Source organism: Eschrichtius robustus, chromosome X (genome assembly GCF_028021215.1).
Source record: "Eschrichtius robustus isolate mEscRob2 chromosome X, mEscRob2.pri, whole genome shotgun sequence".
NCBI lineage: Eukaryota > Metazoa > Chordata > Mammalia > Artiodactyla > Eschrichtiidae > Eschrichtius > Eschrichtius robustus.
The window spans coordinates 60,260,744-60,403,832 of record NC_090845.1 but is presented as its reverse complement, the minus strand read 5'-3'; the positions used below and the strand labels follow the sequence as shown (position 1 = coordinate 60,403,832).

At 48.3% G+C, this 143,089-nt stretch overlaps 1 protein-coding gene across 6 annotated transcripts; it reads right to left on the bottom strand.

The window, feature by feature from the left end:
* Nucleotides 1-37,035: 37,035 nt before the first annotated feature.
* Nucleotides 37,036-108,266, bottom strand: STARD8 (StAR related lipid transfer domain containing 8). 6 transcript variants are annotated; one of them, XM_068533181.1, is made up of 15 exons: nucleotides 108,032-108,266; nucleotides 96,349-96,382; nucleotides 50,395-50,466; nucleotides 48,106-48,187; nucleotides 47,073-47,136; nucleotides 44,440-45,830; nucleotides 43,563-43,736; nucleotides 42,412-42,571; nucleotides 41,735-41,933; nucleotides 41,120-41,330; nucleotides 40,738-40,852; nucleotides 40,231-40,455; nucleotides 39,013-39,230; nucleotides 38,736-38,912; nucleotides 37,036-38,589 (listed from the first exon to the last, which is right to left on the bottom strand). In XM_068533181.1, exons 1-15 carry the CDS (start codon nucleotides 108,074-108,076, stop codon nucleotides 38,472-38,474), a joined length of 3,285 nt encoding a protein of 1,094 aa, XP_068389282.1. In that variant the 5' UTR covers nucleotides 108,077-108,266; the 3' UTR covers nucleotides 37,036-38,471. The 6 variants fall into 6 exon arrangements, with proteins under 6 accessions (XP_068389282.1, XP_068389283.1, XP_068389285.1 ...); XM_068533182.1 differs by having other exon boundaries at nucleotides 50,395-50,463; XM_068533184.1 differs by lacking the exon at nucleotides 108,032-108,266 and having other exon boundaries at nucleotides 96,336-96,372.
* Nucleotides 108,267-143,089: the final 34,823 nt, after the last annotated feature.

Here is a 143,089-nt window from a genome sequence, read left to right as displayed (position 1 = left end):
TGTGTGACTGTGTGAGAGCAAGGAGGATGGGAGGGAGGGAGGCAGGAAGATGGGTGAGAGGCTGGCCTGTTTGCTGTCCCAGAGAGTCTGAATTATGGAAGGTTGGTCACCAACAAGAGGGGTGCTTCTGCCAGAAGAAGGTGCTGCTGCAGGGGGGAAGGAGAGGAGAAGAAATATGTTGACTCCTCTCTACTCCCCTTGTTGTGGCAAAAATAGAAATGAGACTTTTCTGATAAACAAGGAAAATAAGGAAACAATAAACAGGCTGGGGAAACAGCATAAACAGGCCTTAAAGAGTTAAGCAATCTTGGTTATTCTTTAGCTGTTACTACTAACAAACACTTGTAGCTAGACTTGTCCTTCACAAAGCTAATTACTCTCTGACTCCATATGAATTACACTCTGCACCTGGCATTCTTCTCCCCCTACACTCCCTTGTAGCACTCTTCATTTCAGAAAGGTAACAGGCCAAAAACTTCAGGGACACCAGACCCGGGTGCTGAGCCACCTGACACCAGCTTTGGCCGTGAATTTACAGAAGAAAAGGAAAAAAAATGCAAGACCTTCATTACTCTGAGCCTTATTACCTACCTCAGACCATGAGCCCTGGCTATAAAAACACCTTTCCCTATTCCCCAGGGAAGGGGGGGGGGTGGGCACAGTCCTTGAGGTGCTAGCCTCTTTGCCTGGCAAAGAATAAAACTACTCTCTCTTTCCTCCAAACTCTGTCTCTGTGCTTCTATTCGACATCAGTGCACAGAGAGCCAAGATTTTGGCATCACCTTCCCATCCCCTGCAGGTGCCTCCCATTGACTGAACCCAACAAGAGCCAGAGGGCCAGGCAGACAGGCGATGTAGTCCCTAAGGGTCAGCTGCCCCCTGCTTCCAGGGGGTAAATAGCAGGGGAAAGAATATAGCTGGGAGAGGGGGTGAGGAACCAAATGGAGTTAATCAAAAAAGGCTTGCTGGAAGAAGTGAATTTTGAGGGAGAGGACAGGGAGCCAGCCCCTGAGAGCCTAGCAGTTGAGTTCAGATTGAGTGGCATGAACAGGACGTGTCAGGTTTGGGCCACTAGCCTAGTTCTGGGCAGGGTTGCGTAGAGGTCAATAAATGACACCATGCAGTCATATATTTTGGGGGAAGTTCTGGTCACTGTGCAGAGTGGGAGATGTCAGGGAACGCAGGCAGAGCTGTGAAATGGGGTGGGGCAGCTCCCTCCAAGAGGGAGTCATCAGAGCAAGCCATCTGGGTGGGCACTGCTGGGCTGCACAGGGATTGCTCTCTCTCTGAATAAGAGCATCCTCCAGAGGTCTTAGAAAACCCTGGAATGCCAGCCAGAGAGAGCAGTACACGGTGGGAGATGTGGATGGAGCAAGTACATTCAGTTTCTCTTTGCTGCCCCGACACTGAAGTCACTTTAGGAATAAGACAGACTGGGACCTGGGACCCCTTTACTGGAGTGCTTGCATCTGGGTAAACATCTCCTTGAGCAACAGAATATAAAGAAACTATAAGGGACTAAAGATAACTGCATGCAAGCACCGTTGGGGAAAATTATGAACAACAAGATACAAAAAGGCCAAAACCCAACTGCCACTTCTGAGGTGCTGGGAGCAAAAGCAGGGTACTGAGAATGATCCCTGCACAAAGCACCACCAAGGGGGTGGGCAGACCACCTAAGCCACCCCTCCACCCTGACCCACTGATTCGCCCCACCTTCACGCCATTTAAGTAACCAGCTCGCCCCGCGCCGCCCAGGGAGCAAGCAAGGGCACCTGTTACCTGTTCTTGCTCCTTCGTGCTGTAGCACAAGTCCCAATAAAGCCTTGCCTGAATTTCTTGTCTGGCCTCTTATCAATTTCAAACACTGAAACAGTCACCCATGAGAGGGTGTGGGAGCTTGTGCCTGGAGGAGATGGCCTGCTGCTAGTGAGTCCACGCAGAGCCGGGAGTCAGGGAGCCTGGCTTCTGGGACCGGTTTCGCCACCGACTCTGATCTTGAAAAAGTACGTTCTGGCCTTTGAACCTCAGTTTCTCCATTTATAACAGTGAAAGCTGTTCACTGTTATACCTTAACGGGTTTTATAAGGAGGAAAGGGTGAATGGATGAGGAAGTATTTTTAAAACAATGAATCACCAGGTCAACGGGAAGTATGGTGAGAAACAGTAATAATGCTGACAGGAGGCCCTGGGGTCTCTCTGAGCAGGGGAACATATTTGTTCACCGGATGAATGAATGCCTCTGTATAGACACACATTTCTGTGTGTACCGAAACCTGAAGTATTCATAAGCTTGAACGCTCTACAGGGGTGGGAACCTTTTGATCTGGAACGTATATACACTCTTGGGTGGGCATCTCTGTGAGAGCTGCAGTGTCTGCAGAGGGAGCAGCCTGGAGGAAAGAGACGCAGCCTGCTCAGAGCCAGCCCCGGATGCACACACTGTGTTCGGTCTTATTGAAAACCTCACTGGAAAAAGCCAAGTGGCAGGCAGGGTCCCACAGCCAATTCCATCCTGCCTTAGCCGCTCTTCTTCCAGTTTGCCTTTGAACTTCTCTGGGAAATACATTGCCTTACTATGAGTTGAGGCCCTACCTGGGTTTGAGGAAGAGGGCTTAGATGTGAAAGTGAATGAGATATCATGTTATAATCAAAAGACCACTGGACCGGGAGGCAGAAATTCCTTTCCACTCCTGTTGTGCCATGTGACCTGGGCTAAGTTCCTTGCCCTACGCGGGCCCCTGTCTGAGAAGGTAGGAGAAGTTCTAAAGACCAAGTGAGCTGAGAGCAGCTGAGACTATCACACAGTGAGGCCAGAGAAACCAGAATGTCAGAGTTTGGAGCAGAGAAAGGTTTATTGCAGTGCCATGCAAGGAGATGGGTGGCCCATGCCCCAAAACCCCAAAACTCTCCAAAGGGTTTCAGCAAAGCATTTTTAAAGGCAAGGTGAGGGAGGGGTGTGGTTGGTTGTTGCAAACTTCTTGGTATAGGAATCCTTTGTTTTTGCAGCTGTCCATGTAGGTTAGGTCAGGTCACGATGTTCCTGCAAACCTCCAACAAGACAAATGTTATTCTCTGCTCTGCAACTTTTAATCTCTATATGGATGGAAAAGTGTTATGCCCTTAAAGGCCAGAGCCTTGAGAATGGGCTATCCTGTACATTTCAGGCTATAGGAAACATTCATAACTGGAAGCAAAAGCAATAGAATACAAAGGTTAAAGTAAAAGAAACAGATCTAATATGGAGTCAGATTTATTCTTCCCTATTACAAGACCAGATGGGGAAGGGCCTGGAATTCCTGTCTGAGAAGTGAGGCAGGTGAAGGTGAAGGGGAGCCCTGGATGCATTTGTCGAGGCGGGGGGTGGGTAGTACCTGCTGCACTTAGGAAGATGCGAGCTTCAGCATGGCCCCTACTTCTGCCTGAGTGCTTGTCTGCTGGAGATGTGGAAAGGGAGTTACTGTCAGACTGTGGGCTCTGTGAGAGGCTGAGAGCTCCGGGGGAAGGCATCCAGAGCAAAGCCCCATCAGACTCCCACACTAGCCTTTAATTCCCTTGGGGATGCCATCTGAGTCACTGACTGCATCAGAAATTGGGCTTTCAAGCTGGATATTCAGACTATGCCTGTACACAGGCAGGCTTCCCTGCTGCCCTCCTCTTCCACCATCTAAGCAAGTAGCCAGAGATTCTTCAGTGCTCCCTCCACTTCAACACACTGCCTCCCCAGAGAGGCCTGCTCCTCTCGCCCCTCAGTGTCCTCTCCCCCTCCACTAGGAGCCTTATCAGCCACATGTGGTCTCTAGGCCATACAATTTGAGGCTGAAAAGGGGTTCACAGATCATCTAGGATAGTGGTCCTCAGTCTTGCTTGCACATTGGAATCATCTGCAAAACTTAAAAGGAATACTGATGCCTGGGTTCCACATCCAGAGGCTCTGATGTCATTGGTTTGGGATATGACCTGGGCATCCAGTGATTCTGATGTGTCGCCAGGGCTGAGAACCACTGATCCAGGGTTTCCTAAACATCCCTGATGATAAGAATCACCTGGGGTACTTGTTAAACATCCACATTTCTGGGCTCTACCTCAGAATCTAGATGGACCTCTTTCTGACTGGATGTAGGATTAGGGTTCACAGCATCCAGGCAACTCCCTCTTGCTCCTTCTCTTCTCCTCCCCAGAGATGAGCCTCATGGAGAGCTCTGTGTGCAGGTTGTGGGTGAAGAGTTGGTGCGGGGGCATCTCACAGAGCCATTTGCCTTGGACTGTTTTATGGTAGAATGCTTATTGAGCAAGAAGCAGATACTCAAAGCCTTAACGACCATTAAGTATAGATGAGGTCTCAGTCCTGGGGGATGCCCCCTTCCACTTTTTTAACAGCTGCAAATCCCAGGATGACCTGGGCAAAAAAAATAGGAGAAAGGAGTTGGAATGGAGCTCCCAATAAATCTAGCTTTCCCCTCCTGCCTTGGAAGAGACAGTGCTGGGCAGATAAGCAGGAGATTGGGTGTAGGGGGAGGGAAGTTAGGAAGAGGGAGCGGGAAGAGGAGGGGTAGGTGCAAGGTGCAGGGTGGGCACTGGAGTGTGTCCCCATGGGGTAGGCATTGGAGACACAGAGCCAGAGGCACAAATGCCAGTGCCTGAACCTGTAACGTATCCCTTTAATATCCAATGCCACAGAGAAATGCAGAGTGGCAATTTTAGGGCTAGCCATAGTACATTCTCAAAAAATATTTGTTCAGTAAATGAATATGCCAAGCTTTAGGGTGCTGAGGACACATCTCAGGGGCAGCTGTTGAAAGGCAGGCTGGCTGAGCTGAGCAGACACTCCCCCTTCACCAGAGCCCATCTGCTTTGATTTGTTTCATTTTTTTTTTTTTCTGAGTTAGATTTCATTGAACCATAGGATTTTTTTTTTTTTGAGTGTAGAAACCACAGATGTGTTCTGATGTTTTCATATTACAGATAAGAGGAAATTGAAACTTAGGAGAGAGAAGGGACTTGACTTGGTCACACACAGTCAGTGAGAGAACAGGTGCTGGGGCCATGGCTGTGTGAGGTCTAGATTTCAGGCCCCCTAAAGCTGTCTGAGGGTGATCTTCACCAGCCCAAGCCTCCCTCACCCAAACTTCTGTTCCTCCATCTTCAGTCTACTTAGATAACCTGGGGACTGGGAAGAAAACATAAGGGAAGGAAAGGAAGGAGGGATGGAGGAGGAAGAGAAGGAAGAAAGGAAGGGTTCCCTGCACTGTGTTTTCTGAAAGAAGGGGAATTTGGGAGCAGAGAGTATTAGAAAAGCAGGGTTGCCTTGAAGAACAGCATAGCTCTTGGAGGAACTTGCAGAGAAATGCTGTTCTTCAAGGCTGGACTAGAGAGTAAAACAAGGTGAGACTGAGAAAAAAAGAATCAAACTTAATCCTGAAGGGTCCCAGGCTGAACTCCATAATGGCTCAGGGCACTTAGCGGTGCCTCTGCTGTGGTGTGAGAGAGTCAGGAGCCTTGGGCATCTGTGGGCAAATAAGTCCATCTGTAGACAGATAAATTGGACTTCATCAAAATTAAACACCTCTGTGCATCAAAGAACATTAACAGGTAAATGAACAGATTCCTTATAGAGTGAGAGAAATAGTTGCAAATTGTATATCTGATAAGGATTTAGTATTCAGAATAGAACACTTACAACTCAATGACAAAAAGTCAAATAACCCAATTCAAAAATGGGCAAAGGCCGGGAACAGACAAATGGCAAATAAGCCCAGGAAAAGATATTCAACACCACTGATCACTAAGGAATGTAAATCAAAACCACAGTGAGATACAACTTCACACCCACTAGGATGGCTATAATTTTCTTAAATAGGAAAACAACATGTGTTGACAAGCATGTGGAGAAATAGGAATCCTTGTACACCGTTGGTGGGAATGTAAAATGGTGCAGCCTCTATAGAAAACACTTTGTTGCTTCCTCAAAAAGTTAAACATAGCATTAACATATGACTCAACAACTCCACTCCTAGATATATACCCTGAAGAATTAAAACCGGTATTCAAATAAACACTTGTTCACAAATGTTCATGGAAGCACTATTCACAACAGTCAAAAGGTGGAAACAACCCAAATGTCTATTAACGAATAAAGGAATAAACAAATTGTGGTTTATCCATACAATGAATTACTATTCAGCCATAAAAAGGGAATGAAGTACTGAGCTATCTATCTATCTATCTATCTATCTATCTATCTATCTAGGAAACTTGGATGAACCTTGAAAACATAAGCTGAGTGAAAGAAGCCAGACTAAAATTCACATAATTTATGATTCCTTTTATATGAAACATCCAGAATAGGCAAATCCATAGAGACAGAAAAGAGATTAGCAGTCACTAGGGGATGGAGGGAAGGGTGACTGAGTAGTGACTGTTTAATTGATATGGGATGTTCTTCTGGGGTGATAAAATTTTGAAATGCAAGAGAGGTAGTGGTTGCACAAAACTGTGAATGCACAAAATGACAGAGTTGTACATTTCAAATCGTTAATTGTATATTATGTGAATTTCACCTCAATTAAAAAATCATGAGAGATCACAGCTGTCCTCTGTGAATAGGTGACATGCCATCTGAGCAGTCAATTCCTCAGATCTAGTATTGTGTGGCCTTCTGAAGTCCTGAGCAACACATTTTCTTTTTTTTTTTTTAACATCTTTATTGGAATATAATTGCTTTACAATGGTGTGTTAGTTTCTGCTTTATAACATAGTGGATCAGCTATACATTTACATATATCCCCATATCTCCTTCCTCTTGCATCTCCCTCCCACCCTCCCTATCCCACCCCTCTAGGTGATCACAAAGCACCCAGCTGAGTAATGACTTGAGGACATAGGGAGGGGGAAGGGTAATCTGGAAAGAAGTGAGAGAGTGGCATGGACTTATATATACTACCAAACGTAAAATAGATAGCTAGCGGAAGCAGCCGCATAGCACAGGGAGATCAGCTCGGTACATTTAGCAACACATTTTCTACACACTCCAAGCTTAGCTTGATAAGCAATAGCAGCTATAAGAGGCAAATAGTGTGCCCTAGTTAACCAATCTGGTTATATCCAATTCAAAGTATGAAAACTAGGGCCACCCGTGCCTTTCTCTTTGTTGTTGGAACCCCAATTTTGTTCACGATATTCAACCTCCTCTGCATGGTCATGTGCTTCAAGAGATGGGTTCTGATTGGTCTAAACCTATCATAGAGGCTTCATCCCCTGGCCTATGATTGACTTAGCCATGGGCATGTGACACAGTTCAGACTAATGAGATACTTGGGGAAGCCTAGTGGGGGCCCTTCTGGGGTTTTCTTGCTTTATAACAGAGCTACATGGGAAGAGATGATCTCTCCTGTCTTCTGTGGGTTGCTATTCTACTGGAAAGGATCTTGAGATGAGGAGATTACCCTGGATTATCCAGGTAGGCTCTAAATGCAATCATATGTATTCTCATAAGAGAAAGGCATAGGGAGTTTTGAGAGATACACAGAGGAGAAGGCAATGTGGAGACAGAGGCAGAGGTTGGACTGATGAGGCTATAGGCTAAGGAACGGCAACATTTGCCTGGAAGTCGCTAGAAGCTAGGAGAGAGGCATGGAACAATTCACCCCCGGAGCCTCAGGAGGGAATGTGGCACTGCCAACACTTTGATTCCAGACTTCTGTCTTCCAGAGAATAAATTTCTGTTGGTTTAAGCAACCCAGTTTGTGGTAATTTATTATGACAGCCCTAAGAAACTAACATCCACCCCCACCCACCCACCCCATACACTCTTTACTTCCCTTGGGCTGATTCTCTACTGACTCATCCCAGCCTGAGTAGAGGTGGCCTCCCCATCAGCCCTGTCCCCTGGGCCAATTTCCCTGTGGTTGCCTCCCCCAGCTCCTGCACTTCATGGTAAGCTGGACTGTGCCAACCAGGACTGGTGCGGAGGATTGTGGTGAATCCTTCCTGCCCATTCCCCCACCCTTAGCCAACCCACCCAACCCAGGAGCCCCTGGTGGCTCCACCATCTTATGTATGTACACACACCTAAGCTCCTGGCCTTCCATGGCCTCCCATTAGCTTCCTGGCACCTGACCCATGGACTATCTCCTTATTTGTTCCAAAAGTCCTGCTCCTCCATTTTCTCCCTCTCCCCACCTTTTGCCTCCCCAGAAACACACCTCCCCAAATCCCAAGAACTGATCCTGTCCACCGATTAGAAAGGACTAGACACAAGAAGTGGGTTCTGGGGGTGGGTGGAGGGAATAGGAGTAGTCTGCCTTCACCAACCAAATCTACCACCTCCCTTCTCTGGATCCCTGGCTCTTCATCAGTCACATGACAACTTTGGAATCAGGCAGATGTGGGGTTTAAATCCCACTTCCCCCATTTAGCAGCTGTGTAATCTTAGGCCAGTTCCCTAATCCCTCAGCGCCTCAGTTTCTTCATCTAAAAATGCGGATAGCAATATTGTTAAAAGATCTTTTATCTGGAGTGGCTGATCCTTCCTTTGCTGCATTAACAATATTTCCAGAGTTGAGAATGTTTACTCCAGAACAGAACAATGTTTTTTTTAAAGAGACAAGAAAAAATGTATTTATATATGCATAATTTTTGTTAACTGTGAAAACACATAAAGAACTTTTCACTGTCACCACTAAATATGCATTACCCATGAGACTGCCACTGTGGTATCCCTGAGCTTGGGTGCCATCCACACTATTCTGTCTGCATTACATGAACTGGGCCACCGTGATTTTAACCAACATTACACACCATCATCGTGTAATGAATTACAGTGATCAATAAATCATCATTGGATTATTGTGATGGTGTTGTTTCTTAAGAAAAATCGCTCTCCATTAAAAACATCCCCTTATAACAAGTCTTTTGCCGTTGGGTTTAGGTTCCAAATTGGTGACCTTCTACGGGGCTCCCTTCTTTCTAGGATGGTATCAAGGTAGAAGATTCAAGTTCCTGTCCATAAAGTCCCCAGTCAAGCACCAGGTCCACGGAGCCCCTTGGCACATGTGAACCCTTACACTGAGGAGGAAGGGAGGATCTGCCTGGGGCTGCCCATTCCCCTCACCCTCAGCGCTCCTCTTTCCTGTCTCCTCCCCAGTGAACAGCAGTGGCTGGTTCCGCCCTTCAGGCTTGATTCACAAAGTGAAGTAAGTATGAAAGTGGGTTATAGAGGACCAGCCATGCAATGAGTAACTCCCAACAGGAAGGGAGCCATAGGCTCACCTTCACCCTTTCCCTGGATGTGATAGTTAATCTTATGTGTCAACCTGACTGGGCCACAGGGTGCCCAGATATTTGGTCAAACATTATTGTGGGTGTGTCTGTACGGGGTCTTCGGACGAGATTAACTTTTGAATCTGTAGACTGAGTAAAGCAGATTGCCCTCCCTAATGTGGGTGGACCTCATCCAATCACTGGAAGGCCTGAATAGACCAAAAAGGTTGCCACACCCCCTCCCCTGCCCTGGGAGTAAAAGGGAACTCCTGCTCAAAAGCTTGAGCTGGGACATCAGTCTGTTTTGGCCTTCAGACTTGAACTGGAACATTGGCTCTTCTTGAGTCTCAAGCCTGCCAGCTTTCAGAGTGGCACTTATATCATCAGCTCTCCTGGTTCTCAGGCCTTTGGACTCGGACTAGAACTACCCATTGGCGCTCCTGGGTCTCCATCTTGCTGATGGCAGATCTTGGGACTTCTCAGCCTTCGTAATTGTGTGAGCTCATTCTTTATGATAAATCTATCTACCTATCTATCTATTTATCTACCTATCCTATTGGTTCTGTTTCTTCAGAGGACCCTTACTAATATACCAAGTCCCCCATTTCCTCTAAGACATAGACTCCCTTCCACCTTGGCAGTCCTAGGATTTAGGATCAGGAGATCTGGGTTCAGATTCTGACTGTACCACTATTCTGCTATGGTTACTGGGACAATTCATTTGCTGTCCATCGCTGGCCTCAGTAGATTAGTCTGTAAAAATGGGAATAATAATACCTGCCCTGCCACCTTGGTGGGCTATTGATGCAGCCAGGCATAAGACAATGGCGGATCCACAATAATTGGTCTCATGGAGCCATCTTCCAGGGACTTGGGCCCAGATCTTTCCAAGCTCCAGCTACTAGGACATGATTCTGCACTGAGTTTGCCTAGCAGGCAGCTCTGACCCTGTTCTCCAAATCAATTCATCATCTCTCTCTCTCTCCCTCCCTCCTTCCCTTCCCCCACCTCTTCAGAGATTTGCTCAGCCCTGTCACTCTGAGTGGGCCAGGTGGTCCAGCCTCTTGACTCACAAACCTGTGAATGAACAGTATTTCCAGGCAGCCTATTTGCATTAACCCTCTCAGTAAGATTGTTATTTGCTTCTAATTGCCAAGAATCCTTCCTGGCTGTTTCTTATTAAAGAGACATTATTTGTTTAACAGCCAGAAGGATCTGGGTCCAGGGAGCCCTGGAGGTGTTTCTAACACTTTATTCTTCTCCTCTTTCTCTCCATCTCTCTCCCCTTTTCTCCTTTTCCTGGGTCCTCTCTTCTGTTCCTTGTAAAAACCATCCTTGGCATCTGTAAAAAAAATGGCCCAGTGTTGGCAGTGGAGGGAGACTCACCTTGGGGACCTCTCACTAATTACTGCTACCTCTACTCTCTCTGGACTCCTTACACACACTGGTGAGACCCAGTTAATGCTTTGGCCTGTAGGGAGACCTACAGGCCAAAGCATTAACTAGCATTTTTAAAAATTATTTATTTATTTATTTATGGCTGCATTGGGTCTTCGTTGCTGCGTGCATGCTTTCTCTAGTTATGGTGAGCGGGCTTCAGTAGTTGTGGCACAAAGGCTTAGTTGCTCTGTGGCATGTGGGATCTTCCTGGACCAGGGATCAAACCTATGTCTCCTGCATTGGAAGGAAGATTCTTTTTTTTTTTTTTTTAATTTATTTAACTTCTTTATTTTTGGCTGCGTTGGGTCTTCGTTGCTGTGCGTGGGCTTTCTCTAGTTGTGGCGAGCGGGGGCTACTCTTTGTTGTGGTGCGTGGACTTCCCATTGCCGTGGCTTCTCTTGTTGGGAGCATGGTCTCTAGGTGCATGGGCCTCAGTAGTTGTGGCTTGCAGGCTCAGTAGTTGTGGCACACGGGCTCTAGAGCACAGGCTCAGTAGTTGTGGTGCACGGGCTTAGTTGCTCCACGGCATGTGGGATCTTCCCGGCCCAGGGCTCAAACCCGTGTCCCCTGCATTGGCAGGCGGATTCTTAACCACTGCGCCACCAGGGAAGCCCCTTTATTTCCCTTCATTCTCTGCCCTCAGTGTAGATAGAATGTATAGCTAAGGCTTTCCTACAGGTGCATGGATAATAGCAGAGAAATGACATAAAACTGCATTATCTGGCTTACAAAAGAAGCTATCCCTGAGGCCCATGCCAGTCCCATTTCAGCTCCTGGCCTGCCTCCACAACATAGGTGCCGCCCAAATGCCCATAGATCTGATAGAGCTAAAGAGGCTATGTCCTGCCAAAGGGCCATCTCTAGCAGTTTGGGTTTCTGTATCAGAATCTGCCACTTCCCCAGATCAATGACCCCAGAAGTGTCTTCTTTCTAGGAGAGAACACACCCACATATGGAGTACCTGAATGCAACACAGTAACCCACGATTCATACATTTAGCACACATTTGGCAGACAGAGGAGCTGTCCTTACATTTCTCTCCGTTTTCTCTCTCCTTTATCCCTCTCCTCACTGCCACCTTTTTACCCGGTGTTTACCTTGTTTCTCGCATCTCACCCACAAGAGCAAGATCATTTCTGCTTCTGCCTTCTGATGGCCTTCCCAGTGCTGGGGTGGGAAAGCCTTCCCAAATGTCTTCTGCTGCCCTCAGTGGGTGGCCCAGTTCAGGTGGTTGGCTTGCACCCCTTTCTCCAGGGTCACAGATCTGCCCTGTTCAGCTGATATTCCCAGTCATTTGCTCAAAAGCATGTGCTGACCCCCCATCAGCCCAGGCCTATGCTAAGTGCTGGGGACTTGAGGAACTGAGTCCCAGTTCCTGCCTTTCAACAATCCAGAGTTGAGAAGACAGGCACACAAACAGTCAATGAAAATGCAGTGTCGCCAGTGTCATGTGAAGGCAACACAGGGGCACCTACCCCAGAATGGGATTGGGAGGAAGACAAAAGAAGGCTTACAGGAGGAAATGAATTCTGACTTGAGATCTGAAGAAGGAATAAGAGTTAGCCAGGAAAAAAGGAAGAAGAAGGGCTTTCCAGGCAGAAGGATCTGCATATTCAGAGCCAAGGAAGAAAATGAAAGCACGACATATTACAGGAACTGCAAGAGGTCGAATGTGGCCGGAGCAAAGAACATAAAGGAGGGTAGTGATGGAGGAATGGGCACCTGTGCAGGGGCCAGTTCTGGTATGTCACATCAGAAATCTGAGATTTTATCCTGAAGGCTTGAGGGATCCACTGAAGGACCAACTTCATGGACCCTTGACTTTGGTCCCAAGGCAGAGAGGGTGAGTGACCCAACTGGCCCTGTGCCCTTGAGAGTTGCGCACCCAGCTGACATGGCAGAATGGCCTAGAGATGAAACACCAGGGCTCTGGAACCAGACTGCCTGGATTGGAAAACCTGCTCTGCCACTTAATACATAAGTGACTCTGGGAAATTTCTTAAATCTCTGTAGACCTCAGTTTCTTCATCTATAACATAGGGATAATTATAGTACCAACCTCAGAGGGCAGTTGTGAGGGTGAAATGAAATAATACATGTAAAGCGCCAGGCACCTATGAAGTACTTGATACATAGTAGCTATGATTTTTGATTTATTACACACATAAATATACTCTCACTATATGCCAGGCACTGTTTTAATTATTAACTAAATATTAACTCTGTTAACCCTCAAAACAACTCTATGATGGCTGGCTAAAATGAACTGCAGAAGCTTCTGGGAAAATAAGACTGACAAGGACAGCAGTTGGCCTGAAACTGAACAGAGTTCCCATAAGGATGGGAAGTCAGGAGCAGTGTGACAGTCCCCTGAGAACAGAAGGTTCTGGCTAGACTGGTGTGACACGTGTGTGTGTGTGTGTGTGTGTGTGTGTGTGTGTGTGTGTGTGTGTGTTGGGGGAATGGGGCTGTCGTGAGAGACAGTGCCCTGTACCAGGCCAATCCCCTTCAGCCCCAGAGCCAGCTTGGCCCGCAAGTAAGAGAACAGCTGTGGAGCTGTGGAAGGGTCTCATGTGAAGAGTTTTAAGCTCTGGAAAGAAGAGGTCCCTTCCCTCTATAACCTGGCTGGGCCTGGCCCAAGTGATGGGTGAAAGCATACCCCTAGCCCTGTCCCCTGTCAAATGTGGTCTGTTTAGAAGGCCTAACCTGGGAGCTATCTGGACCAACACCTCATTTCATCCTGGAGAGCACTGCCCTCCTGTCTCCTTCTCCACGGCCCTCAGCTGGCCAGAGGCCCAGGCCCCCTCCCTTCCCTCTCACAAATAGGCTGCCTCCTTCCCTTACAAGGCAAGTGGCTGAAGACAAGGACGTTGCCAGGGCCCTGCAAGGGGCATGCAGAGCAGCATCCAACGTAAGCCCTGTCACCTCTGTTAGGGGAGCCGACCACATGTGTGATTTACCCCCGGGTTAGGGCTACAGGGTGGTCTGTGTCTGGACCCAGGTCTCCTGCCCTCCTTCAGCCCCACCAGCTCCCAGACAAGCAGTTCAGCCAGTACCCACGTTCTGAAGGGCTGTAAGTGCCTGCCTGCCTCTGCCCTTGCCCTGTGACTGGTGGACTGGTGTGCCCACCATACAATCTGATGCCAGCAGAGGCACAACAGGACACACCACAACCCAGAGTTGCATAACCCAGTAAATGAGGAAGGGAAAGGATGTATGTTAGAGACTCCTGTGTGTTTGTGCAGGGACATGTGTGTCTGAGTGTGTGCACCTGTGTATTTGTGTCTGGGGTTGTTCTTCTGAGCCACTGTGTGGACACATGCTTGTGTTGCCCTATGTTTCCATGCATAACCGTAATCAGCACATATTTTCTTCTTCTTTTTTTTTCTTAAGTATAGTTGAATCACAATGTTGTGCTAGTTTCAGTGTACAGCAAAGTGATTCATATATATATATGTATATATATATATTCCTTTTCAGATTCTTTTCCATTATAGGTTATTACAAGATATTGAGTATAGTTCTCTGTGCTATACAGTAGGACCTTGTTGTTTATCTATTTTATATATAGTAGTGTGTACCTGTTAAATCCAAACTCCTAGTTTATCTCTCCCCCCCGCCCCTTTCCCCTTTGGTAACCATAAGATTAATTTCTCTGTGTGTGAGTCTGTTTCTGTACTGCAAATAAGTTCATTTGTATCATTTTTTAATTTTTATTTATCTATTTATTTTTACATCTTTATTGGAGTATAATTGCTTTACAATGGTGTGTTAGCTTCTGCTTTATAACAAAGTGAATCAGCTGTACATATACATATATCTCCATATCTCCTCCCTCTTGCGTCTCCCTCCCACCCTCCCTATCCCACCCCTCTAGATGGTCACAAAGCACCGAGCTGATCTCCCTGTGCTATGCGGCTGCTTCCCACTAGCTATCTATTTTACATGTGGTAGTATACATAAGTCCATGCCACTCTCTCACTTTGTCCCAGCTTACACTTCCCCCTCCCCGTGTCCGCAAGTCCATTCTCTACATCTGTGTCTTTATTCTTGTCCTGCCCCTAGGTTCTTCATAACTATTTTTTTTTTTAGATTCCAAATATATGTGTTAGCATACGGTATTTGTTTTTCTCTTTCTGACTTACTTCACTCTGTATGACAGACTCTAGGTCCATCACCTCACTACAAATAACTCAATTTCATTTCTTTTTATGGCTGAGTAATATCCCATTGTATATATGTGCCACATCTTCTCTATCCATTCATCTGTCGATGGACACTTAGGTTGCTTCCATGTCCTGACTACTGTAAATAGAGCTGCAATGAACATTGCGGTACATGACTTTTTTTTTTTAATTTTTGAATTTTATTTTATTTACTTTTTTATACAGCAGGTTCTTATTAGTCATCAATTTTATACACATCAGTGTATACATGTCAATCCCAATCGCCCAATTCATCACACCACCACCCCCAAACCCCGCAGCTTTCACCCTTCGGTGTCCATACATTTGTTCTCTACATCTGTGTCTCAACTTCTGCCCTGCAAACCAGTTCATCTGTACCAGTTTTCTAGGTTCCACATACATGCGTTAATATGCGATATTTGTTTCTCTCTTTCTGACTTAGTTCACTCTGTATGAGAGTCTCTAGATCCATCCACGTCTCAACAAATGACCCAATTTTGTTCCTTTTTATGGCTGAGAAATATTCCATTGTATATATGTACCACATCGTCTTTATCCATTTGTCTGTTGATGGGCATTTAGGTTGCTTCCATGACCCGGCTATTGTAAATACTGCTGCAGTGAACATTGGGGTGCATGTGTCTTTTTGAATTATGGTTTTCTCTGAGTATATGCCCAGTAGTAGGATTGCTGGATCATATGGTAATTCTATTTTTGGTTTTTTAAGGAACCTCCATACTGTTCTCCATAGTGGCTGTATCAATTTACATCCCCACCAACAGTGCAAGAGGGTTCCCTTTTCCCCACACCCTCTCCAGCATTTGTTGTTCGTAGATTTTCTGATGATGCCCATTCTAACTGGTGTGAGGTGAAACCTCACTGTAGTTTTGATTTGCATTTCTCTAATAATTAGTGATGTTGAGCAGCTTTTCATGTGCTTCTTGGCCATCTGTATGTCTTCTTTGGAGAAATGTCTATTTAGGTCTTCTGCCCATGTTTTGATTGGGTTGTTTGTTTTTTAATATTGAGCCGCATGAGCTGTTTATATATTTTGGAGATTAATCCTTTGTCCATTGATTCATTTGCAAATATTTTCTCCCATTCTGAGGGTTGTCTTTTTGTCTTGTTTCCTTTGCTCTGCAAAAGCTTTTAAGTTTCATTAGGTCTCATGTGTTTATTTTTGTTTTTATTTCCATTACTCTAGGAGGTGGATCAAAAAAGATCCTGCTGTGATTTATGTCAAAGAGTGTTCTTCCTATGTTTTTCTCTAAGAGTTTTAGAGTGTCCAGTCTTACATTTAGGTCTCTAATCCATTTTGAGTTTATTTTTGTGTATGGTGCTAGGGAGTGTTCTAATTTCATTCTTTTACATATAGCTGTACAGTTTTCCCAGCACCACTTATTGAAGAGACTGTCTTTTCTCCATTGTATATCCTTGCCTCATTTGTCATAGATTAGTTGACCATAGGTGCGTGGGTTTATCTCTGGGCTTTCTATCTTGTTCCATTGATCTATGTCTCTGTTTTTTGTGCCAGTACCGTATTGTCTTGATTACTGTAGCTTTGTAGTATACTCTGAAGGCAGGGAGTCTGATTACTCCAGCTCTGTTTTTTTCCCTCAAGATTGCTTTGGCTATTCGGGGTCTTCTGTGTCTCCATACAAATTTTAAGATTTTTTTGTTCTAGTTACGTTAAAAATGCCATTGGTGATTTGATAGGGATTGCATTGAATCTTCAGATTGCTTTGGGTAGTATAGTCATTTTCACAATATTGATTCTTCCAATCCGAGAACATGGTATATCTCTCCATCTGGTAGTATCATCTTTCATTTCTTTCTTCACTGTCTTATACTCTTCTGCATACAGGTCTTTTGTCTCCCTAGGTAAGTTTATTCCTAGGTATTTTATTCTTTTTGTTGCAATGGTAAATGGGAGTGTTTCCTTAATTTCTCTTTCAGATTTTCATCATTAGTGTATAGGAATGCAAGAGATTTCTGTGCATTACTTTTGTATCCTGCTACTTTACCAAATTCATTGATTAGCTCTAGCAGTTTTCTGGTGGCATCTTTAGGATTCTCTATGTATAGTACCATGTCATCTGCAAACAGTGACAGTTTTACTTCTTCTTTTCCAATTTGTATTCCTTTTATTTCTTTTTCTTCTCTGATTGCCATGGCTAGGACTTCCAAAACTATGTTGAATAACAGTGGTGAGAGTGGACATCCCTGTCTTGTTCCTGATCTTAGAGGAAATGCTTTCAGTTTTTCACCCTTGAGAATGATGTTTGCTGTGGGTTTGTCGTATATGGCCTTTATTATGTCAAGGTAGGTTCCCTCTATGCCCACTTTCTGGAGAGTTTTTATCAGAAATGGGTGTTGAATTTTGTCAAAAGCTTTTTCTGCATCTATTGAGATGCTCATATGTTTTTTCTTCTTCAATTTGTTAATATGGTGTATCACATTGGTTGATATGCATATATTGAAGGATCCTTGCATCCCTGGGATAAATCCCACTTGATCATGGTGTATGATACTTTCAATGTGTTGTTGGACTCTGTTTGCTAGTATTTTGTTGAGGATTTTTGCATCTATGTTCATCAGTGATATTGGCTTTTAGTTTTCTTTCTTTGTGACATCTTTGTCTGGTTTTGGTATCAGGGTGATGTTGGCCTCATAGAATAAGTCTGGGAGTGTTCCTTCCTCTGCAATTTTTTGGAAGAGTTTGTGAAGGATTTGTGTTAGCTCTTCTGTAAATGTTTTATAGAATTTGCCTGTGAAGCCATCTGGTCCTGGGTTTTTATTTGTCGGAAGATTTTTAGTCAGAGTTTCAATTTCAGTGCTTGTGATTGGTCTGTTTGTATTTTCTATTCCTGGTTCAGTCTCGGAAGGTTGTGGTTTTCTAAGAATTTGTCCATTTCTTCCAGTTTGTCCATTTTATTGGCAAAAAGTTACTTGTAGTAATCTCTCATGATCCTTTGTATTTCTGCAGTGTCAGTTGTTACTTCTCCTTTTTCATTTCTAATTCTATTGATTTAAGTCTTCTCCCTTTTTTTCTTGATGAGTCTGGCTAATGGTTTATCAATTTTGTTTATCTTCTCAAAGGACCAGCTTTTAGTTTTATTGATCTTTGCTATTGTTTCCTTCATTTCTTTTTAATTTATTTCTGATCTGATCTTTATGATTTCTTTCCTTCAGCTAACTTTGGGGGTTTTTTGTTCTTCATTCTCTAATTGCTTTAGGTGTAATGTTAGGTTGTTTATTTGAGATGTTTCTTGTTTCTTGAGGTAGGATTGTATTGCAGTAAACTTCCCTCTTATAACTGCTGTTGCTGCATTCCATAGGTTTTGGGTTGTTTTGTTTTCATTGTCATTTCCTTCTAGGTATTTTTTAATTTCGTTTTTGATTTCTTCTGTGGTCTCTTGGTTATTCAGTAGTGTATTGTTTAGCCTCCATGTGTTTGTATTTTTTACAGTTTTTTTTTTTCCTGTAATTGATATGTAGTCTCATAGTATTGTATTCGGAAAAGATACTTGATATGATTTCAATTTTCTTACATTTACCAAGGCTTGATTTGTGACCCAAGATACGATCTATACTGGAGAATGTTCCATGAGCGCTTGAGAAGAATGTGTATTCTGTTGTTTTTGGATGGAATGTCCTATAATTATTAATTAAGTCCATCTTGTTTAATGTATCATTTAAAGCTTGTGTTTCCTTATTTATTTTCATTTTGGATGATCTGTCCATTGGTGAAAGTGGGGTGTTAAAGTCCCCTACTATGATTGTCTTACTGTCGATTTCCCCTTTTATGGCAGTTATCATTTTCCTTATGTATTGAGGTGCTCCTATGTTGGGTGCATAAATATTTATAATTGTTATATCTTCTTCTTGGATTGATCCCTTGGTCATTATGTATTGTCCTTCTTTGTCTCTTATAATGGTCTTTATTTTAAAGTCTATTTTGTCTGATATGAGAATTGCTACTCCAGTTTTCTTTTGATTTTCATTTGCATGGAATATTTTTTTTCCATTCCCTCACTTTCAGTCTGTATGTGTCCCTAGGTCTGAAGTGGGTCTCTTGTAGACACCACATATACGGGTCTTGTTTTTGTATCCATTCAGCCAGTCTATGTCTTTTGGTGGGAGCACTTAATCCATTTACATTTAAGGTAATTATCGATATGTATGTTCCTATTACCATTTTCTCAATTGTTTTGGGTTTGTTATTGTAGGTCTTTTCCTTCTCTTATGTTTCCTGCCTAGAGAAGTTCCTTTAGCATTTGATTCATTGTCTACTCAGGTATTCCAGAGATGCAGCATACATCAAGTTGATTGTGGAGGTTTAATCCGCTGCTCCTGAGGCTGCTGGGAGAGATTTCCCTTTTTCTTCTTTCTTCGCACAGCTCCTGGGGTTCAGCTTTGGATTTGGCCCTGCCTCTGCACATAGGCCGCCTGAGGGCGTCTGTTCTTCACTCAGACAGGACAGGGTTAAAGTAGCAGCTGATTAGGGGGCTCTGGCTCACTCAGGCCAGGCGAGGTGGTGGAGGGATGGGTATGGAATGCGGGTGAGCCTGCGGCAGCAGAGGCCGACATGACAGTGTGACGTTGCACCAGCCTGAGGCACATCGTGTGTTCTCCCGGGGAAGTTGTCCCTGGATCACGGGACCCTGGCAGTGGCGGGCTGCACAGGCTCCCAGGAGGGCAGGTGTGGATAGTGACGTGTGTTTGCACACAGGCTTCTTGGTGGCTGCAGCAGCAGCCTTAGCATTTCATGCCCGTCTCTCGTGTCTGCGCTGATAGCCGTGGCTTGCACCTGTCTCTGGAGCTAATTTAGGTGGTGCTCTGGATCCCCTCTCCTCATGCACCCCTAAACAATGGTCTCTTGCCTCTTAGGCAGGTCCAGACTCTTTCCTGGACTCCCTCCCGGCTAGCTGTGGCGCACTAGCCCCCTTCAGGCTGTGTTCATGCAGCCAACCCCAGTCCTCTCCCTGGGATCTGACCTCTGAAGCCCGAGCCACAGCTCCCAGCCCCCACCAGCCCCGGCAGGTGAGCAGACAAACCTCTCAAGCTGGTGAGAGCTGGTCGGCACCAATCCTCTGTGTGGGAATCTCTCCACTTTGCCCTCTGCATCCCTGTTTCTGCGCTCTCCTCCATGGCTCCAAAGCTTCCCCCCAACCACTCCCCCCTACCGTCTCCACCAGTGAAGGGGTTTCCTAGTGTGTGGAAACTTTTTCTCCTTCACAGCTCCCTCCCAGTGGTGCAGGTCCCATCCCTATTCTTTTGCCTCTGTTTGTTCCTTTTTCTTTTGCCCTACCCAGGTACATGAGGAGTTTCTTGCCTTTTGGGAAGTCTGAGGTCTTCTGCCAGCGTTCAATAGGCGTTCTGTAGGAGTTATTCCACATGTAGATGTATTTCTGTTGTATTTGTGGGGAGGAAGGTGATCTCCACGTCTTACTCTTCCGCCATCTTGAAGCTCTCCCCCATATTGTGGTTTTAATTTGCATTTCCTTAATGACTAGTGATGTTGAGTATCCTTTCATGTACCTTTTGGCCTTTCATATATATACTTTGGAAACTGTCTATTCAGGTCCTTTGCACATTTTTTAATTGGATTGTTTGGTGTTTTGCTGTTGAGTTGTATGTGCTCTTTATATATTTTGAATATTTACCCCTTATCTGATATATGGTTTGCAAATATTTTTTCTCATTCTGTAGGTTGTCTTTTCACTTTGTTGATTGTTTCTTTTGATGTATAGAAGCTTTTTAGTTTAATGTAGTCAAAGTAAACAAGTCAAACTTGTTTATTTTTATTTTGTTGCTTGTGCATTAAGTGTCATATCCAAAAAATTGTTACCAAGACCGATGTCAGGATGATTTATTCCTATGTTTTCTTTTAGGAGTTTCACATTTTCAGGTATTACATTTAAGTCTTTAATCCATTTTGAGTTAATTTTTGTGAGTGGTGTAAGTTAGGGGTCCTGTTTCATTCTTTTACATGTGAATATCCAATTATCCTGGCACCATTTCCTGAAGAGACTATCTTTTCTCTATTGGGTATTCTTGGCTCCCTTGTCATATATTAGTTTACCATATATGCTTGGGTTTATTTCTGGCATCTTGATTCTTTTCCCTTTTTTTGGTCTGTTTTTATACCAGTACCATACTGTTTTGATGATTATAGCTTTATAGTACAACTTGAAATTAGGAAGTGTGATGCCTCCAGCTCTGTTCTTCTCTCTCAGGATTTCTTTGGCTATTCAGGGTCTTTTGTGGTTCCATATAAATTTTAGGAGTGTTTTTTCTACTTCTGTAAACAGTGTTATTGGGATCCTGACAGGTATGCATTGAATCTATAGATGACTTTTGGTAGTATTGACATTTTAACAATATTAATTCTTCCAATCCATGAACTCAGGATACCTTCCCATTTATTTGTGTCTTCTTCAATTTCTTTCATTAATGTTTTATAGTTTTCAGAGTAGAGCTCTTTCACCTCCTTGGTTAAATTTATTCCTAAGTGTTTTAATATTATTGATGTTATTGTAAATGGAGTCAATTTCTTTCTTTTTCAGAAAATATGTTGTCAGTGTATAGAAATGTTACTGATTTTTGTATGTTAATTTTGTATCCTGCCAAAATTATTGAATTCATTGATTAGGTCTAACAGTTTTCTGCATGAGTCTTTAGGATTTTCTATATATAAAATTATGTCATCTGCAAATAGAGGCAATTTTACTTCTTCCTTTCTAATTCTGATAACTTTTATTTCTTTTTTGCCTAATAACTCTAGCTAAGACTTCTCGTAGTATGTTGAATAGGAGTGGTGAGAGTGGACACACTTATCTTGTTCCTGATCTTAGAGGAAGAGCTTTCGACCTTTCACCATTGAGTAGAATGTTAGCTGTGGGCTTTTCATATATGGCCTTTATTATGCTGAGATATACCTCTTTTATGCCTAATTTGTTAAAGATTTTTTATCATGAATGGATATTTTATTTTGTCGAATGCTTTTTCTGCATCTATTGAGATGATCTTACGATTCTTTCATTCTATTAATGTGATATATCACATTGACTGATTTGTGTATGTTGAGCCATTCTTGCATCCCAGGGATAAATCCCATGTGATCATGATGCATGATCCTTTGATGTGTTGCTGAATTTGATTTGCTAGTATTTTATTTAGAATTTTTGTATCTATATTCATCAGGGATATTGGCCCAGAGTTTTCTTTTCTAGCAGTGTCCTTTTCTGGTTTTGGTATCAGGATAATGTTGGCCTTGTAAAAGGAGTTTGGGAGTACTTCCTCCTTTTTGGTTTTTTGGAAGAATTTGAAAAAGATTGGTGTTAATTTTTCTTTAATTGTTTGGTAAAATTCACCAATGCAGACATTTGGTCCTGGGCTTTTCTTCATTGGGAGATTTTTGATTACTGATTCAATTGTCTTACTATTAATTAGTCTATTGAAATTTTCTATTTCTTCCTAATTCAATCTTGGTATGTTGTATGTTTCTAAGTATTCTTCTATTTCTTATAGGATGGCCAGTGTGTTGGCATATCATTGTTCATAGCAGCCTCCTATGATCCTTTGTATTTCTGTAGTATTAGTTGTAATGTCTCCTTTGTTATTTATAATTTTGTTGATTTGGGTCCTATCCCCTTTTTCCTTGGTTAGTTTAGCTAACAGCTTGTCAATTTTGTTTATCTTTTCAAAGAATCAACTGTTAGTTTGGTTGATCTGTTCTGTTGTTTTTCTGTTCTCTATTTTATTTATTTCTGCTCTCATATATATCAGTTCCTTTCCTCTGCTAACTTTGGGCTCAGTTTTTTTTTTCTTTTTCTAGTTCCTTAAGGTGTAGTGTTAGGTTGTTTATTTCGAATCTTTGTTGCTTCTTAATGTAGGTGTTTAATGCTATGAACTTCCCTCTTAGCATTGCCTTTGCTGTATCCAATAAATTCAGGTCTATTGTGTTACCATTTTCATTCATCTCAAGAAAGTTTTTCATTTCCCCTTTAATTTCTTCTTGCATCCCTTTTTTATTCAGCGGAGTGTTTAACTTCCATGTATTCATGAATTTTCCAGTTTTCCTCTTATTAACCTCTAGTTTCATGCTATTGTGGTCAGAGAAGATACTTGGTATGATTTCAATCTTCTTGAATTTGCTGAGTGGTTTTATGGACTAATATATGTTTTATCCTAGAAGACGTTCTATGTGCACTTGAGAAGAGTGTGTATTCTGATGTTGTTGGATAGAATGTTCTATATACGTATGTTAGATACATTTGGTCCATAGTGCTATTCAAATCTGCTGTTTCCTTATTGATTCCTTATCTGGATGATCTATCCATTGTTGAGAGTGGGGTGTTAAAGTCCCCAATTATTGTTGTATTGTTGTTTATTTCTCCTTTTAGCTCTGTTAGTTTTTGCTTTATATATTTAGGTGCTTTGATGTTGGGCACGTAAATATTTACAATTGTTACATCTTCTTGATGGATTTGACCCCTTTATCATTTTGTAATGACTTTGTCTCTTTTTACTATCTTTAAAGTCTATTTTGTCTGATATAATTAGAGCTACCCTGATTTTCTTTATCACCATTTTCTTGAAATGGCTTTTTCCATTCCTTCACTCTGTCTATTTGCATCTTTAAGGCTAAAGCAAGTCTCTTGTAGGCAGCATATCATTGGATCTTGTTTTTGTTTTTTGTTTTTTTAATCCATTCAGCCGTTCTATGTCTTTTGATTGGAGAATTTAATCCATTTACATTTAAAGTAATTATTGATAGGTAAGGACTTACTGTTGTCATTTTGTTCATCGTTTTCTGGTTGTTTTCAAGATCTCTTGTCCTTCATTTCTTGTCCTGCTATCTCTTTTCCATGTTTTGATGTATTTTGGTATTAGTATGCTTTGATTTCTTTATCATGTTCTTTTGTGAAATGTTCTTTTTGTGTAAAAACCTGTAGAGGTTTTTCCCTTGTGGTTACCATGAGGCTTATATAAAACATCTTAAACTTGTAATACCCTATTTTAAGCTGATAATAACTCATGGATAACAACTAGCTATGGTTATACTTACTACATTCATTTTTTAACTTTTAAACTGGAGTTGGAAGAGAATTATGCACCACCATTACCAGTTACAGGATCTAACTTGGGATGTCCTATTCAAATAGAACTTGATAATAATACTCTTTTTTCAAGCTGAAAATGTAATGGTTTGATTTTAGACCTTATAAAAATATCTTTGTGTCAAATACACCCCATTAAAGCAGTCAGAACAAAATATTCCTGGTGTCCAAATGCATTCATCTAAGCAGCCAGGTCAAGATGTTATGTATGTGTGTGTGTGTGTGTGTGTGTGTGTGTGTGTGTGTGTGTGTGTGAGCCTCCGAGTGAGTCACTGGCTACATGCTCTCTTTTATGAACATTTGGGCCAGTCCAGGTACCTGTAGGCCTGGGGGCCTTGCTCAGTGTACGCAGAGTGTGCCCATGTGGAGAAAGGTGCCCATTGCCATTGCCTACAGCAATAGCCTTGTCAGAGTGACTCCACACTTGACCAGGGTGTGGAAGTGAGGCTAATCCATGGGAAGAAGAGCTACTATTTGTACCTCCCTCCTCACTGTCCAGCTAGCCTTCCCAACAAAATCCCTCCAGTGGGAGGTCATAAAATGCTTCATAAAAGAGAAGGAAGCCTGGGGCCAGTTGTTCTCAGACTGCAATCCTATTAGGGAGAAATGGAATTGAGGACTGTGGGCCTTGTGGGACCCCAGTCTTCCAAGATTTTAAGACGGAGAGAAGCCAGGAACCCAACCTCCTCGAGTGTCAGCACTGGCATCCTGGGCAGTCTGGAGGAGCTGGGGCTGGGAAGGTAGAATAGGGCTGGTCAGGCAGAGTGCAGGCAGACCTAAGGTAGGACTGGGCTGACAATGAGGGCTCAGTCCTGGGCTGAGGGTTCATGGACTGGGCCAATTCAAAGATGAGACAGGCTCCAATGCCCTTCACCATCCCTGCTGTATCCTTGCTATGGGTGGGACCCTTAATTCTCCTGCCGAGATGATTGCTGTATCTCCCCTGATCTCCCTGCAGCTCTTCTTGCCCTCTCCAGTCCACAACCCACACAAGCATCCAGAGTGAGCCTTCCAAAACACAGGCCCAATCTTGTCACTCCCAGCCTGAAACCCTCTGCTGGTTCCCTTGAGTCTATGGCAGCAGTTCCCAAATTATGTGGCCTGGGATGATCATTGGGATCTGGTGACAAAAGGGGTTCCAAGGGCAAATAAATTAGGAGAATGCTTCCTTCAACAAAGTAAAACAGGTGTCTTTATTGTAGAGCAGATCAGCATCTGTACTATGCTAATGTGTATGTCATCTACCACATCTTTCTCATAGGACATAGTGTTCAGCAGAACGCAGTTTGAGAAACACTGGCTCTACATGCCATATACGACCTGGTGCTTGCATGTACCTCCAGCCCCCTTGTCTTCACTCATGCTGTCCCCTAAACTAGAATGCCTTCCTTGGCCCTCCCATTGCCTGCCTAATTCATACTCATCTTTGAAGACTTTTAGACTGTGCCTCCTCCAGGAAGCCTACCCTGGCTTTCCCCACCCACTGCGCATCCTCACTCTCCAGGCTGTGCTTATCTCTGGCTTGTGAATTACTACCATGTATTGAAACAATTTCCATATTTGCCTCCTTCATGGGATTTTGAGCTCCTTGTAGGCAGAGTCTGGGCTTTATTCAACTCTGGGCCCAGAGCCCAGCACAAGGCCTGCTAGTTCTCAGTGAACGCTGGATGGAGAGAAGGGACAGAAAGAGCAACAGAGAAAGAAGGAGAAAGAGAGCTTAAGAGGAGTAGAAAGAGGGAGTGAGAGAGCAAAAGCAAGTATATGAAAGCTTTTGTCAGGAAGCACTCAGAATGCCCCAGGTTCTGTGTGCCAAGCTAATGGACTTTAAACAGAAGAACAGTACATTATATAAGATGCTCTATGCAGCTTTGCTAGAAATGGCTGATTGCTCTTGGCTTATTGGCATCCAATGAGGCTGCAGCCCACACACAACCTTTCCACTCAAGCCAGCCCTCACGGGCCCTTCAGCACACCCACTGCCCAGGTAAGCCTCAAGCTCAGCCCTGCCCTTGTCCCTGAGCCTGCTCTGGCCTTTGGGGCCTCTTTGGCTCTCCCTCCCTGGTTCTTTCAGGACCTTTCCCTGGAGTGGCTGTGAGTGGTTTCTTTCCTTCTGGACGCGGGAGCAAGATGGAGGGGAGATAAGAAAAGGCTCAGCGAGTGTTGGGAAAGGCAGTCTCCTGCAGCTGTCCACCTCCCACCCCCGCTGGGCCTTGGACCTGGAATACTGTGCTGGGCTTACGGCCTTGTGAGGGGCTCTCTCTCTGTTCTGGGTTTGATGTAGATTCCTTTGTTCTGCTTAAGCTCCCACATCAGTGGTCCTCAGGCACGCCCCCAGCTTTCTGTATTTCAGACCCTGGAGAGGGAGAGGGGAAGGATGTTGTCCTTCTGCTACAGCACGAAGTGGGGCGCCTGTAGTCACATTGCATGAGTTGGCTGCAGAACAGAACTTCCGGCCCTGGGGGACCCACACTCTGCAAGTGCCTGGATCTTGTGCAGGGTCCTTCTCCTCTGTTGCTGTAAGTAAAACCTGGTGTGCCTGTCCTCTGTTCTCAGCAATCTGGAATCATGCACTGGCCTCCTCCCCCAGTGGCACTTATTTGCCTTTTTAACCTTGGCCGCTCAGCCTGAGCACCCTGCGAACAATGACACAGTGAGACCCCTTCACACATTAGTTGGTGATTTTCGCCCTTTGTATGTGGACGAACCAGGACAATACAAGGCTGAAGGCCTGGGAAGCCCCCACTCAGAAGGAGATGTCACCTCAGATGTCCACAAAATTCTTGGCTACGTTGACAGGGCAAATCTGTGACACTTTCCTGGAGGCTGTCTAGGATGAGGGCTGCAGTCTGGGGAAAGGCTGGCAGGAGACCATGCCTCCGACTGCACCCCACCTGGGAGCTGGGTCTCCTGCCTGGGCAGCACCAGCCTGCTGCACCCCCTTGCTGAGGCTTACCTCCTCGCAGGAGGCTGGTTGGCAGTAAGCTCACGCAGCTGCTCCTGGACACCGTCTTGGGGCTGAGATCTTTGTACGTTCTGTAAGTTCTTGATCCTATCCACCCTTCTCCCCACAATTGCTCCAGCCAGGGAACAAAGAATCTGGAGTGTGTGTGTGTGTGTGTGTGTGTGTGTGTGTGTGTGTGTGTGACTTTGTGTGTGCCCGCATGAGTATGTGTGTGCAACGCACATGTCCTTGGGCATGTGTGTGTATGCACAGGCCTACCTGCACCCAGGAGAGGGCCAGGGTCTTCTTCCCAGGGAACAGGACACCAGAAGCCCCCAAGTCTACCCCCTGGGACTGGTGGAGGGCGTGGAACACGTACCCTGGTTCAGCTTCCTAGACCCTGTGGGCTTGGAGGAAGAGCCGGGTGTGGGGGTCTTGCTCAGGGTCATAGAGTTCAGAGCAACAGAGCTAAGACCCCCCTACGGCTCCTGCTTCATGGAGCAGTGGTTTTTTCTGCTACCCCAGAGCAGAGAGAAGCATCTTCATCCTGCCTGTCCCTGGAGCACTGATGAAGCCCACAGGAGCCAGTGGACAGAGTGAGGCTTGGTTGGATGTAAAGGGCCATGTGGCTGTGAGAGGTGACTCTGAGGCACTGTGTCTCCCTGGGTGTCTGGCAGAGTGTTGAGCCCCAGGAGGGCACTCAGTCCTGTCTACTTGCTTGCCACCTTCTAGGCACCTGCTCGACAAGTCTCTCCCTACATACTGCCCCTTCTCTCTTCACCCAGCTGCCCAAGCTTCACTGTCTGGGAGGGCTGCTCCTTCAGAGCTCTGAGAGCAGGGCTGCAGGGTACAGTCGTTTCCCTACAGCCCTTCTTTTCTTCTCCCTTCACCTTCTCACTCTTGATCTCCTGGCTTTACAGACTTTGGTCACACTGGCCTTGGCCAGTTAACCCCAATCATGGCTGGAAGGCTTTGGGTTAGACCAGGGGTTTTCAACCCTGGCACCACTGATGTTTCAGGTGGGGAAATTCTTTGTTGTGGAGCCTGTCCCGTGTCCTAAGCAGCAGCATTCATGGCCTCTCTGTGCCATTCTGTGTGCCACTAGCACACGCCTCCCCTCTGCCCCCTGGTTGTGACAACCGAAAGCACTTCCAGATATTGTCAAATGTCCCCTGGGAGGCAAGAGTGCCTTCCGTTGAGAAGCACTGGGTTAGAATGAAGGCAGCTACTGTGGTTCTGCCTCCCTTTCCTGGGGAGGCCGCCATGTGGGTGGTGAGCTAGTCCAGCTGCAAAGCTCCCAGTACCTCTCTGAGGCCCCTTCCCTGCCACGTTCCTTGCCTGGTTGGCACTAAATCCCATAACTCCAGGGCCAACATTTGGTGGCTAGGCCTGGGCACTCCCATCCATACCAGTCCTGAGGACTCAGAGGTGGCCTGGGGTGAGAGCTGGTAGGGAGGGAAGGGGGCAGAGGCTGGCGGAGGGCACTGGGACTCGCCAGTATAGCAGTAGCGAAATTGTATGTGTTTGTAATGCCAAGCCCTAGGCCAGTGCACCACTTACTTTTTGTACCCCAGCGGGTGTTTTTAAGACTTTGCCTATCCTGCTAGGTGCTCACACCACGGCCGAGCCCGACAGCTCCTGGCTTTCTCCTCTCGAGGCTCTTTGCCATCACTGTGGGCAAGACCGGTGCCTCTGGGTGTGTCCCTGGGTTCCACCCTCCAACTCCTCTGCCATCGGGGACCTGGAATGTGACAACGTCAGTGGCCCAAGCAAGTCCATTAGCCTCCCTGCCCTTACTGCCCACCCTGCTTTACTACCCCTTGGGCACCTTCACCTTTCCAGTCCTGTGCTCGCGTGGCAGGAGTAGCCAAGGTTTTGAGTTTGTTTTTCCAGGGAGTCTTGGAGGGACCTTGGCAAGTCAGAGCTCTGGGATGTTCTGGCCGAAGGGCCCTTGGAGAACTGAAGCCCAAATCCCTTACTGTGCAGATCGAAACGCTGAGGCCGAGAGAAGGGGAGGGACAGAGACTCAGTGGTTGTGCTTTGTCGAGAACTGATGTCTCTTGGCTCCCTGGCCATGACTTTAACCTTCTCTTTCCAGGAGTCTTAGAAACAGCTTTCTCCTCGGGTTTTCTGCCTCCAGACCCTCCCCCTTCTCCCCTCCCCACCACCACGCTGCCAGGTTTATCTTCCTTAGGCACAGCTTTAGTCAGACTCCTCTCCTACTCAAAAACCTTCAGTGGCTCCTAGGGAGTTCAAAGCAAATCTCCCTCTGGGCATGTAGGGGCAAGTCTCTGCTCCAGACCCATCCCCTCCACTCTCCCTGCCCCCACTGTGTTCTCCTGCGAACCCAGTTCCTCAAGTTCCTCAGGTTCAACCCCGTTCCTCAAGTTCACCTCCCGTGCTTTCCTGACTCCAACCCTAGCTCACACTCTTCCCTCCTCCATGGTACCTCCTCCCATCCTCCTGGTATTGTCCCCACCTTTGCAGTTGTACCCACTCTTCCAGCCTCTTCCAAATGCTACCTTGAAATGAGGCCCCCTCTGCACTATCCCATTAGGATGAAACCTTGCCCTCCTCTAAACTCTGCCACTTGGCACGTCTCCTGTGTTTCCTTTCATGTTCTAGTCCTGTCTGAGTCTGTTTCGCTGGCCTGTATGATGGGTCTCTAAGCTCTCAGCACATGGGACTGCTGTGAGACTCAGACCAAAGCGGCCTGTGTAGCATGAAAGTGTTTGACCGCGGTCTCCATCATCCTTCCTCATCTCACAATCCCCAGCGGCCCAAGGCCTCAGCTGGTGAGGTGCCTAACTCAGTGATCCTGCAGCTCTGTGCACTGTACCACCGCCCCCATCTCATGGGGGGACAAGAGCATGCAAATATTTCCGAGGGGCTGGGCCTCTCAGACCTGGACAGAGTAGGATGTAAGTTTGCCATTCAGGAGTAAACAGTGAGATACACAGCTGGGGACAGACCTGGCCTGGGACGGGGAAGACGGTAAGAGGAATCTGGTGCTTGGGGCTCAGGCCCATTTCTTCTCCTTCCACCTGTAACTGGGAGCTGGTCTCCGAAGGAGGAACTCAGCCCTGCTGTTTGAGACAATTTGAGTCCTTGCATGTCCTCCCCAAAGTCTGATTCAATCTCCAAGCCTCAGGGGAATCATTTTAGACAGCCCCTGCTTCCAGGCAAGATGCTGTCAGGTAAGTGGTGCTTTAGTGATCCACAGAATGAGGAAGTGCTTCCCAACATCCAACCCCAATCTCTCCAGCCACTCCCCAGACCTACTTCCTCTCTTTCCTTCTGGACATGGAAACTTCTAACCACCCCTCTGGGTGAAGAACAGTCTCTGGCATTTGAGGTTCCTTCTGTGACTGGGCTCCGTCTTCAGCCCTCTCGCTCTGCCAAGTTTATTCCACTGCGTCAACGCCCACTGCCCTGCCCAACCCCAGTTCCTCTTTGGTCTTTAGAGTCTGACAAACCAAGGTTCAAATCCAGGGTCCCTCATTGGCTAGCTCTGTGACCTCAGGGAGGTCCCTTCACCTCTCTGGGTTTCAGTTGTCCTCATCTGTAAAATGGGGCTATTCATCACAGGAGTGTTGTGAAAAGTGAACGAGCAAATACACTTAAAGTACTCAACCCAGTGCCTGTCATAATCAAAGCACACTAAGCACTAGAGGAGGAGAGACATGTAAAGTATGTAAGCGGTGCTTGGCATATAGTAAACATCAGCTACTAGTGTGCTGATACCCACCCCAGAGTATTTTGGAAACAAATCAAGCGTACTTTATGGGAAACAGTGCAGATAAAAGGCTCTCCTGCCTCACTCACCCCCACCTCTCTGCCACCACCGAACTGACTGAGCTCTTCTCACCCACCCAACACTGAATCACACAGGCTCAATTTGTTCAAATCTAAAACTCCACCACTAACAGAGAATCCCTAGTTGAGTATAATGTTGGGCAAGTGCCCTCCTTCACCTCTCTAAGCCTCAGTTTCTGCACCTCAAAAGTGGGGATAAAAGTGTACCTACCTTCAGGGTTTTGTGAACATGTAATGAGAAAACAGGTAGGCGAGCTGTGTCAACCACACTGAAGAGGGAGGGGTTGGGTTTCATTTCTGTAGTTCCCCCTCCTCGCCCTGGGCCCTGCCTCCCTTCTCAGCACCTTGCCCCCCCCCACCCCCCATCTTTCTCTCCCCTCATCTCTGCTTCCCCTCGTCATAAAGCTGTCACAGGCCAAGGCATGGCCATTTCCTCTGCCTGCATAAGCAGTGCTTGTTTATGCTGGTGTTTTTCTGTGACCTCTACAACATGTCCCACTCCAGGGACAAGCTGGAGCCACCAGTTCAGCTGACCCCCCGGGGGGCTGGTTGGAAGGAGGCCAGCCTCAGGTTGGGCCCAGCTCTTCCCCGGCCCCTCAGAGGAGAGGAAGCTGGGAACCAGGGGCTCTGCCTCCCAGTCAGGAGCCTGGGGCGATAAATCGCTCTCATTTGCCAGCAAGAAGTTGGTCCAAGGCCATAGGAGCCAGTTAGAGGCCCTGACAGGAACGTGCTTGCCTCTCTGGACTAGGAAGCATAGCTGGGGTGGAGCTGGGAAATGAGAAGGGGTGTCCACAGTCACTCGTGTTCAATGCGCCCAAAGTGAAGTGTAGAGACGGCCACCCAGCTGCCCAGGCCTCAGGACCTCTCTCCCCCAGAGCAGAGATGTTTTTACTCATTTATAGCTTCTGCGCTGCCCTCTGCCAGGGCCAGCTTATTGTTAGTTGTGTAGGTCCAGCATCTAGGGCCCAAGAAAATGTTTTAATTTTAATTTATTTTAACATCGGAAGAAAAAAAATGAATATAATAACAGTGAATATATAATGATTAGTTCAGCCCAGAGAATATTTGAGTTTATACCAATGTCGTTGTAAAGTATATTTTAAAATATTGTTTAGGAAGGAAGGGCCCACGAAGGCAAAAGTAGGCAGGGCCATGAAAGCTCATATGCGGCCCTGGTCTCTGCTCAATCACAGACCTGCCCCGTTGGCTTGAGACGCCATCTGCCTGTCTAGAGGCTGTGGCAGCCCAAGGCCACCCTAGGGCCCTTCCCGGGCAGGGCAGGAATCCTAGGGACAGGGCAGACCAACCCCCAGCAGGCTGCGGGGGTGGCCTGGGGCAGAGGAAGGCAGCCTCCATGGCCAGTGTGCAGCCCTGCAGCCCTGCCCCTCTGCCCTGCGTCCTGGGCTCAGCTTTCCTCAAATGCTTTTCCTCCCTTGTTCAACAGCTCTCACACCTTCCACTCCCGGTTCCCTCCCCACTGTTCTGGCAGACACACTGCCGCTACCAGCAAGAGGTGGGCGCATCCTCTCCCTTCACTCTGGATGGCAGTGGGAAGAAGACAAGCTTGGGAGTCTGGGCGGAAGTTCCAGCTCAACTGCTTGCTTGCTGTGGACCCCAGGGCAAGTCTCCTTGCCTCTCAGACTCTCAGATCTCCATCCAGGGAAAGGGCATGCTAACACCGCACAGGGGACTTTTGAGGTTAAAGGATATCCTGCGTGGGAAATACATGGCACAGGGCCTGGTATAGAGTCAGTGCTCAGTATCCACGTGCTCACTCCTGGGTGGCAGAAGTTAGATGCCATCCTCACTCACTCTTTCCCAGGTTCCTTTGAGCTCCAGGGCCCCTTCCCATCCTCACAGCCCCCATCTCATGTTCTCTCATGTCTCCCTGCTCCTACACACAAATATTTAACTGCATTCAGCACGCCCTCCCTGAGCTCCCTGACACTGGCTCTTCTAGACCAGATCCGGTGCTGGCCACTGGGGCTACAGAGATGCCTCTCACCTGGTCCCTGTCCTGGATGTCGCAACCTAGATGAGGAGATGAGCTTGTACATTTGATGTTAGTTTTATGTGACAAAATTCCACTCAAAAAGTACTTCGTGAGCTCAGGGGCAGGTTGGTTGGAAGAAGCTGGCTGAGCCTGGAAGGGGGCAAACCTAGTTGGTGGAGGGGCTTGTAGCGCAAGGGCTTGGAGTAAAGGAGGCTACACAATAAACAGTGATGACGTGCTCCCTTTCTGCCTAGGACTGTACTGGGCATTGTGCTGGGTATGTGGGTTCCTCGCAACACCTTACAGGGTTCCTCCTGTACCCATTTCACAGATGAGAAAACTGAGGCTCAGAGAGTCAAGTTCACACTGCCAAGAAGTGGCAGAACCAGGACTTGAACCCACTTCTGTGTCTCCAGATGCCTTCCCTGGGCCTCCCTGCCTCCTCGAGCTGGGCACGATGAAGGACTCAGTGATGAACCCCACCAGGATCCTGATCCCAGGTAATCCCAAACTACTGGGGATACTGGAAATGTGACTGGTGCCCAAAGAACCCTAAGAGGAGGCATCAGCAAGATGGAGGTGTTAGATGCAAAGGGCAATGACAACTCAGAGGAGGGATAGAACAAACCTTGCTGGAAGTTTTGGGAATGACTTCATGGTGGAGACATATTGGAATTGAGTATTATTGCCAGACTGGTGAGGTTGGATGGCGATAGCACTTTGCAATAATCAACCTACCTTGTTAAGTAATTCACACATCTCTCTGAACCTCATTTTAGTTATGTATGGGGAAACTGGGGCCCTGAAAGTTTAAATAACTTGCCCACAGCCCCACAGCTAACAACTGCCAGAGCTGAGACTTGAACCTGGGTCCTCTGAGTCCAAGACAGTCCTACCTCCTCTCCTGGCAAAGGGAACTAAGGGAGCATGCCTGGAACACGGCTGGAGAACAGAGGGTAAGGGGGAAGAAACTTGGCGGGCAGGTCAAGGCTGCATTGTGGGGGGAGGGGAAGTGGAGGCATTGACAGTTTTTGAGTCAGAAAGACAGGGTGACACTCGACTTTAGAAAGATTGACCTGGTACTGGGTATAGGTGGAAAAGGGTGGAAGAGGAGAGACAAGAGATGAGGGCCTCTCCCGAATATCCAGGTGGAAAGGAATGCAGTGTGAACTGGGCTCCTGCAGACATTGGGGCAGGGGCTGGAAGGGGGGACACCGTGCGAGGAGACTCAACAAGACGTGGCTACTTCCCCATTAGGCCCACGTGATCTGGCCCTACCTCTCTGACCCCATCTTCTCCCACTCTCCCCTGCTCCTTGCACCCCAGCCACTCTGACCTGGGAATGCCAACTTTGTCTCCACCTTAAGGTCATTGTACTTGCTCAGTATTTCTTCTGCCCAGAACTCTTTACCTTAGATCTTTGCAGAGCCCATTCATTTTCCCCGGGTCTTGGCTTCCATGTAACCTGCTTAGAAAAGCCGTCTGTGACCACCCTATTGGAGTCAGTGCTCAGTCACTACTACCTCAGCCTGCTTTATTGCTTTCATCACCCTCCCTCCACTCACCCATCTACTAGAATGTGCACTAAAGGCAGGTGAGAATCTTATCAGTCTTGTTCACTGATGTATTCTCTGTGCCTCAGCAGAGTCTGGCATAAAACAGACGTTCCACAACTACTTGTTGAATAGCGGAATGGGTGAGAATTGGAATGGATGGATGGATGGATGGATGCATTGGTTGAGAAAGAAGGAGGGATCATGGCTGATTTGGGGATCTGAGCAGTGCAGCCAGGAAGATAACATGTACCACGAATTGAGACAGAGCAGGCAGCAGGGAGAAGACTGTGTGTGGGAAGATGGTGAGTTTGGCTTGGGCCTGTTAAGTTTGATATGCAGGTGGGGCCTCCAGGTGGAAAGGTCCATTCATGCAGTGATAAATACTGGCCAGAGCCAAAGGAAGTGATGGAGATCTTGGTAGTGACGGGGCGGGGGACGGCATCTGCACGGAGGTGTAAACTGAAACAATGGATGTCACAGCGAGGCCCCAAATGAGCAAGGTGAGGCAGAGAGGACAGGATAAGGAAGGAAGGCTTCAAGACAATTCTCAAGAAGGAAGTAGAGTGAAAACCAATCAGTAGTTAGGATGTAAAGAGGTCAGTAGGATATTTAGAGCCTGGTGAAGAGGTAGGTGTGTCCAGAATGGTGAAAGCTGAGGTTGTGGTGGTCTGGGAGCCAAAAGGGTAAGCAGGGCCTTGGTGCAAATCAGGAAATGATATGCATATGCACCCCACTCCTACCCACCCAAGCCCAAGCCTTCCACGGAGTCTGGCAGGGAGCCGGCAGGACAGGGGGGACTACCATTTATTCATGTCCGCCATGTCCTAGGCACTGTGTAGCCATATTCACAATCGCTTGCTCATTTAACCCTGATGACACGCTTGCAAGATACAAACAATCACTAGCCTTATCTTCTGTGAGGAAAACCAAATCAGAAATGTTACATGTGCCACTTAGGGTCACAGAGCCAGATGATGATATAGCTAGTTCTGAGCCTGGGTTTGTCTACCGTCTACCCTCAGCCACTCTGGCAACAGGGCTCTGGAGACTAGAAAATAACAGATTGATGCTCGTGGACAGATCGTTCAGTTCCCATGTGGGATTCACCCACAACCTGGTTTCACTGGGTCAGGGGAAGCATAAGAGTAGAACGTACAGGCAATGGGGTTGGGAACTTGAGGGTGAGAATTCTCTGGCACCAGGGAAAGGCCAACTCAAGGTGGATCAAGGTACAAGACTGAGGGTTAGAAATGGCCATGGGTGGTGCCTGCCATGTGTGGGAGTGAGCGGCCTGGGCAGCCTCATGTTACCCACTCCGATGTCTATAAGCCATGGCAGTCCATTCACAGACTGCACGGTGGGCCAGGCAGAGATGCCAGGATGGAGGGATGGAAGCCTCTGCTTTATGCAGGGGGGTAACACTAAGGCCCAGAGAAGCTCCCCTGCTTGGTACTACCTCTCCTAAAATGCCAAACAAACATAGAGGAGCCACACTGGGCAACTGGTCCAGGGCCTCAGAGTCCAGAGCTGAAACACGGGGAATTCTCTGGCCCTTCCAAGGACCTCCTCCATAACTCTTTTCTGTCTCCTGACATTTTCATGCCACCCATGGACAGCATGCTCAACCGTATCCTCTGTACCATCACCGCGGCCTCCTTCCATGAGGAGGAAGGTGGGGGGCAGTACCTGTGCCAGAAGTTCCCCTGGCTGCCTGCCTTGAAGAGTACTGGCTCGAGCTTCACGCCAGTGTCCCCTAACACCAGAGCTGCTTGAGTGATCTCCCATCCTACATCACACACGGGGTGCCTTCGTTGTTTTCCCAAAGCCAAGGGGCTGACAGGTTCTCTGCTCCACCTCACTCCCTTCCAGGTTTAGCCAAGACCCCCAGGCAGCAGCAGTGAGGAAAGGCCAAAGGCATGTAGAGATTGGAAGAAGGTGACAGAGAAGTGGGACTTGACAGACACCCTGTTCACACTTACTGAGCCAGACTCGTGATGCGGTGATCACTGGACTGTTTGGCCCAAGAGGAAGCTGAGGTTCGGAGAAAGAGAGAGAACAGGACTTGTTTGCCCCAGGCTACTGAACAGCACTCAAAGGATGCAAACAGGTTGACTGCAAAGCCTGTACTCTCTCTCTCTAGCTGCCCCTCAAAGCTTGGGGATTTTATGGCTACAGCAATGTGGCAAAGAAAGCAGGAAGTCTATATGAGGGGCCTCTCTTTGCCGGCCACTGGAGCCGGACCAGGGGCTGCCTTGAGGCACTGAGACCTGTTATCAGGCTGGCTTATGGGTAGAACAGGGTCCCCAAGCCTCTTGAGGCTGGGTCTCCACTCTTCATCCTTCAGCTTGAGCCATGTGCAGCAGGGGAAGAAAGGACAGCATAGCGAAGGCATCCCTCCATAGGGCTATCGTCAGGATGCGTGAGGTCGTGTTGGGGGCTGCTCAGATAGGGGACCTGGTCAGGTCAGGGAATAGGGTTTGCGGCTTCTGCCCAAGCTCTGGCTTCTCGGAATCCTGCCTCTCCCAGCCCCAATCATCTCCTGAAGAGAAAGGCTGAGGCCCTTCCCCATTTCTCCTGCGGCCTCCCCCGAGTCCTACGTTGGTAACACTCACAACCTCTGACCCTAACACCGAAACTGCATTGTAATTTGCCCTCTGTCCCTGGCCCATCGTCTCAGCAAAGACAACCACACAGACAGAGTGCATCTGTAGGAATGCTTTATTGTTCCACTAGGGGGGGATCACATGGACCATGCTCTCCACCTCCCCTGTCTCGTCTTAAGTGCCCTTCCCGCCGAGGCTTTCCAGACCCCTGCCCCCACCCAACAGATTATGGTACACTCATGATAGAATACGTGTGTGTGTGTGTGTGTGTGTGTGTGTGTGTGTGCGTGTGTGTATATATAGATGTGTGTGTGTGTGTATATATATGTATCTATATATACACAAATACATTTTTTATATTCTGACTGTACAGTATTTACAGGTACAAATAAAATAGATAGGTTTAAACATTACAACTGACTGGCTGGAACCCATCCCACTCCAGTTTATTCAGCCAAAAATAATAATAAAGCACCAGCTGGCGTTTGGCATTTGACTTTGCACGTGAACAAAGATGGTTGGTGGGTGGGATAGGTCAGGTTTGGATCAAGCCCCAGCAGGCTGAGATGACATTATGCCCTTCCATCTGACTGGCTGGCTGCTTGAACCAGGGGCCAGGTCTCTGCTGGAGGAAGGGACTGTCATATCAGCCTGCTACCGCAGGCAGGAAGAGCAGGAAAGGCGACGCGGACACAGATAGTGTCTCCTCACCACCATCTGCTTTTGCTCAGCCTGTGTGGTGGGAGCGAGGCTGTTTACCCTCTAGACATGGCAGTGCGTGGCCAATGGCTACACAGGACCCCAGGGAGTGGCAGATAAAGTATGGGGCCCGAGTCAGGGGAGATTGGTTCATTGGTCTCTTGAGATCTGAGAAAGGAAGGTTCCCCCCACTCTCACGTCCCAAGCTATCCCAAATCGTCATGTCACCTACTGGGACCCATCAGTGCCCCCTCTTTAAATCAGCCTCATAAAAATCAGCATCATATTTACACAAATCAAACAGCTCATGGTGGCTGGGGCCGCCCTGTGCTCTGCCCCTGTGCCCATCCACTCCAGTCCAAATTCTCTGCAAAAACCAGTTTAGGACCAATGTTGGGCCCAAAGGCACTACCAGAACGTCCTGTCCACACTCAAAGGGACCCTAGCACCGAACAGGATGGCTCGGCCTCTCAGAATGGCAGAGAGCTAGGAGCACACACTACTCTCTGCCTCCTCACCCCGCAGGCGGAGGAGCTGGGAAGGCTTCAGACTGACTGGTGGCTCCTTGGACTTGAAGGGCAGTAGCCGTCTTCCTGCTCCAAAAATGAGTCCTCTCTCTCGGGAGGGCAGAACACAGGTTTGCAGGTGGAGGTGGAGTGGAGACAGGACACTGAAATTCTCTTTTCCTTCCCTGTACATGTGGAGGAGCTTCGGGAAGGAAGGGCGACCGCGTGGCCTTGCCTCTACCCTTGGAAGCAGCATCCATCCGGGGGCTGCTCTGCTCTCATTCCCCCTCACTGCGTTGGTGCCAGGGGGCCTGAGGGGTGCCACTCTGGGACCAGGCCAAGGTTCACAACTTAGTCTCAGGGCCAGCTGCCTGCAGGGTCGGGAAGGAGTCCCGGATCTTTGCCACCTCCATGGCACACAGGTGCCCGAAGACTTTGTTGTACCAGTCAGGAGAACGGCCCCTGGGGAAGTAGAAGCAGGAAGGCATGAGCCGTGGGCTCTTCCCTGGAGCCCTTGCCAGGGACAAGGAAGACAGGACGTGCTCCCCAGGATCAGGGGCACGGGGTAGAGGTTGGGGGGGGGGCGCAGGGCGGAGGTGGCCTGGTACCTGAGGTCAGCGCGGCAGATGTGAGTGAGCCGGGAGCGGCCCAGGCCGCAAGGTTCCATGAGGTACTGGGAAGTGAGCATCAGGGCCCGCACCCCCGACTCCGGCACGGGTTGCTCAGGATCCAGGGACTGAGAGACGAGGAGGCAACCCCCACGGGGCAGGTCAGAGCGCCACATCCTGTGGGGAAGGGACACACACATTCAGCTTCCTGGTGCCGGTTCCCACCCCACCTCCCCAGTCCCCCGAGTACAGCAGGGTGACAGCTCAAGCCCCTCACCGGAGCACCACAAAGTCGCGGCAGGGATGGGGTGCCATGCTGTCGGTGACGTAGTGGTACAGCTCCACACCCGGCATCAGGGCTTCCAACACCTGGGCCCGCAGAAGGTCCTCATCCCAGAGGGCCCTCTCCCGCAGGACACGGTGTAGCACCACGGCCGGGGGGGCAGCCACTTCTGTGGATGCCTTCCACACACACAGCGGGTGCCCGTCTGGTGCCTGCGAGCCACAGGAGTGGGGATGGGGGAAGCTGTCAGGGCTGGAGAACCCCCAATCCACCCCTGGGCCCCGGCCTGCCCTCACTCCAGCCCCCAGCAAGGGAAGGCGGCAGGACTGCTCCGCTAACCCCAGCCAGAGCCAGACAGGCCAGCCCTGTGCTCCCTGTCCTCTTTCTCCTTTCCAGGTTTCTGCTCCTCCGCCTGCGCAAGAGCGCAGAGAGATGACAGGACACACATTCTCTGAGGCCTACTAGGCTCTACCAAGCAATGGGCACAGTGCTTGGAATTTCCGGAACTGAATATGGTGGTCATCCTCAAGGAACTCCCCATCTAGTGTGGGAAGCGGAACACGTGCATGGCAACAAAAGCTGCCACTTCCTGAGCCTTTTGCATGTGCCAGGCCCTGCGCAAGCTTCTCACCCTGACCCTGTAAGGAAGCTTTTACTATGACCGGTTTATCCATGGCAAACCTTGGGCTTGCAGTCTTACTTATAATCAGAATCCGAGAAAGAACATGGCTAGTGCCAAGAGAAGGACAGAGAGAAGTCACCTCCAGCCTGGGGCACGACTGGAGGCTCTGAATGGAGGAGGGGCATCTCAAGCTGGGGCTGAAAGTGGCTGCGGAAATATAATGCTTGGGGCAGGTCCTTCCAGGCAGGAGGACAGCGACAGCAGGGGCAGAAGCACAAAGGTGGAAACGTGAGGAGCTCAGCGCGACTGCAGTGCAGGCAGGGATGGCAGGTGAGGCTCTAAAAGTAGTGACATGTCTGGAGTGGGCTTTTGGGAAGATAATTCCGGCAGGTGCTCCCTGAGGGAGAGCCCTGGTCTCATTTGCTTCTCACTTCCTTACGGTCCTTGCTCTGCTGGCTGACATTCTCCAAGTATCAGGCGGAAGCACAGCGAGACAGGCGGGGGCAGCTCCTTCCTTGAGGATCCCTGCACACAGCCTGCACTCTGCCCTCTCCCGGCCCCATGGCCACCCTGGGCAGTGTGGTCGTCACCTTCTTGCAAGCCAGCTCCGTGTGCTGGGGCCCTGGCACACTCGTCCAGCCCTTGAAGCGCTCAGCGGCATCGCGCAGCAGCTCCTGGATGCTCTCTTCCATGTAGAGGCTCAGGCTCATGCCAGAAGCTCGGGCCTGCCGCAGCTCAGCCAGCGCTGGGCCCGGAGGGCTGAGCTCAGCTGCGCTGTAGGAGCCACACAGTTGTAGCACCATGTCCTGGGGCACCTGGGAGAGCACACACACACCAGGCTGGGGGCCATGGGAAGCAGCAGCGTCAGGGACCCCCAGTCCCAGAGCCCACGGGGTCTGCCAGGTTCATTTTAAGGGAGCAGAGAGACCTGGCTACTGCGGTGTGGTAGATGAAAAACTTTGTAGGGGAAGAGCTGAAGGTAGGAGATTGAAGCATATGTGTCAAGATGCGCCCTATCCCTGACTTAGAGCGCAAAGGTCAGGCATGTTGGTTCCGCCGGGTCTGGGAAGTAGGCACCACGGCCTAGAGTGACTCACCTGGAAAAGTTTCTTGCAGTCACTGATCATGTGTGACAGGCCCTGGGTGGCAGCCATGTTCTCACTCAAGTCCCTAGGGCCTGGCCGGCCAACCAGGCTGCGTTTGCTCTTGATCCTGGAGGGAAGGGCCAGGAAGAGAGGATGGCACGAGGGCACAAGACAAGCTCCCCAGAAGCCTGTTTGCCAGTCCTGAACACAAAACAACCTGCTGCCCTTTTGAAGACCCTGCTTCACAGCATCCAACCAGCCCAGGGCCCCTGAGGAGTCAGGCTGACCCCTTGTGGTGATGCCTGGGAACTGCAGTGCCAATCATCCAGGGCCCAAAAGCCAATGGGGCCCAAACCCTTCCTGCTTGGCCCTGCCATGCCTTGCCCTGTTTCACCTGGGGGAGGGGTTATCCTTCTTGGAGACGTTGAGGTGGAAGATGGAAGGTGCCAGGCACACAGCCAGGTTACCAGCTGTCATCTGGTTTTCCTCAGCAGAGGCAATGTCGCTTAGGAAATAGAGCAGGGTCTGTAGCACCTCTCGGTTCTCGTCGGGGAGCAGCAAGGTGGCGGCTTGCGCGGCTGCCAACCATTGATCCTTGGGGAGGACTGTGAGGAAGGCAGACAGAAGGGCTTCCTTATTCCCCAAGAGCCTCTGGCAGCAAGCTTCCTGCTTCCAGGAATGCAGAGGGCACAGTGGTCCCAAGGGACAGTTGGTGAGGGGGAAGGTGGACTCTGGGAGGTCTCTGGGTGCTAGATCAAGCCCGGCTGTAATGTGAAGCATGAGCTCGGGGAAGTCCCCGCCATTCCTCAGGGCCTCAGTCCATACAATGGGTTTGCGGAATAGAATGTGGTCTCTCTCTAAGGACCTTTCCAACTCGGCACAGTAAATCTTCCACTGAGCTCATGGGCGCAGCTGCACTTGCCTGCACAAGGTTTATCTTCCACAAGCCCTAGGATTCAGGGAGGCCGAGAACCTGGCAGGTTACTGAGGATAGGTGCAGGCGACTCACGCTGGTAGATCTGTAGGAAAGTGGGAGTGAGCTTGCTGGTGAAGATTGGCTCAGGCAGGTCCCGGAAATACTGCTTCAGCAGGTCAGCCACATCATAGGCAGACTGGCCCTCGTAGCAGACGTTGTCGGGGGAGGTCTCATTCATTTGACGCAGGTTCTGGATCCTGGACTTCACCCCGGACTTGCGGAAGATGCCCACCTGGCCCATGCAGGGGAGGGAGAGAGGGAGACATGCAGGGGTGGGAGGGAGACTGTGAGGCCAGCCCTAGACCGGGTGTTTTAGGAGTGTAGGCCACCCCAGAGACATCCAAGCCTGGCAAGCTTCCTGCTGGGCAGGGTAGGAGAGAAATGGCAAAACCAAAGAGAAGGGTTTTTATAGCCTTGGGACCAAGGAGAAAGATGGCTTTAGTGGAGATGAGTAGGAAAACGAGGACCTCGGTTAAGGCGGGCTCCTGGAAGGTGGGGGCTAATGCACCTGGGCCAGAAAAAAGCTGGCACAGAGCCGGGCAGAAGGGAGCTTTGAGTCCATCCTTGTTGGGCCTTCCTGAGGATAGGAAATGTCTCTGGTGGGCCAGCCCAACCCAGGGGGAAGGCCACAGCAGCTCCCCTCCCTAATCCCTCAGCCTTGGACTTCCTTCCCATCACCATCTCTCTTCGTGCTCCCCAGAAGGCCTCACCTGGTCCAGGCACTGGCTACGCAGGTAGCGCATGGCTTGCTGAATGCTCTGGGGTAGTGGCTGGCCTGTGCGCTGCACATGGATGAGGGGCGGCACCCCAAACACATGCTGGCCCCGGTAGTCCGGTGTCTTGTTCCTCTTCATGAACTTGGGCACTGACCTGTTTGGGGGAGGGACAAAAGATCAGGAACAAGGATGGGGTAGGCCCAGACACAGCTTGGAGACTCTGTCTGCAGTCTTGGGGGACTCAGGTGTGGGTGAGCAGGGTAAGAAACATGCCATCTCCCCAGAGTCAACATTCATCGAGCACCTGCTCTGGGCCCAGTCCTAGGGAGTCCCAGAGGAACACAGGGAGCTCTCAGTCTGGTCAAGGAGATGACTGCATTGACAGGCAGTGACAATACATGTGGCCAGAAGTGGGCCAAGAACTTAGGGGAGGACCCACGAGGGAGGGGAACTGTATGTACCTAGCGGGTCAGGGAAGGCTTCAGAGAGAAGGTGGAAATTCAGCTGGCTCTTAAGGGATGGGTAGCCCTTGTCCCAGAGGATAAATGGGAAAAAGACATCCCAGGCAGAGAGAACAGCATGGGCAAAGGCAAAGAGGCAGGAACAAGAGCATGGCGCGTTCAGAGAAGGGCGACTAGTCTGCTGGCCTGTATGGTGGTGTCGCTTGGGTATGGCGGACTACAGAGCCTGACAGATGAGGCGGGGTTGGAACGTGAAAGGATCGTGATGGGAAGGAAACTGGACCGTATTCTTTGGCAATAATGGGGAGCCACAGGAGGGTATTTGTTAGGAGAGTGACCACCAAAGATGCGTATTAGGACAATCTCCCTGGTGGCAGCATGGAAATTGGGATGGAGGAGGTATAGCTGGGGGGCCTGGGGTCCCGACCCCCACCCCACCCCTCCTCATTCATGGCACACACTCATGTGAATCCTATGTGCATCCCTCACAGACATACATTTGCCACCCAGAGCCACGCTGACCTCTCCAGCCTCCTGGCACATCCCACCACTCCATTGGCCTAGGGGCTCCACCTGCCTGCACCCACCTTCTGAGGGTGACCCTCCCAGGGCCCTGGAGTGGGGGCAGAGAGGGATCCAGGACTTGGATGAGCAGCTGGGCGCCCACCATGGCCCAGGACTCACCAGACCCAGCCCTGTTTGTGGGGGACAGTGTACTTCTCCATGAAGGCGGTGAGCCGCAGCAGTGAGCCCTTGTGCAAGAGGTGGATCTGGCTGGCAAACTGCCGGTTGATCTCCAGCGACTCCGAATTGAGGCTGGGCCGGTGGGAGTTCTGGAAGCTGTGCCAACGGAGCTTCCTGGTGAGGGGTGAGGGGGTAGAGAAGGCCAGAGGAGCAGGTTTCAGTAAACCTTAGTAAAATTGTGTTCTTCTGGTCTTTTTATTTTTCCCCAAAAGAAAAAATATACAAGGAGAAGGGACCACTGTCAGCATTGATGCTGGGCCCCAGGGTGGAGAAAGCTTAGTCTTGGTTTCCAGGGCTGCACAGCGGCCAGATGCTGTCAGGAAGGGTGGCACAGAGCTCAGGCCCATCTAGTGCCAGCAAACAGTATCAGTCCCCCTTCCCTTCAAGACTGCAGTGGAGGGGCTGCTCTGAGAAACCCAGAATAGCGAAGCTGGGGATCAGAGACCATCTCCTGTGATGCCCTTGATTTACACATGGGGCAACTGAGACCCAAAAGGAGCCACAGTTTGCGCAAGGCCATAGCAGAGGCAGGTCCTGAACCTCACATCCCAGATTCCTGAGTCCCATTACTCTTTCTATTTCTCTTCTGGGACCGGCTGCCAGCTGGCAATCACTCAGCCCCCTAAGAACTTGCCTCTGCGCCTTGTGATGAAGAAATTGGCTTGGGGGGGGGGGTGGTGGTGAGGAGGGAAAGAGGAAGGGAAGAGAGAAAGGGGGTAGGGGGAGAGATGAAGGGAGGGAGGGGACAGGGAGATGGGGGAAAGAGAGAGAGAGGGACAACAGAAGCCCTGCCCCACCCCCTACCCTGAACTCCCACCTGCAGGGTCTGGTAAGTGAGGCCCCAACACCTGAATCTCGTCGTTCACGGGGTGCTGATGCCTGGAGTCCAGCCGGGGCCCCTGTGGCCTCGGTCTCGTTTGTGGAGTTCCCGCTACTGTCCAGCTCACTGGAGGAGGCCACAGTGTCAGAAATGGAGTGTCCTTCTTCCACAGACAGACTGGAGGCAGAGGTGGGTTCCCCGCCTGAATTTGCCTCCTGCTCATGATCCTGGGCCAAGCCGGGAGCCCCGGCCTCTGCCAGTGCCAGGAGCTCAGCCTCAGCTGGGGCCTGAGCCTGAGCCGGGACTCCTGGCTGGACATCCGCCTGGCCCAGGGCTAAGGACTCCCTGAGGGCTGGAGCCTCTCCCTGGGCCCGAGCCTCATCGGTCTGGCCTTCCACTCCACCGGTGGCTATTTCTACCGATGAAGCGGCTTCCTCCTCTTCTTCCTCTTCCTTATCTCCAGGCCCCAGGTCTGGGTACATGGCCTGAGACCAGAGCTCCACCCGCTGCTGCAGCCCCCACACGTGCTGGAGGATGTCATCCAGGTGCGTGTAGCTGTCCCCACCCTCCTCCTCCTCTTCAGCCTCGGCACCAGCCAGGACAGGCTCAGCTGGGTACAGCTCAGGCATGTTGTCATAGGTGCTGGCGTGGCTGCCCGTGGAGCCACAGGAGCCCCGGCGCCCTTCATAGCCCCAGCAGCTACCTGGCTGCCGATCTGCCAGGTGGTGTCCATCCTCAGGGCACAGGCTCTCAATGGACAGGGAGCGAGGGAACGTGCCTGGTTTGTGGTCCCTGGGCACGTGCACCAGGCAGTCACCCCAGTGTGCCCGCCGAGGATGCTGGAATGTGGCCACAGGCCAGGCCTCCCAGGCCCTCTGAGTCTCAGTGCCACCGCCACTGGCTGAGGTGGCCGCCCGGTTCTTGGCCCTGTAGAGGAAGCCACGGCGACTTCGGAAAGAGGCGGCTTTGGTGGCCTTCTCCGAGGTGGCTGAGCTGCGCTCTGGCTCTGCTTGCCGGCTGCCACCCTTTTCCTTCCGCCTCAGAGACTCAAGGTGCTTGAGGAAGCTCCGGGAACGGTGCTTCTTGGCTTTGTCCTGTGGAGTCTCCTGGTTCTGAGCGGGGCTGAGGAAGGGCCGGCCACTCGGGCTGGGAGCACAGCCTAGCAAGGGCAGGTCCACTGGCCCGGGTGGTAGGCTCACAGTGATGGCTGGCAGGGAGATGGCACTAAGCTCAGTGAGGACGCTCTCACAGCTGGAGGTCACTGGTAGGCCAGGGCTCGGTGGGGCCAGCAGGTCAGAGGAGCCCACGTGAGACCAGCGCTTACTTTCTCGCTGGAAGGCCCAGTGGTTGCTGATGGTGCAGTGCTCTTCCTCCTCTGAGTCTTCATTCTGGGAAGGGCGCCACAGGGTGGGGTCAGAGGTGTCCAGCCCACAAGCCCTTGCTTGGGCTCCACTCTCTGCCTCCAAACTCCTGGGGGACTTTGGGGCAAAGGGCCCTGCTCTCTGGCTGAGAACACGTCCTAGGAAGGGGAACTGGCTCTGGGATTGCCAGAAGAAGCTAGGAGTCATGGAGGAAGCCCAGATGGAGGGTAGTGGTCATCTGATCAATCAAGTTCCTCCCCATTTTACAGATAGGGAAACCCAAACAAATAAGAAGCCACTTGCCCAAGGTCATACAATGTCTGCAGCAAGTCAGTGACAGAGCCAGAGCTAGAATCCAAGCATCCTGACCTCCTGTTCTCAGCAGCCTCCCAGTGAGTCTCTAGGCTACAGTCTTAGATTAGAATCCCAGAATGGCAGAGCTAGAAAGGATATTTTAGATTTTCCAGTTTTCTAATTTGCAAAGTGGGGAAACTGAGGACCAGAGAGGGGAAGAGGCTTGTCCAAGGTCACTGAAAAGTCAGTGCAAAGCTGGGACCAGCCGCCAGGTGTCTCCTGCTTCCCGGGCCAGTGCTCTGGCAACTTGGAGATGGCAGGACTCTGGTAGAAAAAGCTCCAGCGGAAAGCCACAAAGCCTGACCCCAGGGAAGGATGGGTTCATCCGGCCCACATTCCAGGGCTGCATGCAGACCAAGAGCCCTCTCCGTTTCTACAATCCCAGATTGGCCGAGTCAGAAAGGCCTTTGGAGGCTATTAATGCCACCCCCAATTCACTGCAGAGATGGAGAAAATGAGGCTCAGTGGGGTAAGACCTTGTGGGGTGAGGTTAGGGATCTTGACTTCTAAGACCATATAGGCCATGATTTTCCATCACATTATTCTGTCTTTGCCCCCTAGTCAAGGAATTTTTGCCATCACAGAGCAGGCAGTGTAGGCAGATGGATTTCCCTGAGGGACGGCCATCACTAGGTCAAGTTATTAGTAAATCCAGGAGGGAGGGGTGGGCTGAGGGGGGTGGGTAAGGCTGCGGGCCAGGGTACTTGTTCTCACACCCCAACTTTGAGACCAGGCTCACCAAAACCCAGCAGCCTCATACAGCCCCCTACACCCCACTCCCAGGCTGGAGCAAGGCACCACTCCAGACAGCCCAGACTCACAGGACACTGGAGCTAGTTTCATAAGTGGTTTTTGTTTGACCTGGGTTCCCCATGGTACCCCAAGACCACAGAGCCTACCCCTGTCCTAACTCACCTGCTTGCATTGAAAATGAACCTCCAGTTTCATCGAGGCACAACTGTTCAAGGTCATCAGCCTCCTGCAAGGAAACAAAGCAGGGTTCACTCAAGGGTCCCAAGCCCCAGAGCCTGCAGGGCATAGCCTGCCAAGACACTCCCAAGATGCCACCCACTGCTTTGCGTGCCCAAGACATCAAAACTTCTCCCAAGTCCCCGTGTTCATGAAGGTTTCAGTGCCAGACATGATGCTGTGGAGATTATGGGCTCTGCCCTCTGGGAACATATAGATGTGGAAAAACCCACTACAGAGATGGGACGTGTTCAAAAACAGAGTACGCAGAAGGCACAGCGGGCACACAGAGGGTGGGACAAGGAACTTCCATGAAGGCAGGGGAATGCAGTCAGGGAAGACTTGCTGGAGAACAGAAATAGGATTCAGAGGGACAGAGAAACAGGGACTCCTATACCAGGCTTCGATCAGAGCCTGTGACAATGTAGAGAGGGAAACGGTCAGTAAACAGACCAGTGTGTGTGTGAGGGGAGGACTGAGGCTGATAAGGTCAGTCAAAGCCAGGTTGCAAAAGGCCTCAGGTGTCATGCTATAAAAGCTTTGGACTTCTCCCTGCAGACAGCGAGACATTTGAAGCAGAGGAGCACCCACTGGGAAGCTGACTCTGGTGGCTATAGGGAGGCTGGATCAGAGCAAGGAGGGGAATGCAGAGCCGGAAGGCAGGAAGGCCAGTTAGGAGGACGAATCCAAGAAGTCGCGGTTTGGCCTCAAACAAGTAGAGAGGGGACAAATCAGAGGAATGTTTGGAGGCTCTAACTGAAGGGAAAAAAGAATCAAGGCTGGACCTTGGCTTTCTAGTGCCTGGGTGGGTGAGGATGTCACAGACACAGTAGACAGAGTGAACAGCGTGACTGCAGCAGATGAGCTTTGTTAATAGGCAGGCTCCTCCTCTGTCAGAGGGGACAAGGATTGCTTTTTCCCATGAGGAAGCCCCAAGCCAGGCCCTTGACCTCCCAGGTCTGGCCCTTAGCACCCCTACCTGCACAAGGCCCCCAAAGAGTCCTCGTCCAGAAAACCGTGGTCCTTCTTCACAGAGCCAATATCCACAGGAAACGAACCTTCTGTATGGCAGAGAAAAGCCAAGATGAGTCGAGGGTGGCAGGTTAGAAACTCAGTGCCAGCGACCCTTGAGCGAGAAGAAGGGGGCCCAGGAAGCGGGTAGGCAGGCAGGCGAGAGCTGAGCAGGAGAAAGGCTGCAGCGAAGGAGGGGCCCAGGGGGCTCATGGCTGGCCGTTGGGGGAAGGTCAAGGAAAGGATAGGAGAGTCAAGCTGGACAAAAGGACCCATCAGTCAGTTTTGGCAGGTCCATGGGGGACGGCAGGCTCGAGGCCCTGGGTGGCTGCCCAGAGCCCATCTGGGCTCCTCCAGTCCCCTCTGCATCTTGGGCTGCTCAGACAGGGAACCTCTTCCCTGACCCAAGGTGAACCGGGGAGACCAGGGAGAGAGCAAGGACAGCGTGCAGCCAAACAACACCTCGCTTCCCCTACTGCTCAGAGCAAGGGCACCCACTCCCTGGGGTCTGGGAAGAGGATGGGAAAGAGGAAGGAGTGGGGGAAGAGGCAAGAGCATCCCCCAAATCCCACACCTCTCTGCCCTACCGGTAAAACAAGCCCATGGACTCATTTACTACTATTAATTGAGCATCGACTTTGTGCCAGGCACTGGGGACACAACAGTGAATGAGACTAAAATGATCCAAGCCTACATGGAGTTTACACTGTCACAGGGGCAACAGACAGTGAACAATATGTGAGGGAAACAAACTATGCAGTTATAAATGCTAGCAAAGACATGAGCCAGGGTGACGGGATAAAGAGAGGCCTTGCTAAGGTGGTGACTTCTGAGCTGAGCCCTGAAGAGCGAGAAGGGGCCAGCCGTGCAAAGAGCCGGGGAGAAAGTCCCAGGCAGGACCGAAACTAAGGCTCCAAGGAGGGCTAGAGCCTGGCGTGAGCAAGTGGTAGAAAGCAGCCCGGAGAGTAGTGAGCAAAGGAGAGAGAAGTATGTGGAAGCTGGGTGATGCAGTCCCGTTGGTGGGAACAAAGTGCTGACGCTCACTTCATTCTGGGTGTGCTATGAAGCCAGCGGAGGAGTAACACAGAGCAGAGTAACCGAGTAATGTAGGCAGGCCTGCACTCCCAGGGTCCCTCCAGCTGCTGTGCATTCAGAGTAGAGGACGGAGCACAGAAAGGAGGCTGCAGCACTAGGCCAGGCGAGCGGGTCACACCGATGTGGCAGTGAAGGTGGTAGGAAGTGGATGGATTCAAGATATACTCTGGAGGGAGAAGGGACGACTTGCTGGAGGGTTAGATAGGTGGACAAAGGAAAAGAGGAACGGAGGATGATGCCTGGATGTGGGGCTTAAGTGGTGGTGGTGCCATCAGGCGGTGACATCTGAGACGTCTGTCAGACAGCTAAGCAGAGATACTGAATTCGGAGTCGAAGAGATGAATCTGGAACTTGGGACTGAGGTCTGGACACAGAGGCATTGGGGAGTCATCAGAATATACATGGTACTTGGACAAGGATCTCCTGGGAGAGAAATGTCGAGCGAGAAGAGGGGCCAGGACGGAGCCCTGGGACACCCTAACAACTAGGAGCAGTTAGAGGAAGCCGAGTCAGCTAAGGAGACTGAGAGCGGCAGCCAGAGAGACAGCCGGGAGAAGAGGGCATTCTAGGAGCTGGAGTGGCCAACTGTGCTGAATGCTATTGAGAGACTAAGTCAGGACTGAGAAGCGACCGCTGAATTTGACCACATGGAGATCCCTGGTGAGCTTGACAAGGGCTGTTTTGTTGGCGAGGTAGGGATGAAGCCAGGGTACAGTGGGGGTGTGGGAAGAAGAGGGGAACTGGAAACAGCAAGTATGAACAACTCTAGAGAAAAACAGAAAAATGAAGGAAAGCAAAGAAATAAGGCCATGGGGAGGGAAGGTGAAAGCAGGGCTGCCAGGGTGCACCCTCCATGTTGCATCTACGTAAATAGCGTTCTCAGAAACAGTACAAAGCAGATGTGGTGGTACAAAGCAGCGGCCCGCCTTGAGACACGGTACTTTAACACATGGGTGACTGCAGAGCTTGTGAGAGCTGACGAGCATGCAGGAGAGAGGCCAGGATGGTGTAGGAGAGAGGTTGTAACTACGGGAGCAGGGCCAGGGTACGCAGCTTCTTGTGTGGTTGAAGAAAAGATCTGAGGGACCCCATTTTCCAGCTGAAAAATGGAGGGAAAAGGCAAGTTTGGGGTGGGGGAGGGGGAGCCATTGAGCGGCCTTACCTTCAAAAAGCTGAGCATACTGAGGGAATCCTGTCGCTCGGAGCCACCTGCATGCTTTTTTGGCCTCAGCTTCTAAAACAGATGAGGGGGAGAGAGACAGAGAAAGGAGATTAGGGGGTGCTGGCGCCAAGCCACCCTGGTGTGCGCCCCTGCACCTCCAGTAGGGAGGTACCTATAGCTCTGGTGACCTAGCAATGACAACAAAAGCACAAAGGGGCTGGCACATTCACTCCATGTCACAGCTAGGATTTCCCCTCTGCTCCCCAAACCCTACTCCCGGGATGTGCTGGGACACCTCTCTTATGCTTCATTACCTGCCTGTCCCAAGCCCCCTCCCACTCTCCCACCCCTGCCCAAGAACAGGACCAGCAGCAGCAGCAACTCCCAGGAACATCTGGGGTCAAGGAATACTGCCAGGGGAAGAAACCACTGCTGTGTCTTCACCTCCCACCACCCCCGGGGAGCTACCCCCTTCCATGACCCAGGCAGACCATCCTAGTACAGCTGGGGATACACAATGTTCAACAGCTATTATTCTCTCCTATCATCATACCTAACATTCCCCAGCACTCTGATAAGCCAACCTCATTTAACACACACCATAAGCTGTGCAGATTTTAATATGCCCATTTTACACATCTCCAAACAGGCTCAGAAAGGAAGGGCTCGTCTACAAGTCTCGCACTTGACAAAGTACAGTGCAGGGGCCGGAGTCCAAGCTCAGTCTGACTCCTGCTCAGGGTTCCGACCTCTTCTAACATGGCAGCTTCACCAGTGCGCTCCCTCCCCCACCATTCACCAAGTCCCAGCCCTCCCTCCCCACGGGGCCTCCCAGGACTGTTCCGGCACTCTCCCGTGGCTTGGCCTCTTTGTGGCACAACTCAATGCTGCTTGCCAAGCTGACAGTGCTGGCCTATGGGAGTCTTGGAGGGCAATGGCTGGGTTAGCCTCCCACCTCTGCTCTGAGAGTGTCTGACACAGGGTGGGGCACCCCTGCCAGCCTCAGTGGAGACTTGCAGCTGGACTGAAGCCACAAAGGAGGTCCTCCTGGCCATGGTAGGCTGAGTACCTGCAGCAGAGCCCTGGGACTGCCCAGTTCCCTACCCAGGTGGTACCAGGAAGCAGTGGGGCTGGGAACATGGGACCTGGCATTGTGGTTGGGGGCACAGAGAGGCTGCTGGCTCAGCAGAGCTTCTCGGCCCACGGAGTCCTGCCCCCAACATTTCTTCTACTTCCTTAGCGCCTGTGACCAGGAGACTCCAAGGAGACTGGTGGGATATCTCCAAGACAGGAAGAGCTCTCTCCCCAGTGCTCTCCCACAAGGAAATCCAAGAAGAGATTCTGGCAGCCAGGAATCATAAGTGAAAGGACAAGAAGGCATTTCAGAGATGCTAGGTGGGTAGACAAGGGAGGGAACAGCGCGGGAAGGTGCAAGTCGGTCAGAAGAAACAACAGGCTCCTCAAGGGTCGCACACTAACGAGGATTCGATGGGGAGAAGAGAAGGCTCTGAAGCTTCTGGAGCCCCTGAGGGCTTTGGGGGCAATCGGGTGGGGCGGGGATGAACACTTGTGCATTTCTGAAAGCATGTGCGTTGGTCGCTGCTGTCCCAGCATCTGTCTCTGCATGTAACTGTAGCCAAGTTTGCTCATGTCCACGATCCACATAGATCAGCATGGGACCATGAACCTGTGCACACTCCCCCACAGGCCCCTCGGTCTGTGCACGCACCTGCACCTGCATCTGTGTGCACATGTGTGTGTTTCATGTCACTACAACCTTCTAACCTACGATAGAAATCTAGGAATCACCAGGACCTCTGAGAGGTACTGGAAAGTGTTTGTTCCCACAGAGCCCCGCTAGCAATACCTCAGCCCCTCTGGCAGGGGCAATGCAAGCCCAGGAAATGATCCAGGTCTCTAGGCCGGTGATGATCTCGGAATGTGGTAAAAGTAGCCCAAAGGGACTTCACACCAGCCCAGGCAGCATTTGAGGGACATGGTTTTGCTGCTAGGACAGTTGAGCCGGCTGCCACAGCCACTTCCCTGTCTCCTGCTCCTACCATGCCCCCGGGAAAAGGCCCATCCCTGTCCTCAGAGCCCCTCCAGGCAACCAGCTCTGCTTTCCTGTCATTAGGACAAAGGGGAGGTGCCAAAGGAAGGACCAGGTCCGAGTTTCCAGAAAGGCAGACGCAGAAGGAGACAGTGACCTCTAAAGGGCCACAGGTCTAGAATGGGCACCCAAGGCAGGGGAGCCAGTCCCCAGGAACAGGTCTGCATGTCAAGAACACACCCTTGAAGACCACTGCAGCCCTCGGTCACTCATGGCTGGAGGCAGAACAAGGAGGACGAGGGGGAGGAGAGAGGCATCTGACTGCCCTTCCTGAGCCTGGAGGTGGCGGAAGAGTGCAGTGATGAAGTCCTGATCTTACACATCTGTGCCTCCTGCCTGAGTCACAAGTCCCGTGGGAGAGGGGCAGGCTGCCCACTCCCCTAATGCTCGGCAGCGGCCCTGGCCAGGGTTGGTGGGAAGGGGACCAGCTCACTCAGGTGGGCGCCAAGTTTTTTCATTCCTATGTAGAGGCCTCTAGCCCCTGCTATTCAAAGCGTGATCCCTGGACCACCAGCACGGGCATCACCTGGGAGCTTGTTAGAAAGGCAGAATCCCAGACCTACTGAATCAGAATCTGCACTTAACTAGGTCCTCAGACGACCTGCATGCACATTAAAGTTTGAGAAGCGCTGGCATAGATCACCTAGCTCAGGGCTTTTCACCCTTGGATGCACGTTAGAGTCAGCTAGGAAGCTTTGTAAAAATACCAATCCCCTGGGGCCCCGTCCCCGGAGGCCCGTTTAATTGATCTGTGCTGAGACTCTCCAAATCAGTATTTTTTTTTTAATTTTTATTTATTTATTTTTTTTATTCATGGCTGTGTTGGGTCTTCGTTTCTGTGCTAGGGCTTCCTGTAGTTGCGGCAAGCGGGGGCCACTCTTCATCGCGGCGCGCGGGCCTCTCACTATCGCGGCCTCTCCTGTTGCGGAGTACAGGCTCCAGATGCGCAGGCTCAGTAATTGTGGCTCACGGGCCTAGTTGCTCCGCGGCATGTGGGATCTTCCCACACCAGGGCTCGAACCCGTGTCCCCTGCATTGGCAGGCAGATTCTCAACCACTGCGCCACCAGGGAAGCCCCAAATCAGTATTTTTTAAAAGCTACAGTATGGACTGCAAAGGGCCCAAGGGACTTTACCAAGTCACAGAGTTAAGTGTCACAACTGAGACTACGACCCTGATCTTTTCATTCCATGCCCAGCATTCTTTCCACTGCATTATGGCACCTTCCTTCAGACGCCAGATAAACAAAGGGCTTAGACTCAAAGGAACCAACTCCAGGCCCCCAAACTTTTTTCTGCCCCTTCTGGTCTAGTGGAGTTACAAGTCTGAGTTTCAATCCTGGTTAGTCACTAGCTCTCTGACTAGCCAGTCACTAGCTCTCTGACTTCGGGCAAGTTGTTTAACCTCTCTATGACTCAGTATTCTCCTCTGTAAAATGAGAATAATAGAATCCACTTCTAATAGCTACTGAGAACATTAAATAAAATACTGGAGAGAAAAAGCACCTGGCACATTGTACCAAGCATTCAACAGAGAGTTCCTTCCCCACACTGACTGAAGGGTCCTAAGGAAAAAGAGAAAATGGGAGAAAGAGACTCAGCCAGTGTTCTCTTCTGGGTCTGGAAAGTGGCTGCATCTGTATCTCTGTCAGAATTGGAGCCAGATGGCTCAAGGAAGTGAGATTAAGAGGCAGAAGTTTCAAAGAGGCCACAATAGCTCCAAAAGACAAAGGAGCCAAGGAGTTAGAAGCAGGGCTCCGAATGGAATCCCCAGCAGCCCTCTCTGGCAGGAATCTGGAGAATGTAATGGGTTATTACCCAACAGGATGTCAGGAACATTGGCTCCTGACAATACACCACCTCGTGGAAGGCTGAGAGGCCCTGAGGCTCCCTCCCAGATGGAGCAGTCAAGGACGTAGGTCTTGGCGATTAAGGGCTGAGCTAAGGTGCTTTGCTTTGTCCCTCCCGCCCATCCCAGCCTGCCCAGGCCGGGGCCAGGAGTGACCACCTACGCCCAGGAGAGTCAATCCACCTGGGGCTGGGGCCCAGGCAGCCCAGACTGAGGATTGCCTTATGTGCCTGGCGGGAAGAGTGACACTGGGCAGGCTGAGGCGAGTGATGGAGGAATGTCTGTGGCCCCTGGTCCTGCCTCTGTGTCCAGATGTGCAGATTCCAGCAGTTTCAACCACTATGTTCTGCAGGCCATGTGCTGGCCAAGGCTAGGGTGATATGCCAGGACAGGTCAGGGACAGCACTCAGCTGGCACAAGCTGGATTCCACTGAGATTTAACCCCAGACTCTCTCCCTGGGGAGGAGCCCAACTGATCCCCTTAAGGGTTGGGGGAGACAACATACTAGAAAGCTCCAGAGTCAAATCAGCCCTCAAGGGCCACACCCACAGGTCTCCCAGAGGGAGTGACAAAGAAGGAATAGCCGAGCAGCAGCGGATTGTCTTGGGGGTCAATGACAATATCTACACCTACACTGCCACAGGCCACGTCCAGGGATCCTCTTAGCATGGCACATTTTTCTATGCAAAGATGGACAGAATGAGGAGAAATGCAGGGCTTCTGTTTTTGAGAAATGCTACATGATCGAGGGAAGAGTTTATGCACCCAGGAAAAGGGCAGCAATGTTTTCCACTGAGGAAATACAATAATGCTCAAAGATGATAACTGAGTTGGAGAAAAAGCTTTTTCCAATCACACTGACTCCCCCACTTGCTGCCTAAGTCGTCTTGGGCAAGTTGCTTTACTCTCTAAGCTTTGGTTTCCAAATCTATAAAATGGGGACTAACAAGTTTCCTGCCTACCTCTGAGGTTACTGTGTGCATTTGGTTGGCTTCTGTCTGGTTTTGAAAGCAGCTCTATGAAAGTTATCATCAGAGAGGGCTGTTTTGTTAAGACGACTTGAACTTTGTATTCACAGTCTTTAAAGTCCAGTTCAGATTGTGTCCTAGGTGTAAAGTGAGAAAGTACGTGAGCTAGAAGGAGAATAAAAGGCAATGGGCAACAAAGCTGCCAGAGCTCAGGCCTCAGCCAGCCACTCTCTTCCCTCACCAATCCCCCCCCACTTCTCTTCACACCACTGTTGGGGAGCTCAAGCCCTTTACACCTTTTGGTCACTCAGTGGGCTGTGAGACAGCTGCTGCCCAGGGCCCGGTTCAGCCTGCTCCCTCCCAACTCAAAGTCCAGCTCAGGCCTAAGGACCAGGCAAGATACAGGGCCCAGGACAAGCAATGGGCAGATGTCACAGAGGCCCAGATCAAAGTGTCCTTGTTACTGCTGGAGCAGTCACCTCTTGACTCAGGCTACACATTATAATCTGGGGAGCTTTCAAATGCCAGTGCCTGGGCCCCAATTAAATCATGACCAATTAAATTAGACTCTTTAGGGATAGAGTTAGCTTTTTATGTTTTTGAGAGCTCTCCAGGTGATTCGAAAGCACAGCCAGGATCAAGAACCGCTGCCCTAAACAGACATGACCAGCTAAAAAGCCACAGCATAGGTCTTTAGGAAGATTCTAGCTGGAGGCTATACTCAGGCCCGTTCTCATCACTGGCCTGTGTTCTCTCTGGGCCCAATGAACAGTGATCTGAATGCATGTGGTAGGACAGGAGAGGGCACATCTGTGGGCGTTTGTGAAGGTAACTTATTCAAAGCTGACTTACTCCATGAGGCAGCTTTCAACAAACGTGTTGGTTTCCTTTCCCTTACTTAGTTGCCTATTTGGAAAGGTGTCTCCCCCGTGGCCCTCACCGCAGGATGGGTGTCTCCAGCGTGATCTCTCTCACCTTCAGCGAACCCAGAAGGTAGAGCCAGTGTTCAGAGGGGTAAAGAAAGACCTGGGAGGCAGCTGTCTATGTGACAACCCAAGTTCCGAAGGTGGGCTGTGTGAGGCCAAGCTGGTAGCCAAAGTAGGCAGAGGGGCCGCCTACCACTCCAGGTCCTGCTGCTGCACCTGGGAAATGCCAGGTTCCGGCAAACAGCTTCTCAGATCATTTCTCTTGGTTGATGCAAGTCTCAGTTCCTCTGCCCACCCCCACTCTTAGAGAGGGACCCCGCTTGAGGAGGAGATGTTGGCCTTCCAGCAGAGGGCTCATATCTCAGTTGGCCCCAAGTGCTCACGACCAGCTCCTTCCACCCTCCCATAAGGTTACACTAAGGGGCCTTGGCCACGAGAAGAGTGCCCACCCAGCCCCGAGGTGGTGCTTCATTTGAATTTGCACAAAGGGGTCCTCGAGTTTGGTAGTGACCCTGGCATAGGTGCTGCCACAGGTGACCACCTGGTTATGCCATCTCTCTCTCTGGGGTACTGAAGGAGAGGGGTCTTCACAAGGGCCGGTACTAAGAGCTGTCATGGATGCCACGACTGCCAAGCCTTCCCCCCCTGACCTTGAAGCGGACATTCAGGGGGGTCTACCATGCACTGTCCGCTGGGAGGTCAGGTGCACCCATCATCTCTCCTGCTCCTGCTGCTCTTAGCTGGAATCACAACTTTAACTAGATTGTTCCAGGGGAGGGAGGGAGAGGGAGGAAGGGAGACTGAGACCAAAATAGCTCTCATCCCACATTCCAACCCTCGCAGGAGGGGAGCCGCAGCAAGGGCTGCCGATGTCAAGCGGCCGAGCTAGACAGTGCTGGACACTGACCAGCCTCTGGCTTGTTAGGTCAGAACTCGGGGCCCCGGCTGCACCTGTTCGGATGCAATCCTTGGTCTCTCATCTGGAGCTACGGCGGGATGACAAGGCCCTGGGCCCATGTGAGCAGCACTTTTGGAGCCTCCCCATCACAAGTGGGGCACCACCGAGGCAAAGGGCCCAGGAGAATACAGTACCGTGGGACTGGGTGGCAACAAAATGAAGACATCGAATCTTCTTGCTCGCCAGTAGCAGGTTCACACGTGCGGCCCTCCCTCCTTAACACTCCATATCCATGTCATGGCCACAGGGCCACAGGGATTCTCAACCAGAGACAATTTTACCCTCCCCCCGGCCCCAGGAGACCTTTGGCAATGTCAGGGGACATTTTTGGTCATCACAACTGGGGGAGGACGCTGCTAGCATCTGCCGAGTAGAAGCCAGACCTGAAGTGTGAGACCAGGAGGGGCAGTTCCCTTCCACCTTACCTGGGGGCCTCAGGTACCTCCAGGCATCCCCAGCCCACCTTGGGGATGTCCTGAGGAGTGAGGTGAAGAATGGATACAGTGTTCACTGGAGGTCCCTTGTCTTTGGACACCGTGGACCCCTTGCAGGGTCAGCCAAGGGGAGGTGACAGTTCTCGTTTTTGGAGTTTTTATAAATATGGAAGTGACACAAGGAACCCTCCACTGTGTTCCCACACACACACACAAACTGTGGCCTGAGCTCTAGTATGCAGCTGTAAATGGAGGAGGGCCATGAGGGCCCTGTGGCTAACCCAGACCTCTGGCTTGCTGGGGCTGCTTGACAATTTGGGTCCAGGGTTGGCCCAGCCTGTGGTCTCCTAGGCAAGCACTTGATGTAGCAGAGCCAAAGCAGGAAGCTGACATTCCTGCTTGGCCCAGGGCTTCCTTGTGAAAGCGAAGGTCAAAGCTGTCACGTGCTCTGCTGCAATGGCTCCATTAGCTTTCTTGCCCTCAGGGGATCCTGTCCCAGGTGCTCTGACAAGGTCATGGTGACACGGAAAGACAGGTGTTTTAATAATCCACGTGCTACTCCATCACTTCCAGTCTGGAGCCTGGAGGCAAGAGATGCCAGCCTAACCGGTCTGGGGCAGATGGAACCGCTCTCCACTGTGGTATGGGTGGAAAGAATATTGGATTGAAGGTCAGGAGAACTACATTCTGGCCTTAGCTCCACTAGGAACTTGTCGGGTGACCTTGGGCAAGCCAGTACCTCTGTCTAAGTTGCAGTTTCCCCATCTTCTAATGGCCACTCACCAAAATCTAGACCCGGAACAGAAGTATGGGTAATTGGCAGGGGCTGGCTCGGTAGAGAGGGGAGCCTCTCCTGCACGTTCTCTTCTGGGAGACTCAAGAGAGGACCCTCTGTAGGGACCAAGAGCAAACCCATCTTTCCCTCCTAATCCAGCTCTCCTGATTTCCTGCCTCCAAAGGCACCAAACATCGAGGCTTAAACCTCCAGTCAGCCTGGTCTGTCCTCTCTCCGCTCGTGTATTTAGCCACCAACTTCTATCAATTTTTTCCATCCAATGGTCACGGTTTCCCATGCCCAACCATGCCCTAGACTCTCATGCCTGGATTACTTCAGCCCTGTAAGTTCTCAGCCTCCAGGCTCTCCTTTCAACAGGTCGTCCTGCCAGCTTCTTCTCCCAAGAGCCCAGCTCTGACCTGGCCACTCTCCTACTCTGCAACCTAATGGGCTCCCCACTGCCCACTGCCCACTGCCCAGGGCAGACGTCAGACTGTTTTCCACCTCCACACTCTAGACCCAGCCTGGCCTGAAGCTGCAAATTCCTATTACTCATCAAGATGGAGGTCAAACACCACCTCCCATGAAGCCTTCGTTCCCTGACCTCTCACCAGCCCCCTACCACCCAATGGCTTAGTTAAATTAAGTGGCCCCCAGGGCATTTCCCGTACCTTCTTGGCAGCACATAACTCTGTCTCCCCCATTCAACTGGAGCTCCACCGCACTGGGGTCCTTTGGGTCTCAGTATCCCCACTGCTGTGTGGTATGGGCTACTGAATATTCTTGCAACACCTAGATAAGAAGTCCTGCTTCCCAACTCAACAGGGTGCAGACCTCTGACTGCACCCCCTCCTCTGGTATCCCCATAGTGAGGACACAGAACTGAGCGCACACCTGCGACCCAGCAGACTGGCTGACTGGCGACCCACCTTGCCCCAGGGCAGAAACCACATAGCCAGGAACCAAGACCCAGAGATGTGAGAAGGGAAAATGAACTCTGCCTGAGGGTGGAGGCATTCTGGCCTCAAGGAGCATTTAGTTCTCCCATCCCAAGCTCCCGTGAGGGCATCCAAGCTCACTTGAGAGAAAGGCTATGTGCCATCTCCTGCTTCCCTTTCCTGGCCTGCAAAGTCTTGGCGCTCGCCCGTTTTGACCCTGGGCCACCACATCTACATCCCACCCCCACTTCCTAGTCCTACTTCCCTTTCCTTTTGCTGAGGCCAAATATAAACTCCCGTGCAGGAAATGCCTTGGAGGAGCCTGGCCCCACCCTGAGATCCAGAGAAAATTGTCTCTGACAGAAAGGAAATGGGCTTGAGAGAAGTAGCCTCCTCAGGTGGGGCCTGCTCTCCCTCTGGAAGCCAGCAGACACAAGCCCGCCCCGGAGCCCCGCAGCAGCCAAAGGGAGGGCCGGGACGAGGAGCACAAAGGAGAGGGTCGGGGCAGGGGTGATGACAGGCATGGTCAGGCCATGGTGGGGTGAAGGGAAGGAGAACCCAAAACAGTGGTCTAATGGCTGTGTTAAGGCCTCGGAGCATAGAGGTTCTGGGGTACAGTGAGTGGGAAGAGTAACAGGCTAGCGATCTGAAGACTTGGCTTTTAGTCTTGGCTCTGCTACTTCTCAGCTGTGGCTGTGATCATTATTGATAACAGTATTTATGATACTAAACGTAATTATTAAGAATAATTCACAAAAGACACTAATATTTACTGAGTACTTACTATGTGCCAGACCCTGGGCTAAGGACCTTACACCGATCCTACTGTATAAGACTTAACTTCTCTATGTCTCAGTCTCCTCATCTGTCAAATAGCGTTACGATCATAGTACCGACAACATGAGGTATTTGCAAGTATAAAATGAGATGATAATAATAACAGCCAAAGAGTACAAGTCATCGTTATGTCCCAGGCATTACTTTAGGTACTTTTTAGATGATTTATGTTACTGAATCTTCACAACAGCCCTGTGAGGTAAATGCTCTGACAATATCTCTATTTGACCAATGAGAAAATTGAGGCCCACAGCTATCAGGTAATTTGCCCAAGATCAGCAGTGAAGAAGTGGTGGGCCAGGATGCACATCTAGGCAGTCTGGCTCCAGAGTCAGAGCCACTAAGTTAGAATCCTCCTCATTAAATAGGAGAAATCGCCTAGGCTATAGACACAAAAAACATACACCAGGGTTTTTGCAGTATGAACCCTTAACCTGAAGTAAGTTCAGAGTAGTGGAGAAAGCACCTAATCATCCCATATCTCTTTGGTCTCCACAGCAGCCCTGTCCAAAGCAGGTCTGCCGCACAAATGGGAAAACTAAGGCTATGGAAAGGTCAAGTGGCTTCTACTGGACTACGGATGGAGCCAGGAGCCTGCCTAAATACCCACCGCCCTCCTGTTGATCTGTTCCCATGTCAGCCTCCCCAGGCTCTCCCCTCCAAATCCACTCCCCCTTGGTTGTGTACTTATTCAACCACTATTACCTGAGCACCTACTCCACACCAGGCCGTTATGGTAGGCACCAAGGTCTGAAAACTGGACAAATGTTGAACTCTCCTGGAGTACTTGGCCAGAGCTGCTACCATGCCCATCCTTCTCAGGGAGGCAGAGGCTAAGATGGAATGTCCTCTGAAGCACCCCCCTGGAGCTTGTTTGGAGGCAAGTTAACAGAGAATGAGCTCGAAAGCAATGGAGCTGGCAACTGGTACAGCCTGAGGGAAGGACGCCTGCAGCACCCAAGAGCCCTGAGGTGGGAACATTGTGGGGAGGACTAGAGTTTCCAGACAAAAGCCCACCACATACCTACCCAATTTTAGCATGGGCCACACCAGCTGGAGGGCTCACAAAAGTGAATCCAGACAGCCTCCCGCCTGCCCCTAACCTTCTAAATAATGCAACCTGGTTGTGGAGATAGCTCATTAAAATGTCTCTTCTCCCCTGATGCCACCCAGCAGCCTGCTCTCCACCCTCAGTGCTGGAAAGTGCTAACCAGGCAGGCCTGCTGCTGACATCGGAACAACCCCCAAATCCCTCCTGCGCACACTCCCCCACCCCAGTGCAGCTCTGCTCTAGAGCATGGATACCCAGCCCTCAGTGTTTTCTCTCCTCTCCATCTGTCCACCTCGGGGGTCTGGGAGCAGGCAAGGACCTGGGGACTGTCTGCACAGCAGTGAGTGATTGCTGGTGGGTGCGGGGAGCAGTCAGGGGTAGAAGGGAGACCCAAGCTTCAGGTCTTGCCTCCCAGCCAGGCATCTGGGAAAGGCAAGGGGGAAGCATGACACAGCCACTAAGGGTGTGGGTGGTGGACTCAGACTGCCTGTGTCCTGATCCCAGCTCCATCATTCCCGAGCCGCTGGAGTGACCTTGAGGAAGTTCTTCTTTTAACCTCTCCTTGCCTCGGTTTCTTCATACATAAAATGGGGGTGACGACAGCAGTACCTACTTTGCTGAATTGTCATGGGAGCTAAGTAAATTCAAATGTGCCAAAAATTGAGAAGAGTTCACTATTATTCTTGGTGTTATCATCATTACTACAGCCTCTTGCAGTGTCATAAATGCCACTAAGGAGGCCAGAGGAAGGGAACCCTGTAGGCGGGCATGGCCAGGAAGAGCTTTTCGGGAGGAGGTGGAATCTGAAGTGACAGAAAAGTCCAGACCTACGCCCAGGACGTGGCAGGTTTGCACACAGCATGTCCCCAGGTCAGTGAGAGACAGCAAAGTGACAAGGTGGCAGAAAGTACTACTAAACAACAATAACAGTGAGAGTACTGTTTATATTATTGGGTTTAATATTCAGCAACCCATGAGGTAAGTACATATCTCCATTTTATAGCTGACAAAATGGAGGCTCACAGAGATTACGTAATTTGCCCAAAGTCACCCAGCGCTGCATTATACCAGAGTCCCCACTCTTCACCATGACACTCTCCTGCCCCAGGCACCGTGTGTACACTTCGGGGGGTGTTTTGCTTCGGCTCCACTCTGGCCACTTTCCCACACGCCCCTCTCTGTTGTCCCCATTTAGAAGGCCCTACTCAGGTGAGGGCGGCTCAGACCAGATGTTTGGGGCAAGGTGCTTCCCAAACTTGCTGCCCCTGTCCCTCCGGACTTGACTTCAGCCTGGAGCAGAAAAGGTGGCTGCAAGTGCCTATCTCACACCTCAGACAGGCCTGCCTTTGGCCAGCCCAGATAAAGGACAGGAAATCCTCAGGCACCTCCCCTGGAGGTCACTCCCTCTACCATGGGAACAGAGTTGCAGCTTGGGCAGAGGTTCCTCTGTGGTGGGGAAGCTGCCAAGTCAGCCCCAGCTGCCCTGGCTGCCGAGTGTGGTTTGGGGGAAACAGGGAGGGCTGAGCGTCAGAGACCTGGGTTCCAAATCCCCCCTCCCTGGAGACTGTGCCCTTCCTCCCTCTGGGCCTCAGGTGGGGATCAGCCAGGATCGCACCGGGGGGCTCACGCTGTCTATCTGACTGGGCTGCTCTGAGAACAGAATGGGATCGTGGAAGTGAAGGTGCCTTGGAAACTTTAAAGAAATGGGAGGACGTGTCAATGTCATCGTCATCAACTGCTAGAGGCGTGGCTGAGTTGGTGTTTCTCCCCGTCTGATTCACCCTTCTAGGCCCCACTGTGGGCATGGCTCGGACTCATTTCCAGTTTCGATGCTCCTTAAAATATCCCCTTCCTCCACCCCCCCGACCAGCTCAAGAGGCAAAAGCAAGTCACAGGAAAGCGGGCTATACGGGCAGCCCCCACACAGTACCATGCAGTCGGCCCATCCCAGTGAGCACCTCCTCCCCTCAGGCTTGCCCTCTGCTGTGGGAGCACTGAGGAGAAGGCCCTACCCTCCCAGGGCACCACAGTCATGGGAGCTGGCTGGACCGGAATGACAAACAAATCAGAGAGAACCGTATGAGGTGTTTGCACCCAGGACTCCTGGGGTTCAGAATCTACCTGAGATTCTGGAGTCAACCAGGAAAAGGGAATGGAGAAGCCTTCTGGAAAAGTTCAGGCTACAGAAACACAGACGAGAGTGAGGGACTTCCAGAGCCCCATTTCGTGCCCCAGAGGCACAAAGGGTAGCATGTGCAAAGGACAGTAATGAGGCTGGGAAGGGGACTGGTCCCAGGTCCCCTGAGGGGCACTTGGAGAAGCTGAGGCTGTTTGGCCTAGGGAAAACACAGGGGGACTTGGGCTCTGTCCTCAGACATCTACAGATCAGAGAGAACAGATAGGGTCTAAGTGGTCCCAGGGGGCAGAGCTGGGGCTCGGGGGTAAAAGCCATAGGGAGACAGAGATCAGCTCAACATCAGAAAAAAACTTTGGGAGATTACATGGATGTAAGCAACTGCCTTGAAACATTGCACTCCCAGTTATTGAAGATGGGTGACAGGAGCTGCACAAGTACTTGGAGGGGGAAGACCCGAGCTTCAGAAAGAGAGTCAGACCCACTGCCCTCTAAAGGTTCTTCTTCCCCAAGCTCTGCCTGCTTCCTACCTCTGGGGTACTGTGGGAGAAGCATCAAGGTGACTGGAGCTGGCTAGGCCCTCGGCTGATTCCCACAGAGACCTGGGATCTCAGGAGCACCTTGGGCTGGTACTACCCAGGGGGAGCAGGTCACTCATTAACTTGTGGCTGAATGGGTCAGAGGGTGGCCACCTGAGACAGATGGAAACATGAGGAGGGGCGAGAGAGCAAACTGTACAAAAGCCCACGCTCGAGGAAGACCCAAGCTCTGGCAGTTCAAGGCCCGGCCAGCCCTAACTGACCAGCCGGCTAAGAGTATTTAGTGATTGGCCCTGGCAGAATTTGAAGCCAGCTCACCTTTGCCTTGTGGATAAGAAAATGCTCTTGACTGGAAACGCATACTCTCATGGCTAAAAGGAAGCCTGGGAGACCACTGAGTCCATGCCATGGGCCCTGCATTTTAAAGATCTAGGCCCAGAGAAAGCAAATGTCTTCTCTGAAGTCACTCATGGAGAGGTAGCTATAGAGAGACACAACCAGAAGCCAGGTTTCCTGACCCTAACGTAGGCCCACAGGGTTCACTAAATGTTGGTTCCTTCTCGTCTCACTGAAACTGCAGAAAGCTTCTTGTGGTCTAGAGCTTTCTAAATTGGACCTGGGTCCTAGCTTGACCCTTCCCAACTCCCACTGCTTGTCAAGATACAGGTTCTCTGAGGAAGGTCTCCTCCTCCACTATGGGGGTCTCAGGCCTCGTGTCCCAGCCTGGTGTGAAGGGACCTACAGCGGACTGAAAACAAAAACACACAGCTCCACCCCACCCCCAGTAATGGCAAACCCTTTGGGTGGGCATTTCTTGCTCTTTTAGACTTTCAGATTGAATCAGGGAGTCAGCTGCTCCTGGAAACACCCCAACCCCCTTTTGACTCTGATGCCTAAAAACACCCAAAAAACTCCTACCCCACTGTCCATCTGAATCCCTATTAACTCAACTCCCTGCCCCTCTCTATAATACCACCCAAGTTGCATATGTGTCCTTCAAGCAATGTGAATGACTACTTCTGTTTGCCCAAGGGAAAACAGAGGAGCAGAAGTTTAATTGGCCCCAGAAGTTCCCATGACTGAATGTTCGTTAATGTCCCCTTGGGGGAAGGTAAGGGCTCAGAAATGGGGTCCCTTTAAGGCCTGGGGTGGACAAAGAGTTAGTTAATGGCCATCCCTAGAGGTGACTTTCCAAAGTGGTTATTATGTGGCTCAATCATTAACCAAGCAGTGGCAGGACCCCAGGCTTGTTGGAAAGGAGCCACTCCTTTCCCAAGGACAGCCCAAGAGCAGGAGGCTCTGGGGCAGCGAGGCCTGGATGAGGGAAGCTCTCTCTCGGCTCCACACAGGGGTGGAGGAGGGCTGGCCCGGATATGGAGGAAGTCAGCACACCCTCACTGGAGTGGGAGGGAAAAGCGAGACAGTGAGGGTTTTTATCATGAATGAGAGAGGAAGCTCCAAGCTGGGTCATGGTGATTAGATGACAAGCTGGGAAAGACGCTCATCCTGAATGCATCCTGTTTTGCTCTGAAATGGAACTGGCCTCAGGGGCCAGGGGCAGGGGAGGGGCCAGGAGGCAAGCAGCCTCCCAGGAATTCTCCCAGGCCTGCCGACCTCAAGATCCTGGGTGGCCCTGGAACTGGGGAGGCCAGCAAGAGAGTCAGAACTCTCATTTACCACTAGAGAACCAAGGCACGCATGTACTTTCCACAAGAAGCCTCCACAAGTCAGCCTTGGGAGCCCGAGCCCCAGAGCCAGAGCTTCAGAGATGGCAGCAGGCACTGTAAAACAAGGGGCTAGGGCTCCATAATCCCTCCAGCTCAGACCTTTCCTGGGCCTCTCTTTCAAGGCTCAGCTCAAATGTCACTGCCTCTGCCAGTCACCTTCCCCTCAGTCAAAAGCCACTGCTCCCTGGTCAGGCCTCCCAGGGCAAAATATCCTCCTCAACAATTGGAAATATGAACACTGCCAGGATATTTGATGATATTAAGGGACTGTTTTAAAGTGTGATAGTGGTGCAGTGTCTATCATTTAAGTCCCTATCACTCATATATAGATATATATAGACATATAGATAGATAGATAGATAGATAGATAGATAGATAGATAGATATGACTATTTAAAGATAAATCAAAAGGTGTCTGGGATTCATGTCAAAATAACAAGAAAGAGAATGAAGTAGATGGAGGCATATACAGGGAAGGATTGGCCATGGGCTAACGGCTGTTGAAGTTGGGTGACGAGCACATGGGACCTTATTACATTAATCATCTCTACTTTTATGTATGTTCGAAATTCTTCATAATAATTTTTTTAAAGCCCTCACCGAGGTAAAGACTTCGTGTGTCTTGTATCATTCATGCCACTCACCCCCATCTACTAGATGGTAGGTTCCCTGAAGGTGGAGGTTACACTTTGTGTCCTCCACAAGACCTAGTACCAAGAATTTAATGGCTAATAATTTATATAGCACTTGGTAGTTCACCAAGCACTTAGCCATGGATCCTCTTGTTTAATCCAGTAAAGTGGAAAAAGCGGGGAAAAACCAAGAGACTGAGAGATTGAGTGGTGCAGCAGAGCCTGGATTTAAACCTCCACGAGTCCTGCTCCCAGTCCCCAGTTCTTGGCCCCGCAACATGCTGGACTCCTGAGGCACTTGACCTCCAGTTCTGCAGTCCCTGAGAGGTCGCGGGTAAATAGGGACAGCAACAGTGGGCATGCAAGTTCCCAAGGTGGAAGGCTGGGCAAGAGGAGACTCAACACACAAACACGGCACTTCAGACTGGTGACAAGGGCCCAGACTGGTGCCTCCTGTCCACTGATTCAAATTTACTAGGACCCGCTCCCCCTTAATATACACACATAAACCAAGGCCCCGGGTCACAGATGAATAAAGCCGTAATAAACACTTGACACCAACAACTGTGTTTCCAGCCCTGTGCTCAACTCCTCTGTTTAGGGTTGTAGGGTGGGGGAGTTCACACATCCCATCCTAGAGCCCTCGCATCTTTCAGATCCCCTATCTTTACTTTATCTGATAACAGCCTCCCAAAGGCCCAGGGCCATGACACTCAATCTTACCCAAACTGGGAGTCCAAGAAAAAAGTTCTCCTTATCCTATTCAAGCCAGAGGCAACTCCTTCTTCCAGAGAGAGACCCCATGCCCCACCTTCCCCAAGAAGGTGGAGGCACAGCCTGCCTTTGTTAAACCTGTCATCTGTTGAACCTGAACTTTCCAAGGCTGGAACAGGGAGCTCCAGGAGTCTCCGGGCAGAAAAGCACTGACCGCTGCCACAGCAGCCCCATTAGAGACTCGATCCTCTCCTCCCTTCGGGACTTTCTTGCTTTTGTGTTGCTGCTGTTATCCCTATACCCGGATCCAGGGGTCCTCTGCTCCCTCCTCTCCAATCTATAGCCCTAAGAATGGAATTTTTAAACCTCAAGAAGACAGAGAGTGTCAAAGTTTGGACTTCTCTGTGCCACTTCCTTCACTCCTCTGTTCAAACTCAGGAAGTGTTGTCTTCTGTCTTCCCCGCAAGACTCATGCCACCCGCCCCCCCCCCCCCCCCCCCCCGCCCAGGACTCACACAGGGTACACAGCCCTTTAGTGCAACTTCAGCCTCTCTTCTTGCCCTAAACACCTCCAGATATCATCTCCCTCTCCTCTCCAGATCAGGGAGAGGAGCTGCAGATGCACAGAGAGGTTTAGCATACTGCTCCAAGAATTGCTTACGGAGTGGAGAAAAGGCAAGCAAATAGGGGAAACCAGACTCTATCCATGTGGTGTTTTCTAACTACAGAGGTCCAGGGAGTAGAAATTCCAAATCCCAAATCCAGAAAATAGTTGGACAAAGGCCAAATCCTGGAAATGAGGACCAGCCCAGAATGTCCAGCGATATGGTAGCTGTAGCTTTAGGGTGAAAGAATCTCCCACCCCTAAAACCATCATTCCCATCACATTCTTTCCGTTCACTCCATCAACCACTCAGAAACCACCTGCAGTCACCACCTTCTCTACGCCCTTGGGCTGCCCGCCTTCTCATTCCCCCCACAAGAACTGTCTCTCTTCTATTCCAGGAGGATGAAAGTGAAGGGAAAATTCAGAGAGCAGTAAGACAGACGGTGGGTGGGGACATCAACCCCTAGAGTGGGGGCGGGAACAGGTCCGCAGCAGGAGTCAGGGTTTGAAAATAGCCCTGGGTGTGATTCATCACCGTCTCCTTCGGGGTCGGCAGACGTGGGTGCTCTGAGTGAGATGGAGACAAGCCAGGGCCCTCCAGCGCAACCTCTGGGGCCCAGGGCTCTGCGTTGGCCCCACCACTCCCCACCAGTCTGGCTGCTGTCCTGCTTGCCCTCCCCACCACCACTAGTTTTCCAGCTGGCTTAGCTGCATAATCACCACAAGGCTCTCCATCTGCATAGCTCCTGTCGCCCCAAGCATCTCAGAAACAACCCTTTACCTGCCAGTTTAAGAGCCTGGACAAGTCACCAGATGTCAGGGTGGAAGAGACTGGCCCTTTAGATACCGAAATCCAGCCCACCACCCAAGGTGCGGTTGAAAACTCTGTGGCCCACAGAAGTAGCATGACTCGCCTAAGGTCACATGAATTAGTGGCTAAGCCTTGGTTCCCTGAGTCGTAACTCAGTACTTTAAAGAGTTTGGGAGAAGAGAAATGGAGGAGAGAACCTCAGACTATCTAATTGGGAAATCCCAAAAACTTCCACTAAAAGGCCTTTGCTCAGAGGTTCTCTAATCTAAACCCGTTTTGGACTTCATGGGGAAACTGAGCCCTGGAAGAAACGACTTATCCAAAGGTTTTCGCTTGATCCCCGCTGCCACCTCAATACCAGGAAAGTCCGGGCGTTTCTCAGAAGGAGGGCAGTGGCCGAGGGGAAAGCCCATGCTGCCCAACCAGGGGCTTCCTGGAAATGCGCTCAAAGCAGAGGAAGGAGGAGAGGAGAGGAAAAGCGGCGTGACCCGACCGCAAAGCCCAAGCCCCGCCACCGCGCCCAGTTCCAGCCCGTCTCCGAAGCCCCTGAGCTACAGCTCCGGGCTCCAGTCAGGCCCGGGGGTAATGGGCGGACAGCCGCCTTCCACCACCCCACTCCCGAGGCTTCCTAGGGAGAAGCGCGGCTGGCGGGCTCCGGGGGTCCCCCAATTTCGGCGACACCGGCCTCTAATCCTGGGGACGCAAATGGCTCGGCTCGCTCCCTCCGCGTCTCCCGTGGACGCCGCGCAGCCGAACCGCTAAGAGCGGGGGCCGGAGCGCGCCGGAGAGGCGAGGCGAGGAGAGGCGAGGCGAGGGAGCCCCGGCCCCCCGCCGGCCCCGACCTCCCCCGGCCGTCGCCCCAACTCCCACCTGGAGGCCGCGTCCGTCGCTTTGGGTTCGAGACCCCGACTCAGCTGCCAGCGGGCGGGAGGCACGCGCGGAGCCTGGGGTTGGGCGTGGGTAACGGTGCCAGCCAGAGGAGCAGCTGCCGCGGCTGCTTAGCTGTTGTCAACCCGCGGCCACTCTCTGCGCAGGTGGGGAGGGAGCAGCGGCGAGTCGGGTGGCGGGGACGCCCCGCCCACCTACAGGACCTTCGACCAATGAGGGCGCAGTCCGGCCCACCGAACTCCCCAGAAAGCGGCCCAAATTGTGGTGGGCGGGGCTTTGCCTTCGAGTTCTTCCAATCCCCGCGCTGCTGCCACTTCCTCCGGTCACACCAATGCGGGGGGGCTGGGACAAGGCACAAGCCCAGGGCCAGCAACTAAGGGTGAAGGAACGGGGTGACCGGGCACGCAGACTAATATCTATTGAGCTCTGTAAGTGACTGGCACCGTGGGCGGGGGGGGGGGGGGGGGGGGGGTGATTTAAATACTTACGCCATGTGCACGGGAAGGTTCAGTGGCTTGCTGAGGATAATTTACAGGGAGTTCAGAAGACACAACTTTGGTGAGATCTCCGATTAGTTGGGGCAACCAAGAGAACATTAGATATTTGAGAAGGAAGTTGCCATTCCCACCTTGTTCAGGCCCCAGCATTCTGCAACTCCCCCACTCTCTGCCCCGTGTCCAAACTCTACCTCTGCGGAGAAATGCACGGAAAACTTGGGGCATTTGCATTAATCATAGTAGTAGAGGGCTCCCAAGAGTTGTGACAGCAAGTACCACCAGAAAGCCTGTTTAAATTCAGTAAGAAACCGAGTGTTAAGATTTGATTTCTCTCTTGCCTTTCCTCACAAGGGTCCAACACAAGTTCACACTTTGATTTCACTGTTGACTTGGGGACTCCTAGTAGCCAGGGATGGAAATATCCAAGACCCCATGCCACTCAATCACCATCCTCCACATTTACAAATGCAGAAACTAAGAAGAGATGACTCACTCAAGTTTTCCCAGCAAATCCATGGCAGTAACAATACCTGCACACCGGTTTTCTAATAGATGGGAGATTTCATACCTAACAGATGGGAGAAATGAAGCTGAGATTCCTAGAAAGCAGGGACTGCATCCAACTTGTTGCCTAGAGTACCCAACACTGAGGAGAGCAAAAATTAATGTTTCTTAGGACTGCAGCTTTCTTAAGGTCGTCCGAGGCAATGGCAGAGCCAGACCTAGCCCCAGGTGACCCCTCTTGCCTGGCCTTCAGTACACTAGGCCAAATTGGAATTCTTCCACCTTCCTTCCCTGCCAGCCCTGATGAGAATCAGAGGAGAAATGGTGAAGCAAGGCTACCTCCAGTGTGTACTCCTCTTTTCCTCTCAATGGCATAACCGCACACAGCTGGCACTTTGCTCAAGATGAGCCATGTCCCCTTGGGTCTTGGATGTGGATGAGGCCTGTATGCCAGAACTCACTCCTGGAAACAAAATCCTACCCAGAGTCAGAAACCTTTATGATGGGTGGGAAGAAACCTTTATGATGGGTCACTCAAGATGACCTTCCTGAGACTGGGTTGCTATATTTGTAAGTATCCCTAAGGCTCTGAGTTGGAGCCAAACTTATCTTGCTTCTGGAAAAGGCTAGAAGAATATAAGAGTGTGGGTCCTGCAATGATCCTAGAGCTTCCCTAAGGGCAGGAAACCGTGTCAGAGCAGATTCCATCCACGCATGACACCAAGCACAGTGCCTACAGTAGCTTCTCAATAATGTTTGCTAATGGGTGAATGAATGTTAAAAGATACTCAAGGGACAACCATGAATAAATAGGATCAAACAAATGACGAGCAAAAAAAACCCAATTTACCTTTTGGTATATACATTTAACTGAATCAGATATGATGGGTTCTGAGAGACCCAGTTCTTAAAAAAAAAAAAAAAGGCAATCAAACCTGAAAACTGCAAAAGGGAAAACTACAGGAAGTACAAAAACTACAAAGAGTACAAAAACTACAAAAGGAGCAATTGCTATAAATAATGAGAACAAGAGCTTCACGGTGCCTGGCATAGACTAGGCACTCAATAAAAACATCTGGTAATGAGTGAACACAATAGTCAGCGAAAGCTACAATCCTAATATTTGCCATGCACATTGTGACATTCTGAAATGGCCCAAGCAATGTCTAGGCTATTTCTCTGGGTGTTTTTTGATCTTTCCCGTATCCCATGAGCTTCAGCAAAGCAAGGAGAGCTCAGCCTCGTAAGAAAAACAAAGATAGTTCATCTCCTTCAACCACCAGCAGCCCCTGTTCCCCAAGCCCCCTACCCCAACCTAAGCCAGAGTCTTGCATAGAACAGATATTCGGTAATGGTGCCTGGAAGATGAGAACATGGTACCTTTTCACAGGTTCCTTACTGGGCTGCATCTTGAATGACTCTAGAGATAACTGGAGCCTCCAGGTCTTTGCCATCCCTTTTTCCATAAACCCCCCTATTTCCTGTGTGTCCTATAGTGCTGCTGCTGCCCTGGATGTCAGCTCAACCATCAGGCAGAGAAATGTAGAGTCTTCATGGGGGTAGGCTGAGGGCAGGTGAAAAAGCCTCAGGGTGAATGCGTGTGTTTCTATGCCTGAGGCACGGGGCTTCCCTCATTCTACCACTACCACAGCCCAACTGTGTCATACAAAAGGCAGTACAATGGATTCTGGAGCCAGACAACCTGGGTACAAAGTGCAACTCTGCTACTTACTAGCTGTGTGACCTTGGGCAAATCACTTTCCAACTTTCTGTGCCTCAGTCTCCTCATCCGTAAAGTATGGACGATAATCATAGTCCTGACCTTATTCTGCTGCTAAGCAGATCCACTGGACTAAGTGACACTTAGAACAGTGGCTGGCACCTAGGCAGTGCTTCTAAGTGTTAGATATGGCGACAGAGGCACTGAGCAATGGTAGAGTGAGCCCTGGATCAGGAAGTAGGAGAGTTGGGTGCTAGTCCCAGTTCTACAGCTTTCTGGCTGTGTCACCCAGGGAAAGTCATTGTGCCACGCCAACCATCAGTTTCTTCATCTGTAAAATGAGGGGAGAGTACAATCCCTAGTGGGCAAAGTTGAGACAATGGATGTGAGGCGTTACTGTAAAGGGTGACAGGTGATAGGATGGCACTGAAGGTGTTGCAGAGCTAAGCTTTTTGCCAGGGCCAATCAGCTCTTTCCTTCTAGGCAGTGGCACAGAGAAACTCTGTATGCCCTTACCCTGAGCCTCACTCTGAGACACTTGCATCCCAATAAGCACCCATCTGAGGACTTGCAACAGTCCCTACACCCCTCCCTGCCCAGGATGGGGATTCCTCAGGCTGTTGCAGGTAGACCCATAGCCCCACTCCAGAATGGCCCAGGGTAACGTCAGGTAGGAACCCAACAGACTCTTCCACTACTCTCTCCCATGCAGCTAAAGGAGCAGCAGCAAATAATTCCAGGGAACTCAGTTGGGAAGAAAAAAAGAGGAGTAGGAGCTGCGAGGGGAAAATCAATTACACTCAGACCAGCCCTGCCCAGCACAAGACCATGGGTGCCCTGACACACGCACTCACACTTGCACACATATTCCCGCAGGCCTCACGGAAAGCCCACCCATCAGGCCTGGGAGGGTAAAGGACCGCTCCCTGGTGGTTTAGGGCCCCCACCCAGCCTCATGAAAAGGGGCTATTGATCAGGCTGCCACAACGTGGGATTGTGACAGGTTGTAAAAAAAAAATAAATTCCTGAGGAGCTGTGGCCACGTCAGGGGGGTGTGCACTAAGGGGGCAGCTGGAGTAGGGCCAGATGTGGGGAGGGGAAAATGTAGTGGTGGGAGGGGCTTGCAAAGGTGAGGGGCACACAGACACCTCACTGAGCACTGCCAAGTGGGGGTGGGGGACAGAGAGCTATGCCCTGGGAGGAGCACAAAGACCCCCAGTCAGCTCACAACCCAGGGGACTGCCGTGGCTGTGCTCACCCCACACCCCAGAGCACTCCGCAGTGGGGAGCTCTGTGCTGGGCTGGGAGCCCTGGGCTGGCTGTGAGGGGAGCTGGAGCACTGGCCAAGCCAGGCACAGGCCCAGGGGAGTTTCAAGGGTCACTTTTGCCCTTTCTGGGCTCTCCCTCCTTGAGCTAGGACACAGAGGCACTCATTCCCTCCCGCCTGCCTTCTGCAGCCATCAAGAGGAGAGTGTTGGGGCAGCTCATGACTGCCTCCAGACATTTGGACTAGGCAGCTGGAGGCAGAAAATCCAGGCCTACTCAGTCCCTGTCCCCGGCTCTTCCTCAGACATCCAAGAGCCTGTCTCCCTGTTCCTAACAAACACCAGATATAGTGTCAGCTTGATGGCATCCTGCAGCATCCACACAACAGACCCAGCGATGGGCCCCTTTCACACCCAGGATAGGACCCCTGCCTGGCTTTACTGGCCTATCTCAAAGGAGCTAGAGGTTTTCTGCTGCAAGCAGATGGTGCACCACCCCACAGCACTCTCCCCACCCCCACCCCGTTCCCTGGGGGAAGTCGGCCTGCCTTGGGCCAAACGAAATAGGTGGGGTCACACTGGGCACGGACACCCTGAGCAGGATGTCCACCCCCAGCCCCCACACCCCACGCCATTCCTGTCCTTCAGAGGAAGGTCACAGTGTGCTGAAGGGAAATGAGCAAAGGCAAGCCCACTTCCAGCTCGAGCCCCTCACCTTGCCCCGCACCCTCCCCATGCACACATACAGGCAGCTGAGGTCAGAGGAAAGTCCCTCTAACCTCCCCAACAGCTCCCTCTGCCTGATCTAGTTTCAGCCCTCAACTTGCTCCTTCCTGTCTAGGCTCAGTTTCCTCACCTGGAAAAACAGGGCTGGGTCCTGGTTTCTATGGTCCCTTCTTTCCAGATTATTCTCTGCTCCTGTGAGCTTCTCTGTGTGTCCCCAAGGGGTGGGGCTCCCAGAAACCCTACATGCATGGGGCTTCTGCAAAGGAAGGGGTGGTGGGGTGTGAGGGTCCTCTGAGGATGGGGGTTAGCAGGCAGCCAGGTGAGAAAGAGCAGAAGAAAGTGCAATAAAGGAAGGGGTAGGGCTGAGGTGAAATGCAGAGAAAGCGAGGGGGCTGAGGCCAAGCTGGTCCAGATGGCTGGAGACCCGTCCTCTGCCTCCAGTGCTGTCCTCAGCTCACCCTGCAGCAGTAGACACCCAGAGCCCCTGAACAGAGCTCAGGATCCTGCCCCCTTGCCTGGGACCCTTCCACATGTCCCTCCCAGGAAGCAGCTCCCAAGACAAACTCTGGGAGGGTGAGGAGGAGATGAAGGAGGAGGAGAGAGGGGGCTCTTCCTTCCCACCCACAGGCTCCACCACCAGCCCACCACAGCCTGACCTCATGCTGCAGCCCACAAAGTTGGAGGGCTGCTGGGGTGAGGGGGAGGATGGGGGCGGAGAGTAGCTTTTACAGGTCCTGCCCACAGCCTGGCCCAGACCAACCCTGTGATTGTGGGTCTCTGGGGCTTGGCGATCTCAATTCAGACAGACAGTGCCTGTCCCCTGGCCACCCAACCACCCTGCCTCCTTCCCCTGAAGGATAGCCCTTAGAGGCCCCAGGATGACATCAGAGAGGGCATGGGATGTGTGATGTGGCTCTAGGGCCACTCAGCAAAGGGTGTGGGTTCTCCTTGGCCTTGGAGTCCCTATCTCATCTCAGTGGGCCCTTCGGCAAGCACAGCTCTCCCCCTCCTCAATATCCCTACACACACACACACACACACACACACACACAAATAAAAGTTCTGATCTGACCCTGAGCCAGCACCAGGGCTCCCCTACGCATACACATCAACCTGTCAGTCAACATGGACATCCAGGCACTGACAGGGGCTTGCGTGGGGAACAGGGTAGATAGGCCCAACAAGGGTCCCTACCTTCCTGGAACTCCCATGCCAGTGCGGGAGGCAATAGCAGCCCCAGATGGAGAATGCCCAACCCAGGCAGGTGGGCAGCCAGGTTAGGTCCCAGAGGACAAGGAGACAGGAGAGGACAGCAAGGCTCCCAGGTTGCATATCTGATGTCTCTGGATCAACTGATTCCCAAGAAACACCAGGAAAGCAGCTTCGGGGTCCCACTCTCACCAAGGCTCCTGGATCAGGGGCCAGGACACTGCAACTCTGGCTTCTACCCTGCTTCTACCACAGAGATGCTGTGTGACTGGACTGAGAGCCTTGCCCTCTCTGGGCTTCAGTGTCCACATATATACAATCAGAGGGTCTGATCTGAGGATCTCCATAGCCCCCATCCTTCAATGCATTCAAGTTCCATGACAAATCTAAACTTGGTTTGCTATTCCCTATATGCCTTTTGAGTGGGAGCAAGGGGGAAATTACCAGGGAAAAGGAACAGGCAGAGCCTGGAAGGTTTTTTTCCGTGCTCAAAGAAACATATATTTTTTCCATTTCAAAAAAGACAAAGTGCCAGGCACTCTTGGAGGCCTGTTGGAGTGTTAACAGGCCCTGGGATGGCGCTTTTAGGCTTTACCAGCTGACTAAAACTGTGCTGCCAGGGTGGCTGGGCTGTGTCACGCAACTAGGGGACAAAGTGGGGCAGGAAGGGGCCCTTGGGGTGACGGGGAGTGTAGGGAGCTACCGGCTAGGTAGTAAGACATGGAGACAAAACGTGGGATAGAAGGATGGACAGATATTCGAACGAAGAGGTAAGAATACAGACCGAGGGTCGGACATATAGCGGAACAGGAGAACATAGAGGAGGGTGCAAGCGCCACACCAGAGGCAGCGACAAAGAAAGTGCTGGAGGAATAAGGGGCCAGGAACATACTGTTTATTAAAACTGCCTACTATGTGTTAATAACCATAGCAGGCTGTTTTCGTTCTTTCTGAGGGGAGGATGCCCACACAGGGAGAGAGGTGGGTAGGGACGAAGCCAGTCAGACCACAGGGATCAAAGGATGCTGCACCCAGGGACTGAGAGAGCTGGCTAAGAATTAGAAGCAAGCAGGCTGCGGGGGTGGAACGTCTGAAAAAGGGGGCTGCCAGCCAGGGGCGGGGTTTAGACAAACGGACAGATGAAATCCATGAAAACGGGACTGGAACAACAGACGAGGCGGCGAGGGGGCCGGGAGTGCGGAGCCGGCGGGTGGCAGCACGGGGACTCCGGGCTCAGTGCAGCCGAGCCCCGACCTCCCGCAGGGTCCGCCCGGCTCTGATCACCTGGTTTCCAGCTCGGCGGGTCCCAGCGGGTGTCCTTCACACCCCGCGGCGTCCACGTCCGGAGCTTCGGGAGCCGCAAGGCCTGTCCCCAGCCCTGCGCCTGGGCCATGAGTCCGCGGCGGCTCCGGCGCCTCGGGTGGAGGCCCCAGGACTGAGCCCGCGGCCGGGCAGCGCCGAGGAAGGGAGGGAGGGGCCGACCTAGCCCCGCCCCCCCAGGGGCGACTAGAAAGTTCCACGCCCCCACCTTGAGCAGAAACTCCCCCTTCTCTGTCCTACACCAGCCTCAAGTCATTTAGCTCCACTACTCTGCCTCCCCATCGCCATCGGGCCTCCTCTCTGGTGCTGGAGTGCCCCTCCGGCCGTCTGCACCCGGGCTGCCTATCTGAGAGGTGTCTCACAAGCCATACCACTTCTCCCACCCCAGTTCGAGATAGCGAGGGTCTTTTTAGTCACCAGGTCAGCCCCTCCACCTCCTGTCTACTCGACATCTCACCAACCACGTGACATGACGGAAGACCTTGTGCAACATCCAGATGGAGAAGGAAACAATGGCTCCTGCCATCTTGGCCGACTGACTCACTCCTGGGCCTCCTCCACCCCCATAGTTCTCATTACCCCCCAACCCCGTTTTTTGTCTGTCTGACAAGAGCAACGGACCCTGGGTTCCAACAAGGACCCCTTGAAACCCTTCTAGTGCCAAGAATATCCTGGACCTTATGAGCAGAAGCATTCCTTAAAGACGTTCTTGTGTTACAAACCCAAAACTGAGGCCCAAGAATACAAATGACTTGGCCATCATCTAAGCAGGGGACAATTACCTCTCTGTCGCAGGACAGTTATGAGGATGTAAAGGGGCTGATCATGGTACCTGGCACAGAGTACAGTCTCCATAAAGAAAGGTTTGCTTTTATTCTCAAAGAGATCAGCACTGGGCATCCACCACCAAAAAAAGCCTGGACCCAGGACCCTATATTGCATAACCCATTCCCTTACCCCTAACCTCCATCTATGCAAGCAAACTTACATTACCTAACTTGGGAATGGTGGGGAGTCCTATCCCGCTTTGCTGACAATGGAGGGAAGGCAGTTAAGATGCCAGCTCTCAGACCTGGCCATTTCCATTCCACTTGTGGTGGTGGCTAGTAAGGGAGTGGAGAGTCTAACAGTGGCAGAATAACCTGGGCCATTTTCCTCTCTGAGCCTCAATTTCCTCATCTGCAACATGAAGATAATAATCCCATGACACATGAGAATGAGGATAAGGGGATACACAGGTGAAGTTCACAGCCCCTCCCTCTACTGTCTCCTTCCCTTGTGCCACAAGACAAGGGCTGAGCAAATCCACTTGTGAGGGGCAGGCTGGGAAAAGGAAGAGAGGTTTGTGAATTGATTTGTGCTTATTTGTCTGAAATTTGCGCCCATTTTTTACAGACTCAGCGGCAGAGCTGGAAGGGAATGTGAGATTAACATGTTGATGATCTCCATGTCATTTGCCCTTTCCCAAGGCAGTGCTGGCACACAGGAGGTGTTTACAAAATATTTATTGAATGAATGCATTCTTCACATGGGGAAGAGAACTTGCCCAAGGTCCCACAGTGAATTCATTTCAGAATCGAGACAGATCTCCTGTCTACTCCTTCCACTAGGCCATTCTGCCTCATGGAGTTCTTTTTGTTTTTCTCTCATATGATCACAAATCAGTGGGGAACCCATTCCTCTCTCCTAGCACTCTCTGGCCTATCAGGAGTCCCCATTCTGGATTAGCTCAGCCAGGCTGAACAGCCATCAGGAGGCCCCTCTCGGTGCCCAGCTTAGTGCTGCCAAGCCTTTGACTTTTGAGTTTCCAGCAGCCACTACACAGCGCGTGCCACAGGGGCAAGTTCCCTTCTGAGGAAACGGAGGCCCTGGTCGGCTCCTTCCAAGCACAGGAGTTTCCCTTTTGCTCTCTGGTGGGGCGGGAGTGCAGGATACAGCCCCTTGCAGCAGCAGCCTAGAAGGAAGGGTGGCAGCAGCCATTTCCTACCCTGCTAAGGCATCTTCCTCCCTGGCCAGTCCCTCCCCTATTTCCTGAGTTCCGCTTCTTGGGCTCCAGCCAGAACAGTAATATGAAAAGGCTCCAAAGTTTAACTTGAATCATAGGACCTGGGAACTGGGGAGGACCCCAGAGGTCATTTATTCCCACCTCCTCCCCACTGCAGTAATGCCCTCTGTTAATAAAGAGGAGGGGGCATCTGACTTAACCTCTTACAGCTTCAACTTCACGCCTCATCACATGGACAGGATGACACCCACCTGACAATGTTGTTGTGGGAGGAAATGTGAGAATGGATTTAATAAAAGCTAATGTGTATTGAGCACTAACTATATGCCTGCCATTGTTCTAAGTGCTTTTTGCATACTAATCTATTTAATTCTTACCACAACCAGATAAAGCAGGTAATCATAATCATCATCATCACCCCCATTTTACAGATGAAGAAACTGAGGGACGACAAAGATAATGTAACTTGCTAAGTTCACACAGCTAATAAGTGGCGATGGTGGAATCTGAACCCTGAACCTCAGTTTTCACCCATATGATGCAGTGATCATCCTCACCCCAGAGAATGATGCATCACAAAGGTCCCGTGAGCTCACATGTGTTTGTGTGGCTGGAACTTTTGTACCCAAGGACCCTTAAGGCTGAGGGGGAAGAATGTGTAGAAACCCCGGGGGGCTGAAGATGTAACCTGAAGCTTTGTCTCCAAGCAGGGAATGTCTTTAAAATCCCTGCTCTTAAACATCTACTTGAATTTTCCAGTTAACTCCAGTGTACATCCGTATTGTTTTCATATAAAAATGGGTGTTTTTCTCCTTTAAGCCTTTAAGGAAAGTTGACACTCCTGGGAGATGAGCCCCATTGGTCCTGTGCATCCATATGCCTCTAGGCCACCGCCTTTGACCCCAGGGGTGCCAGACACCTGACACATGGTAGGCCCTCAGTCACTGAGAATAGCTAACAACATTTATGAGGCACTTGTCATGTGAGTCATAAATGTTCTAAGCACTTTCCACGTACGATTGTGCTTTAATCATCGTGACAACGCTGTGAGGAGGTCAAGTTCTTATCGTTGCCCTCATTTTTGGCGGGAAAACTGCAGCACAGAGAGATTAAGTAATTTGCCTGAGGCCGCACAGTTGGGAAGTGACCACTGGGCTTTAAACCCAGACAAGCCTGTCAGCTTTGGCTAGTAATCACTATACATACTGCCTCTCCAGCCACAACAGAGCTTCTCACCCACACATCTCTACAACTTCAAACCAGGAAAATTCAGTTGATTCTTAGCAGAAGCAGACCTTATTCCAATGAGATGAGCAGCTCCTTGAGGGCAAAGATGCAGGGTCTCTCCCCCCAACCCAGCCTTCTCTAGATCGATGGTAAGCCAGGAGCTGGGCTGTGCAAAGGGCTGGCTCTCCATTCATGTGTGGCAGCTGAATGCTTCTTGGCTGGTGGCAGTCTCTTGGACCCAGCACCTGTTGGGCTGGTGAAAGAGCACTAGCATTTCACACAGGAGTCCTCTGCCACCCTCCATAGCAAAGATCCAACTTCAGAAAGGGCTGCCCGTCATCTACAGGGACAAGTTCACACTTCTAAGGTTGACATTCACAGTTCCACACAAGCTCGCCCAGCCAAAGCAGCTGGCCTTCCCAGAACACACTAAACGTCATTAACCCTCCCAATGTGTTACATGTGCTCTTCTCCCACACACACACACACAAAAATGCTTATCCTTATTTCCTTGACTCATTTCACAAATGCGTACGTGGTGCTTTCAATGTACCTGGCACTACTCTAAGCTCTTTGCACATTTTAACTCATGGACTCATCACAGAAACCATGTAAGTACTATTATTATCCCATTTTACAGATGAGGAAACTGAGGTACAAAGAGATTAAGGTACTTGCCCTATCTCCTGCACCTGGCAAAGTCCCACAGATCCTTGTAGCCACTCCTATGAATAGCATAAGCCATTCCCTTTCCAACTGCTCCTTCAGCTCAGTTTCATCAGCAATAATTCTATATTGAGTTGAGTTATCTGTATGTCTTCCTGTCCAATAAGAGTCTGGATCCTCTGAGACCAGGGACTGTGTTTTATTATTTATGGCATATCCATTGATCAGGAAGGAGCTTGGCACAGAGTTGGCACTTAGGGAATATTTGTTCAAGGACTGAATGAATGACTCAGAAGCAGCCTTGCCCAAACTCAGTGGTGGCAGAAAGATTTGGAGTCTTCTTTCCCCAACATCACTGGGGTAGAGGAACGTCAAGATGGCTCGGTGACCAAGCATGAAATGCAACCACATTTGGTGAGAGGGGAAGAGAGAGAAGGCCCTTCCACCCTTTTGTGCCCTTTGTGTGGTTGACTCAAACCTGGCACCCTGACCACAAAGCCATTTGGGCTGATGGGGCATCTACATCTAGCAAGCCATGAAAGCTGGCAGCTCTGGGGTCTGCTCCAGAGAACTGACCTCACTGGCTTCTGTTTCCCTCCCAAGGGCCCCATGACTCTGTGCAATTCAGAGGTTCATATGGAAAAGAGCAAAGGGTTTAAATGTCACCCCAGGGAGTTGGGGTTTGCTGCTTTGGGTCTCAAACATTATGCTTCACCCAATTTGCTCTATCCTTCCCATGCTGGCCAAATGCACTCTGTGGACAGCTAGAGGGCAGTTTGGGCACAACTCTGGCCTCAAGTCCTGGTTCCACCATTCAGTAGCTGTGTAACCTTTGGCAAGTTATTGAGCCTCAGTTTCTTCACCTAGAAAATGGAAATATTTTTTTTTTTCTGCCCCACAAACCTCGAGATAATGGATCTGAGAGCACTTTTTAAGTGGAAAATGACCAGACGTAGAGAGAATAGCGGTGGAGTGCTGCTTGGAGCAGTGTTCTGCAGCTTCCCAACTGAAGGCAGAAAGGTGAAGGATGGAGCCTCAGTCTTTCCCGTCTCCACCTGGCTGTGTCTGACTATGGCCCAATCATTAGCCTTTTCTGGGCCGCAGTAAGATGGGAAGGAATGATTTTATCAGCTCCAGAGAAGGGGCCCCTAAGAACTGCAACTCTCAAAGCAGCCTGGGGTTTGAACTCCAGCTTCAACACTTACTAGAAGACACATCATATCACTTTTCTGGGCCTCAGTTTCCTCGCTATTAAAGGGAGACGGTAGCACCTACTTCCCGAAACTGTCATGTGACCCAAATGAGAAATCACTGATAAGATGCACTTGTCAGTGGCAAACTCACCCCTTAGCCTTTCGCCTGCCTGGCTATTTCCTTCCTGTCCTTGTGTCATGCAGGCTGCTCAATTTAATGTCTACTAAATCTTTTTGCCTTTATCTGGGAAGTAGTCACAGCACCCACCCACAGCTGCCCCTACTCCCACCCCTGGGCCTTAGCACACACCCCTCACCCTGATGGAACTTGCAGAAAGCCTTCCTCCTCTCCCCATCACCTGGCAAGGTGCAGCACCACCCCAGAGGAACACGGACTCTGCAGCCTGGCTCAGGGATCCAGGGCTCGGTCCATTTGAGCAGCTGGCCTGGCCATGAACAAGAGCAGCTTTTGTGTCAGAGAAGGAGTTTGCAATTTGGCGGCGGTGGTGGGGTGGGTCAGTCATCTGCCTCCTGCATCATCACTCTTGTGTGACTTGCCACGAGGGCTGGCAAGCCATGGCAGTGAACAGGCTTTGTCTGCATCTGTCACTTGGTGTGTTCCTTTGGGATTCCAGGCCACTGTGTGACAGAGTGCCCAAGTGGCTGGGGCCTCCACAGAAGCCCAGCCTGGAGTTGATGGGCCCTCAGAGAGCATCTGCTCCACCCCCTCATGATACAAATGGAGATCCTGAGGCCTGTGCAGGGAGGGGCAAGCAACTCAGGGCCCTGCACCCAGGTTTTGCCCTTCCGTGTTTGCCCCTGCCTTGCCCTGCCCTGCAGATTCAGTCATCTTCCAGAGGTCTTACGGGTCTGACTGGCTCAAACTATCAGGTCAGAAGGGACTCCAGAGAAGTCCCACAGTTCTCTAGGAGGAACATTTCTCCTCTGTGTGGTATCCTCAGGTAACCCATGCCAAAGTCTGAAAACAAAAGCTGGCCGTGCGCAGGTTCTTAGACAAACAGTGGTGAGTCTTGAACAGAGCGGGGGGCGTCCACACACATAGCAGTGAAAGGGGTGGTGAGTCGGGCTGTCCCTCTGTACTTCCCTGACAACAATGCGTTGGAAGCCAGCCTGCTGTCCCGGAACCCTGAAGGAGAAGGAGCCTTGTGAAAATGCTCTCGCCCGCCAAGAGTTCAATCAGAAGGCCTGAATGGCAGGATTTAGCCCCACGTCAGCTGCATCCCCCAGACTGGAGAGCTCAGGGGCAGGGACCACGTCCCTTGTCAAAACAGAACCCCAAACCCTGTGTAGTGAGAGGCTCCATGAGGACAGGGCCTTGTCTTGTTGTCTTTTTTTTTTTTTTAATTAATAACTACTTTATTTATTTATTTATTTATCTTCGGCTGCGTTGGGTCTTCGTTTCGTGCGAGGGCTTTCTCTAGTTGCGGCAAGCGGGGGCCACTCTTCATCGCGGTGCGGCGGCCACTCTTCATCGCCGTCAGCGGGCCTTTCACTATCGCCGCCCCTCCCGCTGCGGGGCACAGGCTCCAGACGCGCAGGCTCAGTAGTTGTGGCTCACGGGCCCAGCTGCTCCGCGGCATGTGGGATCTTCCCAGACCAGGGCTCGAACCCGTGTCCCCTGCATTGGCAGGCAGATTCTCAACCACTGCGCCACCAGGGAAGCCCTGTCTTGTTGTCTTGAAGTCTGGGGTGGCCCCAGCCTGATAGGAGGATCCAGAGGGGCTCTTCACACTCAGGGCCCAGGGGCAGGGCCTCTGGGTCAGAGTCCCCTCCCCTCCTGCTCACCCCTCCTTTCCTGGCTCTTCTCCGCCCAAGCCTGGATGTTCTATGTTCTAGTTTAACCAAGGAGGCTGTTCTCTTTGACCAAGTTATTGTCCTCCATGCCTGGTGGTGCCGCCCATGCCCCCTTCTGCCTTTGACTTGCTGTATAACCTTTGGGCATGTTACTTGCCCTTTCAAGTCTAATGATATCTTCATCTGAGCATAAAAAGTTAGATGGACTAGGTCAGCAGGCTTGCAAATTGTGCCTCACAGTGGCTGGGGAGGAGCCTCAAGGCCTACCTTGGGGATGTTGGGGGAGGGAAGAACAAGGGAAGGCTGAGGCTGGAAGCTCAGGTTCCCATCCCTACCCCACCTTGCTTCAGTCAGAGCCACGCTGCTTTTCATCTGTTTTATACATTGAGCTTCCACACAGGATTCGGTTTGGGGGGAAAAAAAGTCTGCGTCTAAGAAAAAGCAAATGGACTAGACATGTCCTTACACCTGGGCCTCAGTTCCCTTCCGAGTGATCATTACAGGCCATAATACAAGTCAAACCTTTAGAGCAGTGCCCAGCATGTAATGATGATGACAATAATAGCTACCATTTATTGAGCACTGGGCAATGCTGGGCATCGCTTAAAGGCTGTACCAGGGTCAACTCATTTGTTCCTTCCAAATCTTCTCAAGAAGGCACAATTGATATCTTCATTTTACACATAGGACATTGAGGCACAGAGAAGTTAAGGAACTTGTCCAAGATCACACAGCTAATGGGGGGTACAACTGGGATTCGAATACAGGCATTTTGGCTCTAGCGCCCTCCTTCTTGATCGGTCCAACTATTGGTTCTCCATACATATTTAGTTATTTTCCTTATTCTTATGGTTATTTCCATTGGTATGTTCTCTTACCCTTCATCTGAAAGTTGCGCTGAGTTCACCTCTCAGTGTGACTGTGCACCTAAAACCAGACCGTGGCTGTAGAGTGGGTGCATTCCTGTTCTGGCAGCCAGCCAGGCCAGGCCTCAGGGTGCCCTTGCCCCAAATCTGCAGAGATAAAGCCTATGGTCTGGGGCCACTTCCCCAAACAGTGGGCAGTGGGAAAAGACTGAGTTTGCTAAGAAAATAATGGACTTGAGGATATGGGGAGGGGGAAGGGTACGCTGTGACAAAGTGAGAGAGTGGCATGGACATATATACACTACCAAACGTTAAATAGATAGCTAGTGGGAAGCAGCCGCATCGCAAAGGGAGATCAGCTCGGTGCTTTGTGACCACCTAGAGGGGTGGGATAGGGAGGGTGGGAGGGAGACGCAAGAGGGAAGAGATATGGGAACATATGTATATGTATAAGTGATTCACTTTGTTATAAAGCAGAAACTAACACACCATTGTAAAGCAATTATACTCCAATAAAGATGCTAAAAAAAAAAAAAAAGAAAGAAAAGAAGAACTAGCTCGCATGCTCAGAGCCTGGAAGAAGCCAGGGAGCAGACCGGCGGGAACCTGTAAAGTGGCTGGATGTCCCACAGGTGACAAGGCTCTGCTGACTTGCTCAGTTCAGCCCATACTGACCCATCACTCTAAATGTCCTCCATTCGCCCAGGTCAGCCTTCCTTCTTATATTTCTTCTCCTTTTCTGGCCCCCTCTGTTTTTCTCTTCCTCTCCCCTCCTTCTCCTTGCTCAGCAAGGCTCATAATAACTTGCTAAACCACAACCCTCATATTTCTTATATTTCCACTTCCCAGGGAAATTTCTCAGCTGGTCCTGACTGATTCTCCTAATTGATCCTCCCACTCTGGCCACATTCATCTCTTCTCGGGCCCCACCCATCTTCCCCAGGCTGGATCCCCTGACTTGAACCCTTCGGCCCAAAGCCTTGCTCCTTCTCCCTACCTTTACTTGGCTGTCAGAGCCACTAACTCCCTGGGTGAGTCCCTTCCCTTTTCTGGGTCTCAGTTTGTCCATCTGTTAAAGGTTGAAGGGGAGGAGTGATTGGACTAAATGATATCCGAGGAGTTTTCTAGCTTTAATTTCCAACCCTTTTATATCTGGTCCATTTAGAAAATTGAATCTTCTTGGCCACTTTCCTCTCTCTCTTTCTCTCTCTCTCTCTCTCTGTCTCTCTCTCTCTCTCTCATTTATATCTATGTATCTGCACACACACATACACACAAATGTGTCTGTGTGTGTGTGTGTGTGTGTGTGTGTGTGTGTGCTGAGAACTCTGAAAACACTACTTAGGGTCAGAATCCGAGGAACTGGGAGCTGAGGGAGGTAGGGGGTGGGAACAGGAGTTGCTGAATTTTCAAAGTAGAGCAGCATTTTAAAAGCCAAGTGACTTTAGAAAAATGGTCCTCTCGGTTGAGGTTGAGTTTGGCTCCAGAGGAAGCTCAGGGAACTATGTGCCCAGAACCAGGGCAGGAGCAAAGCACTGACTCCGCTGGGTGTGGTGCACCCCCTGGGCTTGAGCTCCATGCCTGCCCCCCGCCCCACCTGACAGTCACCACTTGCCTGTTCCAGACAAATCGTCAGAGCTAGGGACAGTGGTGACCCAGCCCCGGATGGGCCAAGGTTTCTGTTCTCAAGGTGCTTACAGTCAAATTGCAAAGACAAGCATGGAGATAAATAGAGCATCCCTTAGAGTTTCCAAAATGCTTTCATTTCTTTTGTCTCATTTGGTCCTTACAACAACCCTGTGAGATAGCAGGAGAGGAACTGTTATCCCATTTTACAGAGCAGAGGACTGAGAGTCAAAGAGAAGACAGAATTCACCCTAGCTGATCTGACCGGCAAGTGGAGAGCTGAGACACAGACCCAGGTGTTTAATTTCCAGAGCCAGTGCTCCCTCCAAAGCATCATGCTCTCTCGCATTTTCAATAGCTTTGACAATAGAAGCTTTCTGGAAACTACCGGAAAAACTTCCTAACGGTGGCTAATTCTCAAAAGTGGGAGTGAGGAGTTATAGGACTTTGGCTCTCCATTTTGTATCCAGATATTCAGGTTAAAGTTTTTCCTCAGAGAATGTAGTTTATTTCGAATCCTTATGTGAAGGAAATAGCTCCAACACAAGGCAGAACATGATCCATGCTCTAAGACAGACAAACAGAGGATTTGAAGGTGGTGGGGAGGGGACACTATTTGAACTGGCTGTCAAAGAATGGCAAAGGTCTGAACAGACTGAGATGGGGGTGAGGAGACTCAGAATCCCAGGGACCACAGCAGCTCTCCAGCCCAGCAGCTGTTGCTGACTTCTGCGACAGCAGCCCTGCCTAGAAGGAATTTTTCCTGAACAATTAGGTGCATAGAGTGGGCAGGATTTCCTGTTTTCTTTCCTTTCTTCATTTTATATTGTGAGGTACCTGGCCCTGAGTCCCAGCCTTGGGAAACACCTGCTTCACCCACCCGCCCCTCACCTGGAACGTGATCACAAATTGCCCTGGAGATGGGCCAGTCCAGCCAGACCCAGGCAGAAGGAGCCCTAGGGACCAGGAGGCTTACAAACAGAAGGGGGCCCAGCCAGGCCTCCCCACACTGCTTTTCACTAAGGTCCAGGAGTCAGTATCAAACTCTCAGATGATCAGATTGATCACATTTTTGGAAAAACAAGGTCAAACAACTTTCTGATTAAGGGCCATACAACCACAGTGTGTAGGAGATGGAAGGGCCTTAGAGGTCACTCTATCCAATCCCCTCATTTTAATGATGGGGAAGTTGGGGCCCAGAAAGAGAAGACACTTGCCCAAGGTCACAGAGCTGCTAGCCACCAAGCCATCGTGCCTGATTGTAACTTTAGCCCAGCTGACGTGTGACCCTTGCTGTGTGTGAGCCAGGCCTCCACAGGGCTCATCGGCAGATATGAGAAAGCAAGCACATCTGGTCTTTGGAGACTGGAGGTATACAGAGACACATCTGATACTTCCATCACTCTGCCCGAAGCGGCCTGTACACACTGCCTCCCTGGAGTGGGGGTGGGACTCCAGAGCCATCCAACCTGGGCCCTCCCCATCAGAGAGGCCCAGGGGCTCATTCTTGAGGCCTCAGCTCCTGCCTTCTTAATCTCAAGTCAGACTTCTGGACTGGAGAAAACATCTCTCCCTTCCCCCACTCTCCTGCTTGGACTGGTCATAATGGTCACTTTTATAATCATTTAATAACTATTACTTGTGTATTGCCTGGGAGCTTATAGAGCTGTCTCACTCCCACTATCACAGTTAGTTCCCACAACAACCCAGGAATTGGGTGTTTGGATCTTTATTTTCAAACTGAGAAAACTGAGGCTCAGAGAGGTGATCACACAGCTGATAGGTGACAGAGTCAGAATTCAGACCCAGAGCTGTCTGAGTTCTTCAGAAACTGAGCCCTTTTCATCAGCCTAAAGCCACCTTTTTCACTGGTTTCTTGGGAAGGATGGATGGGCTGATAGAAGGATGGAGCAAACAGTTCTTGAGCACTCTCTCTGTTGCTGGCTATGTATTAGGCGTGAGGATACAGAGAGGAATGAGACAAAGTTTCTGCCCTCAGGGAGCCTACCAGTTCAGTGAGTGCCTCTCAAACTTTTGCACCAGGGTACCCCCAAACGACTGAACAGAATGAACTCATTCCCCACACAGCCCCAAGGAGCCGGGGAGCCCATGTTGCCAGCCATAAGTGAGAAATTTCTTGGAAGTCTCCACTTTTATCTTACAAATTCATGTGAATTTTGCATGCTATTCCGTTACATATATTTATGCTTGTTTTAATTTAAAAATGACATTTCCCCCCCAGATCGTTTAGGGAGAATGAGCTATTCCATACAGATGCTCTTGGAAACATCTGGGAAGAGGTTCTGCTTACCTCTGACCCAAGGGGACACAGAGACCCCTTTGAGAAGCAAGAGAGAGTAGCACGTTTTTGTGCGGTGAAGGTTAAGATTTTGGTGAAGAGGCTATGTGTGTGTGTGCATGCATTCACACATGTGACACATATAGAAGCTCTGTAGAAGCTTCAGAGGTGGCCAGAACTGTTTCCTCTGCAGGACCATGTTTCTTTGGCACCCAGATGATCCACACTTCTACCCTGCCAACTAGCTGTGAACTAGCCATGCTCCTCAGCCCAGAAACCAGAACTGGAAAGGACACTAGGTGTTCTGGAAGGTTTTGTTTTTTTCCAAAAGACCTTTTGCTTTGGCCATTTTGGTAACTGTGGTTGGGAAACAAGACGGCACCACCTCCCAGCAACAGAGAGCTGAGAGGGGAGAAAGTCAGGCAAATTTACAGCAGCTCATGTGGGGCAATGAAGTAATTATCCTGTGAGAGACATTTAGGGACTGGCAGAGTGCTTCCCTGCTTTTGCCGGTTTTCTCAAGACAAGAAGCATGTACTTTGCAAAGTCTGAATGCTGTTCTGCCATTTGCATGTTCTGTTAATGAATTAATGAATTCATTATTTATTCTGGGTTTTTTTGCTTGGTTTTAAAGGAAGGTTCTAAGTGCCAGCCTACTTTGATGCTCCTCAGGGAAACAAGAAAAGGTGCTTGGACCTTCTCTTGGGCCATAGGTTAAAGGGAACAGGGCATCTCTGGGGGCCAGATGTGCTGATAACAGCAGTGAGATCAAAGTATGATCAAAGCGCCAAGTGGTGGATGTGGGGGGCGGGGGGTGGTGGCGGGGAGCATTGGAGATTCTGAAACAACTGCCCCTCCCCTCCTTAAGGGTCTCCTTTGGCCGTTTTCTTTTTCCAAACGTTGAAGGGTTTTGTGTTTTGTTTTTAATAAGGAGACCATTCCCTTCCCCTGTGGAATGTATTCCCTGAAATATCCTGCTCCGGGGGCACATGGACACAGAGTTGGAAGCCTCTGTTCTCAGGAGCCCTACTGCCTATGTTTTCATTTTTCTTCTTGAAACGTAAACCAGATCAACTCTTCCTGTTTCTGGTTTGGGGATGTGGAGGGTCACACAGCAGGGACCCTCTAGCAAACAGGTCAGAAGGGGCCTCTGAAAGCTGCCCCTTGGCTGCCCTGCCATAGGAGGAGGGCTATAGGAATGGAATTTAGTCCCATGGAAAGAGGAGGAGAACAGCATCCAGGCTGTGATGAGGAAACAGCTCTGCTTCCGATGCCAGTTTGCTCTCCTTTGCCTTTGCCCTTAGCCCAGGCTGATGAAGGCCTGGACACCACGGAGCTTTCACCAGCTGAGCTGCTGATCTTCAGCACTTGGGTGCTGTCAATTGGGAGTAAGTTTAGGAAAGAGTCATCAGGACTGTGAGAAATTAGGAGTGGGAGCTGTTCATTCTGTGGAAAGACAGATTCTGGGAGGACATTATACATGAGTGGGGACTTGGGTTCTGGTCTCAGTTTTACTGCTAAGTGCTGTCTGCTGTTTTGCAGATCACCTACCTTCTCTGAGCTTCAGGTTCACCAACTGCAATGGGAGCATTGGACTGTATGAGCTACAAGGCTCCTTCCATCTCAGACTTTGGGAAATTCTAAATGCCATCAGATTGGTCATAGGGGAAGAAGGAATAGAACAACTTCCATGAGACTCCAAGGGGTGAAAACAAGACCACTGGGTGGAAGTTGTGAGGCAGATTCTGGCTCCATATAAAGAAGAACTTTCAACCGAGTACAGGATGAAAAGGGATGCTTGACGATACCTGGAGAGCTTGGTCTGAGCCTGACTGGGCACATAGCAGGAATGGTATAAAGGGTGAGCAAGTGTTAGCAGATGAGCACTGGACTAGAGCAGTGGTCTCCAATATCCACTTTTATGTGGCCTATTTCAGTCTCCAAATGAAACCTTTATGGAACTTCCAAGAGGTGAAATAGATCTGGTTGAGTGAAGCAACCCCCCCAAATCTGTCCTCTTCTCACATCTCCCAGTGAATCTCTGGGGACTCTAGAGTTCCTCGGGACTCAGTTTGTAAGCCACTGATTAATATGAATATGGTCCTTAAGTGCCCTTCTTGCCTTGAGATGCAGGCAACCTCCAAGTTTCAAGGGTTTGGTGGAAACGTGTTTTACATGAATCTGTACCACTGGCTGCAACTGTTAAGCCCGTCAAAGCCCCGTCTCAAGACAATTTGTCATCTGGAGCCAGTGGGGGCTCTGTGTTCATCTGTAATAGCTAGTTCAGAGCTGAAGTGATAGGGAAGAAAGTCTGCTGAGAAAGAAGTCACTAGTCTAATTACCAGAAGTTCCTTTGCTATGCCATCAAAAATAAAAGACAGTCCTTGGCAGATTCGTTGTTTCTGTGAGGCCCTGTGCTTAGTTCTGGGAATACAGAGGTCAGTCAGATGTAGTTATTGTACACGAAGAGCTCATGGTCCACGGGAGATACAGGAAAGAAAAGAAGCAAATGCAGAACTGCATGATGTGTTATAATAGAAATATGGACAAGATGGGCTTGTCCAGAGGACCAGAAGACGGCTTGACAAGCCAAGTAGGGGGACTGGCAAAGACACCCACAGTGGAGAGTCCAATATGAGAGTTCATTGTATGCATAGGGAATTCTGAGTTGTCCCATGGGGCTCGGAAATGTGGGGATGTGGTGTGAGATGAAGTAAGAAAGACAGGTTATTAACTTGTGAAGAACCTTGACTGCCAACACAAAAAATCTGGACTTTGACCAAAGGCAGGGAACAATCAAAGGTTTTTGAGCATGACCAAATTTTTCTTTTAAAGAGAGAACTCTGGCAGCAGTATGGGAGGTGGATTGGAAGGGAAAGCATGCTGGCAGGGAGACCAGTTAGGAACTGTAGCAACCATCCATGTCAGAGATGCTAAGGGCCGAGATGCAGGGCTACGGCAGCGTGGGTGGAAAAGAAGGGGCAGATTTGAGAAACATTACGGAGAAGTTTCACGGGCATGATTTGGTGACTGCACGGTAGCGAATGAGATAGGGAGGAGCCCAAGCGATTTCCATGATTCTTGCTTGAGTGACCGGGTGGATGATGGTACATTAACCAAGCAAGAGAATCCTAGAGAAGGAGAAGGTTTCCAGGAGAATGATGAAGAACTATGCTCTTTAGTGTTGAGTTTGAAGGATTCATGTGAGCTTCTGGTGGAAGCGTCCAATAACACTTTCCAGACCTGTCATTCCATCTGCAACTCCCATTCCCTCCCCAGCCCCTGGGTAGCTGTCCCATGCCACGCAGCCCTTGCTCTGATCTTCTGGATTGGCCCAGGCTGTGAAAATGGCCAACTAAGCTGTGCCTCAGGACATTTGCTTGGCTCGTATCGGTAAGCCTGGGCTTGGCTTTCTGTTTCGTACTCCTGACAGCAAGCATCGGGGACCTGGACTTCCCAGCCCATTTTGACCCTAAAGGAAGCTGTTACTCTCCTCCGTGGGTCTGGAAATCCTTCCCCTATCCAAAAGAACATCTTGAAACTGCCCCGTTCACTGACCCTATCCCTGCCTCTCCCTCCTTTCAGCCTGACTCTGGCAGGGACAGGGGGTGGAGGACGACACAGAGTAGCGTGCAAAGGACCTTGGGACCTTCTAGTTCAACCTTCTCATTTTTCATACAAGGAAACTGAGGTCCAGGCAGGGGAGGCAACTAACTCAAGGTCACAGAAGGAGTTAATGTCAGACTTGGGATTAGATCTTAGAATTTTCAACTCACAGTCCAGTGTTTTTTACCTTGGCTGAATTCACTGCAGACCATGGTTGAAAGATTTCCTGTCTCAAATGATAATCAATTCCAGATACCCCCTAAGTCGGTTTTTATACTATTCCAAGTTGCTGGATAAAATATCTGTCAAATGCTAGATAAGCTATGCCCTGCAAACGTTCTTCATAAAATGGCAAATGTTAAATGGCCAGATCTGTCAAGAATTAGTTACAGTAATGATTTGGTCATTTTCAAAAGAGAGGAAGTTAATTGAATTATTATTATGATGATGATTTTCATAGACTCAGTGTTTTGGTCTACTGTCCTCTTGAGCCTTAGAAGTGACGTCTAATAGCAACTTAAATAAATGCATTTAAATAAATGTATTAGTTTCTATTTTTTCCCTTTTAAACTAGTCTCTCTGCCCTCTCAGAACTGGAGGGAGGGGTCTGGGCAGCTGATGGACAAAGTCTGGTGCTGAGTCCAAGCCTGCAGCCAGGCTGGAGCCAGTTGGGTTGGGGAGCCAGGGCTCTTGTTACAGGCCAACTATTACCCCACAGGTCGCCTCAGCCACTTCAACAAGAGAGCTTGAAGAGAAGCCCTGAATGGCTCCAGGCAACAAAAGGAGCCTTGTGCACTGGGAGCAAGGGGCCTCAGGGAGGATTTGGTGCAAGGGCAATGGGAGGGAAGGTCAGCTGCCTTCTCACCTCTGTGGACTGCTGGGAAGGGGAGCTAGTGAGTTAAACAGAAGTGTAGGGTCTGCAAGTCGAGAAGTCGCTGAATTTCAGAGCAGCAAGATACCTTAGAGGTCATTTAGACCAAACTCTTCATATTATAGTTGGGAACACGAAGGCCCAGAGAGGGGAAGGGGCAGGCCCAAAGTCACACAGCTGGTCAGGGGCAGAGCCAAAACTGGAACCTAGAACTTCTGGTGCCCTAGTCAAGTGTTCTCTCTTCAGTACCTGTGAGGCAATTCAGAATTGTGGATTTTGTTTGGAGGGAAGGGGCTCCTTTTGGGTTCCAGAACCTATTTCCATCTCAGGAGCAATTCATCCCTAAGTAACACAACATAAGGAGTATGGAGTGATGCAGGGAGCCCGGGAGCACCGAGTGAGTCTTGGCGTGAGCTCCAACGGTCTAAAGGCCTTCTTGACCTGCCGGTTTGTGTTACCGCTACCTCTGTGGTTTCCAATGCTGGGTATATATGCATGGGATGGTTTGGAGTGATACACTGATGTTTTGAATTGTGATAGATATATGTTGAATTCAATATGCATTAGGAAAGCTGTAACTAGTACCTCAACCCCTCGCTTCATAGATATTTACGGCTTAAAGTGAGGTTATTGTTTAAAATCGGGTTGAGTTAAAGAAACATAATAAGTACATAATGGCACAGGATGAAATAATGGCAAAAATTGTGAAGTTGGTTCACCAGTAAGTGAAATTTGGGAAACATTGTGCTAGTAGATTCTTGGGCCGTGATAGCAGGACCACCGAAGTTTATTCAGGCTATCCTCCTGGGCCTGGGCAGCATTACATATGTTGAAGCCAGTTGGACGTTCCTAATGTTCTCCTGTGCAGATGGTGCCAAAGGTTTGCTCTGTCGGTGAAACCACTAGGACAAAAGCAGTAGCGTGGTGGCAGAGAACCCTTTGATTGACTAATCTTAATAGGAAGAAGATTACATATGAAAAGCATACTCAATTATCAGCTTTGAGTCAGCGTACTGGCTTCTCCTTCTCTAAAATGTCCCTGGGCCGTCCTCCCCTCCACCACTTCTGCTCTACTCTGGTGGAACTTGTAAGAATGGCATATGAGAACACAGCAGGCTCAATGTACAGATAGAACACTGAGAGTTAGAAAGGGGAAGGTTCTTAAGATCATTCAACCATGAGTCATACAGTCAAGACTGGATCCCAGGTCTCTTGATTCCCAAACAAATGCTTATTCCACCAGTGCTCCACACTTCCTGCCCCGCAATTCCTTCTCCATTGCCCTTTTTGCACACTCCCCTCAACCCTACTCCCAGCCCAAATCAGGCATCTACAGCCTCCACTGAAGTCTTGGCTAGTACAGCTCACTTCCTTTAGACCTTCAAAATTCATCAAGGGCCCAAGAAGCTGGTAACATTGGTCACATCCAAGAGGATTGCTGGGTGGTGGAGAGACAGAAGTGGGAAGATTTTTATTTTCATACCTCTTGAATTTTAAAACAGGTGAAGTCATTACCTAGTCCAAAAAAAAATCAATAACTAAACAAACCAAGAGTTCTCTCCCTCCTTGAGCTATATCTCAAAAATAATCACATTTGCCCAGCACTTTGATGTTTTAACGCACTACCTCTTGCGATCCATGCAAGACCCCCATGCAATGAGCTCCATTTTACAGATGTGGACGTTGGTCCAGAGAGAGGAAGTTTCATGCCTGGGTCCACGCAGTGAATTGGTTATGAAATTTGGTATACAATCCAGGTCCTTTGATTTTCAGTGCCTCGCTGCTTCCACTGCCGTATCCACATAAACTCTTAATTTGTGCCAGATTGTCTTTGGATCAGCCTGAGACAATGTGTTCACACTTGCCCTTAAATAGACATTTTCAAACTTTAACCTAAAGAAGTAGCACAAAAATCAGTCCCAGCTCAGTTCTGCAGGTGGCAATCCCTTCTGCCTGACCCTGCCCTCTAAAAGACACTCCTCTTTCCTCTAGAAACCACAGGCCACTCAGCCACCTGGTGCCCACCCGCCCGGGATTCAGCACTGGCAACTCAGCCTGGCACAGACATTCTAATGAGGCAACTTGGCAGCCGCTGAGAGTGCTTTTGTCTGGTGGGGGGGGGGGTCACTATTTCAGGGCCTGAGGGTTTCTTTTTAGCCTTTGCAGCTGGTGCCTCTGAAATGGAGAAGTTTGTCCTTCCCCCGGTATGGGCAGCCCATAGATCTTGTGCCCCCAGAAGTCTCTGTTGCAAAGCAGGAACTGTGCTCAGCAAGAAGCCCTGGAATGGTGATAGGGGAGGCTTGGGAGGGGGTGTGGCACAGAGAAACAGATGTGTGCTGTATGCTGATCAAAGCAGTGTTCCTGCTCCAAAATAGGTCCCCTCTCATCTGCTGTCATGGCAATGTAAATAAACACCTCGCCCTGCTGGCTCTTCTTCTTTTTCAGCAGCCACCACCCAAGAACTCAGGGTCCTAGGTGGAAAAGTCCTTGAGAGGTAACCAGATCCCCTCTCTGCCTCCTGGTAAGACTGTGTCCAAACCAGCTCCAACAACTTGGGGAGGTGCTCAGGAGCGAGGGCTCGGGTTGTCTCTTCCGACATCTTCCCAAGATGCCTCGCACAGGCGCTTAGTATGCCGCTTCTTAATTGGTGTCTTTCTGTTTCCGTGACCCCCCAGCCCTAATTGCTGTCTAGCAGCCATGCTCATTCAAGCCCTGAACTCATCCTGATGAAAACCTGAAGCCGGTGGAAATGGCTGAGATCGGGCTGGAGCCAGGAGGATGACCTAGATGACCTCAGCAGAGCCTGGTTGATGCCAGGAGTCCAGGCTCTGGCAGCAAATTCATTCCTGGCCAATATCCTTCTTTCTCTTCCTCCCCAAAGAAGTCATCCCCCTCTAGACAACTGTGCCCTCTTCAATGGAAGGGAGTTGCTCCAGAATGCCACCCACTTGTCCACACCCAAGTAGGACACCAGAGGCAGAAGGCAGATAAGAAGCCAACCTCAAAGAAACTTGTTAGAGAGGAAAGGGAAAGATTTTTCTCCCTCAAGGCTCTCTCTCTCTCTCTCTATATATATATATATGTATATATATATATATATATATATATATATACATATATATATATATATATATATATATATACGTATATATATATATATATATATATCCCTTCAGCCCTAACTAACCCTCTTGGTAGACTTCCACACAAGGTAAGCATTGGAAATATCACACACTGAACTCCAAATGCCAAGTCTCTTTCCTTCACCCTCATCTTACCTGTTCCCTTTCCCAACATATCTCCCACCCTAATATACTTCCCAGTAGAAAGAAGGCATCTGAGAACAAGGGAAGCGTATGGGTGGCTGCCACTTGCTGATAGCTCTGTAGGGAGATCCTCCCCTGGCTCCCTGACTGGAGAAAACCTGAGAAATACAGAAGTTCTGCACACCCACTCACTTCCAAAAGACCAGGCTGAGGAGCCCAGGAAATGCCCACTGGAGGGAGACAGAGAACATCTCCAGCTTCAGCATCTAGGACATCGGCTCCACGGTCCAGGGACCCGATCAGCTAGTCTGTGAGGACCACTGAGAAGCTCAGTGCCATTGCATGCCACTTCTGAGCCCTACCTCATGCACTTACCGGCATTCTTCCTCCCCTGCAGCAATGGGAAGCACTGTAAAGGAAACAGAGAAGAAATTAAGGCATTGCAGAGCCCCACACAATATCAAAACTGGAAGGAATCTTTGAAGTCAGCAAGTTCAATCTACCCATTTTACAGGAAGACACACGGAGGCCCACAGAAAAGGAAAATGAAGTACAAGTAGGGAGCAAAGTGGAGCTTAGAAGCCCAGACTCCTGACTGCCCACTCCATACTACTTTCTCCCACTCCACTGGCTGACTCCTCTGGTTCATGTCATTCTCATGGAATAAGAGCACCCCCAAGTCAGGAGATGAGAGGCAGTCTGTGCAGGTCACAGTACTGTTCCCATGCCTGACAATAAGAATTATCAAAGAATCAGTCAGCATTTGCTTGGAACATGCCATCCTTGGTATAGCATCAACCAGGTTAGAAGCAAGGTATGTTGGTGGGAAAAGCAGTATTTGGAACTGGAAAGCTGAAGTTCAGGGCCACCTTCCCCTATTTATTGGTTATATAACATTGGACATCACCCATAGCCTCTTGAAACTCAGTTTCTGTATCCATAAGCCTAGGATAGTAATAATCCCAACGTCACAGATTTTGTGAGAAATTGATATACACAAAAGCATTTTTAAATGATAAAGAATATTATAAATTAATTCATTCAACAAAAATTTATAGAGCACCGATGCCCTACAAGGCACTATAATAGGATGCTAAGGATATAGCATAGATTTAGACAGATAAGGTCCCTGTCCTCATGGAGCAGGGACAAACAATAAATAGGTAAACAAATAAATCAATAAGGAAATCACAGACATCACTAAGAACCAAGAAGGAGAAACTTTAAAAAACATGATGAAGTAGAGAATGATAGGGTAGACAGAAGAGGCGGGGATTGCTTTAGAAAAGGTGACCAGAGAGCATCTCTCAGGGGAGCTGAACTTTGAGCAAGGCCTGGATGACAAGAAGGAGCCAGCGATGTGACAATCTGGGTGCAGAACATTCCAAACAGAGGTTAAGAGAGTCAAGGGCCAAATTATGCAGGATTTTGAAGGCCAGGGTGAGGATTTTGGCTTCGATTCAAACGATGGTAGGTAGCCATTGGAAGGCATAGAACAGGAGAATGGCAAGATCTGACTTCCATCGTAGAGAGATCACTCTGGCTGCTGTGCGGAGAATGGATTTTGGAGCTACAGAGGAAGCAGGGAGGTCTCTTAGAAGGCTTTTGCAGTGGTGCAGGTAAGCAATGTTGGTGGCTTGGGCTAAAATGATAGTGGTATAGATGTGAATTCAATAGTTAAGGAAAGAAAGAAGGGTTCCTCTTAGAGGTAGAAGGGTTGTCTTGCCTATTCTCCTGCCTTCATGCAGCTAGTCTCTAAGCCAACCAAAATATTATAAGGAAAGGGGTTGCCATAGTACTTTTTATCTGTCTTATCCCTGCACAATGATTGCCACACCAGGTGCAGACACTTGACTACAATGATTTCTAGTCCCGGGAGATTAATCTCAGCTCTAGATCACTCTGAAATGACCAAAAGTCAGATCCACCCTTGTAGACCACAAGACAAAATCTGGTGAATCTCCAACCCACAATTGGCCACAAGAGAGTGTAGGGGTAGGAGGTGTCCCCCCTGAGTGTTCATTGGAAAAGTCCTCAAGGGATGTTAGTGTGAGGGAGATGGACAGTTCTAGAACGAGATAGGTGTGAAGAGAGGGGAAAGACCAGTCGAGAAAGAAAGATATGAAATTCTCCTACAAACTCCAAAGTGGACCCATGATTAAGCAACTCAATGTAATTCTCAGTGGTGGACAAAAGGGGAGTTAAAAAAAAAAAGGCTGAGGGGGTGGGAGGGAAGGTGGAAGCAGGGCCTTGTGAGGTCCTAAATGTGACAGTTCTGGAAAATTAGGAGACGAACTGATGGGTAGGGCACACTGTTACTCTGCAATCCTGTTCTATTCTTATTAAATTCCCCCCTCTCCCACCCTACCCCCTAACGCACCATAGGTGTAAGAGAATTAAAGATCGTTCAGGAGCTAATTAAGCTTTAAATTTACACAGGGATTTTACAGGTTACAAATAAGTAAACGTGTTTGACTATCACAGACATGGTAGGTTTTCTTATACTCATGTGACACATGAAGAACATGAGGCCCAGAGAAGATAAATGACTTTCCCAAGGCCACACAGCTAGTACATGGCAGAACCAAGTTTACAGTTTAGGCTTATGGGGCTCCCAGTTTTATTGCATCCTATTCTTTTTTTCTCTGGGTCCAGGATAACCTGGCCTAGACCAGGACCATGAAACCCACTCGGCTTTGGGCCCTGATCCTGGTGCCATTTTGGTAGCTGTGAGGCTTACAGGGGAAACTGAGGTATGAACTTTTACATCTGAGAATTTTGCTACAGGGGGCGAAGGTTCCTTTTGTTTCTGGGTTGTAGAACATATTCCTGTCATGTGGAGATTCTGGACAGAGGAGCCAGGAGTCCAGCAGTTGCAGAAATAGGCACTCTGGAACAAGGCCGGGATTTTTGGTGGTGACAGTCTTCCCATCTAGTGGGTCATTCATTCATTCATCCATTCATTTACTATGAGCCTCTAAGGGCCAGGCCCTTTGATAGGTACCCAGGGATTCAGATAAATTAAACATGTTCCCCGCCCTTGAGGAATTCACAGCCAGGTGGGGGCAAGGGGGTAGGCCACAAGTACAGATCATCACAATGCCATGTAAGTACTGGAAAAGAGCATGGCCGGAAGAGCAGAGAAAAAGTCAAAGAGGTGTGGAAGCGTGAGGTTTAAGGAAATGTGTATAGTCTGGCTGGAGAGCAGAGTGCCAGACAGAGAGTAAGAACTATGTGTGGAGCAGCGGTCGGGGCCAGATCATGAAGAACCTTGTAGGTCAATGTGATAGAACTTGAACTTTATCCAGAGCCCAGTGGGGAGCTCTTGAAGGGGCCTAATCAGGGGAGTAACAGAGTCAGGTTTATGTTTCAGAATGCTACTCTATCTGTTGAGTGAGGAATTCATTGGGAATGGGGGTGGGGAAGGTTAGGCAAAACTTGACACGGGGAGGCTGGAGCAGATAGGGTCAGTGGCCTTTGGGATAGAAAGGAGGGGACCAATATATGAACTGTCTATATAATGGAACCACAGTAAATGACAGGATGTGGGAGGTGAAGAGAGGAGTCAAGGATGAGTCCAAGCAAGGTTTCTGGCCTGGGCAACCAGGTGGATGGAGGTGTTATTAACTGAGGTCAGGAACAGAGGAAAAGGCCTGGTTGGGGGTAAGTGGGAGGGGAATCTTCCTTTTGTAATGAATCTCGCTCTGAATCTCTTGGATTTGAAGCCTGTGTGCAGCATCTGCTCAGAACTATGCAGTAGGCCCTGTGGTGGACCTGCAGATACAAACTTGCACAGAAGCAGCTATGGGCCTTACGCTTGAGGTGCTTGCCATCTAGTGGGAGACAGAGTGGCTAGACAGAAAGAGACAGATCCAGAGTTTTTGACAGAAAAAGGGAATCCTGTTGAAAGAGTGAAAAAGAGAGAGCCAGAGCCCAAAGGGGGATGGAAAGAGGAAGCTGGCTGCTGGGTGAGAAGTTGCGGGATCTGAGAGGGGTGGTTGGAGTAGCAAAGGCTACTGACAGGCTTTGTCCAGACCTGAGGAGTCCTCAGCGTCACTGGCGGGTTTGGAGCTTGTTCTCCCAGCATCCTCTATGCCCAGCCCTTACCCTGCTATCTGAGCGCAGGCTGGTGGGGACTTTTCCTCCTTTCCTTGCCTGGCTTCCCTGCTCCCCCTCAACCCCTGGCCAGCCCTGTGCCACAGGCCCCAGCCTGGGGCTGGTCATGAGAGCACGTTCTTGACATTCCAGCCTCCCCCAGCCCTCTCAGCTGGGCCACACAGAGCCCTATTCACAGCCTGACCCCTCCCTCCCTCCTGAGTGGGCTCTCACTGCCCTCAGGCCCAGCCTGTGTGTTCCCAACACAGACTATGGCCACTGTGAGAGGCAGGCTCCCCTGATCCCTTGGTAGCTGATTCCTCTGTCTCTTGGGTTCTCTCCTCCGGGAGAAGGTGCAGTGGCTTTGGCTACTTGTATGTGCATGAGAGTACATGTATATTCTATGCACTCAGCCAACTTCCTCTAGGCTGGGCCTGAAATAGAGGCTGTGTCGGACTGGACACAGGGGTGGATAAGACACAGGTTGGGTCCTTAAAGGAGTTCATGGTCCAGCTTGTAGGTCGCTGGGTACATGGACTGCAGTGTGCGTGCTGGGGCTGGATTGAGCCTCAGTTGGAGCATTCGTGTCATGGTGTCGCTTTTAAACCCCATTCCAGTGGCCTGGGAACATGTGCTCATGTTCAGGGTGTGATATCTGCTGCGAGTGAGGTGCTGCAGCCCTGAGGGATGCCAATCGCTCCCCTGGGAAGGACAGGGGAGACATGGTTTAAAGTGGGACTGAGTGACAGCAGGCATTCTGGGCCTGGCCGCATGCCTTTGACGAGTTCTTTGCTGGGCCTCAGACTTGTTGCCTATAATAAGTGGGTCCCTGACCATTCTTATCCTTTCATCACAAGGAAGAGGGTGAGGGACAATCCCAGCTGGGAAAAGACACTGGAAGAAATGACTTCAAGAAGGCCTTTGTAGAACTCAATCTGGGACAGCATTTTGAGGAATCCCCAGAGGGGATTTTTTTCCCTTCTCTGGGGGTGCGAGCTGTCCCAGACTAACTTGGAATGTGTGAGCCTCTCAGAAGTCCTGGCTCTCCTTTCCCACCCGCCAGAACTACCATGGTCTAATACCCCACTCACCCACCCCCAAGAGGGGATCTGACCTGTAGCCTTAAGAATGCTGATCTGTATATCATTTTATAACTCACCCTGTGACAGATAGCCTGCTGCCTTGGGCTCTTTTTGCCTTGATTCCTTCCTGCCAGTCCTGGTGGGGTGTCCTTTACTCCTTCCCCACTCCCCACTCCTCACCTGGCCTGCAAGGCCACTCCAGGCCTGGCTCCTTGCCTTTGGGCCCCTTTCCCCCCAGCCTTCTCCAGCCTCGTGCCCTACTGCCCTCCCCTCCTCCACAGCAGGCGGAGAGCCCGGCCAGAGAGAGGAGAGAGAGTGCAGCTGCAACCCCCAGGGGTTCTCTGGATAATCTCAGGAATGTCACATCCCAAAGACTTAACTTTCCCACCAGCCAACAGGGACCCTCCTTCCTGCCCAGAGCTTGGGAGTCCTTCTAGGAGAGGGGCCTTAGATGGGGTGAGTGCAGGAAGGGACTGGAGAGAGGAGACGCCAACGATTCCAGGGTGGAATGGGGCCTCTCTTCCAGACTCTGAACTAGTTTGGCCCAGGGTGGGAGTAGGGGTGGCGTAGGAGGAGTGAGGGGAATGGCTTAAACAACTCACTTTCAAAGCCTCAGGGTAGTAACATCAGTGTTTCCTACTGTCTTTATCTCCACAGGATGTCCCCAAATCTAGGCTCTCCTCAGGCAGGTAGAATTTCTCCCTATTCTATGGATGAGGAAACTGAGGGCCCAAGCTATGAGCCCAGGATCACCTAGAGCAACCTATAGACTATCTTCAAATTTAACTCAGCTTTTCTGAGTACCTACTATGCAGCAGGCACTTTCACATATGTCACCCTTGCAACCAGTTTTGAAGTGGAGACTATTATCCCCATGTTGTAGATGAGGAAACTGAGACTCAGAGAGGGAAAGAAGAGGCCGAAGCTGGGCTTGTGGGTCAGCATTCCATTTCCGGCAGCTACTACATTGTATCATTATACCACATTCTTCTCTCAACTCTCAGGGGGACCCAAGCCAGAGTAGCTGGAAAGGCCAGGGAATGTCCTCAACCCATGCTCATTTCCAGGGCCTCAAGCCCTATTCCCCAAATGCAGAGCTTCCTTTCCTCTGTCCCTTGGCAGCTGCAGCCTTGGAGCTGCTGGTCTAGCTGGACTCCAAGGTCCCTAGCGGCAGCGGCAGCTCAGGGGTGGGCCAAAGGGATGCAGTCAAGGAGCTCCACTCCCCAACCCCACTGTGAAACCTCTGACCCCACATCCCAGCACAGGCTGCCTGAGCCGCTGCTCCCTGTTATTTTTACTAGTGATTTGGAAATGCAGGCCAGGCCTCCAGCTCTCCTCCAGCCCTAGGAGCTGCTGGGAGGACCAGCCCCCAGGGCAGGTTCATTTCTCTGAACCTGGGCTCAGCTCCACTCCCCAGGGACCTTGGGTAGAAATCACTGACATTTGGGAGCAGTTCTTTTTTTCACTTGGCTTAAAGGTTCAGAGAAGAAACGCACAACCTAAAAGTTGAGAATTACGTTTTATTTGGCAGTCTTTCTGAGGACTTCAAGCCTGGAAGACAGCCTGGAAGACAGTTCTGAAGGACTGTTCTGAAGAGGTAAGGGAGGACCCTGGATATATGGGGGTTTTGCCACAAAAACCAGGTAGTTGGAACATCAAAGGATTACCGTTAATTAAAGAAAACCAGACATCTCAAGTTAATGCATTTAGCACTTTTCTATGTATGGGAAGATGCAAGAGTCTTGCTTTTTTTTTTTTTTCAGTCAACAATATTAAATATAATGGGAGTACCGGAGCTGGAAGGACTTTCAGAGATAAATCAATCTAACCCCCTCATTTCATAGGTGGAAGAGACTGAGGCAGAGATTACATAAACATAGTGGATAGAACATGGGTTGTGGACTTCGATTTCCTGCGTTTAAAATCCCAAGTTTATCACATAATAGCTGTGTGACCTTGGATAAGTTTCCTAAAAGTTCTGTGTTTCAGTAAAATGAGGATGATGAGAATAATAGCACTCACCTTGCAGAGTGATTGTGATGGTGAAATGAGTTAATACATGTCAAGGGCTTGGAACAGTGTCTACCACATACTATGTGCTCTATAAATGTAGCTAATATCAGTTCTAACTTTCTATAGGGCTTTGGGCAGGGAAAAAAAAAACCCTGGCCCTGCCAATCTGCAGGCTTTTCCACTTCTTCTGCCTCCACCAGCCATATCATCAGGCCTGTCCTCTACCCCCGGCAGCCCCCACTCATACTCCTTTTGGTACCAAAGAAGCTGAAGGCAAAGTAAGAATTTGTGTCCAACACATGAGCCAGAGTCAAAGCCTTGCTTCCTACTCCCCATCTTGCCTTGCCAGTGCCCATTGCCACCTCTCCCACTCCCCAGAACAAATATTGTCCAATCTCAGATGGCTCTTGAGCAAACCTCACCAATTGTGCTGAGATGAGGCAACTGGAGGAGAGGGGGCAAGGATTAGGAGTCAAGATCAGGCAAATTCTGGAGGTCCCCACCCCCATCCCCAGGCTGGGCCCACTTTCAAGATTGTTCCAGCTGTGCTGTCGCAGGAAGTACCCTGCTCTCCAGTTTAGCCATCCTTTTGCCTTGAGGGCTAGGCGGTTTTGTGCACACAGGAGGGGGTGCTTGAGAGTGTGCCCTTGGGTGAACTCAGGAGAGCCCTTGTGCACATCTGCAGTCACATGCCTGGCTGTGTGAGCACATGACTGGGGAAAAGCATGGTGTCGCTTGTTGGACCATAACTGGGTGGCCAACCTTGACAAAGCTTCCTAGTTTACAAGGGAATTTTCTATCTGTGATTTGCTTTGTCTCCCATAGAAGCAGTTAGGTGAGACAGGGTTATTACCACATGCCTTTATGTGCATGTGTGTGGCATGTCCCGCTGGTATTGCTGTTATATTCTACCAGAGACGAGCTGTGTTTGGATTTTGCCACAGAGCAGTAGGGAGACTACAGTCTACTACACAGACCGTGTGTGGATCCAGCTATGTCCTGACACCATGTGTGACCTTGGGCACATCTCTTCCCCTCTTTGAGCCTCAGTTTCCTCATCGGTAGTTTGGAGGGAGGAAGAGGGATGGAGGAACAGATGACCTCTGTGGACCTTGCCATCTCTGATATTGTGTGACTGTCTACCTCTGTTATAAGGGGAAAGAACTGAGGGCCAGCAGGGAGTATTGTCCCTCTCAAAGTCACCTAGAGGTCATGGCTGAGATGGAGCTCCAGCTGGATTCCCTACCTGTCAGGCCAGTACCCTCCAGGACTTGATATGCCCACCTGATACAAAGAGAGTAATATGAGAGAGTATCCATGCTCTAGGCACTCGTTATGTGCATCACACCATGCTAGTTGCTGGAATGGGGCAAAAGGACACATCAGAGAAATGGTCCCGTGTGTACGCGTGTGAGTGTGAGGCTGGGGGGACTCGCATGCATACATGGTGCTCTGCTGAGAAGTCATGGATACCTTCTCAACCCTCATTGGTGTCCAGGGAAGATACATCAGACACGTACGGAACTATTTACACTGGGTTCATCTCACATCCAAACGCCTTGCCCCTTGGCCACCCCTAACCCCAGTGCAGCTCAAAGCAGTTCTGGGCCTCGGCCTGACCTCTTGCCACCTTCCCAGTATCACTGAGGTGTCACCCTTCAGCTCCCAAACAGGTTGTTTCTGGTCCTAGAGTCAGACAGAGCCAGAGGAGAGGGCTGAAGGGGAGTTGTGGCAAAGGAGCAGGCAAGACCTGAGACCTTAACCCTGGAGTTGCCAAACGTGGAATAACCTTGTTCTTTGCTTTGATGCCCCCGGTGTACAGTTCTGAAATCTGTTTCCAACAAGTCATGCGTGTTGACCACCTATCCCACGCCAGGCACTTTAAAGACACAACCTCCCCGAATTCTCATAGCATCTCTGTGAGGCAGGCCCCGAATAGTGTCATTTTGCAGACAAGGAAGCTGAGGCTCAGAGAGGACTTGCTCAAAAGCTAGTAGTACGTGTGCTTGTGTGTATGGGGTGGGGGGCTGGGATTCTAAGTTTCTCTGCTTCCTCCCTCCTCAAACCTCCTCAGCTGATGGAGAGCTCCATGTGGTGCAGGATGCTGGGGGCTTGGTTTCCCTATTAGGACCACAAGAAGGTCGAATGAGACGTCTGAGATGGCCCTTTCAGCTATAGCAGGCTCGGCCACAGCCATGCCCCTCTCTGCAGGCAGCTCTTGCATTTGCCACAGCTCCCCTCTCGCACAGCCACGCAATTGCTCGGGAGGGGAGCCGGCTCAGAGAGGGAGGGTGGCTCAGAGCAGCCCATGCCCCTGAGGCCTCAAAGCAGCAGCGTTGGAAAAAGAGACACAAAACTCAAGGTGTGCGTTGGTCTGGCAGGTTGCCTCTTACCCCTGAGATCTAACCATGTGTTGATTCGCATCTGCCACGACACTGTGTGTGCACACGTGCCTTTCCACTGTGTGCATGCTTCTGTATGCCACCATAATTTTGTGTGTGCCTGCAAGCTCGTGCATGGGAGGGTATGTATTTGTGTGCGTGCGTGCCTGCCTCTGTATGTGCATGTGGGCACGTATGTGAGTCTACATGCTTGTGGATATGTAATATCTGTGTGTGCATATGTGATTGTGTGTGTGTTTGTCTCTACGTGCATATGTGTGTGTGCACACGCTTGAATGGCGTGTCTATGCATATGTGCGTGTAGCTGAGAGTGTGCAGAAACGCATGTGTAGGCTCCATCTTTGCGGACATGCACATGGGTGAATGTGTGCATGTGCGCTAGTGTCTGGGACCTGGGATAGAGGGCCCTGACTTTCTCTTGGGGCTGTCCGACCCCAACAATTTCTAAGAGGCTGACATGGGTTGGGAGCATTTGCTGGGAGTCTGACAGATTGGAGTAATGAGCGCAAAGGGATTTAAATCCATGCCAAGCACCCAGAATGGTTCTCCAGAGGGTGGACAGTGGTGCCAGTCTGGCATCCAACCTCACGGGTACTTTCGCTTCCCGCTTGTCCTGTTCTTATCATTAGACCCATCCCCCATCATCCCCTCCCCACCCATCCCCACTGCCATCGCAGCCACCTTCCTGGCCTTCGCATCACTACTTGGGCCCCTTCACACCATTTCCGTCCAAGGCTGCTGGAGTGCTTTTCTTAAAACTGTCCACTTAATTATATCCTTACTTTACTGAAATCCCCCCATCCCCTAAAACAGCAGTCCCCAGACTTTGGAATTTCATGAACGAGGAAGAGAATTTTTAAATAAATGAGGAGGGGAACAGTCAGAGTGTTGCAAACTTTTTTATTTTGCTGAGGACAGGTATCCTAAAAATCTCAACTCCTATTTCATGAAAGAAAGATCATTTGAACCCCATCCCTGTAAGAAGGTCATAATAATCTCTAAATAAAGAAGAGTCCTTTGAGTTGAATTAATTTAGCTTTCTGAAAACTGCACTGCATCAGCCCCACTCTTCTCCTGTTTTACTGCAGATGAGTGAAAAGCTCATTTGGGACCCTCACTAGGTGAGGACCATGAACCCACAGATCAATTCCAAACTCTATGGGAGGCAGCCCCTGGTCCCCTCTCTCTAGCTCCTCTCCTCTCGAACCCACCCCGCACTTAAGGCACATGATGAAACCAGCCCCTCCCCCAACCCAGAACTTGACTGCCTCCAGACTCTTGCTTATGAAGTTCCCTCTGCCAGGCATGCCTGGAATGCCCTTCCCCCCTTTTTGGACTGACAAACTTTTCTCTTCCTTCAAGCTTCAAGCTCAGCCCAGATGTGACCTCCTGTGAAACCTTTCCAAGTCCCTCCAAGGATCCCAGCTTGACTTTCATCCTGTCTTCTATACAGTCAGGCTAGGTGTTTAAAAGTCTCCCTACTGAGTTCAGCTGTGGGAAGCCATATACTGTCAAGAAGAGTATGGACTTACTTAGGAGTTCAGATCCCAACTCTGCCAATCATATCTGAGTGACCTTGCAAATATTTCTTAATCATTCACAGTGTCCATTCCCCGTCTATAGAAGCAGGAAAACAATGGCTTGTGGTGAAAATCACCACCACAGTTTACGAGCTGAAAGTGCCTATGTCTGATACATACCAGATACTAAATAAATATCAGCTCTCTGGTTTTTTAGAGCAGAAATCATGCCCTCCACATCCTTATGGGCGCTGCTGTGCTCGTATGTTCCCCGTGTCCAGGATATAGCAGGCACTCAACAGACGTTTATTGGCCGACTAACCGCCTACCATAGTGTCTGGCATATGGTAGGTGCCTGATAAAGATTTGTCACTTTTCTTACCTCCTTTCTGAGGACAGAAGCCATGTCCCTTTTGTTTTTTTGTGTAAATCCTATGGTGCCTAGCACAGAGTAGGTACTTAATATATGTTGAAGGAAATTAGTAACAATAATCATAATAATAGTTACCATTACTCATGTGGTATGGATGCCACATGCCACGCATTACGCTAGGAACTTTACACATGTTATCTCTTATATTTGAATACATTTAATATGTAAACAATAACACCAACCTCACCACCCTATAAGGTTGGTGTCGCTATTGTCTCTATTTTAAAGCTGAGGAAACCGAGGCTCAGAGAGGTTAAGAATCTTGCCTTTGTGACAAGGCCAGGGAAGCAACAGAGGTAGGTTTTAGAAGAAGAGCCAGCTAGCCGACTTATTTTCGTAGGAAAGCAGCAGAAGATCACAGAGCTGGTGACAAAGGCAAGACTTGAACCCAAGCCTTTCTAGCTCCAAGGTAGTCTCAGAAGCCCATCTGCCTTCCGGCCAGCACACAGTGGTCCCCAGCTGCCTCCTTCAAACCAGAGCAGTGGGCTGGGCCGGGTCTGCGTAGCCTCTTACCTTCACTTTCCTGAAGCAAGCCCAAAACACGTCCAACAGAGGCATGGTGGGGTGAGGGGAGCTCTCCGGGCCCAGCAGAGCTCTGCTGGGCACAGGCCTCTCCCTCTCTGGGGACCAGGCTACCCGGGACCAGGGGCTCGGCAAGAGCCAGCCCTAGCCCTGCGCTCCATCAGCCAGCTCAGCTCGGAGAGGGAGGAGGCGGAGAGCAGCGGCCTGAGCTCAGCTCGCCTGCACTCCAGGCGCCTCCTGGAGGGCCCGAGGGAGGGAGGAAGAGAGGCTGAGGAGGAGGGACCAGGAGGCGGGTCACTGATTCAAACTCGGCACCGTTAACCAGTTGGCTGGGACTGGACAGCAACGCCAGTTGAAATTCCCCAAACATTACAGTTCCTAAGCTTGGAGCGTCCAGCCCACTGTGGCTCACCCGCCGGTCCCACCACCTGCACGCTGCCTCCTGCGAATGACACACCAGCCCTTCCTGGGGGCCTCTGGGTAGAACCCAGACTGCACAGGGGCACTGGAAAGAGTGTCAAGGAAAAGGACCCAGGGAGGAGAGCCCTCAACCTGGGCAGGACCCAGGCTGGTGTGGAGACAGTCATAGAAGTGGAAAGTCTGTGGCCTTAGGAAACCTTCTCTGACAGGAGGCTCTGGGCCCTGGATCCCAGGGTCATTCTCCCACCCTGCTCTAACGTCATGAATCATGAGTCACTCTGGCACTTTGGGGAGGCCCCTTCCTTTCTGGACCTCCGTTTTCCCAGCTGTACAATGAGAGGCAGGCCCGCAGGTTGCTAAGTGTCAAGTTTGTTGTATGGCTCCTGTTTGGAGTTAGGTACAGGGCAGGTCTGGAAGAAAATCCCTTCTGGACAGTTACTGCTCCTCTCAGAACTACTGTGCTGCCCCTGGGCATCCATAGGAAGTCAGGGAATGCCCCAAAGAGGATCCCAGCGCTCAAAGGTCATTTCCTCCATCTCCCTGCCTCAGGGCAACACAGCTCTCTCCCAGATCAGATAGCCTGGCTCTATGTCCTTTTCTGAACATCTTCTAAGGCGATGATGTCTTCCCTTCTTTATCTACTCCCATGCTCAGAACTCTCCATATCCAGTTTAGCCTGGAATCTGATCTTAAACCCTCTGGATGCACTGAAGTCAGCTCTTTCAGTGGAAACAGAGTTAGCACCAGGCCCTTCTAGAGGCTTTCTGGGCAGGAAGCCATTAAGAAGCAGTGATTCCCCCCTGCCCCCAAGCCTCAGCAGGCAGGGTGCCATGGCTGGCGGCCAGAAGGCTCTCAGGGACCCCATGGCAAAGGGCCAGGCTTGGGTCTCTTGGGGCACATGTCATCACAAGTCCCAGAATAACTTACTCCCTCTGGCCTCGCTTCCCTTTCTAAGACTCTAGCTGGTCAGGCAAAGGGCCAAATCCTGGGGCCCTAGAAGATCTTAAGCCTGCTTTGAGCTGAGCTCTGCCTATGTTTGAGGACTTTCCTCATCTGTGGTTTGGTCCAAAGGTTTGTCTTGAGGGTCCGTAAGGATCCCTCCACCTCTGCTTACAACTGACTCTGTGGCCCTGTTTCCTCATGTGTACCCTGGGGAGGTTGTGATAACGAATCTCTCACCTTCTCTCTAGCCCCTGGGCCGTCTCAGATGTTTGTTCTTTTGGGCCCTGTCAGAATGATAGTCAGTCAGAGGCAAGGCCTCAGGGATGGTTGGGAAATGGGATGGACACTAGGGTTCTGTGTGTCACAGGACCATTAAGGGAAGCAGCCAGAGACTGAGGCAGGCCTGAATGTGATCTCCAGAAAAGACATTAGATGCCCCTTGGAGAAGTGAAATTCCTGCTGATATATATGGAATCTAAGGAGAAAAAAAAAAAAAAAAAAAAAGGTCATGAAGAACCTAGTGGCAAGATGGGAATAAAGACACAGACCTACTAGAGAATGGACTTGAGGATATGGGGAGGGGGAGGGGTGAGACGTGACAGGGTGAGAGAGTGGCATGGACATATATACACTACCAAATGTAAAATAGATAGCTAGTGGGAAGCAGCCGCATAGCACAGGGAGAGCAGCTCGGTGCTTTGTGACCACCTAGAAGGGTGGGATGGGGAGGGTGGGAGGGAGGGAGACGCAAGAGGGAAGAGATATGGGGACATATGTATATGTATAACTGATTCACTTTGTTATAAAGCAGAAACTAACACACCACTGTAAAGCAATTCTACTCCAGTAAAGATGTTAAAAAAAAAAAAAAAAAGAAAGTCCGGTCTCCCAGTCACCAGGGCCTCGGGTGGGAAATACAGACTTCCCAGCTCAGGAACGCAGTGTCCCTGCCCACTGCCACAGTGGCTCTGCCCATAAGTAGGTCAGCTCGGCACCTCCTAGCTCCTGTGGCCCCTACCCCAGCCAGCTTGATAGGCTGAGAGTCAGAGGCAGGGCAGGGGACATGAAATTCCCCAAGGACCAAGCTCTGCTACATTTCCTAGCCAGGCCCAGCAGACCTCACCTTGGGCCAACACACTCCACCTCTCTGGAGAGGCCTTGGGTTTCATTTCTAAGTGTGATGGCCGCTCAAGGCCACCACTGGCTTGGCAGGGCCTCGCAGGAAATAGTAGCAACCAAGGGCTGAATCCCATGAGCATCTGATTATCAGCAGGGTTGTTGGTCATTATCAGCCCAGCACATGAGCAATTTCCTACATGAAGTAGTGGCTCCAAATGCTCTGACAAAAGGGCTGCTGTCTTGGCCCTCACAGGTCAGAGAGAACCTGGCAGGGCTAAGCACAGGGTGGGAAATTTGGCCAGCAAGAGAGGGGAGGGAAAGGGAGAAGGAGTCACAGATGGGGGTAAGGGGACTGAGAAACAGGGCAGGAGAAAGAAGAAAAGTGGCTTGGAACAAGTTGTGGGCCAATGACACAGCGGAGACCTCCTAGGGCTCCAGGATGGCCCATGGACATGACTCAGGGAGACCCTGTGTTAGTGGCAGTGAATGCTTTAGAACTTCTTTGCCAGGCTTGGTGGGTGAATGAAATTCTTTGTCATGGGATAATGGCTTCAGCAAACCTGGATGCCCTGAGAGATGGTAGGACCTAGGCAGGCACTACAGGGTAAGCCTTGCTACACTTGCAGGAAGGCAGGCAGAACGGGCTCTCTGGGGAGCTGAGGCGACAACCAGGAGTGGGGACTTTCAGGGGGGCAGTGGAGGTCTTCAGTCTCATACAGTGTCTTGGGGGAGAGCATGGCAACTGACAAGGAGTCCACGGGCAGGTAATGCGAAGTATTCTAGGGGGCGACTAAAGATGTGGCAGCTGGAGTGGGGGGTCTGTCTGCAGTGGCAGGATTCCAGCAGGGGAAAAAGGGCCAGACTCTAGTCTGTGAGGGGACCAGTAAAGGCAAAGCAGGGCTCAGCTCTCAGGTCACCAAGGATGGAACCAGGGATCAAAGTGGGGACTTGGTCACTGTTACTAGTCAGAGCCCTGTGACTTGGACCAGGATGCAGGGCCAGGGCCAGGCCACAGCAAGGCTCTGATGTTGACCCCAGCAGGTGCGCCTGGGGCTGCCCAGTGCCTGGATGAATGCCAGAGATGGGGCTCGGCCTACAGCTGGGATCAAAAGGTCTCAGCTATGCAGGAAGGAGATCAGTAGTGGCCGGGTCCTGGGCAACATTAGATAATAGACCCCACAGCACCAAGTCTAGCCCAGAAGTGTCTGTCTCCTTGAGCTTGACATCACTCAGCTTGTGCAGCTTGACCCAGAGTCTGCCACAGTGGCCAAAAGGTCTCCCAAGAGTCCCAGGCTCAGGGAAAGCAAGCCTTGAGCTAAGAAGCTGTGGTCTTCTTGGTAATTTGGTGAACTCTGAGACCTTGGACAAGCCACTGCTGGGCCTCTGGGCCTTCATTTCCCCATCTACCATGCATCCTTAGGGCTGGAGGAAGAAAAATACATGGAAGGAGAAGAAACCAAAATAAGAGTAATAATAATGATGAGGAGGATGATGAAATAAAATAAATAACAATAGAAAAATAAGAAGAAAGTATCATGACAAGTTCTAACAAAATAACCACAATCATAGCTAACAATGCATTAAGCACTTACTTAGTGCCAGACACCCCTCCAAATGCTTTTCATGGATTGCTTCATTAACCCTCACAGAACTCCTGAGTGGTAGGTAGAAATGAGGAAACAGAGGCAGTTCAGTGATGTTTGCCTGAGGCCATATGGTTGGCAAATCCTGGCAGGTTGGCACCTGAACCTGCATAAGTAACTCTTATGCTCAGCGGTCTCCCACAAGGAGGCTCATGGGGAGAATAAAAAAAAACAGAAACAAAAACCCAGCTCCTCCCTCTAGCCCAGCAGCAGTTAGTAGGTGTGTCTCCACCAGTGGGTATGGCTTGGTTGTCATCCATGTTTATTTGTCAACAATAAACAAGTAAACATGTAATAAAAATAAAATGCCAGGTAGTGAGAGGGGCTATAAAAATACAACAGGGGAAGAAGATGAAAAATGATAGGGCTGGGAGGGCGGAGAGGTGGTTGCTTTCACTAGGGCGGTCAGGAAAGCAGGGGGAGACGTGGGGATAATGGCCCCTTTAAATAAGGGCTGTTGTTGAGGCTCAAAATATAAAGTGGTTAATGACTGTGGAAGCACTTTGGAAATTGTAAAACTGCCCAAAGGGGAGGAGTGGTTCCTACTTATCCTTAGTGCCAGGAGGGTCTGTTCTTTGCCTTTTACTTTTTGTCTTAACAGAGACTCCTTTCTTTCTCCCAGCTCCTGTCTCAGGAATGTTTCCCTTCCCCTTGCCAGTCCTGTGATGGTTCCTTCCCAGATGCCTCCGAAGGTCTCTTTTCTAAGAAGGACGCTTCCCAAGGAAGGAGGCAGAGCAGATAGCAGGGACCTGGGGTGTGCTGCCCGTGCGCCGGGGAAGTGGCACTCCAGAGCTTCCATCTGGCAGGGTCAGAGAGTCAGGGTGGGAGCAGGGAGGACAGCGGGGGAAGGACCCTCCCTAGATAGCCAGCGTGACTCCCGGGAGTAGAGTAGAAGAGCTTGAAGGCCGGTATGCGGTGGGCTTGTCCTTCCCACGGGCAATGGGAGTCCCCTCGCTAGCCATTAGGAACAGAAGCTCAAGTTTGCCTGTCTTTCCTCTCCCTGCTCCCATCACCCTGGGCTCTGGGCTCATGAACAGTAGTACTGACCCCTGGTGGCAAGGCCAAGCAATGGGTAGAGAGACTAATTTTCTCCTAAGTTCCTGGAACTCACTAGCAGTGAGCTCCTCAGCTTACAGATGGGGGTGAATCTGTACCCCATTCAGAACGTCAGGCAGTCAGCAATTTTTTGAGCATCAGCCACCGTGGGTTTACCCAAGATGAATAAGACACAATCCTGCCCTCAAAGAGCTTGCAATCTAGTCTCAGGGACAGAACAGACATTTCTATTGGAAGGGAAGGAGCCCTAGGCTGAGAGGCGATACACGTACCTTGCAGTCCTAGCGCAGTCCCAAGAAGCTGAGTAATCTTGGGCAAACCTCTGCATCACTCCATGCCTTGGCTTCCACTTCTGAAAATCTGGATGACAATCTGTCTTGCTAGGATTATTTTTAAGATTAAATGATAGGATGGATGTCAAAGTACTGGGGATCTCTAAAGTGCCATGCAAACTGAAGGGGGTATTTATCCTGGTCTGAACAGCTAAGCTGGCTGTAGCTGAGGTTAACTGAGACAAGGAGAGTGGTGTGCTTTTCAACTCATTTACACTTTTTAAAAAAATTAAAATGGAATTCTTTATGAAAGCAGCTTGGCTTTCACAGCAACCTCTACTAAGTTAAACATTTAAATCAAATGCACAACTCACACATGGTTTTTAAATACACAAACAGATACAATTCTGTACTTTTCTCACTGGTCTTCAGCTGTTCTTAATCATGAGGATTAAAGTTACTGCATGTGAAACGTTCTTTGTAAATTGGAAAATGTGATGGAAATGTGCTATTACTATCAAGTGTAGGCTCTGTTACATCTCCTAGACTCCTCTAATTTGAAATTAGGCATTCCAGTAGGGCTTAATTGTCTGGCAGCTCAGGTCATTTTGGCATCAAAGGTGAGCGCATCTTGTCATAGTGTTAGGATGGGATGGGTTCCTTGGACCCCAAGCTGCTACCAAGCTGCAGTTGATTGGGTCATAGTGGGGAGGGGGACTGACTGCTTCCCCACAGATAGAGAGGCCCTCAGGAGGAGAAGGATTTTGATCTGGTAGCATAAAGAATATAAAAGACCTTCAATTCCCTCCTTGGCATTTGGAGTATAAAGACCAAAGAGTACAGGACCATCAGGCTTTAGAGACAACACACAGCTTCCTGTGTCCATGTCTGTGCGCAGACTTGTCTCTGTTGGGAAAGGACTGGGGAGAAGTGGAAGGAGACAGGTGAAATCTCAGGAGCTCCAAGGCTTCAGGAACTCCTCACTAATCTCTCCTGCTCAATTGTTCTCTCTGCTTGCAACTTCCCCACTTCTTCTGAGAAATTCTTCACCCTCCATTTTTTTAATGAAATCTGCCTAGTTCCAAATTAGAGGATTCTAGAGGGAAGTGTGACGGAGTCTACATTTGATAGTAATAACACATTTCTGTCATGTTTTCCAATTTACAAAGAACATTTCACACTCATTAACTTGTTTCGTCTTCACGATTAAGAATAGCTGAAGGCCAGTGAGAAAAGAATAGAATTGTATCTGTTCATTTAAAAATTGTGTGTGAGTTTTGCGTTCTTAGATACCTAGTACTACCACTGCCTCTCAAAACATACTTTCTGACCATAGCTTATCAATCCAGAGATGGGTCTAGGGATGGTTAGCTGACCTAAGCCTGGACCATCTAATTCTACCCTTTAACTTTTCTAACTGGAGCTTGGGAAAGGGATTCAATCACTCTCAGGTTATGTGAGGCACAGAGGCCATGTTATCATGTGAAGAGGGCCAGTCTTGTCTTCTGCAGGAGAGACTGAAGATGGCATGCAGAGAGAAGCTGATAAGTGAGATACAGCTAGATTCAGGTCCTGGCAGTGTTCAAGGGCTCTGATCCAGTGGTTCCTGAGGCCCAGCTGTATCCCTGTCTCTCGAGTTTGGTTGTTCAAGCCTACATTACACTTTTTTGGCCTAAAGTTACTTTGAATTGAATTGGTCAATTTCTAACAAAATTCTCTGTCCTTGGTTTTTCATCCTCAAATCTTTTATAGGCAGCACTGTCAAAGAGCCCTGAGAGAGAAACCAAGGCAACTCACTTTTTGGTCATTTTCTTATTTGACATGTTTGCTACATTTGACTATTGATTACTTCCTCTCTCTTGAAACACTCCTTATGTTGAAGACTCTTCGTTTTCCTTAATCTCTTCTTCTGTCTCTGGTTCAGCCCTTCCCCATCTCCTTCAGGGAGACATCTTGCTCTGCCTATTCCACAACCACTGCTTTTCCCTAAAGTTCTATCCTAGGTTCACTCTACTCTCCCTAGATGACCTCACTCATTTTCAAGACATCAACCACAATTTATGTGCTGATGACTCCCAACCTTTGTTTTCAGGCCAGATCTCTCCCTCAGCTTCAGACCCATGTATACAGTTGTCTGCTCAACACTTCTTCCTGAATGTGTCACAGGCACCTCAAATGCAACACATACAACATTGAACTCCTCATTTTGTACTTTCATTTATTCCTCACCTTAATGAATAGCACCCACGCACAAGAACCTGGGAATCCTCCAAGCTTCCTCTAATATCCAATCACCATGTTCCATTGTTCCATCAGTTCCACCTGCTCTCTCAGTTTTTCAGTTGTTTTCCTTTACTTAGTGTTAATGGTAAGGGAGTTATCTTTACCAAATTAGAATTAGAAATGGTCCCCAAAATGCCTCTTCTTACTGACAAAATTGTAACACTTTGTAATTAGCTATCTGAGTTATTATCATGATTGGTCTACCAAACATACTACACACAACTAATTCTAGAATCTTCTCAGCCTCTCAATCCCTACCATCCTTGGGCTGGATCAGGCCTCAGCCTCTACCTGGGGTGGGCAGAAGGGTTCAAAGTGCTCTGATATGGAAGAATATCAGGCCACCATGAGGGGGAGGGAAAGTGTCAGAAGATAGGGCTCTAGACCCCACTCCTGCATCAACAGTGCTGATCAATTAGTTGATTCCTTGATTTATATACTGGGATCCAGGAAAATTTCATGGAATAAAGGGTTCCTACTGCCCAAGAAAAGAGAGAGAGAGAAAGAAGAAAGGAAGGAAGGGAGGGAGAAGAAAGAAAAATGAAAACCATTGAACTAAATATTGTAACAGCTTCCTAACTGGTCTCTCCACCTCCAGTCTCTACCTTTCCAATCTGCTTTCCAATGTTGCTTATAAATTTTTGTTTATGCTATAATGTTTTTAAACATTTTTAAAGGATAAATACTACAGAGTATGGCCCAGCACCATTGACACTTTGGGCTGGATTCTTCTTTGCTGTGGAAGCTGTCCCATGCCTTGTAAGTTGTTTAGCAACATCTCTGCCTCTGTCTGTTAACTGCCAATAGCACTCTCCCAGCTGCAACAACTAAAAAAAAAAAACAAAAAAAAATCTGGAGACATTGGCAAATATCCCCTGGGGTGCAAAATCTCCACCTGTTGAGGACCACTGCTAAAGAGTAAAATGTGCATGTCCCCCTTCACCTCCTCCAATCTTACTCTCCTCCTCAGAGATGATTCTTAGTATCAGTTGATATCTGTCATTCCAGAACTTTTACATATGCAGTTGACCCTTGAACAACAGGGTTTGAACTGCACAAGTCCACTTATTCATAGATATTTTTCAATAGTAAATATTACAGTACTACATGATCCACAGTTGGTCGAATCATTGGAGCAGCACATATGGAGGAACCGTGTATACTGAAGAATCACAAATGTGGAGGACCAACTATAAATTATACTCAGAGTTTCAACTGCATGAGGGTCGGTGCCCCTAACCCCAGCTCCCACGTTGTTCAAACTGTTACCGAACCAATCTTGGGTCTGCTCGCCTGCACCCAGTAAAGCCAATCTACTGATACCAGGTTGTGGTGAAGGAAAGTGCAGCATTTATTGCTGGGCACCAAGCAAGGAGTCCAGGCAGCTAGTGCTCAAAAGACCTGAACTCTCCGATGGCCTTCAGGGAAAGGTTTTTCAAGACAGGGTGAGAGAGGGAGATTGTGGGGTGCATGATCAGCTCATGGACCTTCTTCTGATTGGTTGGTGGTGAGGTAATTGGGAGTCAACGTCATCAACCTTCTGGTTCCATTCGGTCTGGGGTCTACATGTTGGTGGGCAGCATACAGTTAACTTCTTCTACCTGTTGGGGCTTTCAGTATCTACAAAATAGTTCATAGGATATGGCTAAGAATATTATCTATCGTCTTTGAGGAGTAACTAAAGGTCCTTGACTTTGTTTAATGGCTAAACTATTATTATTTTGTCTTGCTTGACTGTTTTCCTTTCTGCATTTTTTCACTTCTCTGATTAAATTTATTCTTTGAAACTTGGGGAAGGCCTAAGTGGCTAAAGTTTTTCTACAGACAAGAGGCAGGCAGAGGATATTTGGGGGGCGGTTATTGTCCTGGGAAGGCCCCATAAGGTCCTGCTCAGTTACAAAAGGTCAACTGTACTTGCATACATATATATAAACATAGCAGTGTGACCGTTCAAAAACGCAGATTTGATTATATTAGTTCTCTGATCCAGTTTCTCCCAAATAGTTTGTAGAAGAAAATGTAAAATACTTAGCCAGACGTATAAGACTTTCAGAACCTGGTTTCTTCAGGCTCTTTTCCTGTCACCTCTCCCTGTGGAAGAGCCTCCCACTCTAAAGTCTGAAAACTCCATATACTCACCTCCCCTGCCTCCCTTGCATTTAGGGCATGGGCAGGGGACTGGAAGGGGTGTCTGATGGGTAGCTTCAGGGAAAAGTTTTCCGGCCTACTAAAAGGACACAAATGGAATGAAGTGGTCCTCCTGTTCTTCACTGGATGTAGCTATGCTTGCATGTGACAAAATAACCATCTTGCAATCCAGAAGAGAAATATTGTTGACAAAGCAAGGATGATAGAGAAGAAGGATAAGAAAGCCTCTGGGTCCTTGATGACAACGTTGAACCACTGAACTTACCTGGGAACCACCTTTGGACTTTTTGTCACGTGAGATAATAAGCCAACTATTGTTCATGTGTTCACGATACTTTTAGTTGGATATTCACTTACAATGGAAAGCATCCTAACTAATACACACCATACTCAACAATTTATAGTTGCCAGGACACACTAGTACGTGCCTTTGCGCGTGCTGGTTCCTCTGCCTGGAGTGCTTTCTCCTGTATGTGCATAACAAATACTCACATACCAAATCCCATCTTAAGTGCCACCTTCTTCACTGTGAAGCCTTTCTAACCAGCCACCTATACCCAGAAATGGTGAACATCCGTCCTTCATGAATCTATTTAACCTTGCTCATATTTTATTATAAAATGTATCACACTGAATTGCAATTTATTTATGTCTCTCTCCCATTAGGCTGAGATCCTTGAGGGATGAGATTATATCTGATTCCTTTCTAAATAACTGTGCTCATCACAAGACTAGGCATAGAGCAAGGGACTTAGTAAATGTTTACTGAGTAGATACATGGTCAGATGAATTTGTGAATGAATGAAGAAACAAATGAACTAACCAGGGAGGGGGGAATGGGGGATGGTAAATAGTCCATTTCTCTGAATTCCTTGCTTCAGCCCATGCTGGTTGGGACCCTCAAAAATCAGGAGAGGGGAGGGGTCTATGGATAGGAGAGGTCCTTACAGGACCTCTGTCCATTCATTCTGCAGCTCTGCCACCGCTTCCCTGGCCAGAGTAGGTCCCTATCCCTTTTATTCTCACTACCAGGCTCTGACTTTGAATTGAAGTAGAGGGGCATAGCAGTCAGCCCCTTGTTCCAGAAGAAATAATCATTTCAAGGCACATGATTCCAACGAGGTCATCTAGCCACTTGTTCCTCAAAATGCCCAGGAGTGTGTTAGAAATGCAGAGTCTCAGTCTCCACCCTTGACATTTGAATCAGAATCTGCATTTTAACAGGGTCCCCAAGTGATTCTTATGCACACTTAAGTTTGAGGAACATGGCAGTCCATCTCTCCATGGAAGGAACATGGCATTTGCTCAAATGCAAGCAAGTAGGACTTCTCGTATTCACCAAGACCTCTGTGGAAAACCATTCCATAACTTGTCTTCATCACAATCTTAAGATGTCTTTTCAACTTCTCTGTTCAAGGTGTTCTTCATAGCCCATCTACCGCCATGGTTTGCCATGCTCCAACCTGGCACTGTTAGGAACCGCCTGATAACTGCAGAGCCCAAAGGAGCGCACATGCTCAGCAATCGCTCTTTACATGTATCTGAACAAGCTGCCCTGGAAAGGAGTGAGCACTGGCTGAGGCATGACTCTCCAGGTCCAGGGAAGGAGAGTCTTCTAGGTTTTTCTAAGAGGATTGGCCTTCTAGAAATCCTGGGTAATAATAATAATAACCACCAGATAGTGATACTCTAAATATTCCACAACTGCTGTGGCACAAGCTCTGACCAATCAGAATGGACCCCATACCAGTGTGAACCCACTGAATATCAGACTTGACCATGAGTGATATTTGTGGAGTAGTGAACACTGTTGTAACCCCTTTCACATATCTTCTGTTGCTTGATCTTTACAACATCCCACAAGGCAGAAGATATCCATGCTTTTTGACAAGTAAAGTAAGGCTCAGAAAGGTTATGCGACTTATTTAAAATCACAACAGCTGAAAAATGGTGGAGACAGAATTTGAATCCATCTGTCTGCCTCTCAATTCTTTCTTTCCCCCACCATGCCATAATTCTTCCTCCCTTCCTTGCCTGCATACATATCCCTCATTCTTCTAAGGTACTTGCTCAGTTTCAAGGACAGGGCATTCACATGGTGCCTAACTGGGGGAGCTGGAGAAGGGGACAGGTGGGGCAGAAATGTCTCCTCATATCACATACCAAATGGAAGAATTGGAAGAGACCTCCTATTCTGTAACAAAGAGACTATACTCTTGAGAGGAAAGAGGCTGAGCATGGTCCACAGAACCAGAAAGGACTCAAACTGCTTTTAGTGAGTCTCACCAGTGGTTTAACATCTGCGGAGCACTGAAGACTGGGCTGACTTTTGAGAGAATTGAAATTGCTTTATTCTGTGATCCTAAATTTTATATTCACTGTATTCCCTAAAGTATACCTTAATAAATATTTTATGACCAGAAATTTTTAAAAAATCGTTTAGTTTAACATCTTTTCCTGTCACTCCCATTTTATAAATAAGAAAACAGTGACCCAGAGAGAAATGACCTGGCTGACAGCGCAGGTTAATGACAGAGCTAGGGCTTAAATCCAGGTCTCCTTATGGATTCGAGTCACGGCTCGCCCTATAGTTGCATTCTGATCTCCTAGACATTCATTTCGCATAACAAAACGGGAGACTCCATCTATGCCATAAGAAGTACTTTTAAAAGGAGTCTTGCTCATTGCTCAGCGTTAATTGGAAAGGAATATTGCTGAAAAGGTCCTGGTAGGAGAATAAAAAGAAAGAGAAACACACTTCACAAAGCCTTCCACTTTCTAACCTTTTGGAATTTTAAATCCATTTGAGCCTGCCTCATTTTTATTCCTCATCTGGAATTTTCAAAAGGGCATTTCACATTGCAGTCAATTATGTTACTTTTAATGCCACCTTGTATAACAATCAGACCATTCCATTTTCCTTACCCGTGGAGAAATGCTGACTTTTGGACAGTTTGCAGCTTTCTTCCTTGAATTGTTTTCCATTCCACCTTTTCTATCCTCCTTTCCTCCCCAGCATGTAAGAGCCAGACCCAGGGCTGATCAAGGGAAGAGAGAGGAAAGGAGGAGAGATACAGACCCACAGCCCCAGCCTGGAGCCTTCTCATAGACCCAAGCCCCCTATTCTACGCCATAGGATAAGAATTCTCATATGGAGAGAGCAGAAGGGGCTCACAGGCAGCTGCAGAACACCGTGCAGTATCAACCTCCCTCTGGCTCTGGAGCCTGGAATCAGGTTCATATGGCCTTGGAAATAATATCTGAGCTCTGCCACTCACATTCACCTCTCTGAACTTCCATTTCATCATGTATAAAATAAGAGTAAAAATGTGCATGGGGTTGCCATGTTGAGACATGGCAATAGCACATGTGAAAAGTATGTGGTGAATAGTATAAAGGAGTCACACTTCTGTGAGATGTGTCACATCTCTTGGTGTATATGTGTGTCTGCTGGCAGGGAAGTGGGATGGAACTGGGTCAAGGTTAAGTGAATCTCTTAGTCCTGTTCCAGGCTGACATACAAAAGGAGCAGTACCCTGAAACCTCACCTTACTGGGCTCGCTGCTACCCCTAGGGGACCACGCCTAGTCCTCTGAACCAGCCCTCCTGGGGGGGTACATTTATATTTGGAGGGATGGAGGAGGGAGGGAGAGTCTGGCTATGAATCCCAGGACCCATTCTGAAACAAACACATACTGGAGAAATGGAGAGAGGCTTTCCCTTGGCTAGGTTGAGGGCAAATGACTTGTGTGAACTTTTTTAGATCTCTCTGCAGGCTTCTTGTTCCAGGAATTCCCTACCACCATTCTCCTTTCCCCCAGTTAGGCAGGAAGGAAACAGCACAGCAGACAACTATATAGAACAGAGTAGAAATGATCTAAATATTATCAACATGTCCATGTAAAAGTTAAACTACAGATGGCAAAGTTGGGAAGAAATCTGAAGTAAAAGGCAAGGGAGGATCTTTTTTTTTAAACATCTTCATTGGAGTACAATTGCTTTACAATGGTGTGTTAGTTTCTGCTTTATAACAAAGTGAATCAGTTATACATATACATATGTCCCCATATCTCTTCCCTCTTGCGTCTCCCTCCCTCCTACCCTCCCTAGCCCACCCCTCTAGATGGTCACAAAGCACCGAGCTGATCTCCCTGTGCTATGCGACTGCTTCCCACTAGCTATCTATTTTACGTTTGGTAGTGTATATATGTCTATGCCACTGTCTCACTTTGTCCCAGCTTACCCTTCCCCCTCCCCGTATCCTCAAGTCCATTATCTAGTAGGTCTGCATCTTTATTCCCGTCTTGCCCCTAGATTCTTCTGACCATTTTCTTTTTTTTTTTTTTTTTTAGATTCCACATATATGTGATAGCATATGGTATTTGTTTTTCTCTTTCTGACTTACTTCACTCTGTATGACAGTCTCTAGGTCCATCCACCTCACTACAAATAACTCAGTTTCTTCCTTTTTATGGCTGAGTAATATTCCATTGTTTACATATGCCACATCTTCTTTATCCATTCATCTATTGATGGACACTTAGGTTGCTTTCATGTCCTGGCTATTGTAAATAGAGCTGCAATGAACATTTTGGTACATGACTCTTTTTGAATTATGGTTTTCTCAGGGTATATGCCCAGTACTGGGATTGCTGGGTCGTATGGTAGTGCTATTTTTAGTCTTTTAAGGAACCTCCATATTGTTCTCCATAGTGGCTGTATCAATTTACATTCCCACCAACAGTGCAAGAGGATTCCCTTTTCTCCACACGCTCTCCAACATTTATTGTTTGTAGATTTTTTTTTTAATGTTTACAAGAGATAAATAGACTGACACCAAGCATTGTACATGGATGACCACAACAAAAGCAACAATGATTGCAGTTACCAAACATGAAACACACTCATACTATGTCATAATATTGACATTCAGTCCAGTAATCCTCCACTGTAGCAGCTCCTTTACTTTGCAGTGAAAATTGATTTGTATATTCTTTGCCTCTGAGTCCTTGTGGGATTTTTTTTTTAATTCAAACAGAAAGTCACAAAAATTATACTCATCCTCATCAGTTCACTCAGTCCCATGTAATTAATTTTTTTTTATCTTGATCTTTTGTTAGCACTTTTATGAGTTCATCAGTTTTTCATTAGAGTTCTGAAAACGCTTGTTCATTCAGTTCAGCAGTATAGTCAGTTACCAGAAACCTGTACTTGTCAGAGTCTTTTCCATGAATTTCTTGAAGATGAAACCCTTTTATAGGAACATATTTGCAAAAGCATCAGAGTACACCCAGAACTGTCTGTAAATGACAAAAGACTTAAAAATGACCATGGTTAAAGATTTGATGAAAGTTCATAATAATGCAGTTGACAAGAAAACTAGTTATTTCTGAGATATACATTTTAAAGTAATAACTAGGATTATGACTTATAACATTATACCAGAACATATAAGATTTTTAGAAATTTCATGTAATGTCTGAAACATTTATATTAACATATTTCCATACAAATAACCCGATGAAAGTTTAGTATTAGTTGTTTTCTTTGTTTTTTTATACTGCAGGTTCTTATTAGTCATCAATTTCATACACATCAGTGTATACATGTCAATCCCAATCGCCCAATTCAGCACACCACCATCCCCACCCCACCACAGTTTTCCCCCCTTGGTGTCCATATGTCTGTTCTCTATATCTGTGTCTCAACTTCTGCCCTGCAAACCGGCTCATCTGTACCATTTTTCTAGGTTCCACGTACATGCGTTAATATACGATAATTGTTTTTCTCTTTCTGACTTACTTCACTCTGTATGACAGTCTCTAGATCCATCCACGTCTCAACAAATGACTCAATTTCGTTCCTTTTTATGGCGGAGTAATATTCCATTGTACATATGTACCACAACTTCCTTATCCATTCGTCTCTTGATGGGCATTTAGGTTGCTTCCATGACCTGGCTATTGTAAATAGTGCTGCAATGAACATTCGGGTGCATGTGTCTTTTTGAATTACGGTTTTCTCTGGGTATACGCCCAGTAGAGAGATTGCTGGGTCATATGGTAATTCTATTTTTAGTTTTTTTAAGGAACCTCCATACTGTTCTCCATAGTGGCTGTATCAATTTATATTCCCACCAACAGTGCAAGAGGGTTCCCTTTTCTCCACACCCTCTCCAGCATTTGTTGTTTGTAGATTTTCTGATGATGCCCATTCTAACTGGTGTGAGGTGATACCTCGTTGTAGTTTTGATTTGCATTTCTCTAATAATTAGTGATGTTGAGCAGCTTTTCATGTGCTTCGTGGCCGTCTGTATGTCTTCTTTGGAGAAGTGTCTATTTAGGACCTCTGCCCATTTTTAGATTGGGGTGTTTGTTTCTTTAATATTGAGCTGAATGAGCTGTTTATATATTTTGGAGATTAATCCTTTGTCCGTTGATTCGTTTGCAAATATTTTCTCCCAATCTGAGGGTTGTCTTTTCGTCTTGTTTATGGTTTCCTTTGCTGTGCAAAAGCTTGGAAGTTTCATTAGGCCCCATTTGTTTATTTTTGTTTTAATTTCCATTACTCTAGGAGGTGGATCAAAAAAGATCTTGCTGTGATTTATGTCAAAGAGTGTTCTTCCTATGTTTTCCTCTAAGAGTTTGATAGTGTCCAGTCTTACATTTAGGTCTCTAATCCATTTTGAGTTTATTTTTGTGTATGGTGTTAGGGAGTATTCTAATTTCATTCTTTTACATGTAGCTGTCCAGTTTTCCCAGCACCACTTATTGAAGAGACTGTCTTTTCTCCATTGTATATCTTTGCCTCCTTTGTCATAGATTAGTTGACCATAGGTGCGTGGGTTTACCTCTGGGCTTTCTATCTTGTTCCATTGATCTATGTTTCTGTTTCTGTGCCAGTACCATATTGTCTTGATTACTGTAGCTTTGTAGTATAGTCTGAAGTCAGGGAGTCTGATTCCTCCAGCTCCGTTTTTTTCCCTCAAGACTGCTTTGGCTATTCGGGGTCTTTTGTGTCTCCATACAAATTTTAAGATGATTTGTTCTAGCTCCGTAAAAAATGCCATTGGTAATTTGATAGGGATTGCATTGAATCTGTAGATTGCTTTGGGTAGTATAGTCATTTTCAAATTGTTGATTCTTCCAATCCAAGAACATGGTATATCTCTCCATCTGTTGGTATCATCTTTCATTTCTTTCATCAGTGTCTTATAGTTTTCTGCATCCAGGTCTTTTGTCTCCCTAGGTGGGTTTATTCCTAGGTATTTTATTCTTTTTGTTGCAATGGTAAATGGGAGTGTTTCCATAATTTCTCTTTCAGATTTTTCATCATTGGTGTACAGGAATGCAAGAGATTTCTGTGCATTAGTTTTGTATCCTGCAACTTTACCATATTCACTAATTAGCTCTAGCAGTTTTCTGGTGGCAGTTTTAGGATTCTCTATGTATAGTATCATGTCATCTGCAAACAGTGACAGTTTGATTTCTTCTTTTCCAATTTGTATTCCTTTTATTTCTTTTTCCTCTCTGATTGCCGTGGCTAGGACTTCCAGAACTATGTTGAATAATAGTGGTGAGAGTGGACATCCTTGTCTCGTTCCTGATCTTAGAGGAAATGCTTTCAGTTTTTCACCATTGAGAATGATGTTTGCTGTGGGTTTGTCATATATGGCCTTTATTATGTTGAGGTAGGTTCCCTCTATGCCCACTTTCTGGAGAGTTTTTATCATAAATGGGTGCTGAATTTTGTCAAAAGCTTTTTATGCATCTATTGAGATGATCATATGGTTTTTATTCTTCAATTTGTTAATATGGTGTATCACATTGATTGATTTGCGTATATTGAAGAATCCTTGCATCCCTGAGATAAATCCCACTTGATCGTGGTGTATGATCCGTTTCATGTGTTGTTGGATTCTGTTTGCTAGTACTTTGTTGAGGATTTTGGCATCTATATTCATCAGTGATATTGGTCTGTAATTTTCTTTTTTGTAGTGTCTTTGTCTGCTTTTGGTATCACGATGATGGTGGCCTCATAGAATGAGTTTGGGACTGTTCCTTCCTCTGCCATTTTTTGGAAGAGTTTGAGAAGGATAGGTGTTAGCTCTTCTCTAAATGTTTGATAGAATTCACCTGTGAAGCCATCTGGTCCTGGACTTTTGTTTGTTGGAAGATTTTTAATCACAGTTTCAATTTCATTACTTGTGATTGGTCTGTTCATATTTTCTGTTTCTTCCTGGTTCAGTCTTGGAAGGTTATACCTTTCTAAGAATTTGTCCATTTCTTCCAGGTTGTCCAATTTATTGGCATAGAGTTGCTTGTAGTAGTCTCTTAGGATGCTTTGTATTTCTGCGGTGTCTGTTGTAACTTCTCCTTTTTCGTTTCTGATTTTATTGATTTGAGTCCTCTCCCTCTTTTCCTTGATTAGTCTGACTAATGGCTTATCAATGTTGTTTATCTTCTCAAAGAACCAGCTTTTAATTTTATTGATCTTTGCTATTGTTTTCTTTGTTTCTACTTCATTTATTTCTGCTCTGATCTTTATGATTTCTTTCCTTCTGCTAACTTTGGGTTTTGTTTGTTCTTCTTTCTCTAGTTTCTTTCGGGGTAAGGTTAGATTGTTTACTTGAGATTTTTCTTGTTTCTTGAGGTAGGCTTGTATAGCTATAAACTTCCCTCTTAGAACTGCTTTTGCCGCATCCCATAGGTTTTGGGTCGTCGTGTTTTCATTGTCATTTGTCTCTAGGTATTTTTTGATTTCCTCTTTGATTTCTTCAGTGATCTCTTGGTAATTTAGTAACGTATTGTTTAGCCTCCATGTGTCTGTGTTTTTTACGTTTTTTCCCCTGTAATTCATTTCTAATCTCATAGCGTTGGGGTCAGAAAAGATACTTGATATGATTTCAATTTTCTTAAATTTACTGAGGCTTGATTTGTGACCCAAGATGTGATCTATCCTGGAGAATGTTCTGTGCACACTTGGGAAGAAAGTGTAATCTGCTGTTTTTGGATGGAATGCCCTATAAATATCAATTAAATCTATCTGGTCTATTGTGTCATTTAAAACTTCTTTTTCCTTATTTATTTTCATTTTGGATGATCTGTCCATTGGCGTAAGGGAGGTGTTAAAGTCCCCCACTATGATTGTGTTACTGTCCATTTCCTCTTTTATAGCTGTTAGCAGTTGCCTTATGTATTGAGGTGGTCCTATGTTGGGTGCATATATATTTATAATTGTTATATCTTCTTCTGGGATTGATCCCTTGATCATTATGTAGTGTCCTTCCTTGTCTCTTGTAACATTCTTTATTTTAAAGTCTATTTTATCTGATATGAGTATAGCTACTCCAGCTTTCTTTTGATTTCCTTTTGCATGGAATATCTTTTTCCATCCCCTCACTTTCAGTCTGTATGTGTCCCTAGGTCTAAAGTGGGTCTCTTGTAGACAGCATATATATGGGTCTTGTTTTTGTATCCATTCAGCAAGCCTGTGTCTTTTGGTTGGAGCATTTAATCCATTCACGTTTAAGGTAATTATCGATATGTATGTTCCTATGACCATTTTCTTAATTGTTTTGAGTTTGTTTTGTAGGTCCTTTTCTTCTCTTGTGTTTCCCACTTAGAGAAGTTCCTTTAGCATTTGTTGTAGAGCTGGTTTGGTGGTGCTGAATTCTCTTAGCTTTTGCTTGTCTGTAAAGCTTTTGATTTCTCCATCGAATCTAAATGAGATCCTTGCCGGGTAGAGTAATCTTGGTTGTAGGTTCTTCCCTTTCATCACTTTAAGTATATCATGCCACTCCCTTCTGGCTTGTAGAGTTTCTGCTGAGAAATCAGCTGTTAACCTTATGGGAGTTCCCTTGTATGTTATTTGTCATTTTTCCCTTGCTGCTTTCAATAATTTTTCTTTGTCTTTAATTTTTGCCCCTTTGATTACTATGTGTCTCGGCGTGTTTCTCCTTGGGTTTATCCTGTATGGGACCCTCTGTGCTTCCTGGGCTTGGGTGGCTATTTCCTTTCCCATGTTAGGGAAGTTTTCCACTATAATCTCTTCAAATATTTTCTCTGGTCCTTTCTCTCTCTCTTCTCCTTCTGGGACCCCTATAATGCGAATGTTGTTGCGTTTAATGTTGTCCCAGAGGTCTCTTAGGCTGTCTTCATTTCTTTTCATTCTTTTTTCTTTAGTCTGTTCCGCAGCAGTGAATTCCACCATTCTGTCCTCCAGGTCACTTATCCGTTCTTCTGCCTCAGTTATTCTGCTACTGATTCCTTCTAGTGTAGTTTTCATTTCAGTTATTGTATTGGTCATCTCTGTTTGTTTGTTCTTTAATTCTTTTAGGTCTTTGTTAATCATTTCTTGCATCTTCTCACTCTTTGCTTCCATTCTTATTCCGAGGTCCTGGATCATCTTCACTATCATTATTCTGAATTCTTTTTCTGGAAGGTTGCCTATCTCCACTTCATTTAGTTGTTTTTCTGGGGTTTTTTCTTGTTCCTTCATCTGGTATATCGCCCTCTGCCTTTTCATCTTGTCTATCTTTCTGTAAATGTGGTTTTTGGTCCACAGGCTGCAGGATTGTAGTTTTTCTTGCTTCTGCTGCCTGCCCTCTGGTGGTTGAGGCTATCTAAGAGGCTTGATGGGAGGCTCTGGTGCTGGGTAGAGCTTACTGTTGCTGTGGCGGTCAGGGCTCCAAAAAACTTTAATCCACTTGACTGTTGATGGGTGGGGCTGGGTTCCCTCCTTGTTGGTTGTTTTGCCTGAGGCAACCCAACACTGGAGCCTACCTGGGCTCTTTGGTGGGGCTAATGGCAGACTCTGGGAGGGCTCACGCCAAGGAGTACTTCCCAGAACCTCCGCTGCCAGTGTCCTTGTCCCCACGGTGAAACAGAGCCAGCCCCCGCCTCTGCAGGAGACCCTCCAACACTAGCAGGTAGGTCTGGTTCAGTCTCCCCCAGGGTCACTGCTCCTTCCCCCGGGTCCCGATGTGCACACTGTTCCGTGTGCGCCCTCCAAGAGTGGGGTCTCTGTTTCCCCCAGTCCTGTCAAAGTCCTGCAATCAATTCCCACTAGGCTTCAAAGTCTGATTCTCTATGAATTCCTCCTCCCGTTGCCGGACCCCCAGGTTGGGAAGCCTGACGTGGGGCTCCGAACCTTCACTCCGGTGGGTGTACTTCTGTGGTATAAGTGTTCGCCAGTCTGTGAGTCACCCACCCAGCAGTTATGGGATTTGATTTTACTCTGATTGCGCCCCTCCTACCGTCTCACTGTGGCTTCTCCTCTGTCCTTGGACGTGGGGTATCCTCCTTGGTGAAGTCCAGTGTCTTCCTGTCGATGATTGTCCAGCAGCCAGTTGTGATTCTGGTGCTCTCGCAAGAGGGAGTGAGAGCACGTCCTTCTACTCCGCCATCTTGGTTAATCCCTCTGTTTGCAGATTTTTTGATGATGGCCATTCTGACCGGTGTGAGATGATATCCCATTGTAGTTTTGATTTGCATTTCTCTAATGATTGATGATGTTGAGCATTCTTTCATGTGTTTGTTGGCAATCTGTATATCTTCTTTGGAGAAATGTCTATTTAGGTCTTCTGCCCATTTTTGGATTGGGTTGTTTGTTTTTTTGCTATTGAGCTGCATGAGCTGCTTCTAAATCTTGGAGATTAATCCTTTGTCAGTTGCTTCACTTGCAAATATTTTCTCCGATTCTGAGGGTTCTCTTTTTGTCTTCTTTATGGTTTCCTTTGCTGTGCAAAAGCTTTTAAGTTTCCTTAGGTCCCATTTGTTAATTTTTGTTTTTATTTCCATTTCTCTAGGAGGTGGGTCAAAAAGGATCTTGATGTGATTTATGTCATAGAGTGTTCTGCCTAGGTTTTCCTCTAAGAGTTTGATGGTGTCTGGCCTTACATTTAGGTCTTTAATCCATTTAGAGTTTATTTTTGTGTATGGTGTTAGGGAGTGTTCTAGTTTCATACTTTTACATGTAGCTATCGAGTTTTTCCAGCACCACTAATTGACGAGGCTGTCTTTTCTCCACTGCATATTCTTGCCTCCTTTATCAAAGATAAGGTGACCATATGTGCGTGGGTTTATCTCTGGGCTTTCTGTCCTGTTCCATTGATCTATATTTCTGTTTTTGTGCCAGTACCATACTGTCTTGATTACTGCAGCTTTGTAGTATAGTCTGAAGTCAGGGAGACTGACTCCTCCAGCTCCATTTTTCGTTCTCAACATTGCTTTGGCTATTCGGGGTCTTTTGTGTTTCCATAGAAATTGTGAAGTTTTTTGTTCTAGTTCTGTGAAAAATGCCAGTGGTAGTTTGATAGGGATTGCATTGAATCTGTAGATTGCTTTGGGTAGTAGAGTCATTTTCACAATGTTGATTCTTCCACTCCAAGAACATGGTATATCTCTCCATCTATATATATCATCTTTAATTTCGTTCATCAGTGTCATAATTTTCTGCATACACGTCTTTTGTCTCCTCAGGTAGGTTTATTCCTATATATTTTATTCTTTTTGTTACAATGGTAAATGGGAGTGTTTTCTTAATTTCATTTTCAGATTTTTCATCATTACTGTATAGGAATGCAAGAGATTTCTGTGCATTTATTTTGTATCCTGCTACTTTACCGAATTCATTGATTAGCTCTAGGAGTTTTCTGGTAGCATCTTTAGGATTCTCTATGTATAGTATCATGTCATCTGCAAACAGTGACAGCTTTACTTCTCCTTTTCCGATTTGGATTCCTTTTATTTCGTTTTCTTCTTTGGTTGCTGTGGCTAAGACTTCCAAAACTATGTTGAATAATAGTGGTGAGTGTGGGCAACCTTGTCTTGTTCCTGATCTTAGTGGAAATGGTTTCAGTTTTTCAGCATTGAGGACGATGTTGGCTGTGGGTTTGTCATATATGGCCTTTACTATGTTGAGGAAAGTTCCCTCTATGCCTACTTTCTGCAGGGTTTTTATCATAAATGGGTGTTAAATTTTGTTGAAAACTTTCTCTGCATCTACTGAGATGATCATATGGTTTTTGTCCTTCAATTTGTTAATATGGTGTATCACGTTGATTTGAATATATTGAAGAATCCTTGAATTCCTGGGATGAACCCCACTTGATCATAGTGTATGATCATTTTAATGTGCTGTTGGATTCTGCTTGCTAGTATTGTGTTGAGGATTTTTGCATCTATGTTCATCAGTGATATTGGCCTCTAGTTTTCTTTCTTTGTGACATCTTTGTCTGGTGTTGGTATCAGAGTGATGGTGGCCTCGTAGAATGAGTTTGGGAGTGTTCCTCCCTCTGCTATATTTTGGAAGAGTTTGAAAAGGATAGGTCTTAGCTCTTCTCTAAATGTTTGATAGAATTCGCCTGTGAAGCCATCTGGTCCTGGGCTTTTGTTTGTTGGAAGATTTTTAATCACAGTTTCAATTTCAGTGCTTCTGATTGGTCTGTTCATATTTTCTATTTCTTCCTGGTTCAGTCTCAGAAGGTTGTGAATTTCTAAGAATTTGTCCTTTTCTTCCAGGTTGTGCATTTTATTGGCATAAAGTTGCTTGTAGTAATCTCTCATGATCCTTTGTATTTCTGCAGTGTCAGTTGTTACTTCTCCTTTTTCATTTCTAATTCTGTTGATTTGAGGCTTCGCCTTTTTTTTCTTGATGAGTCTGGCTAGTGGTTTTTCAATTTTGTTTATCTTCTCAAAGAACCAGCTTTTAGTTTTATTGATCTTTGCTATCGTTTCCTTCATTTCTTTTTCATTTATTTCTGACCTGATCTTTATGATTTCTTTCCTTCTGCTAACTTTGGGGTTTTTTTGTTCTTCTTTCTCTAATTGCTTTAGGTGTAAGGTTAGGTTGTTTATTTTAGATGTTTCCTGTTTCTTAAGGTAGGCTTGAATTGCTATAAACTTCCCTCTTAGAACTGCTTTTGCTGCATCCCATAGGTTTTGGGTCATTGTGTTTTCATTGTCATTTGCTTCTAGGTATTTTTTGATTTCCTCTTTGGTTTCTTCAGTGATCTCTTGGTTATTAAGTAATGTGTTGTTTAGCCTCCATGTGTTTGTATATCTTACAGATTTTTTCCTGTAACTGATATCTAGTCTCATAGCTTTGTGGTTGGAAAAGATACTTGACATGATTTCAATCTTCTTAAATTTACCAAGGCTTGATTTGTGACCCAAGATATCATCTATCTTGGTGGATGTTCCCTGAGCACTTGAGAAGAATATGTATTCTGTTGTTTTGGGATGGAATGTCCCATACATACCAATTAAGTCCATCTTGTTTAATGTATCATTTAAAGCTTGTATTTCTTTTTTTATTTTCATTTTGGAGGATCTGCCCTTTGGTGAAAGTGGGGTGTTAATGTCTCCTACTATGATTGTGTTACTGTCGATTTCCCCTTTTATGGCTGTTAGTATTTGCCTTATGTACTGAGGTGCTCCTATGTTGGGTGCATAAATATTTACAATTGTTATATCTTCTTCTTGGAGTGACCTGATCCCTTGATCATTATGTAGTGTCCTTCTTTGTCTCTTGTAATACTCTTTGTTTTAAGGTCTATTTTCTCTGATGTGAGAATTGCTACTCCAGCTTTCTTTTGATTTTCATTTGCATGGAATATCTTTTTCCATCCCCTCACTTTCAGTCTGTATGTGTCCCTAGGTCTGAAGTGGGTCTCTTGTAGACAGCATATATATGGGTCTTGTTTTTGTATCCATTCAGCCAATCTATGTCTTTTGGTTGGAGCATTTCATCCATTTACATTTTAGGTTATTATCGATATGTATGTTCCTCTTACTATTTTCTTAGTTGTTTTTGATTTGTTATTGTAGGTCTTTTCCTTCTCTTGTGTTTCCTGCCTAGAGAAGTTCCTTTAGCATTTGTTGTAAAGCTGGTTTGGTGGTGCTGAACTCTCTTAGCTTCTGCTTGTCTGTAAAGGTTTTAATTTCTCCATCGAATCTGAATGAGATCCTTGCTGGGTAGAGTAATCTTGGTTGTAGGTTTTTCTCCTTCATCACGTTAAATATGTCCTGCCACTCCCTTCTGGCTTGCAGAGTTTCTGCTGATAGTTCAGCTGTTAATCTTAGGGGGATTCTCTTGTGTGTTATTTGTTGTTTTCCCTTGCTGCTTTTAATATTTGTTCTTTGTATTTAATTTTTGATAGTTTGATTAATATGTGTCTTGGCGTGTTTCTCCTTGGATTTATCCTGTATGGGACTCTCTGTCCTTCCTGGACTTGATTAACTATTTCCTTTCCCATATTAGGGAAGTTTTCAACTATAATCTCTTCGAATATTTTCTCAGTCCCTTTCTTTTTCTCTTCTTCTTCTGGGACCTCTATAATTCAAATGTTGGTGTGATTAATATTGTCCCACATGTCTCTCAGACTGTCCCCAATTCTTTTCATTCTTTTTTCTTTATTCTGCTCTGCAGTAGTTATTTCCACTATTTTATCTTCCAGGTCACTTATCCATTCTTCTGCCTCAGTTATTCTGCTCTTGATCCCTTCTAGAGAATTTTTAATTTCATTTATTGTGTTATTCACCTCTGTTTGTTTGCTGTTTACTTCTTCTAGGTCCTTCTTAAACGTTTCTTGTATTTTCTCCATTCTATTTCCGAGATTTTGGATCATCTTTACTATCATTATTCTGAATTATTTTTCAGGTAGACTGCTTATTTCCTCTTCATTTGTTAGGTCTGAAGGGTTTTTGCCTTGCTCCTTCATCTGCTGTGTGTTTCTCTGTCTTCTCATTTTGCTTAACTTACTGTGTTTGGGTTCTCCTTTTCGTAGGCTGCAGGTTCATAGTTTCCATTGTTTTTGGTGTCTGTCCCCAGTGACTAAGGTTGTTTCAGTGGGTTGTGTAGGCTTCCTGGTGGAGGGGACTAGTGCTTGTATTCTGGTGGATGAGGCTGGATCTTGTCTTTCTGGTGGGCTGGTCCACGTCTGGTGGTGTGTTTTGGGGTGTCCGTGGCCTAATTATGTTTTTAGGCAGCCTCTCTGCTAATGGATGGGGCTGTGTTCCTGTCTTGCTAGTTGTTTGGCATAGGGTGTCCAGCACTGTAGCTTGCTGGTCGTTGAGTGGAGCTGGGACTTGGCGTTGAGATAGAGATCTCTGGGAGCTTTTCACCATTTGATATTACGTGGAGCTGGGAGGTCTCTTGTGGGCCAGTGTCCTGAACTTGGCTCTCCCACCTCAGTGGCACAGCCCTGACACCTGGCTGGAGCACCAAGAGCCTGTCCTCCACACGACTCAGAATAAAAGGGAGAAAGAAAGAAAGAAAGAAAGAAAGAGAGAAAGAAAGAAAGAAAGAAGAAAGAAAGAAAGAGAAAGAAAGAAAGAAGATAAAGTAAAATAAAATAAAGTTATTACAATAAGAAATAAAAAAATAATTATTAAGAAAAAATTCTTTTAAGTAATTAAAAAAAAAGTGGACAGACAGAACCCTAGGACAAATGATCAAAGCAAAGCTATACAGACAAAATCACACACAGAAGCATACACATACACACTCACAAAAAGAGAAAAAGGGAAAAATATATATATATCGTTGCTCCCAAAGTCCACCTCCTCAATTTGGGATGATTCGTTGTCTATTCAGGTATTCCACAGATGCAGGGTACATCAAGTTGACTGTGGAGACTTAATTCACTGCTCCTGAGGCTGCTGGGAGTAATTTCCCTTTCTCTTCTTTGTTCGCACAGCTCCTGGGGTTCAGCTTTGGATTTGGACCCGCCTCTGCCTGTAGGTCGCCTGAGGGCATCTGTTCTTCGCTCAGACAGGATGGGCTTAAAGGAGCAGCTGCTTCGGGGGCTCTGGCTCACTCAGGCCAGGGGGAGGCATGGGTACGGATGTGGGGTGAGCCCGTGGCGGCAGAGACCTGCATGATGTTGCACCAGCCTGAGGTGTGCCATGTGTTGTCCCGGGGAAGTTGTCCCTGGATCACAGGACCCTGGCAGTGGCGGGCTGCACAGGCTCCCGGGAGGGGAGGTGTGAATAGTGACCTGTGCTTGCACACAGGCTTGTTGGTGGCGGCAGCTGCAGCCTTAGCATCTCCTGCCCATCTCTGGTGTCCGCGCTGATAGCCGCGGCTCTCGCCCCTCTCTGGAGCTCATTTATATGGCACTATTAATACCTTCTCCTCGCGCACCAGGAAACAAAGAGGCACGAAAAATTCTCTTGCCTCTTCGGCACCTCCAGACTTTTTCCCGGACTCCCTCTGGCCAGCTGTGGTGCACTAGACCCCTTCAGGCTGTGTTCACACAGCCAACCCCAGTCCTCTCCCTGGGATCCGACCGAAGCCGGAGCCTCAGCTCCCAGCCCCCGCCCACCCCAATGGGTGAGCAGAGAAGCCTCTCGGGCTGGTGAGTGCTGGTCGGCACCGATCCTCTGTGCGGGAGTCTCTCCGCTTTGCCCTCCGCACCCCTGTGGCTGTGTTCTCCTCTGTGGCTCTGAAGCTCCCCCCCCCAACTACGCCGCCCACAGTCTCCGCCCACGAAGGGGTTTCTAGTGTGTGGAAACCTTTCCTCCTTCACAGCTCCCACCCACTGGTGCAGGTCCCGTCCCTATTCTTTGTCTCTTTTTCTCTTTTACCCTACCCAGGTATGAGGGGAGTTTCTTGCCTTTTGGGAGGTCTGAGTTAGTCTGTCAGCGTTCAGTAGGTGTTCTGTAGGAGCTGTTCCACATGTAAATGTATTTCTGATGTGTTTGTGGGGAGGAAGGTGATCTCCGCATCTTACTCTTCCGCCATCTTGAAGCTCCCCTCTGTCATATCTTAACTTGCCCTATTGCCATACCCCCTTCCCAGTTCCACAGTAGCGTGAAAACCAACAGCCCATTATCACAGTGAAACCAGAAGCCTGGCAGCCAGTGGAAGGGGCAGAACAGAGTTGGAGCTCTAGTCTCTACAGGAGTAACGTTTTTGTATACTATTAAAGTTAAGTAGACATTAATCTGAAATACATTGTTTTAGGTTAAGATGGAACTATAATCCCCAGGGAAAAAAGTAAGAAAATAACCCAAAACTATAATAAAAGAGATTACAAAGGAATTAAAATACTACACTGAAAATATATATTTAATATAAAAGAAGACAGTAATGGAAGACTAGATCCACAAAAAACACACAAGGCACATAAGAAACAAATAGCAAAATGACAGATGTAAATCCGACCTTATCAGTACTTACACTGAATGCAAATGGTTAAAACACTTCAATCAAAGGCAGAGATTACAGAATGGATAAAGAGAAACATAATGCAACTATGTGCTGTTTATAAGAGATACATTCTTTGCCCAAAAACACAAATAAGTTGAAAGTAAAATGATGAAAGAGATACACCATACAAAGAGTAATCAAAAGAGAGCTGGAGTGGCTATGTTAATATCAAACAAACTAGAGGAGACAAAAATTGTTACTAAAGACAAATATTTTATAATGATAAAAAAGAGTTAATCTATCAAGAAGATATAATTATTATAAACATATATGCACCTAAAAATGAAGCCCCAAAAATACATGAAGCAAAAACTGATAGAATTGAAGAAGTAGACAATTCAACAATACCTGCTGGAGATTTCAATGATCCACTTGCAATTCCATATAGAACAACTAGATAGAAGAGCAACAAGACCATAGAAGACTTGAACAATACTATATACCAGCTATACATCTTACAGAACACTCCATAGAACAACAGCAGAATACAGGTTTACCTCAAGTGCACATGGAATATTCACCAGGATAGATCATAATGTTATGATATAAAAAGTCTCAATAAATTTAAAAGTATCGAAATCATACATAGCATATTCTATAACCACAATAGAATGAAATTTACAGAAAGAACTTTGGGAAATTCATAAATATGTGCAAATTAAGTAACATGGTTCCAAATAACCAATGTACCAAAGAATAAATCATAAGAGAAATGAGAAAAAACTTTGAGATGCATGAAAAAAAAGGACAAAACTTATAAGATATCCTCTCTGGGGTTTCTTTTACAAGGACACTAATAGCATTATTGAGGACTTCACCCTCATGACCTAATCACCTCCTAAAGGTCCCACATCCTAAATAACATAACACTGGGGGTTAGGATTTCAACATATGCATTTTGAGAGGACAGAAATATTCAGTCTATAGCACGAAATGAAGCTAAAGCAGTGCTTAGAAGGACATTTTTAGCTATACAAATCTATATTAAAAAAATAAAGAATGCAAATCAATAATCTAAATTTCCACCTTAAGAAACTGGAAAAAGAAGAGCAAACTAACCCCTGTCCAACAGAGGAAGAAAATAATAAAGATTAGATAGGAAATAAATGTTATAGAGAATAGAAAAACAATAGAAAAAAAATCAGTAAATCCTAAAGCTGATCCTTTACAAACACCAAAAGTATTGACAGACATTCTAGACAGACGAGAGAGAGAGAGAGAGAGAGAGAGAGAGAGAGAAACTAAAATTATTCGAATCAGACATGAAAGAGGGGACATTACTACCAGTCTTACACAAATAAAAAGGATTATAAGGGAATACTATGAACAACTGTATGCCAAAAAAATACATAACTTAGATGAAATAGACAAATTCCTACAAAGACACAAACTACCAAAAACAACTGAAGAATAAACAGAAAATCTGAACAGAACTATAACAAAGTGATTGAGTTAGAAATGAAAAAAAAACCTGGCTATGGATGGAATTTTGTCCTCTCAAAATTCATATGTTGAAGCCCTAACCTCCAATGTAACTATATTTGAAGATAGGCTTTTTAGGAGGTAATTAAGTTCAAATGAGGTCATAAGAGAAGGGTCATAATCTGATGGGATTGGTAGCTTTATAAGAAGAGAAAGAGAGAGTGAGAACTATCCCTCTCCCCCTCTCTCTCTCTCTCTTTCTCATATTCCCCATAAACACACACACACACACACACACACACACACACACACACACACACTGAGGAAAGGCCATTTGAGCACTTAGCAAGAAGGTGGCCATCTATATGCCAGGAAGAGAACTCTCACCAGAACCTCACCATGTTGGCACCCTGACCTCAGACTTCCAGTTTCCAGAAGCATAAGAAAATTAATTTCTGTTGTTTAAACCAGTCTACAGTATTTTGTCATGGCAGCCCAAGCAGATTAAGACATGAAGACACATCATAGTCAAATTTCTGAAAACTAAAGACAAAGAAAAATCTTGATAGCAGGGGGAGAGAAATGACACCTTACCTGTAAAAGGAAAATGATTGGAATGGCAACAGATTTCTCATTAGAAATCTTGGAAACCAGAATTAAGTGGGGTAACATTTTTCAAGTGTTGAAGGAAAATAACTGGCAAACATAAATTCTATCTGCAGCAAAACTATCCTTCAGGAATGAAGGGGAAATTAAGATATTCTCAGATTATGGAAAACTAAGAATATTCACCAGGAAACTTACCCTTGAAGAATTGCTAGAGACAGTTTTCTAAACAAAAAGGATATGATAAATGAAGAAATCTTGGAATATCAGGAAGGAAGAATGAAGAAATGGGAAAGTGAAAATATGGATATATATGATAGAATTTTCTTTTCCTTCTGTGTTTTCTAATGTGTGATTGATGGTTGAATTGTGTTTAATGACTGAATGTTTCATGATTTAATGATTTGGTGAGGTTCTCAATATATGTAAGGAAATATTTAAGACAAGTATAATATAAATGAGGGAGGGTAAAGAGATTTAAAGGGACTTCATTAAAATTGGTATAATGTCAACACCAAAAGCCTGTGCTAACTTAAATATATACAATGTAATATATAGAGCCAGCACTAAAAATGTCTACACAAAAGTATACATTCAAAAACACTAAAGATAAATCAAATGGAATTCTAGAAAAAATTAATAATAAAGAAGCCAAGAAAAATAAAACACTATAATAAAAAACAAAGGAAGCAAACAAAATAAAAAATAAAATAAAATAGTAAAACTTAAAAAATAGTACTGAGAGACCTTCAAGATGGCGGAGGAGTAAAACGTGATCACCTTTCTCCCCACAAATACATCAAAAATACATCTACATGTGGAACAACTCCTACAGAACACCTACTGAATGCTGTCAGAAGACCTCAGACTTCCCAAAAGGCAAGAAACTCCCTACGAACCTGGGTAGGGCAAAAGAAAAAAACAGAGACAAAAGAATAGAGACAGGACCTGCACCTCTGGGAGGGAGCTGTGAAGGAGGAAAAGTTTCCACACACTAGGAAGCCCCCTCACTGGTGGGGACGGGGGGGCGGAGCCTCTGAGCCTCAGAGGAGAGGGCAACAACAGGGGTGCAGAGGGAAAGCAGAGAGATTCTCGCACAGAGGATCAGTGCCTACTAGCACTCACCAGACTGAGACGTTTGTCTGCTCGCCCGCTGGGGCGGGTGGGGGCTGGGTGCTGAGGCTCAGGCTTCAGAGGTTGGACCCCAGGAAGAGGACTGGGGTTGGCTGCATGAAGACAGCCGGAGGGGGCTAGCATGCCACTTAGCCAAGAGGGAGTACAGGAAGAAGCCTGGGCCTGCCAGAGAGGCAAGACACCATTGTCTTGGGCTGCATGAAGAGAGGGGCGGGCCCACCATAGGAGCTTCCTGCTCTGTGTGTTGACAGATGGCAGGGCACTGCCTACATGAGCTCCAGAGGCAGGCATGAGCCATGGCTGTTATCTCAGACCCCAAAGGTGGGTGCAAAGGCTACTGCTGTTGCCACCAAGGGTCCTGGGGGCAAGCACAGGTCACTGCCCACACCTTTCCAGGAGCCTGCACAGTCCACCACTGCCAAGGGTCCCGTAATCCGGGGCCAACTTCCCTGGGAGAAAGCACGGCGTGCCTAGGCTGTGGCAACTTCATGCCAGCCTCTGCTGCTGTAGGCACTCCACACACATCCCAACTGTGACTGCCGTATCCCTCCCTCTCCTTGGCCTGAGTGAGCAAGTGAGCCCTAATCAGCTGCCGCTTTCACCCCCCTCTTGCTGGGGCGGGGAACAGATGCCTGAGGGCAGCCCACATGCAGAGGCAGGGCCCAAACCAAAGCTGAACCCCAGGGGCTGTGTGACCAAAGAAGAGGAAGGGAAAATTCTCCATGCAGCCACAGGAGCAGAGGATTAAACCCCTGCCTGCAGTCAGCTTGGTAAACCCTGCATCTGTGGAATATCTGAATAGACAAGTGTTCCCACAATTGACGCTGTGAACTTTGGGGGCAACTGTGGACTTTGGAGGCAAGTACATGAAGTAGTAAGGCCAGCTCAGACTCTGAGCTGGCCCCACAGAGCCCACAGCAGGTCCAGAGACCTACCTAGAAGTATTGGAGGACTTCCTGGGTAGGCAAGGATTGGCTGTGGCTCACTGTGGGGGCAAGGACACTGACAGCTGAGGCAACAGGAAAATATTATTATTACTACTTTTTTTTCATTTTGTTCTGTTCTTCTTTTATTATGCTTTTAATTTTTATTTTTTATTTACTTTTTCTTTTCTTTTTTATGCTTTTATGTTTAATATATTTTTATTTTATTTTCTTCTTATTTCTACTGGACATTTTTGTTATATTGGTTTTTTCCTTGTTTTTGTTTTCTTTCCTTTGTTTTGCTTTGTTTTTATCTTATTTTTAACTATATTCTATATTTTTCTATTTTTACTTTTCTTTGTTGTTTTGTATTTTTTCTTTTGTTTTCATCTTTCTTTTGTCTTTCTTTTTTTGTTGTTGTTGAACATTTTTGTGTGTTTGTTTCATGCTTTCTCTTTGCCTTTTTTTAGTTTGCTTTCTGCGTTTGATTTTTTTTGGTTTTATGTTTTTGTTAGTGTAGTTTTTAGTGTTAGTTTTCTTTTTGCGGTTTGTTTATTGGTTTGGTTGCCCTCTTCTTTTTTGTTTTCTCTTTTTCTCCTTTCTTTTCTTTTTGTGAGTGTATGTGTGTGTTTCTTTGTGTGATTTGTCTGTTTAGTTTTGCTTTTACCATTCGTCTTGGGGCTGTGTCTGTTCGTTTTTCTTGTTGTTTCTCTTTTTTTCTTCCTTTTCTTCCATGCTGGGAGGCTTGCAGAGTCTTGGTGCTCCAGCTGGGGGGTCAGCCCTGAGTCTCCAAGGTGGGAGAGCTGAGTCCAGAACATTGGACCACCAGAAAACTCCTGGCCCCACAGAATATTAATTGGTGAGAGCTCTCCCAGAGGTCCCTCTCTCAACACTAAGACCCTGCTCCACCCAATGGCCAACAAGTTCTAGTGATGACACCTCACGCCAAACAACTAGCAAGACAGGAAAACGACCCCACCCATTAGCAGACAGGCTGCCTAAAGCCATACTAAGCTCACAGACACCCCAAAACACACCACCGAACACAGCCCTGCCCATCAAAGGGACAAGATCCAGCTCCACCCACCAGAACACAGGAACCAGTCCCCCCCCATGAGGAAGCCTACACAAGCCATTGGACCAACCTCACCCACTGGGGGAAGACACCAGAAGTAAGAGGAACTATGACTCTGCGGCAAAGGAGACCCCAAATACACTAAGTCAAACAAAATGAGAAGACAGAGAAATATACAGCAGATGCAGGAGCAGGGTAAAAACCCTCCAGAACAAACAAATGAAGAGGAAATAGTCAGTCTACCTGAAAAAGAATTCAGAGTAATGTTAGTAAAGATTATCCAAAAATCTCAGAAATAGAATGGAGAAAATACGAGAAACATTTAACAAGGACCTAGAAAAACTAAAGAGCAAACAAATAGTGATGAACAACACAATAAATGAAATTTTAAAATACTCTAGAAGGAATCAATAGCAGAATAACTGAGGCAGAAGAACGGATAGGTGATCTGGAAGATAAATAGCGGAAATAACTTAACTTCCAAGTAGCAGAATAAAGAAAAAAGAATAAAAAGAATTGAGGACAGTCTCAGAGACCTCTGGGACAACATTAAACGCACCAACATTCGAATTATAGGAGTCCCAGAAGAAGAAGAGAAAAAGAAAGGGTCAGAGAAAATCTTTGAAGAGATTATAGTTGAAAACCTCCTTAACATGGGAAAGGAAATAGTCACTCAAGTCCAGGAAGTTCAGAGAGTCCCATACAGGATAAACACAAGGAGAAACACGCTGAGACATATATTAATCAAACTATCGAAAATTAAATACAGGGGGTGGAGTCAAGATGGCAGACTGGGAGGATACAGAGTTCTCATCTCCACACAACTAGGGCACCTACCAGGCACTGGTGGGGGACCACGGACATGTAAGGGGATGGGAGGAATGCCAGCGACTGGTTGTTTCAATTATATTTTTATTTTTCATAGTATATGTTTTATCGTTCTAATTTTATTTTGCTTTTTATTCTTAGTTATTGTACACCTCCTTTTTATTCTTTTCTTTTACTGTGCCACATGGTTTACGGGATCTTGGTTCCCAGGCCAGGGTTTGGGCCTGAGTTCCTGTGGTGGGAGAGCTGAGTCCAAACCACTGAACTAACAAACAACCTCAGACCCCAGGGAATATTAATTGGAGTGAGGCCTCCCAGAGGTACTCATCACGGCACCAAGACCCGGCTCTACCGAACTGCCTGCAAACTCCAGGGCTGGACGCCTCAGGCCAAGCAACCAGTATGACAGGAATACAGCCCCACCCATCAAAAAAAATGAGACGACAAAAACATATGTTACATACGAAGGAGTGAGGTAAAATCCTACAAAACAAAATAAATGAAGAGAAAATAGGCAGTCTACCTGAAAAGGAATTCAGAGAAAAGATAGTAAAGATGATCCAAAATCTTGGAAACAGAATGGAGAAAATACAAGAAATGTTTAGCAAGGACCTAGAAGAACTAAAGAGCAAACAGTGAAGAACAACATAATAACTGAAAATAAAAATACTCTAGAAGGAATCAATAGCAGAATAACTGAGGCAGAAGAATGAATAAGTGAGCTGGAAGATAGAATGGTGGAAGTAACTGCCACAGAGCAGAATAAAGAAAAAAGAATAAAAAGAATTGAGGACAGTCTCAGAGACAGCTGCAACATTAAACGCATGAAAATTCAAATTATAGAAGTCCCAGAAGAAGAAGAAAAAGAGAAAGTGTCTGAGAAAATATTTGAAGAGATTATAGTCAAAAATTTCCCTAACCTGGGAAAGAAGATAGCCACCCAAGTCCAGGAAGTGCAGAGA

Bases quoted from the DNA above. Each gene is read 5' to 3' on its own strand.
- STARD8 (XM_068533181.1), bottom strand. From the start codon at position 108,076: ATGCCTCTGTTGGACGTGTTTTGGGCTTGCTTCAGGAAAGTGAAG. The intron at 96,383-108,031 runs GTAAGAGGCTAC...TTTCCTTTACAG, and splicing joins CTTGCTTCAGGAAAGTGAAG to TGCTTCCCATTGCTGCAGGG. The intron at 50,467-96,348 runs GTAAGTGCATGA...CATCTGTTTTAG, and splicing joins GCAGGGGAGGAAGAATGCCG to AAGCTGAGGCCAAAAAAGCA.